This window comes from Thermobia domestica, chromosome 1, assembly GCF_964235325.1.
Source record: "Thermobia domestica chromosome 1, izTheDome1.hap1.1, whole genome shotgun sequence".
Classification (NCBI taxonomy): domain Eukaryota; kingdom Metazoa; phylum Arthropoda; class Insecta; order Zygentoma; family Lepismatidae; genus Thermobia; species Thermobia domestica.
The window spans coordinates 105226830-105353307 of record NC_137454.1 but is presented as its reverse complement, the minus strand read 5'-3'; the positions used below and the strand labels follow the sequence as shown (position 1 = coordinate 105353307).

At 36.2% G+C, this 126478-nt stretch overlaps 2 protein-coding genes across 2 annotated transcripts; both read left to right on the top strand.

Moving 5' to 3' along the window:
• Positions 1–27134: 27134 nt before the first annotated feature.
• LOC145692947 (zinc finger MYM-type protein 1-like) lies at positions 27135–27884 on the top strand. Its single transcript, XM_081768576.1, has one exon. The coding sequence runs from the start codon at positions 27135–27137 to the stop codon at positions 27882–27884; it is 750 nt and encodes a 249-aa protein (XP_081624702.1).
• A 1490-nt stretch (positions 27885–29374) lies between these two features.
• On the top strand, positions 29375–111559 carry LOC145687943 (HEAT repeat-containing protein 3). Its single transcript, XM_081761526.1, has 14 exons — positions 29375–29644; positions 36454–36623; positions 43094–43181; positions 81415–81512; positions 84679–84788; positions 89705–89842; positions 91038–91301; positions 95768–95892; positions 98779–98900; positions 102028–102164; positions 103387–103502; positions 105616–105741; positions 107102–107275; positions 109694–111559. The coding sequence occupies exons 1-14, from the start codon at positions 29480–29482 to the stop codon at positions 109820–109822; spliced, it is 1962 nt and encodes a 653-aa protein (XP_081617652.1). The 5' UTR covers positions 29375–29479; the 3' UTR covers positions 109823–111559.
• The last annotated feature ends 14919 nt before the right edge of the window (positions 111560–126478 follow it).

The following is a 126478-nucleotide window of genomic DNA, read 5'->3' as shown; positions in this document are numbered from 1 at the left end:
AATACAGAGTTATCCAACTTTTTTGATTTTGGTTCGCGATTTGTTTTGGATGAATCTTTAATTCCATCTGAATTACCCATAACTGTGACCCCTCAAGAAAATTGTAACTTGAGTGATGAAGACTTGGCATTTTTAGATGGAGTAAATCTAAATTTTGATGAAGAACAAGAAGTGAGGAGATTGGTTAAAAATGTGGACGATGCTGTGGTTAAACCCACGCAACAAGTCCAGGGACAAAATCCTGTATACAATCACCCTTGTGTACAGGATAATCATGGTTATGGGGACCAATCTGATCCTCAACCTGGACCCTCACATGCTCCTGACCCCGTGTTTGTTGGATATGGGAGCATTAATGGGAAAAGTACAAATAGTACTGAATGTAGTACTAGTGGTAGTACTAGTAGTAGTGGTAGTGGAAATAATAATGAGGGGAAAAATCAGAGTAATAATAACTTTGAAGTAGTAAGAGAGAGCAGAAAACGGTTTCGTAAGTTTCATCTTACGGGCCATGAAATTGCGGTTAGACCGGTGGATAATGAAAGACGTATTGATAATCCACAGGCCTATATTGAAAGCTTATTTAATTTTGCATTAGAACATGTGTTATCTAATGCTCGCCCCACAGATTATATTGGACTGTACATTGATAGTAGCAATAGTAGAAATAACAAGTCTGTATATGTTCCATTTAGAAGAAAACCCAATTTTTCTGCTCAAACTGTCCTTTCCTCAGTTGAACGAGTTTTAAATTCAAATGAGGATTTCCTTTTGGGGCATGAGGTATTGTTTCGCTTCCATGTAGCGGAGAGTATGCATGGAAACGGAAGAAATGCAGCAAGTGCTGTTGAAAAGTATTCCAAACATCAAGATTATTTGGAAAAGCGTTTAATACGCATAGAAAACAATAATATGTACTGCCTTCCCATGGCAATTGTGTGGTGGATTACAAAGCACACCGCAAGTATCGAAAGTTTATATAAATTAAAAACAAGAGATTATGATACATGGGTTCTTAAAGCAGAAGTTCTCTGCGAAATGGCAGGAGTTGACGTTAAAGCAAAGGGTGGATGTGATTTTAAAGACCTGGATTTGATACAGTCATATTTAAGTGGTGAGTATCAAATTGTGGTGTATGAGGAAGATGAAAATAATGACCGGGAATATATAGTACGTTACCCGGGAGAGTATGCAGAGAATAAAATCTTTATTTTCTATAGGAGAGGTGACACTGTTGGCCATTTTGAACCCATTCCATACATTAAAAAATTACTTGGTAAATTGAAGTATTGCTATTATTGTTTGCAAGCATATAATGGGTTAGCATATAAACATAAGTGTGAAACTCAGTGTTCTCTTTGTGAATGCAAACACGTACGAAATTATGATAGTGATAAAATTAAATGTAATGCGTGCAATAGAGAGTTTGCTGAGGGTACATGTTTTCAGAATCATAAGAAATGTAATAAAGGCGGGAAATCTGTGTGTGATAATGTTAAGATCTGCAATAATTGTGGTATCATCTTTGATAACAGGCGTCGAAAATCAAACCATGTGTGTGGTGAACATTTTTGCACGACTTGTCGTAAGCATGTTGATATTACTCACACATGTTTTGTACAACGACAAGAGCCTGTACATACTGATAGGTTTATGTACATTGCATATGATATAGAAACGATGTTAAAGGCACCAAATGCGCGCGGTGAAAGGGAACATGTGGTAGTACTTGTATGCTGTAAGCATATTTGCCACAACTGTATGAATAAAGGTATCGATGAGTCCTGTAAAACATGTGGTGATAATAATGGAAATCGTTCGTTTTCTTTTAAGACAATGACGGACTTTATTAACCATGTTTTGGCAGACCGACCTGACTTTAGACGTATAATTTGTATTGCACATAATGGTAGCAGATACGATGGTCTTTTCTGCCTTAGAAATCTAATAGAAGAGCAGCATCTTATTCCTAATGTGGTAATTCAGGGTCAGAAAATTTTTAATATTAATATTGGTAATCGAATTTTCTTTAAAGATTTTTATTTATTTATTGGTTGTAAATTATCTAGACTTCCCAAAACTTTAGGCCTGCGCGGAAATTTAAGAAAGGGAGATTTCCCCTATTTATTTAACACCGAGGAAAATCAAAATTATGTTGGTCCCTATCCCCCACTTGAATTCTATGACCCTGAAGGACGAAGCACTGAAGAAAAACAAGAATTAATAGCCTGGCACCAAGAACGTGCGGCAAGTGGCGAGGAGTTTAACCTCGAAAAGGAAATGCTGTCTTATTGCGAAAACGATGTTAGAATTCTAGCAGAAGCGATCATCAAATTTAGTGACATTATCGAGGAGAAAACGAATGGTTTGCAATGTTTCATGACATCATCCACCATTGCAGGTCTTGCAATGCGTACATATCGTACTTTGTACTTACCTGAAAATACTATTCCCGTAATTCCCGCGTTGGGTTTCCATCATAAGACAAAGTATAGTACTAAAGCTATGCAATGGCTTATGTATATGGAAAAACAATTAGGGATAGAAATCCAGCATGCTAGGAGAGGTGGTGAAAAGTATATTGGTAGGTACCAAGTTGATGGATGGCATGAGGGACTCAACGCTGCCTTCGAATTTTATGGATGTTACTGGCACTCGTGCCCGCGTTGTTACCCTTTCAACCGTAACGACATTTTACATGACGCTCAAGACTCATGCAATACAATGGAAAAAAGATATGAACAAACAATGCTTCGCCGGAAGTACCTAAAACGTTTAGGTATAAACCTATACGAAATCTGGGAATGTTCTTGGGATGAAAAGGTAAAGACGGATAAGGACGTACAAAGGTTTATTAAAGAACGTTGTACTAGCCTGCCTGATTTCCTTATTCCCAAGAATTGTTACAACGGCGGACGCACTGAAGTGTTCAAATCTTTTGTGAATTGTACGGGTAATGAGAAGTTATGTTACGCCGATATAACTTCGTTATATCCATATGTGATGTCACGTAAGCCTATGCCCGTTAAATCACCTAAGATACATACGGGGCCGGACTTTCCAGATGTGGAAAGTATTCATGGTGTAGTAAAATGCACTATTTTGCCCCCGAAAAACTTGTATTTTCCAATTATTCCGTATGTGGCTGGAGGCCGATTACTTTTTGGTTTATGCCGGACATGTATGGAAGAGGAAAACACTGATGATTGTACTCATAGTGACAATGAGTGTGCTATTACAGGTACGTTTTGTACTCCAGAGTTACACCTGGCTCTTCAAAAAGGGTACAAAATACTCGATATACATGAAATATGGGAATTCGAACTCATGGATCCTGAAGAGGGGAATTCAGGTGGTTTGTTCGGAACTTATGTGAATTCCTTTCTTCAGATGAAGCAGGAAGCCTCTGGTTTTCCTGCTTATTGTAAAAATGAAGGAGACAAGCAAAAATATATCGAGGACTATTATGCCCATGAAGGCATACAGTTAAATTATGATAACATTAGGACGAACCCGGGATTGAGGCAATGTGCAAAACTTTACCTCAATTCATTATATGGCAAATGGGGACAGCGCACTGATATGTCACATAGTGTAATCGTTAGTGACGAAGTTACGTTCCTTAGGTATTTAACGTCGGCAAGGTATGAAATTCAAAGTGTGGTCCCAATTAATGATGATCATTTAATTATCACATATAGAGATAATGAAACTGAAAATGTCCCACTGGAATTTTCAAACGTTATATTAGCTGCCTTTATTACTTCGTGGGCTAGACTTGAACTATATAAATTACTAACGACTGTAGGACCAGACAGAGCCATTTACTGTGACACTGACAGTATTATGTATATACAGAAAAAAGATGAGGAACCTTTGTTACCACTTGGAAACTATCTGGGTGATCTAACAGATGAAATTCCAGAAGGTTGGGAATTTACAACCTTCTACGGTCTAGGTGCGAAAAATTATTGTTATAGGCTAATTAATGCCAATGGGGATGTTCGGCACATACTCAAAATTAGGGGGATAACACTAAACGATAGGACCTCTCAAAAAATTAACTTTGAGAGTTTCTATAAATTAGTGTCTGGACAATTAGAGTCCACAGTAATAGAAAACCCAAATAGTATTGTGCGTAAACCAGGGTTCCGTATCTTTAGTCGTACAGAGACTAAGACACACCGTGAGGTAAATAAAAAACGTAAACGTGTTGACGAAGATGACGTGACTGACGATATACCAATAACAAAACGTGCGACTTTACCTTACGGATATAGGCCCACGAACGAGTAAATGTGACTTGTGTGAATGTTTTTTTTCTTTTTTAACCAGTTCGTTTTTTTATGGAAACTCTGCTTTTATATTCTTTTGTTTCTTTGGAAACTGCCTGTTAAAATTTCCAGTGGAAAGTCGTTAATTATTTGTTGGACTACTTCTTATAGAAGTGCATTGTTAATTATTTTTTTCCTTCGCTTCTTATAGAAGCTCGTTGTTAATTATTTTATTGTTCTTTCGCTTCATTAGAAGCTTATTGTTAATTATTTATTTGTTTGCTTCTTATAGAAGTTCAGGACAATCGTTGATTGTTTTCTTACAAACCTCTATCTCTTTTCTTTTTAAATGTGTGAGTGTATATAAAGCAAAAGCTCTATTGCATGCATTCATTTGAGTACAACATGTTAAAGTTTCAACATCCCTCTACCATTTTAATTGCGGGTCCATCAAGGGCAGGAAAAACATGTTTTGTAAATCGATTACTTAATGAACGTGATCAAATGTTTAGTATAAAATTTAATGATATTGTTTGGTGTTATGGTGCAGTAATACCAAACCTGGATGCACATGCAAAAATACGTTTTGTAGAAGGGATACCTGACATGAATAATTTTGAAATTAAAGAAAATTCATTATTAATACTTGATGATTTAATGTCAGAAACTAATGGCGATGTTGCTAATTTATTTACAAAGTATGCACATCATAAAAAGTTGACTGTTATATTTATTATTCAAAATTTATTTCCAAAAGGAAAACATGCACGTGATATTAGTTTAAATGCACATTATATTATAGTATTTAAAAATCCTCGTGATAAATTACAAATACAATATTTAGCAAGGCAAATTATGCCTCGATATAGTAAGGAAATTGTGAATGTATTCGAAGAAGTAACACGTGAGCCTCACACTTATTTGTTATTTGACCTAACCCAAAAAACAAACGATGCATTGCGAATACGTACAAATATTTTTCCTAATGAAATTATGCATGTATACGCCAACATAAAAGACATGCATACAGAAATTTTTATTTAGTTGCTATCAAGATGTTGAAGGTAAAACAACACTACAACACGCTCCGTGCTCTGTGCAAATGCAAAAATACAAAACGAAAACAAATTTTACAAAATGCTTCAGGGGATTTAATAAGAACAATTTCTCAAGTAGCTAAAAACACAATAAAAGGAAACATCCCTTTAAATCCTCGTCAGAAGCAACGATTACGTAGACATAAAAAGATCTTGCGCGCTTTATCTCAGCAGCGTACTGCATTAAAGAAAAAGAAGAGGTTGTTACTACAGAAAGGTGGTGCACTTTTACCATTAATTTTGGGACCACTTCTAGCAGCAGTAGGCAGTAGTATTTTTAGTCGATAATTATGTCAGAATTACGTAAAATGATTTTAGTTCCTGAAAATGCAATACATGAAATTCAGTCCAATCTTAAATCAATAGATTCACATCAATCACGTTTAGATGAAGAAATGAATAATATTTTAAAACGTCATGATATTAGTGTACAACAAAAATGGAAATTATATCAACAAGCTTTGCATCGTTACTTACAGTATACATCTTCTTCTTCTTCACATAAACCTATTACATTACCTGTTATTCAGGATGAACAAAAAGAAGAAGAAAAATCATCATCACTTGCTTTGCAACAGGATAACAATACTTCTATTTTACCATTTGTATCAGACATTTTACAATCAGTACCAAAAACACTACGTAGGAAAACAGATCTATTATTAAAGCAGTTAACAAATTCTGATAAAATTCAGTGGGATAAGTCTGGCATAGTACGTATCCAAGGAAAAACAATACCTGGTTCAAATATTATAGATTTAGTAAATGATGTTGTTCGTACAAGAAAATATTCAAGAAATCCTATAGGTATTTATGAATTTAAAAATTTATTAGAAGATCTTAATGTTCCTAAAGAATTTATTGGTACACCAGCATCAAAACTGAATACTAGTAGTAGACAACGTATTCGTAAAATAAGAAAATCATCCAGTCCTAAAGCAGTATCTAATTTATTTAAACATTGGAAAGAGTATAGTATGTAAAAAAAATGACAAAATTATCAAAAATATATTATGATTATTCAAATCCTAATTCTTTATCAAGTATACAAACATTACACCGTAAAACAAAATTATCTAAAAAGAAAATTAAAAATTGGTTAGCTTCTCAAGATGCATATACATTGCATGCACCAATTCGTAAAGTTTTTCAACGGAAAAAGTATTATGTTAGTGCACCAAATGAAACATTACAAATGGATTTGGCAGATATGCAAAACATTGCAAAGTATAATAATAATTATAAGTATATATTATGTTGTATTGATATTTTTTCACGTTATGCATATTGTGTCCCCTTAAAAACAAAGAAAGGTCCTGAAATGGTAAAAGCAATAAGAAAAATTTTAAAAAATTTCAAGTTACCCGTGTTTAATGTCCAAACCGATTTAGGTACAGAATTTTATAATCGTCATGTAAAACAATTGTTTAAAGAATATGAAATTAATCATTATAGTGTTCATTCTGAAATTAAATGTGCTTTAGCAGAACGTTTTATAAGAACGATAAAAGAAAAATTGTATCGTTATTTTACTGCAAAAAATACTTATCGTTATATTAATGTCTTAGATCAAATTGTTAATAATTATAACCATTCATATCATTCAAGTATTAAAATGGCGCCTGCAGAAGTAAATGATTCCAATGTGAATCAAGTGTGGGAAACATTATACGGAAATACAATAAATAAAAAGAATACAAGTTGTAAATTTAGTCCGGGTGATTATGTTCGTGTTAGTAAGTATAAACATGTATTGGAAAAAGGATATTTACCTAAATGGTCACAAGAAATATTTATTGTCGATAAATGTATTAAATCTAATCCTGTGACTTATAAATTAAAAGATTGGAATGGAGAAGAAATTAAAGGAATATTTTACGCCCAAGAATTACAAAAAGTAATTATAAATTCAAAAAAAACTTATCTTATTGAAAAAGTATTAAAACGTAAAAATGGGTGGATGTATGTAAAATGGTTGGGATATCCGTCAAGTATGAATTCATGGATTAGATCCGATTCTATTCAGTCTTCAAAATGAATTCAAACGTTACACATGACTTTTACGTTACTCTTCCTTCAAATGCCAGTAGTAAACTTTTTAATAATAATACAACGGCTTCATTTCGCGTTAAATTAGCACAACCTATTGATTTAAGTGATGGGGAATGGGGTGTTGCATTAACACAAATTAATATTCCGTGGAGTTTTTATAATGTTGGTGAAAATGAAGAAATAATAATTACTACTGTTATCAATGATAAAGTTGAACGCCATCATGTTCGTGTAACACCGGGATATTATTCGTCTATCGAATCTATTCTTGAGTTAATTCCTGAAAATGTTCGTATGTTACAATATTTACAAAATAAAAATCAAATTGTAATTAAACATTCTTTAAAATTAGAAGATCAGTGTATGATTGGTATTACACCAGGATTACAACATATTTTTGGATTTATTAATGAAAATACACACGATATTAAAAATGTAGTATACACAAAAATTAGAAATGTTGATTTATTATTATCACGGGGTAAATTTCCATGTAATTTAGATTATAATATTCCCAATTCAATTAATGTATGTGTTGATATTGTAAAACATCAACAAAATATTGGACCGTTAATTCGAAAACTTAGTGTATATAATGTACAACACGGTAATGTAAAATCTTTTGTGTTTCATACACCCCATTATGTTAAAATTGAAAAGAAATATTTTGATACAATAGAAGTAAACTTAAAAGATGAACACGGTTTAAAATTACCATTTCGTTTCGGGACTTCAAACTTGACACTTCACTTTAAACGAAAATGATTTCTGAAAGTATTGATGATAGTTTTTACATTACATTAGTTTCAAATGCTAGTACAAATGTATATCCTACAAATAATCCAACACATTTTATTAATCAGTTGAAAAATAATATACGATTATCAGAATCCGATTGGTACGTAGGGTTAAGTGAAGTACATATTCCATTAACATGTTATAACGTCACCGAAGGTGAAAATGTTGTATGGTACAAATTTAAAAATGCAGACCCTATGAAAAGTAAAGTTGTTGTTGGATATTATCCATCCATTCATCATTTAATAGATGAATTAAATACAATATCAAGATTTATACGGTTTAGCTTTTCAAATATTGTACGTGTTGAATGCGATGAACGTGTAGAATCTGTTACATTGTCACCTACATTAGCTTTACAATTAGGTTTTTCTGAAAAATCAGATCTTGTAAAAGAACGCCGTGGATTCAAACAGCCATACGTAGATATTGGATATCCACATCAAATTTTTATTTATACCGACATTATACAATATCAATTTTTAGGTGATACAAAAGCTCCGTTACTACGTATAGCAACAATTTCAGATATTAAATATGGAAAAGTTCAAACAATTACCTTTGAAGATATTCATTATATGCCACTTGCAAAATTTTGTTTTAATACAATTGAAATACTATTAAAAGATCATGCAGGGCGAAATTTGCCATTCCGATCTGGGACACTGACCGTAACACTTCATTTTAAACGCTCTCCTGTTAAATAATAATAATAATAATAATAAAATGAGATCTAGACGTGTTACTTTACATCGTGGACGTGGAATACCATATTTTTCAGGACCTGTATATCAAAGGGGACATGGTATCGGGAGTTTCTTTAAAGGGTTATTTCGTTTTGCATTACCATTTCTTAAACAAGGTGCAAAAACTGTAGGACGTCAAGCATTGCAAACCGGTATACAAGTTGCGGGTGATGTATTGGAAAATAAACCATTTAAAGAAGCGGTTCGTGCACGTGTAAAAGAAGCTGGTAATAATTTAAAGACAAAAGCTATTAATAAAGTTGGACAGTTGCTAACTGGTAGTGGTAAGAGACGGTCACGCAAAAGAAAGGCTCCTACAATTGTAAATTTTGGACCACCAACAAAACGTAAACATATAAACGATATCTTTTCATAATGTCGCTCCTAAATTCCGATAGTTCTGAATGCTGTACCAATGAATTTGATTTCTTTTCAATACCAATGACACAAACAGCTATTGAAGCAACTATAAATGCTGAATATCGACCTATTTCTACATTAACATCAGAAGGACCAATTGAATTTGTTATTCCTGGAGAAACAGGAGAATTTATTCATCCAGCATATTTATATCTTTATGTACGTTGTAAAATTACAAAAGATGATGGTAAAAATTTAGTTAACGATGATGTTGTAGCACCAGTAAATAATTTCCTACATTCATTATTTAGTCAAATTGATATTTCGTTAAATGATAAATTAATTAGTTCTTCATCAGGATCTTATCCTTATCGTGCATACATTGAAACTTTATTAAATTATTCTCATGATGCTTCTCAAACACATTTAGCATGTGCTATGTGGCATAAAGATACTGCAAAAAATTTTAATAAATTAGATAATACAAATGATGGTTTTCAAAAGCGTACCAATAAAATAAAAAATAGTAAATCTTTTGAAATGTACGGACGTCTTCATACTGATATTGTAAGTTTAGATCGTATGCTTCCTAATAAAGTAAGTTTACGTGTAAAATTACATCGTAGTAAAGATAACTTTTGTTTAATGTCTCCTGAAAATACAAGTTACAAAGTTGCACTTGAGGAAGTTATTCTACATGTACGTCGTATTGATGTTGCTGCAGATTTAGCTATGCAATTAAATACACGAATGGTTTCAGAAACGGCCAAGTTACCTCTCACAAGAGTAGAAACAAGATCTTATACTATTCCTGCACAAGTCAAGTCATATAACCTTGATAATCTCTTTCTGGGTAATGTTCCTAAAGGTCTGGTTATTGGTTTCATTTCCAACACAGCCTTCAATGGTAAATCACATCTTAATCCATATGAGTTCCGGAACTTTAACGTTAACAAACTGCAATTACATGTTGGATCAAAATCATTCCCTCCCAACCCCCTTACGCCTGATTTTAATAATGATTTATACCTTCTAAGTTACTATACTCTGATATCAGGTACTGGTATATATTATCAAAATTATTCACATACTGTTACTCTTGAAGAATATCCTAATGGATATACTCTGTATGCATTTATTCTATCTCCAACTGGAACTTTAGATGACAACACTTGGGATGTAGTTCGTGATTCTCCTGTAAATTTAAAAGTATCATTTTCAGAAACTTTAACTGAACCAATTACATGTATTGTCTATGCGCAATTTGATTCGTTAGCACAAATAGACAAAGATAGAAATATTTATACTGATAACACCTTTTAATTTATTCAGTTGAGTAGAATGAGGGTTGTTGTACACTTCTCCGCATTCCATAATAATGATGAGGAATTTATTGTAAAGGAACTAGCAATTGTAAATCCTGACGTTCCGTTTTTACAAAATTGGATATTTAAACCACCATATCCATTAAATAAGCTGTCTGAGCCAATCATAAATACAAACAAATATCTAAGTGAAAATGTATATGGCATTACCTGGCACGAGGGCGATGTAGAGTATTCACTTCTTAAGGAAATAATTCAATCATATTGTTCAAATACCACCAGTATTTACACGTATGGATTAACTAGAAAGTGTTTTCTTGAAGAAATTCTGCAAAGAAATGTTACAAATTTGGAAGAAATAGACTGTCCAAAGTATACTGCATTAAGTTTTCACGTTCACAAGTGTGCACATAATAAACATCGTTTTGGACAATATAGGTGCAGTATTCATGAAGCATTACTGTATAGTGAATATGTAAAAGTGTATGATTATGTTTTACATGTAAAAAACAGTGATAATTACATACCTACTATAATTAAGAAAAATAATAATCATGTATAGTGACGAATTGTTAAAAGTGTTAGTGACTGATAAAGTGACTGGTGCAAGTGTTACCGGGATTTATCCTATTGATAAACTTCCTGTAATGGTAGAACCACCTGCAGCACTTGTTATTAATCTTGATACATCCAATTCAAGTGGATCACACTGGGTCGCAGTGTACATTAATGGGAAAAAACATGGATTCTATTTTGACAGTCTTGCTATGGACATTCCCAAGGAAATAAAAAATTTTTTATCCAAAAATACTAAATTGTATTTTACAAACAGTGAACAATATCAGCACGATGATTCTGTGTTATGCGGATACTTTGTATTATATTTTTTGCATCATATTATTCGCACTCAATCATTTGAAAAGTGTTTAAAATTGTTTAACAACAAAAATTTAAAAAAGAATGATGATATTGTTTATAAACATGTAAACAATATTTTAAAAAGAAAACACAAGTAATTTTTTTATTTTTTTTTATTATTGTATATATTTTTTACAATAAAAATTTTTAAACTATATTCATGCATTTAATTTACAAATCCTCGTTACAATCTTGATAATGCATTAGTTAATGCTGTTGATCTTTCATATTTCCACCAGTAATTCAACTGTTGTGCGTTACGATATGCACATCCTGATTTCTTTACAACATTTTTGTGAAAAGAACAATATTCATTAAATGTATTTCCACACAAATCATTTAATGCTGGACATTGTTTTGTTTCTAAATCAATAACATTATCTAATGCAAATATTCTCTTAATCCAAAGAGATTTTTCTAAACCTTTACAATAAAAGGTTGAATTCATAGCACATAATTGATATACAAGGTTACGTATGAATGATACAGTATATCCTGTTTTACTATCCCAGTTCAATCCGTGTAAATTCAATGTCAGCCAATCAATTTGTTTTTGGCAACCTAATGACAATAAGTTATATTCTATTGGTGATTTTACCAAGCAATGAAAATTTACTGTATCATCACATGCGCTAACACAAAACTCACGAATAATAAATTCGTTATCAGACATTTTAAAACCTTGAATATCAATAATGTATTGATTTACGCAAGGTGAAATTTCATTTGTGCGCTGAATGAAATATGGTATAATTTGTCCAACAAATTCTGTATTTTTTAAAAGATCACAAGTTTTACGCATAAAGCATATAAATGAAATTTCACTATGTTCTTGTTCATACAATTCAAAAAGTTCACCAAGAGTTTTATCAAGAGATAAATACTTTGCTGCAAATGATCCAATATCATGAAAAGTACTTGATTTGCACTCCAGAGGATTATTCTCACGTAAGTATACATTTATTGTTTTTAATACACAATTCACATTAATATTTTTAGCACTACATAACACACATAAAACACTCACACTATTCGGATACATTTTTCCTTCTGTCTTTTCTTAATAGAACCTCTAGTAATTCCGGAAAATAGTCTATATCATTTAATAGTTCCAAATATGCTTCATAAAATTTTTCTCTTGTTAGTATTCCAATAATGTGGGTGTTGGCATACAGGTAAAACACATCATCTTCAACACTAGGGCTTGCTATAACACTCCAAGCACGAACTTCCAATGATTTTGGGGGTAATTTCATACAATCATGCGCATACACATGATACGATCCTTCTCTACAACCATCACATATTAACGTGTCGTTAAATTTCCATTTTTCAATAGCTTTCTTTATACATTCTCGGTCCACATTTTGACTATTACAAGAACAGTCTAAACTCCAAAATCTTGATGGTGATGATGCTGGGGTTTCTGAAACTGTTGATACTGATGAATCTATTTCATCAATATCAAATTCTTCATCTGAAGATGATTCATATATTTCTGTTTCAACATCAGATAATGATGCTTCAATATTGCAGTGGTCCTTCTTTTCATACGACTGCATTATGTGTCTTTATATATTTTCTCTCTTAGGACTTGTATTTAAAGTACTTTCAAATTCATCACGTGTTCATCTTATGCCTAATCAAATGTACTTACTCATCAATCACATGCTACTTAATCATACGATTGTAGCCCCAAATTACTTATCACATGATGTTTAGTCATGTATCAACGGTCAAAATTACACATCGTCACATGATGTTTCGTCGTTCAACAAGTTTATCTAATCGTACAAAGGTCAATTCATCCGGGTTTTCAAAGCGCGCTAAACCTCAGTTCATGTCTTAAGTTCTTCGGTAATGGATGTGCAAGAACAAGACTCCGTCTTTAGTACGAACACCAAATATGGCTAAATAATAAAATAAAGTTATTTCCTATTTTCCCCAGTTCAATTCCTGTCTCCACATAAATATAATTTCATATTTTTTAAAATTCATTAAACAGGGGGAGGGTGTCCCTAAAAAAACGTGGTCCCTATACAGGGGTCAATCTTGGGTCCTGGGGCCATTTCCAGGGACCATCCAGTGTGACCTTCGTAGTGGTCATTCAACCTTTCCTTTCGTCATCTATCATTGTGAAACACATCACGTGTTCCTTATCAATCAATTAACCTTTCCCCCTTTCCTAATCCTATTGCATCACCTCCTTCAATACTACCCCCTTATCCTTAATTAAACAAGCGATAAACTATCTCTTATCAAGGCGCGGCATCTCTTTTACGGTCATGATACTAAATCAATACTACTTGTGGGGCCCCCAAGAACAAAACGATAAATTGGTTGGTATTAAAAACGTTTACGTACATTTAGAAACTACTCCATCGCATTCAAGCATAGGATGTGTAGAAATTATTTCAAATCTGTAGGGCTATGCCTCGTTCGAAATAAACATTAATATAAACTTACCTTGCAGTACACAAATTTGGTTGAAATTCTGAAAGAAAGCAAACCTGGTGCGCTGCTGAAATTTAGACCTAAAATATGAAACTTGTATAACTTAGTGATACTCAGTAAAGAATGGCGACAGTGCAAGCAAGCATTGGAATGCACCGGGGGCCCCGCTCAACCCGTTTATTATTCCGCACTTTATATTGTTATTCGTTTCTTATATGTGAGAAAGAATTATTGTGAAATTTTAGATTACTAGCAATTTTGGTATCTTTTTTTTTTCTGTTTAAGGGACCTCCTTTGAATTGTCAAAATACAAGTGACCACTTTTGAATCGATTCAGCGTCTCAAGAAGGGATTTATCTCTATCCATATTACTCTACTAAAACTGAAAGTGAAAGAAAACAAGCGTTTCAATGTTGATCGTTATAGAACAAAAACGGTAACAGTGAAAAGTAGTTCTTTGGAATAGATTCCCCATTGCACACACACACACACACACACACACACACAAAGCCTAACTACGCATAACACTCATTCAAATATACTACTACTTCCAGTTTAATATTGGTTTCCGGAGAGCAAAAACGGTAAGGGATATCGAAAACTGTTTTCTGGAATCAATTTCGCCTCAATAGGTTCTGTTTCCCCCGTTAACACTCTATTGAAACCGGGAGAATCCGTTCATCAACCGATTCCGGCTTCAAAGTTGATCGTCATAGATTTAGGATTTAGATTTCTAGGCTTTCGGCATCGATGGCCATGTTAGCTCGTCACGTTTAAGGGCATCGGAGCCTTTGGCGAGCACACTATCCGGAAGGAAGAAAGGATTGGGAAAGGAAGGAAGCGGCCTGGGACCTTTATGTGAGGTACCACCCCAGCATTTGCCTGGTGCGAATGAGGAAACTCTAAGAAAACCTCATTCGGTGGGATGCTGACTGCCACGGGTCCTGACTGCCACAGCCAATACGCTGGTGAAGTAAACGTCATTTCCGCTTCCTGTTCAGCTAGTTGGTTACAAACAACCCAGCTTTGAGCGGGTTATATGAAGAAGTTTACATGGTACTCGCCTATGAAAATGATTTGTTTCGTTTTCGGATATAACCATAACAGTTTAAGAGGTACATACAATGCTTTTTTTTTTTTTTTTTTTTTTTTTCAAGAATGAAATTAGAAATATTGTACTATATAACATATTAAAGAGAATCAAAAACAAAGCCACACTGTACAACAAGCAATATAATCATTAATTACTTATTGGGCGAACAGATATATCTCAATCTTTTTGAAGAACAATTTCTCTCCTTGTCAGAAAGAAATTAAAATACACATTTTTACCAAAGCTCCCTTGCTCTTATCTTTGTTTGTTCGTTTGTTTGTGACATCTTTAGACTAATTTCGCTGTTTAATATATATTAATACTCAGAACACTGTAAAATCGTTTCTTAGTAAACTGATAATTGAATCACACATTTAAAGGCATACTATAATCTTCGAACAGTGCTTGCCCCAGCATGGAGTGTGATACTTGCCTGCCTCCGCTCTTTCCGATTCTCACCAGCGTAAGTTAGATAACAATTTTACCTTTGTGATTACACATATATGTAAAAATTTGAAACTTTTGGTACGATTGAGATTTCCAGGCAATGGATGATTTTCAAATTGGTAAATCGGCATTACACATATATGTAAGACAACCGCATTTAAGTAATCACAAGCTAACCTAACCGTACTTTACCGCATATGAATTTTGGTAAGAGTATAGTACAGGCAATATAGTAAAGTTTAAACCGGACTTGTTAATTTGTCTCATCCCGTTTGACATAAAACATAATTGCTCCATCCTATCGATCTACGCTAAGTACGCATGAAAAATACGGGATCATTATTTGAAAATTTATGTGTTAAATTTGTCTAATCTACGAAAATACTTCTGGGCAAGAAAATTATTTATGTAGAGGGAGAACACAGAAACAGCGTTAAAAATGTGCCATGGTTACTAAGAAATTGAACTACAAATCCACTTGTAGTGATTACTAGCCCTGGCTAGTGTATGCTTTTCGTACCTGTCTTTCTTTCACGCATACCCATTTTCAATGATCCGCCTGCTCCCTACAGATGCATCCTTACATGCGCTCGAGCTTCAAGCTGCCCTTAATCATCATAGATGTAGTGTTACGTGAAGTGACCACCCAGCGTAAGTTGGTACGTATTCTCCTTATGAATTTAGTACATGTATAGTCTGGAATGTTACAAATCTGTACGCCGTTTGTGGTAGACGAAAAAAAAAAAAAAAAAAAAAAAACAGATGACATTAGGGCATTATATAGGATAGTTAGAGTGTTATACCTTTTAAATTATTTAATTATTTCTGGTGACGCATTTCAACTTTAACAGTGCCAAGCAAAGAATGGACACCCGCTAACGAAAGAATGAAGAATAAATTAAGAAATTATTTCCAGGAAGATGCTATGTTTCCTAGATTGTGTATTCGTAATTGTATGCTTTAAAATGCATTGGTTATTCTAGGGCTGTACTCCTTTGTTCCGAATATCTGATCACTAATTTTATAAAAATCAAGTTTCTTGCATATTAAACATTTTCGCTGAAGCTAAACAAACAATATGATAAGTATATAGCATAACAAGTTTCAATAATTTTAATTAAACTCAATCTAAAATTATTATTAAGGGGCGCTCATGTACATGCTTGGGATTCTCACTCACTTGTTGTCCAGCAAGTTATTGGCGATTGAAGGAATTAAAGTGTAGAGTAACTTTATTTCATATTATCATAAATGTAGCCTTCCTATACGTATGAAGTAAATATATTCACTGCTATTCGTGAAAATGTAGCCTTTTTCCATAATTTTAAGTTTGTCTTTCACAAGACTTACAGCTGCCACATACAATGCCATTGAAACTGCCTTAGTAACCACCTTAGCAACAGATTGTTTGTAACCAATATGGCTGCACCCAGTAAAATTCACAGCAGACGACTTCAGCAGCGTATTATTGGTGCTGATTGCCACGACTGGCGCTGATTGCCAATATCAAGGTGCTGACTGCCACGATGGCGTGCTGACTGCCACGAACCTGAGAGAAAGTTGCTAGACGTAACATTACCGGATGCCAAGAAGCATGAAAGAAAGTATATGATCCTTAGGGTCGTGTTGTTCAGACCAACACCTAACAAAGGTAAACAGGTCTCTGTATGTACACTCATGTCCAAAATTATTGTCACATGATTATAAATATGTTGTTCTAGTAATATAATTTGATAACGAATTCGCCCGGTATTTCTTATCATGTTAGAATGTGTATAATCGGCAAAGACAAATGGGGCCGCGGTGGCTCAGTGGTAGAGCGTTCACCTCTGGTGCTTGGGGCCCCGGGTTCGATCCCAGGCCCCGCCAAGTGAACTTTGTGGTGGACAAACACCGTGTGCGTGGGTTTTCTCGGGGTTCTCCCGTTTCCTCCCACTTTCTTCATTCCACCATTTCATTCATTAATCATAATCACCTTCTCCTTTAGCCTAACCGGCATAACCGTGGGACGTAAAACTGAAAGATTTCATTTCATTTCGGCAAAGACAAATATGTGGTACATTTAATGTCAAAAGAGCAGTAAATAAGAACAATAAAACCAAAATAAAATTTTCTTGTCCATTTAGTTACATTTTATTTTATTTATTATGATTTTCGTATTTATAATTCTTTTCCTATGAAATTTATCACAAATATAAATTTCCTGATTATACACATAATATAAGTATTAAAAGTACTCTGCAAAATTATCAAATTATATTCTTACAAGAAGACAGTTATAGATATACGACAATAACTTTGGACCTGAGTGTATTTTCAGTTTTGTCAGGGAGCGGTGCGTACAAAATTGGTACGATTTATGTGTTCTCACTTGAACTCTCTATGTCAGCATGAACTGTGTACAGCTGTGCAAATTGTTTCGAGCAGCTCTTTAAAGTTCCATCAAAAAAGCACTGCTGGCTGTACCTCACAAGGGAAGTTCAGGAGAAGGCACTCGCCTGCAGAGAAACTAAGCATGCCATTTGAAGTCCCAATTCATGCTGATTATAACAAGCTAATAAAATTTCTGTACGATTGAGAACGGTTCGAGATATTCAACTTGGAAGTTTATATGAGAAAATGAGGATATACGCATTTATACGCGTTAGGTACAACATAATTAGTAACGAATATTGACATACGAATTGAAAGCTATCGGAAGTAACAGAAAAAAAAAAGTGTTTCGCAATAACTAACGGGTTTGTTAGATACAATTAGTCATTACATTGTTCACAATAATCATAGGTTAGAGATGAAAATTGATCACTGTTGTTCTTCTGTTTTATGAAGAAATGACGCAGGCAAAATACTCCCTTACATCATGAACATTTTATATGTGCAATTGTGTTGCATCCGTCAAGAGAACAGTTCGCAGAACCAAAGCAAAAAGCAAATTCGACAAGTGATTCAAAAGTTATAGGCCTATAATTTGTTCGTAACCTGCCTTGCAGAACGCAAACTGAAACAACCCAATGTATCGCGGTGATCGGAAGTGATTCGTATGGACACGAACTTTATTTGATTGTTTCGTTGGTACATTATAGCGTCCAGATGAAGAAGATTCATACTATGTATATACAAATCTCCTGCCATAATCTTTGATTGATCGGAATCAAAACACATCAAATGGTTGCACAAATCATGTGCAATTGTTTGGTATCTTCTCAACCATTAGGTCTTTGCCACCCGTCATGCAACTTGTAATGGACAATTTGTCTGTGAATGGACCCCAGTGATCAAGCAATAGCAAGTTCAAACCATCAGGCTTCCCCATGGGTGAGAATACTTAACGCATTGAAACATGCATCCACTCATTTTCTCATATAAATTTCCAAGCTGAATATCTCGAACAGTTCTCAACGTACAGGAGTTTTATTACCTGTTGTAATCAGCATAAATTGGTCCTTCAAATGACATGCTTATTTCTCTGCAGGCGAGTGCTTCTCCCAAACTTCCCTTGTCAGCTGGTTTCAGACCATCATATCCATTAAATAATGCAATAAAACAATTAATATAAACAATGAAATGTGCAAATTGTACATATAACAGAAAAGACAATCCCTTTATAAACATCCAAGTGTATGTCGTTCCACTTAGTGAGCAACTTTCTAACTTATAGGATGCCACATAGATTTGCTGTGATGATTACTAAATTAATCCCTACTAAATTAATTAATAATTATAAATTTAGTATGAGGGATTAATTCTTCTCTTTCCAAATACAGTTTATCCCAGGCTCGTGGCAGTCAGCACGCCGTCGTGGCAGTCAGCACCTTCATATTTGCAATCAGCGACAGTCGTGGCAGTCAGCACCAAATTGGCTGTGGCAGTCAGCACCTATCCCCTCATTCAGGATGGTTGGCCTGAAAAAGCTTTTTATATCTTTTCGATCCCGAGTACCCCCATCGGGAATCAAACACTTGACAGCTCGCACCGAAGGCGAGAGCGGTAGCGCCTACGCTACGTCGGGCCACTTGATTGTCATACAACAAAAATGGTATGTGTAACACATAACAACTGATTTTTTAAAATCTATTCATCGTCGGAAGAAAACACACCATAACCACTCGTAATATTCTTCCGAAACGGAAAGTAGTTCAAATTTATCAGTGATTCCGGTTTCAATATTGAGTTTCATAGAGCAAAAATGGTAAAAGATGTCGAAAAACTTTTTTTTTTTTTTTTAATCGATCCATCATTCCGAGAATTAGTGTCATCTCCTCCTTTAACTCTCAAGCTAAACTTGAAGTGGTAGAAATCAACCGTTTTCGGTTTCAATATTGATGCATATGGATCAAAAACAAAAACTAGAATAGACAGCGACAAGCAATTCTTGAAATCGATTCAACGTCTCAAGGAAAGGATACCATGACCACCCGTACCCATACCATATCCACCCGTATTACTCTACTAAAACTGAAAGTGATAGAAATTTACTACTATTTCCATAGAATCAAAACAGTAACAGATATCAACAAGCAATTTGCTGGAATTGATTTACCGTTTGTACTAATCCCATACCATTTTCAGCCATAACACTCTGCTAAGATCGAAAGTAGTAGACATTTCTTTGTACTTCCGTTTTCAATATTGATTTTCATAGAGCAAAAATAGTAAAATATAAGAGATAAGCAGTTTCTAAGGAATCGATTCAGTGTTTCAAGAAAAGGCTTCGTCTCTTGCATTAACTCTATATTCAACGTGCAAATGCTAGAATTAAACAGTTAACTGTTTCAATGTTGATCGCTGTAGAACGAAAACTATAACGGATAGCGACAAGTGGTTTTATTGGAACTGAATATCATCGTTTCAAGAAAAGATGAAATCTCCACCTGTAGTACTCTACTAAAACCAGAAGTAATAGAAATTTGCTAATATTTCCGGTTTCAGTGTTGATCTTCATTGAGCAAATAGTAATAGATATCGAGAAACGGTTTTTTGGAACAGACTCAACGTCAAAAGTATATAATGCATCTCCTCCGTAACTCTCTTTTCAAATCAGAAGTAGTAGAAATAATCGATTTCCGCTTTCAACCTTAATCACCACAGAACCAACAGATATCAAACTTTTTTTTTTTTTTTTCGCAATCGATTCAGCGTCTTAAGAAAATATTCCATCTTCCACTGTATCTCTCTACTAAGACTGAAACTGATAGAAATGTACACTTAAAGTACTTCATCTCTCATTATCCTCCTATTGCATCCGGTAATTATAGATCTGTTTCAATATTGACTTTGCTTAGTTGAAGTCTACTGTAATTTCACAACTGTGAAACGAAACTCACCCATTGGCGGATTCACGGGGAGGGTGGAATGGGTGACTGCCACCTCCAAAAGTCTTTTTTTTTTTAATTTACTTCCGGTATTCATCAATGGGAAACACCAATATAGTATTTTCCCCGACCAATTCAATCTGTATGACAAGCTTAGCAGAGTCTAATCAAAATGTGTGGTGCTTAACAGTACTTAATACAGACAAATTTGAATTGTGAATAATTCTATCCCTAGTTTCCTTGAGGCGGTCACTATAAGCTTCAAAAGAGCGAGAATATGATTCATTTGTTGGACGAAGACCTGTAGAAAAGAGGGTAAGATGCCTCATTCTTTGAACTAAAAATGTATATTTTAAAATTGTGTCCTAGAAAAAGGATATAGAAATGGAATTCGGATCCCGAAATTTCAATTACCTTTACCTTGTATAAAGAGAAATATAGAATCTTCAGCGCTTCTTACCGAGAAGCTCTCTGAATCTGAGATGAGGCTTTTCGGTTGATTGATTGATTGATATGTATTTACGTCATTTGTCAAAAGCGATGCTTTACAAAACGATAATTAGAGTTTAAAATTGGGTATGAACCACTATAGTGTGTTCAATGCTCGCTCACGGAGAATCAAACCACAGAACCTTATGTATCAAAGATCAAAGGTACGTTCGCTAGCTACTAGATCAACAAAGAGAGCCGTGACTTTTGGGGTTCAATACGGAAACATTAGAAAGGGAACAGGGATTCATTGTGACTTTTAATGACATTTCATCTTTTCTTGGAAAATAACAAGCTGTTACATAAAAGACGAAGTCCTGAGTGAATAATTGATCGCACATGCCAAACTGCTTAAGCTATAAACTTGGATTCGGACAGTAGATAAAATTTGTGACGTAAGGATTTTTTGGAAATTTCTAGAAAGGGAGGGGGAGTGGGGTGGAAATTATTTTAATAAGATAGCCATCTCTCCGAATCCGTTAGGGTTCGAGACTTGAAACTTGGTATTTGGATTTCTCATTTAAAATAATTTGACACTCGTTTCAGCGTTTTTTGATACTTTAGTAAAATGGAGAAAAAAGAAGTGGAAAGAAAAAAGGGCAGGGATTGCAATTATTATAATAACATATCAATATCTAAGGATCTTCGAAGGTTAGAAACATGGAACTTGTATATGGACTTCTCATTGAAAATAATTTAATACGTATTTCAGCGTTTTCGATATTTGACCTTGAAGGGAAGAAAAGGGGTGGGGATTATTATTATTATTATTATTATTATTATTATTATTATTATTATTATTATTATTATTATTATTATTATTATTATAAGATGCCCATATCTCGGGATCTCCTACGGTTAGAAACATGGAAGTTGGTAATTTGATTTTTCTTTTAGACTTAAAATACTTCAACATGTATTTGAGCGTTTTTTGGCACTTAAAGGAGCAGTTCGAGTTAAAAACAAGTTTGGTGCAATAGAAAGAGAAACAAAAAATAAGAGACTCGTATTTTTTTTATATCTTGATAGGCCGTCTCGTTCGGCTTCTACAGGCATTTGTTTTTGATGAATCGTAAATGGTGACGTCAGGGGTGGGATACGCGAGAAACTCAATGTGAGTCAGCAACCACTCCCTTGTACGCAGCTGATAAACCTTTAATAGTGCATTGGATTTAATAGATTGTGTTTTGGATTTATTAGCAGTCTTGTTCTGTGTTAAATTCTTGAGGGAAGTTTTTGTTAGTTGTTTTTCCTATAGCATTAGTATAAAAAAGAGTAGAGAGAGAGAACAGTAATTACATTTGTTGTGCGAAACAGTGTTTCTTCGAGACATGTTTCTAGTGTGGCACTGTCTCCCGGAGCTCTGAGAGATTCCTCCGAAGGAGACCAAAATAATACGTCTATAATGTAATAAATATAACAGTACTTACTGTGTAAAAATAATGTACCTCTCCGAATACTAAGTGTCCCCCCCCCCGATTTTTCTCTGAAAGAAACACTAGTGTGTAGTAGAAAACACGTGTTAGTACAGCGCGTGCTGCGTCTGTGAAGTGAAGTAGAAATGCTGTGTTTTCGGTTGTAATTCTTGTGCAATTGAAGCTGAGGACGTAAAGTATCTTTTCTTACGTTTCTAAGTCGTGAGAAATCACCAGATCGATATAAATTATGGCCCAAGAAAATCAATGGGAAAAAATGTACCAAATAAAATCACTCGTGTTCCAAACATCTTGAAGAGCTTACCTTCGAGAAGTCAAGTTTACTGAAAGAAAAGTTATTGACAGTGGCGGATCAAGGCTGGGGCCTGGGTCCCAGTTTTTGAGTGACAAAATTGATTTAAGCTATTATTTAGATAGTTTTGAAAGTTTTTAGTAAACATGATATACATATCATAGTCTGGGTTCTGACTTGCCCCCCCCCCCTGAGTTTTTACCGGCTAGATCCACTTCTGGCTAATGCCAGGAGAATTATTTACACGCGAACTGAGAAAGAATGCTGTTTCAAGTATATTATTGAAAGGTTTAAAATCCGTGCCATTGAACAAGCACCGATCTAGGTCCAGTTACCAACGTACAAATATCATACAAGACGCAATTGACGGTTGTAGTCAAGACGAGGCATTAGAGGGTAATAAAGACGATGTCATTCATGATTCTGAAGATACTGCTTTAGAAATAAGCTATACAATGTGAATTGGGGAGTGAAATATACCGGTTTGTAGAAGGAATCAATGACGATGACTGTTCCTCAAGACATTGATCCATAGTTTAATTTCTCTGTATCATGTGACAATGATGATGAAACGGGTGACGAGAGTTGTTCCGCGGACAGCTATGAGAATAAAAGAAATTTAAGCGGTGAAGTGTTTTTCGTATTCTGGCAAACTTTACAGATGTTATTTCATTTTTGCTCATATTTTGCGTTCCTGTACATACCTTGAAGCACAAAATTATAGGGTCAGCGTTAAAAATTGCAGCAAAACGTGAAAATGAACATACTTATGTTTGGGAATCGGAAGAATGATTAAAGAAAAGGTACTTAGGTGTTGCAACAATCTCCTCCGCCATCTATTTACATATTGGTTTCGTTTTTTTTTTTTTTTTTTTTTTTTGAAACATTGAACTCATGCTTTATAGGATACGTTTTATAATATTATAAAAACGTTTGTACAGCCCACCATCAGATATCATTTTCTACATGCAGATGATATTTGTAAGTGTTTGCAATCAATTCTGGAAAACGAAACCGCACTTAGAACGTGCCACCGCACTTCTCACAAACGAAATGCTTGGCACTGTGTAGTATGTAAGCCTGCTCTCGCTCCTTGCCCACCCATGACGTCATCACAAAATCTTTCTTCCTCTGTTACTCGCTAACGACTGAACGTATCGCGATCAAACAAACACCATTCCTTTTAGAATTTTCAACTCTACAAATGGAAATAAATTGTAAAAAATGCATTTCTAAGTCGAATTGCTCCTTTAACGTAGAACGGAAGGAAAAGAGGTGGAGGCGGTTTACAAAAATGCTTTACAAGATGTTTGAATTTCATGCCAGATTTTTAGCTCAATCCAATTCTATATGAAAGACACAGAAGGAAGAACGCGAAATAGTGTACCACAGTAGCATGTAGGAGCATTTGCTACATTGTGGGAGGCCGTATGCCGAGCAAATTGGAGATCTGGGGGCGGGGGCTAGTGTAATATAATTTTATTGTTTTTGTAAGCATAGTTATAATTATACTGTGTTTCGTGGATCCCATACAAATATAGAGATAGATGAATTTTGTATTAATCTTTGTGCATGTGTACTTTTGTTATCTACTTTTGCGTAGACCGCATGTGTACTTGTGTTATCTACTTTTGCGTCTTTTTTCCAACTGTTGTCCTGCAATTGTTACTTAAAATTTAAAGGATTAGAGCAAATTGTACACTCTTCGTTAAAATGAATGCCATCGTCAATACAGTATTTTCTTTTGTGCAAGTATCGTGCAAGACAGTGCATCTGATATATTGCAGTGACTATGTGTGAAGTGTATCATGAAACTGTTATGCCTCGGAAAGGGAAGTGTGTGTTCAATTTAAATCTACACAAAGAATATACTTTCATTAAAAAAAGAAAAACTTGCAAGTTTGGGTCCCAAAATGGAATCTGGGAATCAGGTTTACACCCCCTCCAACCCGGATTCATATGCGTCTCATTCTTGCAAATTAAAATTCTGGTCCCTTGATGCTACGCTCATCTTCCAGGAAGCGAATAGCCCTTCCCAAACGATACTTCTCAATCTGCTAGTGAACTCACCTGTTAACACTTTGAACATAAATCTGATATAGTCATTTGTTGTCAATTTCTAGGGAGCATCCATATGAAAAAAGGATCGAATACGTGATGAAAAGAGAAAGCTCTTACTTAATAAATCCATCTAGATAAAAAAAAAAATTGGAATGAAGAATATGAAAGGGAAACCTTAGTGGCACCAATATTTCCTTATATTAACTCACAACAGACATAAAAGCAATAAACAGTACCTATACCTGGTGTTTTTTTTTTGTTTTTTTTTTTTTTTGAAGAGTAACTTTCATTGGATAACTTTTCCTGTTTCTCGCGCTTGGGTTTATGGACCTCTGAAACAACATACAGAAGTAAAAAATGTTCCGAAGGGATTTATAAGAAATGAAGAGTATGTAGGTGTCCAACATACACAGGGCAACTTAACATTGCTTCAGCGCGACCAATTAAACAGGTGGATTAACTTAGCGAGTAAAAAGTAAAATGACAAATCTAAGTCTATCTAGTTAGCAGATGATATCCAGGTAGTAGATGGATACCTATTGTTCTCTTCCCGGCACTTGACACCCACCTCTAAAAACTAAATTTCGAATATTTGGAGACATGCTCCTCTCAGTGGCGGATTACCAAATAGGCCCACTAGGCACGTGCCTAGGGGCGGCAACTCTTGAGGGCGGCAAATCGTTTCTCCAGAATATAAAAAATGTCTTACGTACGCAGTAACAATTTAGACCTTTGAAACAAATGTTTCAAATCTATGGTTTGTAACACTTTCGCTTCATACGGAAGAAACCTTGGTGTATTGTATATATCATATGTGTTATCGAGATGTTCCGTCTGCTCTGCTTCCTTCAGATTCGAATTGAGGCGTCAATCACTTTGTTTTTTAATCTGTGCTGTGACTTTTTCGCTTGCAATGACAATAATGCAAGCCGCCCACCCAATCTTGTTTTGTTTTTGTCAATAAACCGTTGATTTGTGACCACCCTTGTGAATCAATGGCCAGGCGACAAAGAAGACTGATTGTTTGAAACTCGCATAGTCGCATTGCCTGTACAATGTCAGTCTTTTTTTAAAAAATATATATAAAAGACAGAGCGAAAGAAAATACAGTCGGTCATTTTTTAAATTCCTGTTAAGTGAGTTAGTGCATCTTTCGCATGGGCCTAAAAAGTGGTTGTTTTTTTAACCGTGTTATTAATCTACTCGGAGATACTTCTGTTATATGCAGACGAGTATTGGCGCTTTGCAATAAATAATTACGCAGATATCTAATTCGATGTAACTAGTTTTTGCCTTACCGTATTTTCTGGTGCATTCAGTTGGTTGTTAGTGCGTTTGCGATTTGGTGTTTTTTTTTTTTTTTTTTTTTCAGCGTGAAGGAGAAGCAACCTTAAAGAAAATGCTTTTTACACTGGATACATTTTTTAGGCGAACTGAACAAGTGATTTCCGAAAGCAGCTCAGTAACTGATATGGAAGCGGTTACATCGGGTGAACTCTGTGAAACGAAAAATGTTGACAATATTGTGGGTTTAGTGTATGAAGAAAGTACACTTAAAGTAGTGTCTCCTCAGTTCGTAGGAATTAGTGATTGTGACAGTGAGAGTGCAAATTTCGTTAGTGACGATCGTGCCGAGTGGTGCCTGAAATAGTCTACAATTGACATTCTTCTAAGACACGGAATTAATCAGAATACTGAAAACGATATTTCTAAATTGCAGAGATTCATATTAGGCCAGACAAGATTCTTAAATAAGAGTGATTTCTTTGTTTGTTTCTTTTGTTTTCGTAAACTTGTGAATTGCGAATCGATTTTGCGGAATTATGTGGTATATTCGTGTTGCACTGGCGCCGTATACTGTGCATCATGTAGGTTGTTCAAAGGCAAAACAAAGATAGAAACTCAGGGCATTTCAGACTGGAAAAACATTTCAAATATTCTAGCATCACACGAAAATTCTGGACACAAAAACTGCGAACAATGCAGAAATGCAGAAACCTGTTGGGACCTTGGAGAACCATCTTCAATCACATATTCAGAAGTCACAGTGTAAGAAGAGTTTTTCCTGTCGTAAAGAAGTTGACAAGTCGCGGGATTCCTTTACGTAGTCACGAAGAAAAATTCAATTCTCTGCACAACGGGCAATACATGATGTCTTTAGAGCTTATTTCCGAGTTTGATCCATTTCTAGCAGAAGACATTGAATGGTTTGGAAGTCCGGGGAAAGGTCATAAAAGCTACTTGCCTTCAACAATTTTTGATGAAGTTATTGAACTACTTGCTGATAGAGTGAGAAAAGAAATTATTAAAGACATAAAACAAAGTAAATATTTCTCCGTAATAATTGATTCAACTCCAGATATTTCGCATACTGATCAGTTATCTTTTGTGTTAAGATACGTGAATAAAGAGGGTAAACTTGTTAAACGGTTTCTTTCGTTTCTGTCAAATCCAAGTCACAAGTCTGAAAATCTAGCCGAAGCTGTAATAGATATTTTGACCAGACATTCTATTGACCTTACTAATTGCAGAGGTCAGTCGTACGACAATGCCAGCAATATGTCAGGGGCATATACAGGTTTACAGGCTCAAATTAAAGCAATCAATTCTAAAGCGTATTATGTGCCCTGCTCAGCTTATTCTTTGAATTTGGTCGGAAGTAGTGCAGCAAGCAGTTGTAGGGTAGCATGTGCTTTTTTCAATATGCTTCAAAATATTTACATTTTTTAGTTCAACAAAAGGCTGGAACTTACTTGCTTCTTTCATATATATCCAGGAATGAAAACACTAAAAATCTTTATCACAGACATGTTGGTCAGCACGAGAGGAGGATGAAAACTGGGATAGTGTAATTCAGACCCTTACTCATGTAAGCGATGATCCTTTTGAGAAAACTCTAGTTCGAAATTAGGCCTTATCCCTCTTGAAAGAACTAAATAGGGTGGAAACTGTTTTCAGGATCACTTTGGAATGATATACTGAAGAGATTCCAGAGTGTCACCGTGAAATTACAAAGTGTCAACATAGATTTAACAATAGTACATGTTCAATCACTTGTAAACTTTATAACTTCTCTTCGTGACATGTTCGACTCTTATGAGCAAAAATCCATGGAGAAAACTGATATGGATTACGAGCGTAGTTAGAAAAGGTTTAGAAAACGTAACATTCAAGCCTACGAAGTAAGAGACAATGAGATTGTTGTAGCAGGAAGACAAACATTTAAAGTTGAGGTGTTTCTTCCTATTCTTGATAAATTGCACGTTGAATTAATTAGAAGAAAGGAAAACTATAAAATAATGTCTGACCACTTCATGTTTCTAAGTAAGTTTCTGCAAAGTTCTTGTGTCATTTCGGAGCCCGCAGCCAACCTTCAGGCTGTATATAAAACTGATCTCGAATCAACGTTATCAAATGAATGTGTATATTTTGCGGGACTTTTGAAAACGAGAGAAATCTGTGACGCACCAGCAGAAATGCTAGCATTTATATGGAAAGAAATGTTGCAATCTGTGTTTCCAAATATGGAGATTGCATTAAGAATAATTTGCGTACTACTGTACTACTGTAACAAACTGTTCAGCTGAACGTTCGTTTTCGGCTCTAAAAAGACTGAAGACTTATCTCCGTTCAACGATGTAAGTTATCTATTCCTCATATCGAAGCACACATCTTGACTGATGGATACATCAACTTTGAAGAACTTATACACGAGTTTGTAGCAATCAAAGTGAGGCAGAAGCACCTTCATTTATTACTCGTGAATTTAATTTTTCAATACATTACATAATTTTAGGTATAGCACATACATAAAATGAATTGTTTGTACTAGGACTATTACTTTTATTATTGATTTTTATACTTCGCTTCTTATTTCACTAGTTTTATATTAGCCTTAAAATGTTTCAAATACTATTTTTCTTTTGAGAAGGGCGCACATTAAGTTTGTGCCTAGGGCGCCGACGAAGCTTAATCCGCCACTGGCTCCTCTCATTAGTGATTTTCAACACAGAAGTCAGATGGGTACAACAATGCAACGCCACGCAACGAAAAAATACAAAAGCCATTATAATTGCCTCTTATTGCAAATTTTGCTTTGCTTTCATACAAACCATTACCGAATGATTCCGATTGATACGTAATGAGACACTTCCTGAATTTTTCATAAACCAAACCTTTAGTTTTTCATACATTATAGCTGTGGAAACAGGTTCCCTAATAACGTCTTCTTCTTCTTCCCTCGCCAACATGGCTGCTTCCATGAAGCCATATGACATGTGACGTGCTTAAACGTAAAATGTAATTGTACTGTAAATAAGTTCAATATGGGGAAATCAAAAGGCAAAAGATATCAACGAAAGAAAGTGAATCCAACAGGATTAGTGAGTGTGAAAGACATAGAAGAGGAGGAAGCGGAATTTGTTTCGAATAACATAGGTGCCACTTCCGCTACAAAGAAAGAGAGTGCATTAACCAATATTGTGGAACAGGTTTGTATTTTTTGTAGTAACACGTCCACAGTTATTTGTAAAATATTCTGAAGACTGATGTTTGTTTTAGGAATGCCAAGAACTTCCATCCTATTTTACGAGCGGCAAATCTTTAGTTTAGGCAAGGCAGTGACAGGAACTGATTGCATTAAGTACAAGGGCAATATTGTAGTAAATTAAAGTCGCCTTATTACTGCCTTTTTAAGGTCGTACATAGTCTATGAATAATCCCTAGCAACAGAAAGGAACCAACGACACCTGTGAATAATACTAACAGTGACGGGATATCACTGCCTTGCCCAAACTAAAGAGTTACCCCGGAGTGTATATTGTAAAGTTTACGTAATGAGTGGAAGATTAATTTTCAACATTTCGAGTGGTGTTCTTAAACTTCACCTGCACGAAAACAATCTTGTAAACTAAGCAGCTCGTAAGGTAACTCTTTACTTTGGGCAAGGCAGTGATATTCTGTCACTGTTAATATTATTCACAGGTTGCCACTAATTCTTTGCTGTTCTTTATTCACATAGATACAGGAGCGTCATTTCAGATTTTGCTTGGGGGAGGCAAAACCCCTCGATATAAGTAAAATTTCACGTTTTTCACTCAGTTACTACTATTCTATTGATAAAATTATATAAATCGCAAACTCAGAGGGGGCAAATGCCCCTCCCTGCCCCCCTAAATGACGCCCCTGCATAGATATTTTCTCACTAATGTCGTTGCCATTCCTGATACACATAGTATTGCCGAGCGAGCGTTAGCGAGTGAAGGCGGGTTAGAACCACGCAGGACGCGTTGTTTTCTGTCTTTCGTTCTTGGGAACTGTAACTGTAACTGCGGGAACCGGTTCAGATGAATCGCTTATTGTCACTGCCTTGCCTAAAGTAAAGACGGGGTATGTTTAGTACAAGGGGTCCAGAAGCACGTAAAAAACACAAAATTTACAGGAGAAATAAGTGATGTAAGTACTTAGATGTAACATATGCATATATATCATAACCAAATCTAACCTAACCCAACGTAAACTAACCTAAGCTAACCTGAACTAACCTAAACTAACGTAATATTAGTAGAAATAAGCGAAATTCTATGATTTTTTCGAAAATTATGCGGGACTCCTACACTAATATAACATAAACTAAACTAACCTAAACTAGCCTAACTTAATTAAAGTAACCAACCCTACCCTAAACTAACCGAATGTGAATAGAAATTACCAAAATTGTGACATTTTTTAGAGAAAAGAGCTGGACCCCTTCTGCTAAACATAGGCCGTAAAGACTTGCCTACACTCCGTCTGCACATCGATAAGTAAGATCGCTTTAAAAGGGAACAGTAGAGTGGGATAGTGTGTAATAGAGTCAGGTACCGATGAGAAAACCATTATATATATATATATATATTAAAAAAAAATCAAGTCTATTTTCATTTCTGTGTAAGGATACCTGCTGGAGTGGGAATTGTAAAGTTTAACCTACTTCCGCAGATGCCGGCCCCAGATAGTGCAAACACGAACCTACTTTGAAACGCTACTTACGTGTTATTATTTTAGTATATCTTACGTACAATTACTCCTGTTTCATTTCCAGCTTGTATTTTCACTGCTAATCACGAATACTTCTTATTTTCATGCTTCCTTTGCTCCTACATCCGTATGCATCTATATAGTATTACAGCGCAGAATTAATACCCTCCAACTATTAAGTGTTGTAAACTACTGACAACTGAAACTACTAAAACAAAATATGCAATATAAATTACAAAGCAAAAAATGATGATAAAAAGAAAATAACTGTCCACTGAAAAGTACGAATGTTACCTTAACGAATTAGGTCCCGGAGGATTCCGCGCGGGTAAATTCACAAGGAGAGGGCGCGTCAGCGACAGTGGGTATGAACATAAGCAAGGATAACCAAAACTCACTGTGTTTCTCGATTTCTTACCTGTCGGAAAGCTTCGTCTTTACGGATTCTAGAGTAGGGTAGGTTAGGTCAGGTTAAGGGTTATATATTGCATTTACTATAGGGCTAATACCTTAATGTGCGGGATTTTGCAGTGATAGGAGTTCCTATGTCTACAGCTGTGTTAATATTTAAATTTATCTCTTAGAAGTATATCCGGAGTGTTCAATTTTCCCTGTATATTTTTCAAGATGTATGTGGTGTTCTTAAACTTACCCTACACCTTCATTTTTCGTCGCTCTTCGTAACATATACCTAGATGCATACAGATTGATAAGTATGCTTGCAAATTAGAATGACGCAGTAAGTATTATTGATCCAATCTTACGAGGTATCGTAAGGGTAAAAAAAGGTAGCCCTATCCCTACGGTTAAAATAAGTGACTTCACACGAAAGGGGGATTTGAAAGTTATGAATACCAATCGGCGCTAACCTCGGAAAAGTTATTTAAGAAAGGAGTGAAATTACCAATGTCTATGTATATACTATTTAAATTAATTGTTGTCTCATGCTTATTGTATAACCACAATTTGAATATTTTTTCACATTGTCAGTTTTGGATCAACTTTATAGTACTCCCTCTAACTGCGAATCGATAAGTAGGACCGCTTTAAAATTGTACTAGTATAAGAAGTAGGAATTTTTGAGTTTGTGTACAAATTTTCCTGTCTGCGTAAGGATAATAGCTGGAGTAGACATTGTAAACTTGACCTACCACTTTAGGACTGCATAAATAATTTTCTTATTTCTGCATTTCATTTACCAAATAGACTGCAACTGCCTTAAAATTTAAAATACAGCGTGCGGACAGATGCTATAAAAATACAAATCAACCTGTGATAGAAGACCACTGAAAGTAATGTATCTAAGCGATTCAGAGAAAGAGCGAGCTGGTGGCTACGCGAGAGTTGACTCCATAGTGAGCAAGCGCGTTAGGGAAGATAGGTATTTGAGTGACATATAATGAAAAAGTCACGTACCAACAAGTACTAGGTGGCCATTACGGTAAAAGTATCACGGTCATGGCGCATGAACATTTACGACATTATTAGGAATCTCAGATAGATTCTGATATATAATTAAGATTGATTTCTTCCTCTTTAGAAATCTATACACCTCTTAAACGAGACTGGATCTATTTTTAACTGTACCTTGATAACAGAGGAGTAAATTTTCAATGTCGTCGTCCTTAAAACTGAAGGTGAACTTACAAAAACAGTCTCATAGTTAACCGTTAACATATAAATAATTCTAATATAGAAGAGTGTCACAAAACCTCATATTAATAATCTTTATGACAACTGTAATATTAGAAAATAAAATTTAGTAATAATACTGGTGATAAAGAATATTAATAATTAATATTTCATGCTAATATAAATGCTAACTTTCTAGCGCTGGCAACCTTCAATTTCAGAAGCCGTAGATGAAAGAAGTTGAAGATAACTTCTCTGAGGTGGTAAAAACAACACACAATCAAGATAGTTTTCCCAGATTGCGCACCAGACGCCATGAATACAATGGTGTTGCACAATATACGCTGTCAAAACAACGAAATTCTCTCGACATTTCCAAACTTTTCGTTTAGAATGTGGCCTATTGAAGACATGTCTGATATTGCGCAAAGCGAACACGGGAGGGAAATTATAAAGGCTATGTATATTCTAATTTGAGTGTGATTGTAGTTTCAAAGAAAATATTTGTTTATACGTATTCCCTTCGTTGTTGCGCGCTTCCTCACCACGGATGCCATTCCGTACCCGCTCATCAGCTTCACTCTGCTCTGAATCTGAATAGGTTTAATTCTTACTGATAGTTATGGGGTCCCGGGTTCGATCCCAGCCCCCGCCAAGTGAACTTTGTGGTGGACAAACACCGTGTGCGTGGGTTTTCGCGGGGTTCTCCCGTTTCCTCCCACTTTCTTCATTTCACTCATTTCTCATTATCACCGTCTCCTTTAGCCTAACCGGCATATCCGTGGGACGTTAAACTTAAAAAGATTAAGATTTCTTACTGATAGTTACCACTTACCGCAGTTAGTTGCGTGTTTAGTGTATGAATTATTACTTTTGCTGCATATCAATTTTCAGTCATATGAATCTATACTTAAAAATTACTATGGATATGGACAGTCTTATTTTTAAAAAATTCTGTCTTCCTTAACCTAAAGGGCATAATCTTGGGAAGTTAAACTGAAAGTTTTTACTTAATTTTCATTTTAAAAAATAACCTAACCATTTTCCAACCACGTTACTTTGGGTAGCCATATTCTGACTACTTTGGATATTCTGACTACTTAATTGGTCAAAGGGAAATCGACTGTTGCTTTATATAATTCCAACTGCAGAGCTTTACAAACAGAGATGTGTGGTCGGATTTTTTTTAAGACTACCAAGAAAATAACAATGTAGTGTACTATACTGCAATTGATACTGCTTGTCCTTTCTTGACAGCTCGCTGCGCGCACGTGGTGCTCAATGCTGTGTTGCCAGCTTTGAGGTCGTGTAGTATTGAAATACGAAATTATTCACTGCAAGTGTATCTCAGTTTTATAAAATTAAATGCCACAGAAGAGAACTAAAAAGAATGCTCTCAGTAACCAGCAGGTCCACTATTCAAGTTGGCATTTGACTAAAACAATGTGCATTTCTTTGTATTCGAATTGGCAACGTGCGAAAAGGGTGGAATGTTTACCATTGCAGAGTGAGAGAAATGAAGCATTATAATTGGCTGAACGTCCATAGAAACAGTTCTTCTTGCCTGATTGTTGTAACCACGTGCAGGAAGGAAAAATCAGAGGAAAGCAACTGTCGAAGGGACAAGTTGTATCAAATGGACTGTAGAATGTCATTTAAAAAAAGAAAAATGATGTGATTTTTCAGTTTGACGACATTCTTATTACTGAATAATATGCACCAATCTATGTTAGGTGGATGCTACAAGCGAAGTTTATATCTCGTCCTCTTTAAAGCAAGATGAAGCTGTTAAGCATTTGCGATTGTTCGTTCATAGGGATCAATCGCAGAACAGCGGTGGGAATGTACGTGAACAGTTTTCTTGAAGGCTACAGGCACTACTCACGTTACAAATTAACTTAGTATTTAATTTTCTTGTCCCATGTCCACTTTGCGTATTACTGGAGGAATTAAAGTTCACGTGCTGTCCTTTCATTCCCACTGGAGCTCATCTGGTTCGAATCTTATTTTAAGCTGTAAGTCCACGTCTCTTAGGACGCTGAATTGCAATTCATCTGACCACTTACCCATCACACTGGTCTAGTAGCCAGTGCGCGCGTTTGGTGGATGGAGTTTCAATTCTCACTGGGAGAACCTTCAAGTGTAATCGCATTACGGTGATTCAGACTCTTCCTTAAACTTTTAAGTCCACGTCTCATATAGCCTGGGTGCTGAAAAGGAACGCTGAACTCTAGTCCAATCAACTATAAACACCCTTCCAAAAATTAATGTCATGCCTCCGTTACATGTACTACACCTGACAGGTCTTCCAGTAGACCACATTCAAAACGAACTGTTTAGTTTGTCTTGACAGAATTACGGAAAGTTTGTCTTGACAGAATTACGGAGAGTTTTGACGTATGTATTGTGCTACACTGCTATATCATGGCATTAGGTTTGCAATTTGCATACACTTTGATTGTGGTTTCATATTTGTTTGTTTGTTTAATGTAGTTTTCATCCATTTTCAGCACAGGGGTGTTCTTTCACAAGAAATCGAACTGGTTTTAAGATCATTTTACTTGTGTCTTAATGTATTTTTTGCAGTGTCTGAACAGCTATGACATACTCAAAATAATTTTCGTGACATTGTCGAGTTATCATATCCAAACACTAATCTATAATTATCAACAGTTATACGATTTTCTGTAGCACTTTAGTAACACTACTTTTGTTAAATAAAATACATCTCTCTCTATGTAGTGTAGAACACCAATGAACCTTAATTCCTTACTCAATTTTACCGTAAAATTACAATTTTTGAGGCGACAGCTCTTAAAACTGCACCAACATTTCACTAAAGTCTAAAATATCATGGACGTTCTGCCTAAACTGTCGTACAACATATTCTCCTCGTAGCTACAAGTTTTATACTGAATTGGTCTCTCAAAACCAGATTAGGTTACGGCGATGAGAAAAGTTTATAAGGAAAACTGTCGTGAAACTGAAAATTGTCTTCCTTTCTTCTGAATATAGTATTTTACTTATTTATTTTCGTATTATGAGAAAAGAATGATGGAATCTACTGTCATTTTGTCAGTATAAATGAAGAGTGAGAAAGCTCAATTTTCCAATTAAAAAGGCGTGTAAAGAAACTTCGGTTTATCTCCAAAGTACCTGTTTTATCCTTTCTTTTCCCCTTCCTATGTATCTATCAAACCCTTACGTCTGTACTTTATACTTTTACTCTTCAAAATCTTTGTACTTTTTTCACCAAAATGCTCTGAGATAATGAATACGTGCAGTTGGTTTGCTCACTATAAGCTAAAGAATGATGCATTTAGGAGCTATTGGAAGAATAACAAATGATGTATAAGTTGAAAGTCGCTATTTTTGTAGTACACTATTAAAGTTAGTTAAAATACTTCGTGAGCAAGGGTAGCTCAGTGATTCTTAAAACCAGTCGTAGTTGTACCGACGTAATCTAATTTTATTTTTTTAAATGTGATTCATGCTAATTATTTCATATGTCTTAGTCATTGTTTCCGTAATTCTTGGGGGGAATATAAGGACGTTGAGGGTACCAGTTGTTAGCATATTTAATTTTCGACTGTTGTTATTCATGATAGCATTGTTGCTCAATTTACGTTACTTTTTATTTATTTTACAGATTCAGTCCAGCAATGTTGAATCCAAGGTGTGCGGATTAAACACCTTGGCCGATTTAATTGATCAAATTACTATTGACGATTTAGTAGAGCACAATATTGTTAAAATAATTGCTCCGTTTCTTGTGGATCCAAGTTCAAGTGTCCGTCAGTGTGCTGCTGGAACATTAAGGTATGTTAATAATATTTCCTAAAATTCCTGCATACTAGTAAATATTCTATAATGACAAAAATGTTGATTTATTTTCTGGGTGCATAGATGAGAGTAGAGGATGCGTAAAAAAAAGGTTTTAAGGCAAGACTTCCGACAGTCCAGAAGTTCAGATTTAAAAGTATAATCTACTTAGTGTATCTTCATTTGTAACGATGGATCATCAAACCCCAATTATAAAAGGGAAATATGTCAGTATGTGTGTCACGGTATCCTGCAGTATTGTACAACCTTGCTTATACGTATCCAGTTGCCTTCCTATGAAGGATGCTTGCTAAAAGCGTCCTCTTCTCTCCTACCCGTTTTAAAACATTATCTTATGTTACTCTCTCTGTCCATTTTATCTTCTCCAATTTCCGTAATATAGAAGACTTTGAACAATACAATCTATATATAGCACTTGACCAACATTTCTTAGTCCAATATTTAACCTCCTAGTTGAGAATAATCTTTTCTTGCTGAATACTTCTTTGCGTATAGCAATTCTTGGCTTGATCTCTCTGGTGCAGTAAGCGTCTGTCAAAATACTTCACAGATACTTGAAATTATCGATCTCTTGAAGTTTTCTTTGTTCTACCCTGACTCATAAGGGCGCGTTCCCTCGGGGTATTCCCATGACTTGCAATTTTTCGATGTTGATTTCCATCCCATGTAACTTCTCAGTATCAACTATTTTGGGATCCTCAGTATCAACTATTTTGTCAATCATCTCCTATAATCCTCCTTCAGTTATAGCTATAATAACCGTGTTATCTACATATCTGATATTGTTAATGATCTGCCCTCCAGTCTTGAAATCTCCAATTCCCATTAAATGCTTCCTTCATTAAACATTCACTGAATATTTGAGGCGATGTACTACATCCTTGGCTGATTCCTCTTCCAGTCTCCAAACTATTGGTTTCTCCTTGATTTAAGTGCAACTTCACTCGTCCCATCTATAGGTTGCGAGTGAGTCGTCGGTGTCTGTAGTTAACCCTGATTTCTTTTAAGTATTTTCAGAAACTTGATTCAATTTACCCGCTGAAAGCTTTTTGACAGTTGATGAAGCATAAGCACAAAAGATTCCTGTACTTCCAGAACTAATTCTGATATAATTCTCATCAACCCAGTAGCATCTCTGGTGCCTTTTCCTTTCCGAAATTCAAATTGACTTGCCTCCAATCTCTGTTCTATCTTACTTTTCATCTGCCTGTTCAGTATGTGCGCAATAATCTTTCCAGTGTGGGAAATAAAGCAAATATGTCTGTGATCACTACACTTTTTTGTTTGCTTTTTCTTGAGTAATGCAATCATTGTAACATCAAGAGAATCTTTTAGCCAGTTAAGTGAAGTCAGTACTTACAATGCATTGTTGTCTTGTTCCTTGAGCAAATCTGGTATATCGTCATCTCTAGCGGCTTTCCTGTTCCTTTGATGGCTTGTATTACTTCACTTTTCAATATACTGTGCCTTTCTCTTCATCATTAATTTCTTCCTCTACTTCACTGCAATATCTTTGGGCGGTTCTTCTATCATAGAAAGGATTCTTTGATGGTCAGTGATTACATGACCATGACCTACAGACTATCACTTATAAATCACTGTCTGAATGGGCATGTGCACAATTTAGTAACACTTCCTATCAACATTAATAGCACTTTTTATAATTATACCCCAGTTTTGATTCAAATTACTCTTGAACGTATTTAAAGCTGGATTTTTATTATGAATAAACTACAATTCAATCGTATTCCTCTCTATTTGTGAAGAAGGAAGATAGTGATAGAAGGCTTTATTGTCAGACAATGGATACTACGTAGACTTTTCACAATAATAGCTGTCATTAGAAGTGGTTACTTACAGTTTTACAACTTTAGTCATTCAGTATTTATTATATGGCAACACTGATAAATGAATAAAGAAATTAAATTTAGAGTGACGTAAAGTATTGAAGTTGCAAGAATTTATTTTTAATAACGTTACGTAAGTATAACTTTTAAGTTAAAGATAATATATAATGAAAGTGAACGGTAATGCAGAAATGAGTTGAATTAAAAGTGAGAGAAACTGGGGGAACACTGAGAAAACCATTGACACGATGTTGTCCACAATAGATTTAAACTGTCGCACAAAATAAGTGTTTTTTGTAAGTACTATTAATTCATTTACATTTACTGTCTGTGATATTTCAGATTTTCCTAACCATTTTTTTAAGTGCTCTGAGAATTAAGAGGGGAAAAAGCACCCGAAATTATGAACTCAATAATAATAATAATAATAATAATAAAGAAAATACAATTTACTGAATTTATACGGTTTCCACGACGTAAGTGCATTTTCTTCTGTAGAGGAAAGTGATTCCGTGCCGGTCTGTTGTTTCTGAACTAGCTGACAAAACGACATGTGTACAGGGGCGAGTCAGTAAGTCTTGCAATATTCTGGTACCCAACATACCTATATTTATTACAGTACAGTGGAAGCAGGTTAACTTTCAAGGTATAGACCATCGTGTTGGACTGTCTGCAGCCACCTTCTTACCAGTTCTTTGAACCATGTCTTGTCCTGAGAGGCATAGAAGTCAATTACTGCTATTCCCACCTCCTGCTGGTTGGTGAAGCATCGTGATTTCAGGAAGTGCGCCATGGACCTAAACAGGTAGTAATCCGAAGGGGCAAGGTCGGGACTATATGCCAGGTGTGCCATCAGTTCGATGCCATCCAGTCTGTGAATCTTTTGTTGCGTTTTTCCAGCTAGGTGTAGTTTTATGTTGTTCTGCTGTAACAGAGCACATATTCGGTTCACCAGTGCAGGATATTTTTGACATAGTGCAGCTTCCACCTGCTCCAGTTGTACGGAATAAAGAACCGCTTTGATGGTACGACTTTTAGGAAGAACTTGAAGTGAATTATCCTCTTATAATTCCACCACATACAGAGTATCCTCGATTTCATTTGATATGATTGTGAGTGTAACGTCCCTTTCAGCAGCTATATGAGACGGGACCTACTGAATAAGTGGAATCTAAACCACATGAGCTCCGCCGGGAATCGAACCCGAGTCCCCCACGCCAAAAGCGCGTACGCTAACCGTTTAGCCACGAAGGAGCTCAGAGTATGCTCGAAATGGTCCTGTTTGCCGACCAGTTCTGGAAGTTGGCCCGTGCTCAACCACTATATTTGCACATTTGACTTTCGGAAAAACATCCTTATTTCGTCGCATGTGACGATCCGTTTCAGGAAGCACACATCATACTGATTTTGTAACAGTTATCGGCACACATCCACTTTCCTCTAGGCTTGAGCTGAGATCAACTCATGTGACACGATATGACAGCTCCTGTTGGCTTTCCCAAGTTCGTGAAGGTGATGGACTACAGTGGATTGAAACATGCCTAGATCGTTTGACAATCGTCATGTGCTGGTGGATGGATTTTCCTCAGTGGCGCGTCGTGTGACCTCAGAATCTGTTGCCCTGTGGCGGCCGGATCGTGGCTGATCATCTACATTTTTACAACCTGCACGAAATTTCTGGAATCAGTGAGGTTCTGTGTTATGGTTCAGAGCACCTTCCGTTTTCGCATGACAAGCATTTTGGGTTGCTGCCGCAGCATTATGGCTGAATTCACACTCATACAGTCACAATTGACGTATCCGACGTTGTTGATCACTAAACTTCACTGCTACTAAAAATTGACCGAAGATACTGACAGAGTGGCAGCCTCCGTGTTAAATAGTCCGCTTACTGCACTACCTCTTGGGCCAGTGACTTTGTATGTATGGTCGATCACAGATGCCTACTGGTTGTGTTGTGGAAATATTGCAAGATTTATAATCACCTTAGTAAAATAAGTATGCTCTTTCGCCAGTGGTTGTAGTAAAGATCAATGGAATAACCGTTGGACCATTTAAGACTTCACTAAGCACATTTCTATTTAAAAAATATTAGTGAATAACTTTAAAACAATGAGGAATAAAGAAATAATAACCCTGAACTCCACTTAAGCAACCGTATTATTAATTTTTCATAGATGTTTCGATGAGTGCTTGTCATATTCCTTAATTATCATGTACTGATGATATGATCATAAGCAGCCATCGAAACGTCTACGAATAAATAATGCGGGTGCTTAAGCTTAGTTCAAGGGTTAGTATTCTTTTAAAAGATACGCATCTTATGAGTTCATTTAGTAATTACAGTTGAGAATATTAAAAGTGTAGAAATTATGTCAGATAGCATCTACAAAATGCTATTAAATATACTAATAACCGTTCCTTTTAATATGTACTGGAAATTTGGATGCGCAGTATGTGGCGTCATAATTGTTGGTTGTCCAATTTATACACAATAAAAAAGTCTTGAGAACAACATCTAGTGTCCTTGTGCCTTCATGAAACGGTAAAAGCATAGGTACAGTATTATTCTTTTGTTAAATATAGGTGAAATTTAAATCAATGCTCACTTTACTTTGTAACTAATTTATTCTCACCAATCTCATAACCATAATTGAGCAAAGTTAGCCAACTCGTATATAAATTAAAATACTCATGAAAATAAGCAGTCACACATTTGGATAACCTGAACACCTCCGAGTATCCACGAGACATCCAAAGTAGAGACCTGCACGGGCCAAATTTTTTGGCCCGAGTCCAATCCAGCCCGAACGTACCTAGGCCCGGCTCGGCCCGGGCCCGAAAAGTTTTGGCGATTTTCAGCCCGGCCCGGCCCGATAAGTTTCTAAAATTCTTGGCCCAAGCCCGGACCGGGCCCGACAAATTTTTTAAAAAATTAGCTTGAGCCCCAGTCTTTTTCAAAATTTAGTACTAAATTTGACCTAATCCTCAGAAACATTTTCTAAACTCTGGTTCACAACCTGACGCTTGCCTCCCGAATTGTACTATTGCCTCCTACAACCTTGCCTGTCATCGAGAGAACAAAAACTTCATTCCCTATAACAAAAATCTAACTTAATTGATTTTTAGCATAAAGTGAAGATGGCAGTATTGTTTAGCGACAGGCAAAACATTCCCACCCCTTCTTGTTATATTTAGAGTTCAGTGAAGGTCAAGGTCAGAGCTTAATTTACCGCATAATGCCTGCAATCCTCTATAGTGAAATTGGAGCCGCTAAGCAACACAAACTGTAAATAGCTATTGCATTCTTTGTAACATTTTTCACGGACACACTTCTTCAACGTTTGGCTTTATTCCAATTATCGTTTAACGAAAGTCAATAATTATTAAAGAATTGCAATTGATCGGCCCCAGCCCGGCCCGACCTGAAGAGAAATCAGTGTCGTCCAGCCCAAGCCCGGCCCGGCCCAAAGAAATAGCAGAGTCGGCCCGGCCTGTGTAGGTCTCTAATCCAAAGTAGTCAACTGGTGTTAAACATTAACTTAAAATTGAAAGGAATATATTTTTATCTATTTTGCTGTGGTAAAGTTTTTTTTCTTCATAATGTAAAAGTCGAAAGATCTCAGCTTAAAATTTTTATTAACCAGATATAACAATAAATAAATAAAAATGAATAAGTTAAAAAGACATATGTAGATAGATGGATAGTAATCAGTTGCACTAACGAAGTTTACGTGTTTCCCATTTAGACAAAATATTTATTAGAATATTTCAGAAGTCTTTTCCTTATAAGTATTAAAGTATGGCACATGAACGATTAAGCAGTTGCTGAGAACATATTGAACCAATGTTTTATTGTTGCTTAAGGACATGCCATAGTGCTGCATAAACCAAAACCAAATAGCAATGTGAAAAAAGTAATAGTCCTTATAACGTGTTCTTAAATTTAACAATATATATGTATTTAATAATAATAATTACCTATACACAACTACTAATGAAATAAAAAGTAAACTTTTTGACTACAGAAAAAAAGGAAGTACAGTTTACCAGGCAATAGGATCAAGTGAATCATTCGCGAAATTTGCACGACAGGCCATCAATTTCCCATCATGCCTGAATTGATGACAAACGATAAAAAAATAATCGTAACCTTAAGGTATACGAATAAAAGTAATAGCAAAACAAGGTAACAGAATAAGTAACAATAGTAATAAAAGTGGATTTCTGAATATATTACTTTAAGAAAAAAGTAATGAAACTTGATTTCACAACTGTGTTGTGATAAATGATTTCTGGCTTAAAGTATAGTGAGCTTTTTCTTAATTTAATTTAATCCATAATGAACCAAAAATACTACCTACTGTTTCACATGCTTTTATGAAGACACTAGCTGTTATATATCTCCCGCGAAGTGACAAACATCATGTGCTTGGATTTTCTCAGGATTCTCCCGTTCCCTCCCACTTTCGTCATTCCACCATTATCATCGTCTCACTTAGATTCGGTGCAATCGTGGTTACGTTAATTTTTTTTTTTTTAAAAAAAAGGTTTTATAAATTACAGTCTTATATAAGATATTGTTTTATTTTTCAACAGAAATTTATGTGTCACTGGTGGGCCTGAAGTTTGTGATTATCTGGTGGAACAAGATGTCATGACATCATTAACCGCTGGAATTCAGCAGGTAAATTTCATTTGAAAATCTTAGAGTGATGATTTTATGTTTTTGTAGATGCTAATATAGATAGAATTTTATTCTTTAGTGATATGAAAATTTGCTAATTGTGTAAATTAAAAGAATGACGCTTCGCTTTATATATACACAGTATATATATATATATATATATATATATATATATATATATATAATTACTTTTCGCGGATTTCTTGTGTTTTCAATCCACAGATACTTTATACTTATTTTTAGGGTTCATTGTTCACAGCATGAATTGCAATTGTAAGTTTAAATTAGTTAAAGTTAACAGGTTTGTTCGCACTACTCGAACGATATCGTACAAAGTGAAATAGAAAAATTGTTTCAGAAGATTTTGCGCTCTTATTGTGTCTCTTCTTAGTTCCGAATCAACAGCACACGGTGTCTGTGCCTGTCTCTTCCTCCTCCTTTCTTTGTTTGCTTACTTGAAGAAGCGAATTAACGTATTCTTTAGTTATCATGCAGGACCTTCGTGATAAGAGTATTCACACCCAGTATGAAAGGTCTTTGGTTCGACCTTGACCCATGTGTTAGACAGTATTCGTGGAATTTCCAAGGGTTCTCAGGTTCTTGCGTAGTTTCTTATTCCTCATATGTATCACTCGTCTCTTTTACAGGACATATTCTTAAACGTTGAACTAAAGATGTAATTTATTTGTTGAATATACCGTCCCGTACTTCTGCTCTTATGTTTCGTGAATGTTAGGCCGCCGCCGTTGGCGTGAATTGTGCTACAGTCACAAGCCTAAGACAAGCATATGCTTATTTAGCTTAATTATTATTATTAAGAAGGAGTACGAATTGAATACGGTGTAATGGATAACTATGGAAAGAGACGTACTGTCAATTGAAATGAAAGATAAGAAAAAAAATATTCTCAGATCAAACAGCATTTCATTATACATGGCTAGTCTTATAGATAATTTTTGTATGAACTTTAAATCTAATAAGTAAAAGGCTAAAGAAATTGCACAACAATTTAAATTTTTCGGGATGATTATTTTGGTATCCTATTTGCAGGCCGTACTCAGAAAATTGTTTGGAATCCAAAAGTTCCATTCAATTTTTGTTAAGCTACTATCCTTCATGTATAATGTATGACCCTGAATTTATTAGTCTCTTAATTTTAAGGTCACTAATGGTAAGAGACTGTTTGAAATCAGGGTTGTGTGTTACCTTTCCACGACAAAATGGCTGTACATACCAGTTGGATTGAAATATGTTGTCATTTTACTTTGATGATCAAACGATCCATAAATTGAGATAATTGATCTACATCCATAAATTGAGATAATTGATCTACCAAGTGTCCATAGAATTGTAGTGGAAGTAATTTTGCATTGTTGCGGTTGGTCGCTGCGCATGAGCATTGATTTTCATTCCTGTTCACCAACATTGTAAAAGACAACATTATGCAACACACTTTGCTCAAATTTTTTATTGTTGCGCTTTCGCCTTATTATTTGTAGCTTTTTTCAATAATTTTAATATATATATATATATATAAATAATTTTAATTAGAATTTTGTTTCCTTCAACTGATCCTAGCAAAGCAGGAAGCTGGTAACTGTATACGAAGAAATATAATCAAAACCTACACACTCCCTCGCTAGTTAAATGTCGGCATGTGTTTATAAATTTCCTTTTCAAAATATAGTGTTGTCAGATCAGTTTTGAAGAAAAAAAAAAAAACAAAAAAAAAAACCTTTCTCGTGTCAGTAGCAATTCCGTGGTAACTTGCGGTAAAACAGGATTCAGAGGAAATATTTCAGAGTTTATGGATAGAATTTGGCGTAGGAGACCCGAGTTCGATTCCTGGCAGGAGCTCGTGTGGTTCGGATCCCAGGGTAAGCTGTACCAGGTCCACGTCTTATACGGCCTCGCTGCTGAAAGAGACGCTAAAATAAAATCAGAAAGAATTGTTAATATGTTGATAGAATAACTAGGTTGATTCCCAACCTTTATTTTAGTTTAATGTGACTATACATTTGGTATAATTCAAGTGCATTATGTCTGCACTAAAGAAGTTGTGTGTAGAAATTTTACGTCTTTAGTAGAATGTTGAAAATCACAGAAACCTTGGATGGTACTGATACCACTGAGTTTCTATCTTCAGCATCGGTAATTTGTTCTTTTATTCTGGTTTCCATATTCCGTTTTGTCATTGATCTATCTTAAAACAATCACATATCGTGAAGAACTGGATTTACCGTTTCATCTTCAGAATAATTTTTGTAACCCTTCAGTGACTTTTATGAGTTTTTAAGAGGCTTAATTGCCACCTTGAATCCATATTTAAGCACGATCTCTAAAGTCTGAAAAATAAATCAGGCCATAATGAGAACGACTTTTTACTTTTACTTTACGTGGATATTGAACTCCCTCATAGTTATAATATGGCTTCCGTACGTCCTTTTTGGCAAGTGGAATCCGGATTGGGTTCCATGTGGGAGCTCATGTGGCTCGGATTCCAGTTTAAGCTGTAGGTCCACGTCTCATATAGTCCCGATGATGAAAGGGTCGCTTAACTTCAATCCAACCAACTAACTTTTATGAATAATAAGACCTGTTTTTGGCTTTTTAATTTTTTTCGTAGTTTTACCGTACCTGTAACTATTTTTCAAGCTTAAATCATGAATTTGCTTCCATTTGTGTATACCAGTTTATGTAATCTTAAGACAAAAATATTTAAACGTATGATTTTATAATTAGTGCGCTAACGTTTTGTGTTTGTAGTATTGCATGTATTTTGTTTTCTGTATATTGTAATGTCCCACGTGCTACTGTATACAAACAATACTTTACGCTCTTGTTTGTAAACATCATCACATGGATTTACGACGGACCTCCAGCGCCTCCTACAAACCACATGACGCATAGGAGCAGCAGCACCACCGCCGCCAGGACGGCTATATAATGGAACGCAGCCAGCAGATCTTCGCCAGTTATCTGGTCTCCTCTCCATAGACTTGCAGTGGAGTCTAAAAGGCACCTACCCCACCCCATAGCCTTAGCTTGCAGTGGAGCTAACGGTTCCGTGACTTTTACCTCTCTCTAGTGCTTGCAGTAGAGCAGCGGGAGAATCCTAACCACAATTCGACCAAGGCTTGCAGCGGAGCCTTGACGGGAACCTTAACCCCCTCTGCTTGCAGTGGAGCAGAGTGTGTCCTACAACTCCTCACGCAACTTGTTACTGAGAATTCCTTCCTGAGGCCGTCAGGTCGAGGGATACCTGTATTTATCCAGAACTTTATATGAGAGAATTTTATATTAATATTTGTGAATACTATTGTATCCTATTTTGAGGATTTGTAAATAAATCGATAGTGGGAGTCGATTCCGGACGCTCAATTATTCAACCTAGCTCTACCTATAAACCGTAAGGGACAGAATTTTATATTAGTATTTTGGAAATTAATGTGTTGTGCCTACTAATCGTCATATGTGAGAATTTTATGCTGTTGTGTTAGATAATAAGATCGAAATAATCGTCCTGAAGAAAATAGAGTACTACGAAAGTAGGTAGGCAATTTCCGCGGTCTTTAATTGATTAAAGAACGTGTACTGCATAAACTTTAACTTATTTTGAATCTAATAATATATATTGTTTAACAATACTGATTCTCGTAGTGAATGGATGTTTTTTTTTTCTTTCTTTCTTTCTTAAGAAGCGAGAACATTGCTCATATATAAAGTTCGTCGTCCTTCTCAGAAAAGTTGTATATGTTAATGTTAACCTTGCTAACAGTTGTAATTGACCAAACATAAGTCAATAGGGGACTGGATTTGTATTATTCTTAGTTGTACCATGTACCGTATAAATGATCTAAAACAATAATAATAAATAACCTACTTAGGGCTGCGGACCAGATGGCGTGCACTTTGAGATGATCGCGTATAAACACGTGAGTTCTTTGTTTTCTGGCTTTGTTGTCCCGAAAACCGCAGCTTCTTTATTGAAGTAGCTTCCCACTTGTCAGGAAGCAGACTATGCAGTATAGTCTTATACCTTTGCCAGGAATGAATGATAAAATTTTGCTGACTTTTTTTTTTTTTTTATTATTATTTATTTAATAAAGCTAAAGTGTGTTGGAATTTCGTTACAAACCATTGAACACAGTGCAAGTAACACACATATCTAAAAATAGCTTTTATATGGGTCAGTGGTGCTCACATCTGGTGCGTGAACCCCCTGGATCCCTACTCTTACGGTGTTTGGTTTGTGGTGGACAAACACCGTATGCTTGGGCTTTCGTAAGGTTCCTTTTTTTGTTTGTTTGTTTGTTTGTTTGTTCTACCTTATCACTTATTATTATCGTCATTACCGTCTGCCTTTGTCTCGGAGTATATTCCTGAGACGTTAAAACTAAAGAGAAAAACAGCTTTGATAATTGCACAAAAGTGCGGGGTAGATCAGAATCGTGAATTGGGCATACATATAGTATGCGCAAAACATAATTCCTGCATGCATGCATAATGGCTTGAACATTTTTAATAATAAATTTTACGTAAGAGATATTTTAAAAGAAAATGTTCATCACTGTGCAAAAGAGAAATATTATCTTTTCCAAATGTATTGAATACTTCAGTCTTTTTTTTTCTGTCAGATAGGTTGATAGAAATAACTTGATAATAACACGATTACTTTTAGTAGTAGATCTCCCATAATTCGATCTCAGGTGACAAAAAACTATTTATATGTAATAACCTGTCGATGTTACTAAAATTATTACAAATGCACTCCTGAAGTAAGGAAGAAGAATAGATGATTTGTAAATGGTCAAATATTGTTTTCTGTTACAATCTTGTTTTGTTTTTATATAACATTGTGACCTATTAAGATTATGTATGTCGAGATTTTATTTTTAAGTATATGAGAAATTTGGTTTTGAAGCGCTCTTATTGTGCGAAGGTGTTCCAGTTAAGAGAGACAAACTCTGGTGTGTAAAAGGGAGGCGCGGTGGCTCAGTAGTAGAGCGTTCACCTCCAGTGCTTTTGGTCCCTGGTTCGATCCCAGCTCACCGTGTGGGCTTTGTGGTGGACAAACGCCGTGCTCGTGGGTTTTCTCGGGGTTCTCCCGTTTCCTCACACTTTCTTCATTCCACTATTTCATTCATTTCTTATCTTCACCGTCTCCCTTACCCTCACTGGCATAACCGTGGGACGTAAAACTCAAAGATTTCATTTCATTTATGGTGTGTAAAAAGATAAATAGCAAGGGTAGTTCTCGATATATTAACGTTATTCAACTAACAAGATATCTGACTGGCAAGAGCTTTACATGTGTTGTAATGACGTGATGTTTTAATTGAAACAGAAATTCAAATGGTTTTTATTTTCGGTTCTTCACACAGTGTCATGCCTTGTACCTAAATGTGACCGTCAACGTGTATTTAAATTGCTTCTGTGCAGAACGATTAGCATGCGATGGTATACATTTCGGGTTTTGATCCACCATGATGAAGCAAACTAGCGAACTTCGGTTCAGAAAGCGTGAAATTTCTCTGATAAGAGCGTAATATTTGTGTGTTATGTTGAAAGGTTTATTGAGACACTCGTAATAAAATACATTTATTCTAAGGCTTCAATAGTCCATCCTTTTGACCCCTTCACTCGGTAAGTGATCGTGCTTTATGTAGCAATTAAGAGTGTCTCGGAGAAACAGTCTTATTGACCGTAACATGAAAATCGGCAGATCCTCACCGTGCATCTGTCTGTTTAAATTAGTGAATATATGGAATACAAAATCAACAAATTGTATGTGGCGTTTTTGTATGAGAACTTTAATCTTTGAACACCCGTTTCTGCGGCTAGAAACGTGTATTTTACGGTTGCTTATATATCGATTATACTTTTTGCCACTATAATATAAAAGCGAAATATTATATCTTCAAATTCTAGAATCATATTCCTGTGTTTCTCCACTAACAAACAGAGCAAAAGTGTTTAGCAACCTTAGCAACGGTGGACAGTGTGGTTTCTCTGGAAGGAAGGAGTGAATACTTCAGACATCCACAAGAGATTATTAGCCGTATGTGGGGACACAGCACCAAGTCGCAGATTCGTGTTTCGTTGGGTATCCGAATTCAAAGAAGGCAAAGACAGTGCTGCAAAAAAACAAAAGCACTGGGCGTCCTGCAACTGCACGCAGACCAAGCAATGCCGCGTGAGTGAATGGTTTGATAATAGAGCACAGGAGAATCACATTTGATGAACTAGAGAAAGAAACAGGTCTAGCACGGGGTACCCTCTACACTATCATTCATGAGGATTTGAAGCTGCACAAGGGGTGTGCACAATGGGTGCCTCATGACCTCACCGTTGCACAGAAACAAAAGCGTGTGGAGATTTGCCAGCAGTTGATGCAACAGTACACTGAAAATCCGACCGAGTTCTTTGAGTGTCTGGTCACCGTCGACGAAACTTGGTTCCTCTACGAGACTCCAGAAAAGAAACGCCAGTCCACGGAATGGAGGCATACTGGAAGCCCTCGTCCCAAGAAGGCACGGATGGAACTATTCGTGCGAAAACAAATGGCGACCGTTTTCTGGGATCAGGAAGGGATACAGCTGGTGGAATGGCTCCCTCCCAATACGTCCATCGACAGTGAGAGCTACTGCAGTTCACTGCATAGACTCCGCCGAAGCATCCAACAACGCCGACAAGGAAAATGGCGCCCTGGCGTTCTTCTCTAACACAAGAATGCACGGCCACATGTCAGTCGCCAGACAATTACCACAGTGCATGAACTAGGGTTTAGTGTACTGCTGCATCCTCCATATTGGTCGGATCTGGCTCCTAGCGACCATGCTTTATTCGACACAATGAAAGAGGGCATGAGAGGTAAAAAGTTCAACACAAATGATGAACTCTACGCGTTTGTCCGCCAGTGGCAGAGAGATACCCCCTAAGAATGGTTTGCTACACAGATAAGGAAGTTTCCAGAACGGTGGCAAAGGTGCATAGACATTGCCGGGGAATACCTCTAAAATAAACTGTAATCGTTTGTTCAATAAATGGTTAATGTGAAAACAAATTAATTGTAATGCCAATCATTTCTGAACGCCCCAAGTATAATATGCTTCCCTAGTCAAGACTGCACTTAAGGGGAGCAAGCGAGGCATGTGCCCCGGGCCTGTGTTTGAAGGGGCGCCTAAAAGTGCAATATATGAAATGAAATGAAATCTTTAAGTTTAACGTCCCACGATTATGCCGGTTAGGCTAAAGGAGACGGTGATAATGAGAGATGAGTGAAATGGTGGAATGAAGAAAGTGGGAGGAAACGGGAGAACCCCGAGAAAACCCACGAGCACGGTGTTTGTCCACCACAAAGTTCACTTGGCGGGGGCTGGGATCGAACCCGGGACCCCAAGCACCAGAGGTGAACGCTCTACCACTGAGCCACCGCGCCCCCCAAGTGCAATATATGTATATATTCCCGGTACTTAATATTTTTTTAAATCTAGAATTCCACTATTTCAAGCCGATAATAATGAATGTAATGTCACATTAATATTGCATTCTTTTTTTTTTTTTTTTTTTTTTTTCTTGTCTGACGGCAGACATAATGCATCTTGATAGAAAGTTAAAAACAAAGACATCCTCGCAAGCTCACCCTTCCCTGCCAGAACATTATTCCATACCTTGCCCAACAAGATTCAGCGTTTTGCTAAACGTACTAAAAAATGTGAAATAGACTAGAGCCAAGGAAATGTTTATTTGTATTTCGCTTTCGATATTTATCCAAAAATATGTACAGTACAGTTATCTAATAAGAAAGGAATATTGAAAGCTAACGCTCTGAGGTCAGAAAAAAAATCGTCTTTGTTTATATTGAATGTTTATTGACTATGCAAATTTTGGACACTCGACCTCAGTTTGTTTGGCAGAAAAGTGAATTTAATATTTTCACATTCTGATTGGAGTATAGGTAGGGAACTATACCTTGTTTTTATTTAAATTAAATTAGCTTTCTTGTAGTATATGCTACGCGTGGATACAACATACGAAAGGAAAGTAATAGATGTTTTAGAATTTCTTGATAAATCTTGTTCCTAATTGATTCGTTTATTACTTAGTAGCCCTTTCACTGGAATACTTGAAAAAAAAAAAAAGAGAAAACTTGTCACGAAGGTATCCCATAGGTTTCGTTGGTTCGAGTTTAGTGTCGCTTATCAATACCGAGGCTATATGGGACGTGATACGTGAGTCCAGATATGATGGATATGAGAAATTGGCGTTCAGTTTAAGTTGGAATTCGAACTACCATAATGCGTTCAAATTTAAAGGCGTTCCCGAAAATCGAACCCAGGACCTTATACCACAGGCGCGCGCGCTAATCACCAGACCAGCCGGGATGGCTTGCAGGTTTTTTGTTGACAGCTCCACTGGCGCAAATCCAGGAGGGATGAGGGGGCATGTCCCCTCCAATAATCAGATTTAAAATGTGTTTTTCGGTGAGAAATGTGATGATTTGTGACCGATTGCCACAAACGGCAGTGAGATGAAATTGATGTCCCCCAGAAAAAGCCTTAAATCTACCCGCCTTCCAATGTTGAAAACAACTCTGCTCCCATGATCCTCCACAGCACTTTTTCAACTTCATAAATATTTTGCTCCGCTGGATAGCTCTAATAGTATCTAAAAAGATGAAGTCATTATTTTCGTGCAAAACACCCAGGTAGAATAGGGGAAAGGCGAGTGTCTGGAAGTGGAGTTTTTATCACCAAATCGAAATACGTAGTATTTGTCATAAGTAGAAGCTTTGCTTTGTATATACCTAAACATAAACAAACTATTTGCTAAGCAAAACAATATATTCACATAAAAAACTACATACATGTTACAATTTCTCCAACTAACACTTTGGTTAGCGAAACTGTAACACGTATATAGTTTTTTTTATGTGAATATATTGTTTTGCTCAGCAAATAGTTTGTTTGTGTTCAATACGTATGCTATAACATTTAAACTATTGTTCATACAGCTATTAGTCTTCACCTGATATATCAAACTACAGTGTGTCCGTAAAGTGGCGCAACCCAAAGTTTGATTGTGTATATCTTTTGTACCAAAAACGATAAAGACCTGAGACTTGAAACAAATGCAAACGTGTTCCATGTAGATATTTTCGAGATCATGACCAGTGTTGGAATTTGTAACATTTCTGTGTAGCAACGAAAGAAAGTACCGATAGAGTAAAATAAAAATGTACAAAATGAAGAAAATCAGCATTCAATTGCAGAAAAGTGTTTTGCTTTGGGTGAATCCTTGTGTATATGTGCAGTATGCATCAACATTTATCCATTGGCGTAAAAATGTGACAAAGTTGATGCAGTGTTGTCATATAAAAAGATTATTTAAGTCCGTAAAATGGGTGTTCCTGCCAACACTGTTGTTGTAAAATTATTGCAACAGATGTGTTTTAGGTTAATTAATGATAAGCAAAGAGAATTTGCACATAATTTTACATGGTAACTTAAGTTTTTATGCAAAAAAAAAAAAAAAAAAAAAAAAATCTGGGATAAGAAATGACTCACCTGGCAGCTGGCATAAAAACTTGGGTTATCAATTATGTGCAAATTCTCATTGCTTATCATTAATTAATCTAAAACATATCTGTTGCAGTAATTTTACAACAGTGTTGGCAGGGACCGCGTTTCTGTCACAAAAAAAAAAAAAGCGCTCATTTCACGGACTTGAATTAAATAGCCTTTTTACACGGCAACACTACATCAACTTTGTCACATTTTTGCACCAGTGGATAAATGTTAATGCATACTGCACATATACACACGGATTCACCCGCAGCAAATCAGTTTACTGCAACTGAATATTGATTTTTTTCATTTTGTACATATTTTTATTTTACACTTTCGGTACTTTCTTTCGTTACCACTCAAAAACTTTACAAATCCAACATTGGCCATGATCTCAAAAATATCTACATAGAACACGCTTACATTTGTTTCAGGCCTCAGGTCTTTATCGTTCTTGGTTCAAAAGATATACTCAATCAAACTTTGGGCCCGGTGGCTCAGTGGTAGAGCGTTCACCTCTGGTGCTTGGGGTCCCGGGTTCGATCCCAACCCCCGCCAAGTGAACTTTGTGGTGAACAAACACCGTGTGCGTGGGTTTTCTCGGGGTTCTCCCGTTTCCTCCCACTTTCTTCATTCCACCATTTCATTTATTACTCATCATCACCGTCTCCTTTAGCCTAACCGGCATAACCGTGGGACGTAAAACTCAAAGATTTCATTTCATTTCATTTTCAAACTTTGGGTTGCGCAACTTCACGGACACACTGTATCTTCATAAATTGGAGGTCTATAGAGGAAATACATTATGAAAGGTCTTGTCTTATTTTTAAGAAGTATGTAATATCTCACAGTGTGTATAACAATATTAAAATAACAATGACAAAACAATATGATTTTCGATATAATAAAATATAAAATTGTATAAAGTCTTCTAACCAGATTACAATCTGTGAGAAACTTGTAGCCAACTTGAAAATGAAAGAGAGACCACTGTCAAACTATGGAGTCTAAAGCTAGGTTGCCACTTTATAAGATTCGTGTAGCTGTCAAAAAAATCTTTCTATTTACTGTTTACACATTAGAACTTCCTGAAAGCAAGAAAGATATCTCCACCCATGCAGCACTGCACTCTAGTGGACAAATAGTGAACCTCCTTATTAAAAACGTCTCTCCCCATCCAAAAGAATCTGTTGTTTCGGAAGCGGAAAAACTGTTTTTTTTTTTTTTCTTTCTTTGCCAGCAGAGGGCGATAGCAGGTAGCAAGCAAGATGACCCAGAAAGTTGCACATGGTTTAACTCCTTGCAAGATGGAAAAAATTGTATGTTCGTTTCATGTCCATGTTTACACGGAGAAATATTGTAGGGTTGCAAGATTTTTTTATGACCTACAAAGTGGCAACCTGGCGTAAGAAGTAGAAAGAAATCTGAGCTCGCAGCGTCCTAGTTACAGGCTTGCCCCATAGGTTAAAATGACTAGGTTTTCACTGCGAACAAGTACAGCGGAAGTGTCTGAACATATTCCGGACGAGCGGCATTCTACCTCTCTTCGAACTAACGCCCAGAAGGCGAACAAGGGGTATGCCGTTTCCTTTGCTGTATACTTTTATATATTGTGTAGTTTTCAGACTGTCTTTAAAATAAAATCAACTTAAGCAACTCTTTTCTGCAAATTTTGGGGAAACACCAAAAAACCTCCGTCTGCTGGGAAAATAGTTCATCCGCAAAGTTTTTAAATAGTTGAATACTTAGGACCTTCAATACATGGGTAATCTACAGAAATAGACCAACTGGTTTGAAAACCACGAGGTTAGACCCGAGCCGACCTCAGTTTTGATCATTGAGCGCAAGTTACATTATCGGAGAGAACGGTGTCGAGTCAAGTACATTCAGAATGGACACATCCAGATGGAAATACAGAACATGGTATCGTGATTGACTATAGTTATGCATTGAGGAAAGGGCAATGAGGAAATTTATCAAGAGGTTTATTTTTGTTATTTACATCGTCAAATGTTGGGATGGCACTTTGATATAAATGACCCGGACCGATTTCCTGTACCTCTTTCCTGTCTGTCCTAAATCTTCAATGAGCTTAGAATTACCAGCCTACATTTAAATTAAACATTGTAATTTAAGACACTGCAAATCAAAAATATTTTGCCTTGGGTATGTAAGCGTGTTGGTTCTTAGCAGTAAAATGTTCCATTTATAAACAAAGCTTCGCGAATTATAATCTATCTGAATATTATTTTCGTTCACCTTTTCTTCCGGCGTTTTCCATGAAAATGCTGCGTTAGTACAAAGTTTTAATTCAGCTCTTTCTGTTTATAACATATGTATGGCTGCACTCGGAAAGAATTTATGCAATTCAAGGCCTGTTGTAATACGTATATTTAACTACAAGTTCTGACGCGCCTTTTATGATTCAGTGAGGTCTAAATATTGGTAAGCTATTATGTAAATGTAAAATCCACGAATTAATAGTATTGTATATTATTTCAAATGGTATTGGCTGATTTCTAGGGATTTATGATTAAATCAAACAAAGCGTTGGTCTGTTTTTTTTTTTTTTCGGTCGCAAGTTAAAATTTAATTTTAAACTTAATATTACGGTATAGCAATGGCAATTTTTGGAGCTGAGAATAGAAGCTATATTCAGTATTTTCTTTCCCTTACATATTCGATAGTTTTGATGAAGTGCTTTGAAAACTGGATGTGTCAGTGGGCGGGTTGGCGTTCGCTGAAGACTTTCGGCAGCTGTGATCAATCGCCTTGCCCTTAATTATTGGAGGAGAGCTCAGCTTTCAACAGGTTTTGCGCCAAGAGAGAAAGAGAGGGAGGGAGAGAATGAATATATGCGAAGAGAACATAACGCGAGGGAATGACCTTGCGATACTCAGGAAATGCATAATAGATAACCTCGAATGCACTCTTCAGGTAACCAATCGTGGTAGTATTAGATTAGGATGCTCTCAGGTGGGCCACGGTATGCAAAATAAAATATGAAGTCATTACGGTTCCGGGCCGAGCTCTTCTGGGACAACATGGAATTGATGTCTCAAAACAGCGCGAAATCTCAAAGCTCATTTCCCCTCCAGTTTCAAAATCTTGAGATTTATGCAAAGCAAGTAAACGCATTTCGGGAAGAGAGAGAGAGAGAGAGAAACGAAGAGAAGAAGGAAGGAGGTGGTTAGGAACGAGAGAACTACTTGCCGTTCTCGGTAAAGGAGTCACCCCCTTCTCCGTGCATATGTAAACCCCAATCCCTTCAGTCATTAATGGCCTCCCAGGGGCCCCCTTGAGATCTGCTCTGCTTAACTTTAATGTGCTGGGAGTTGCTCGAGTCCCCAGTCTCGGGGATTAAGCTCTCTGCTGCACTTCATCCGGGGCGCCCCCTGAGGGGGTTCTCCTCGCGACTCGAGAAACATTTCACGACGAAGATTTAGGTTCCTGTGCCTTCTAGAAAGGGATAAAATATTGTGATTCCGTCATATTTATATGTTGCTTTCGACCTAGGCTTGGGAATAAAACCGTCACCAGAGGAAAACGCGACGATGCCTTCTTCTACGAAGAAAGAAAAAAGAGGGGGTGGTAGCTTGTGAGTGTAAGCAGTATGAAGTAAGACGAAAAAGGAGTTTTAAGATGTTCTCTCGGTTTCCCCAAAGGAACGACTTCATTTCCAGCTGATGAATGGGAGGTTGGTGGCGCTGCCGCCAGATGTCAGCTTTGAGACTCTCTCCCTTCCCTCACCCTCTCTCTGGAGAGAACTTTGATGGATGGGGCAAGGTAATCCGGCATCCAAATGATTTGCTGTCCCAAATTCAGATGGGAATGTGCTTCTGAAGGTTGCATTATCTTGGGAATTTCTGTGAGAGATTAAGTTTTGGAAGTAAAAAGTCATGACATTACTATCGTCTCTTGCACCAAATACTACACATCTTTTGATGTTTTGGATTCTGTAAAGAATTTTCATATTATACCGTGTTATTGTGAACCACCGTACATGAAGATGAGTTCTGTTTACGCAGTAATTTCAGTTGGATTAATTGCGAGCAATACAAATATCGAAGATGAACCTTTTTACTTTTATACTTATCCTGTCAGTTAAAGAAAATTGCTTACGTGAGACTCGAAAGATTAGTCAATGAATATCAGTGGATCAGAGGTAATTTATTTGTACTTAAAATCACGTCATATTCTATGCAGACCTCGAATGGACCACGAGATTGTTACGTTCAGTGAGGAGGGGGCATAGTGGCTCAGTGGTAGTGCGCTTAACTCTTGTGTTTGGGGTTCCTAGTTCGATCTCCAGCCTAGTAAGTTTGTGGTGGACAACATCTTGTTCGTGGGTTTTCTCGGGATTCTCCCGTTTCCTCCCACATTCTTATTCCACCTATTCTTCCATCATCCGTCTCCCTTAGCGTATAGGACATAATCGTGTGACTTAGTTTTCTTTTCAGTAAGGAATAAAGATTTTAGTTATCGTGAATTTCATATAAACCCATGCACTTATTTTAAAATAACATTACCTGAAAATACTGATGATCTTCACACTTTCTCAATTAACTGATTAAGAAAATAGAGGTGGGAAATGCCCTGGCTTTTGAAGAATTTCTATTCCGGTATTTGCAGAGTTGAACTGAGTAAATTAAAAGAAACCATGGTGGCACCGAGAGAATCGTTCCGTGACCTATTTTATGGAGAAGTTTCCTTCACTTCTCTACATAATCGCCACCTTCATTAAAAAATTTACCGTATCTATTCACGATCTTCAGAATTCTCATGTTTTACTTTTCTGCCTTCCACATTCTCGAGCTCTTCAGCACTTCCAAATTGTTTACCGCCCAGAAACACTTTCAGCTTAGGGAAAAGGTGGAAATCGTTAAGAGCAAGGTCCGAACTATAGGGTGGATGATCAAAAATTTCCAATCCGAATTGATCCAGCAATTTTTGAGTTACAGCAGAAGCAGCAATATGAGGGCGGGCATTGTCATGAAAAAGCACAATTCCTCCAGAAAGTATAGCTCGCCGTAATTTTCTCAGTCTCTCACAATAACGATTTGCATTGATCGTAGTGCCTTTTGGCATAAAATCCAACAAAAGAACACATTTACGATCCCAAAAGACTTCGTGTTGAGAGAGTCTTTGACTTTTCTCGGTTTTTCGAGTGATAAAGGATGATGACACTCAAGTGATTCCCGCTTCCTCTCTGAGGTGATGTGAGATTCCCAGGTCCCATCATCAGTTACAATCCAATCAAGAAAGGCGTCGCCATCTGTGTGATATGTCAAGAATGTCAATGAACTCATTCTCTGAGTTTTGTGTTGGTCACCCAGTTGCCGTGGAACCCATCGTGCACAGATTTTGTTGTAGCCGAGATGTTGCGACACAATTTCTTCAAAGAACGAGAAATGTCTGGAAAAACAATGTCCAATTCGTCCAGAGTTACGCGCCTTTCGTGCAAGATTTTGTTGTTCACTGCACTCTTCAGGTCTTCTGTGATGAGTGGTGTGCGTTCAGTATGCACAGTTTCATTGTGCACATTTATTTCGTTCATTACATTACCACCATCGAATAATTTTAGTTGCCGGTAAATTTCTGCCAGTTCCCTTTTGAGCGTTCAGAAATCGAATATTACTTCTTAGTTCATAGTCGGCAGGATTTTCAAATCATGCAGTTCATTTTAACCACCCCACCTGCACTTCTTGCAACCTCCACTCACATCGTTATGAGCACAGCTATTACGGAAGCCATTTGAGCCTGAAAAGAGACAGAGACGTGAGCTGCGCGGTGGAAATGCGCGAGCGGTCTTTTGGTTGGATGCAATGACCACGTGACTTAATGAACTGGCGGCAGAAGAGTGTAACATGGGCAGTGTTGCCACACTTCGTACAATTGTACCAAATTCAGCCCTTTTTGTCATTCATCGGCCCGCTGGTACCACGCTGACATTTTTAGCTCCTTAGGTGAAAAAATTGGTACAATTCTACCCAATTCAGCACCATTTAACAAATACTTGTCACATTTTCTAAAGTGTCGGTAAGATTTCTCCTGCATCTCACATTACTTATACTGTGTGTTGGACTCCTAAAAAATGCTGTTGAACTTGTATCCTGGGGCGTTGCACCGCTTAACACTTAGGAACTTTGTGTAGAAAATTCGTAATTCGAACTATACTGGGATACAAATGACGCTAGGTGGACGTATGCGCGCCACGCATGAAAGAGACGAGAAGGAAGCAGTGTGTTGGAAATATTATCTTCAAACCTTAAAAAGAAATAGAACCAGACAAACACGTTGAATCAAGTGTTGAATATTCTAAAGAAGAACAGCGTGTGCTCAAGTAAGTCTATAATTTATGTCATTGCAAAGATTCTACACCAAAAGATAATAGCACGAAAAATACATTGACATAATTGCTGGCTTAGAGAGCTAAGTTGTTTATTAGTGACGCCATATTGACGAATATAAAGATATCCGAACATTTCTGCATTTTATAGATCTATATCGACACGTTGATTTGTGCTCTTGGAAGAGAGGGGTTGTTTTAGAACGTTGCCTCTTTTAGTTTCGCGTTATAGAGCCGTGTATTACACTGGTATAAAATTCAGCCCTTTTTGTTTCAATTTTGTACTATTTTTCACCCCACTTCAGAGCTAGGACTGGCAACACTGAACATGGGAATTCTGAAGCTCTTGAACAGATACGACAAATGTTTAAATGAATTGTGATTATATAGAGAAGCGAGGGAAGCTTCAGGTATGTGTAGTTCGTTTCTTCAGTATATAGAGAAGCCAGCTTCTACGTGTGATGGCTCGTGCCATAAACAAGTCATTGTTCGATGGATCTTGCTGAAAACACCCCCGCTAACTAAATGGCCAACTAGAACCCTCATTTCGACCAATTGACAGTCGCTTGTCAACTCCACGTGCAGACTTAGTTGCCACTGTTCCTATTGTTTTCCTTTAGCGTATGGCTATGTGAGAATGCGTTTTTGATCGTTACACCCCGCAGCGAACGCGACGTAAGTGGCTACTCGGTAATTTTACTTTCGCCAGAATTATAAATCATACTATGAGCCAGTCAGGGTTTCCAGGTCTTTTCGCTAGGTCCAGGGCTATAATAGCACAATTCCAATACTCTGCACAAAGCATCTTCCAAACAGCTGTTTCTTGCTAAAATTCCCTTGTCTGGCAACATGTTTTTCCTTTTCTTCCTTCCTTTAGACATCTTTTAAAACAGCAGGCGGTCTATTGTTCCGAAACGCACGAAATACGCTCGAGCTGACGTTTTCTCTGCGTTTTTATTGCTTTCGCGTTTGCAGCACATTGTGATTAGCCATACACATTTAAATACATGGTCAGCGTATTCCAAGCGTACGCATGAGCAATAAAAACGCTTTGCTATAAATAGTCACGGTGTTAAGTTTGCGCTCGATTCTCTGTTCTCAAGAACAGCTTCCTTGTTCTCACATTGTCTGACAGCTGTTTCATATGAGTCATAGTATTGGGAAGAGAATACTGACACTGTATTAGTTAAGACGTTGCAGCCCCGTAAATGCGGTCAAAAGAGGGATTGAGGGAGAAAGGAATGCTTGTAATTATCGGCACAGAAACTTGAAGGAAATTTCACCAAACTGCACTTCTGTTGAATAAGCGCACTATAACAGGACTGTTTTTCAATAAATGTTTTTTCAGTTTGTATAACTAAACGGCGTTTATTTTCTGGATGACCCTCGTATAAATGAATATGAGCTCTGCCATTGTCAAAACATAACTGCCATTTTCCGTAGAATGCGGAAAACTATGTTCGCCAAAATAGCGCGGCAGTTTGCTGATGCAGATTGTTCCTGCCAGTGACTTTTACTGTGTGAATTTTCAAATTTCAAATAGCTCCATATTCCATCCTATCCTTCGGTAGCCACCGAATGTTTGGTAAGCCTATTCCAATGCTGCTTTCGCACCGTTTGCTGCAACGCGTCTGAACATAATTAACATTTCTTTTAGAACTCAAGCGCTACACTTCGTGTGCTTTCGATTAAATGTCACTGCTCTCTCTGTATATTGTATGTATGTTCTTTCTTTATTAATGATTTCACCTGGCTTTTCTTCAAGTCCAGTTAAATGTCCTTTGCTTTGTCAAATTGAGTTTTCATTATATATGAATCTAATACTTAAATTTGGAGTGTTCTTAAAATAATATCCGAGTTCTAGTGGGAAAGCAATAACATTGAACTAACTATAAGTAGAAAAGTATGTGCATTGGCCGGTAGATTAGAAATAACTATCACTAATATTCATTACACTACGTTTACCGAAGTTCACACTTACATCGGACGTTTTATGGACTGATAGCTAAAAGGAAATGAGGTTTACGAGGGAAATTGTCATTTTAAGTTGCTATCTGTATAGGGAAAAGGGAAACTTTATTTGAATAGGCATTTATGGCATTTTTAACCTAAGTCCGTCTCAAAACTGAGGGACGACGTTCCAAAACTTGCGCCTCCGAGCAAAGGGTTTGAGAAGAGAGAGTCTAGGGCTTTCTTCAATGTATTCCTTGTGGTCAACAAGGGTTCATTCCTAAAAGGGCAGGGGGCGTGATGGCTCAGTGGTAGAGCGTTCACCTCCGTTGCTTGGGGTCCCTGGTTCGATCCCAGCTCGCACCGTGTGGACTTTGTGGTGGACAAACATCGTGCTCGTGGGTTTTTTCGGGGTTCTCCCGTTTCCTCCCGCTTCTTTCATTCCACCATTTCATTCATTTCTCATCTTCACCGTCTCCTCAGCCTAACCGGCATAACCGTAGGACGTAAAACTTAAAGATTTCATTTCATTTTTTCCTAAAAGGGCAGTCCACACTCCAGACCAACTCGGTATTCAAAGCCCTTAAACATCATTCTCCGAGTGGGCCCATGCAAGGGTGCCCATATTGTGGTTTCAAAGTAGGGGAGCAAGTGTACGCGACATTTCAAATGTAGGTTCAAATTTTGCTGTAACTAATGTAAAAATTCAATTGGGTTTTCGATATTCCCCGCCCCCTTGTCCCCCCTGACGGGCGCCCTTGGGCCCATGTACTTCCAGTCCGCCTCTGAAACTGAGTCATCCTTACTTTTAAGACATATTTTATTTCTGTATTGTATACGAAAGAAAACGTAATTAAATCCCCAATAATCATTTAGAAACACTGTATGAAGATTTTATGTGATAATTTAATTTTCATGAAATATTAAATAGATTTGAAGAAGGAATCAGTAAAATCAAACCATTACAATTCCAGTTTATTTAATAAGAAACAGAAAAATAATTTTCCATATAAAATCAATTGACTCGAAAACAAAGATTGCGCTGGTATTCAACATCCTTAACACACACACAGAAAGAAAGCTTTCGCTTTTGAAAATCATTTCATTTTATTTCATTACAAATTCGTAGTTAATATGTTGTGTAAATGTTTATATAATAAAGTAAAACTTCGATGCACATTCATACCTCCATTGGGAAGCAAAATCTTGCTTTCCATTCCATTCAGTTTAGTCGTGTAAAATGGGACCGAAGAATCCACCCGTGTTTCCCATTAGTGGGTACTTTTCTTCTTCCTTTCCAGGTGTTGTGAGGGAAGTTAATTAGAGAGCGCCACGGTCTTAATGCCTCCAAGACGCTTCCTCCAGAGACATTTGGCGAAGTGGCTTTTGCCTACTTTTGCTGATCGCATACTTTAAGCTGTATTTTAGTGCGAGTTTTCCTGTGGTCTCGGTGACAGGTTAATTTGTTCACGTAAAATCCGCAGAGAATGCACCAAGAAATGAATGTAGCACGAGGAAAGTTTTTGGCGTTTTCGTGTCACTTTCAAAATATGTCTTTTACATACTTTTTGCTGATAATTCTCATGTTGAAGTTGAAACTAGTTATACACTGGCTTATGTATATATCGCTTTTTTCAGGAGGTGTCGCATTTGCAATGTAGAGATAGTTTTAAAATGCTAGCAAGCCCTGTACAGAAAAAGTTATAGCATTCTCGCTTCGTAATTGAGATGTCCCAATATACTTTCCTCCAATTGAGAGGAAAATAGTGGGATTGTATTCTTAGGCCCTATTCGACTTCCTTTTAAAATTCGTTGCCATATATCGTTATTAATTGTTTCAATATGAAATAACTTTGTAGTTACATGTATAAGTTTCTAACGAAGCGTTCCTTTTCTACTTAAGTTTGCTGTGGAATCCGAACTACCCAAATTCTTATCAGAAATCCAATCCAGATCTCTTGCACAATATTTATAATTATGCTGTGTAGATAGTAACGTACTGCTTGTTTGCTTTCTAGTCGGAAAGAACCAGGTTTGGTCAGCTGACTATAATTTCGAGAAATTTGGTCTTCAGTTCCCATTTTTTAGAAGAATTCTCGGGATTGAATTCACTTCTGTCATAGTCTTTTCTGATTCATTATCAAGCAGTTCGAAGTGTTTCATAGTATTTATATGATTATATGTATAACATTTCAGATTATATGAATCTGCATTATGATCAGAATTTGTTTAGGGTGAGTGGGTGAGATGTTATGGAGGAGTATTACTTGATATCATATATATATCTATAGGGTGCCAAAATAACACTGACAACGTTTGTAGGGATGGTACCGAGACCGAGACGGACTTTTATATACTGAGACAGACCTACCGAGGCAAGACTTACGTCAGTCTCGAAAGTGTCGGTCTCATCTCGAATATTGATATTGATAGCTATTAAAATTGCATTTACTTAAAATTTGTTTCGTTGCTTTGTTAGATACAGTAAAATGGGAACGGTTGACTGATGTACAGTGGTGTATTTCGGGGCTGGTTATCGGGCTCAAGCCCCTCCCGAAATAAATTTGTGATCATTTTTCCGCATTGCACGTACAGCACAAAGCGTCAAGGGGGCTATAGCTCCTATAGCCCTCCCCTTGGATCCGCGATATATATATATATAGTATGGCGCTAAATTCCTTGTACAAAAGCAGATGAATGATTCCTGAGAGTAAAACAAACAAAAAAAAAGTTCCAATAAACATAGTGCGAAAACACAATCGTTTACGTGTTATAGGCTGCCGAAAACATTAAAAAATGAATTCTAAAGGTCCATAACTCCAAAACTATGGGGCCTATTGTAGTCGGGTCAAGACTTCACTTAGGAAATAGTATGTGCTTTATCCAAAATTATATGTTTTAAAATCCTAAGGTACTCACCTAACAATTTTTATGGAGGTAGTTGGAGAGTACTTTATATCATAGACCCGTAGTCAAACTCCCTCTATAAAAATTGTTGTGGAAGCACCTCAGGATTCTCAAACGCATTTTTGGATAGGGCACATACTAGTTCCTAAGTGAAGTCTTGACCCGACCAAGGTAGGTCCTATAGTTTTGGAGCTATGAACCTTTAAAATTCATTTTTTCATGATTTCGGCAGCCTATAACACGTAAACGATGGGGTTTTCGCCCTATGTTTATTGGGACTTTTTTTGTTTGTTTTACTCCCAGGAATCACTCCTCTGCTTTTGTACAACGAATTTATATAACTGCTGAAATTTTCTACTAGATACTCTGCAATATCACTAGATAAACAAGCAGTGTTGCTAACGCAACATAAAATTGTGTTTTCTCAAATTGCACTTCGTAAGGTATTACATATTTCTAATTTAGATACTAAATAAAACCACAATACCACACACATTATTCAGTGTATCATGGGATAATACATTATCACTAACATCAACATTTTGGAGATCTCTAATAACTCAAATGGCATGGACGGTACAATGCGCATCAATTGTATCTTAGTGTCATATACTATGGTCATGATATAATATATTTCGAATAAATAAAGGAACAAAGTTACACGAAATGGAAAATCTAAATTTTTCTAAAAACTTAACTTCGAAAATGTGCTAACATATCATCTACATGATGAGACGTGACATATCACGTCTCATCATGTAGATGCTTTCAAAAGACTTAAATTTAAATGATCATAATGCCATTTTTCACTTTCACTTTCTCCCTTACGGGAGATTTATAGTCCCAGCCTTAGAGCGATGTAGATCGCTTCACTAAATTTGTTTTGTTTGAATAAAAACTATTTGAATTAAATATACAGATGGCGATCAGAAAAATGGAAACACCTGAACGAAATTGCAACTTACCAGATTAATATGGTGTCGGGCCACCTTTCGCCTTCAGAACAGCCTTGATGCGACGTGGGATGGAGGCATAGAGGTCGTGAAAGATAGCAAGTGGAATTTTACACCATTCCTCGTGCAGGGCATCGGCCAGTTCTGTGAGAGAGAATGGAGGTGGAAATCGTCGCCGGAGTCGTGTTTCCAAGACGGGCCGCAGATGTTCAATTATGTTGAGATCTGGGGATTGGGCGGGCCAGGGGAGGTGTTGAACTTCATCCCAATGTTCCTCAAACCACGCTGCAACAACGCCAGCTGTGTGAATGGGTGCATTATCATCCTGGAAGATGGCGTCATTGTCCGGGAACAACATCCGGACCGTAGGATGCAAGTGGTCTCCTAAAATTGCGACATAATCGTTGGCAGTGATTCGTCCGCTAAGTGTGACCACAGGACCCAATGAAAACCATGATATTGCGGCCCACAGCATCACCGAGCCGCCGCCATGTTTCACAGTTGGGCGGAGACACTGCAGATCATAAGCTTCTTTGGGCGTTCTTTACACATAAACACGGCCCGTGGTTGGGAATAGGGTGAAGGATGACTCATCCGACCATATCACACGTTTCTAGTCCTCAACGGTCCAAGTTGCATGGTCGCGGCACCATTTGCGGCGTGCGAAAGCGTTATGGTCCCTGATGAGCGGTTTGGCCCGTGCAACGACCCCGTAAGTTCATGTCCTGTAATTCGCGGCGGTCTGTGATTGTCGAAACAGGATGGGGGAGGTGCTGATTGAGTTCCTCCGTCACTTGCTCCTCAGTGGCACGACGGTTCTGCGTGAAAATGCGCTTTAATACCCGGCGTGACCTGTCACTCATGATTTTCTTCCACCCACTGTTCCGCTTCCCCGATGTTGTTTTCCCGTGTGTTGTGTAGGTCGTCATCATCTTCGACACTGTCCCACGCGACACACCTAACACAGTAGCCACTGCCGTCACACTCACTCCACGTAACCGCGCACCAACAATTTGCCCTCTTTGAAAATCTGAGAGGTCTCCTATTTTACACTACCTCCGCCTGCTGCAGCCACTGGACACTGTTGTTCCACTGCGCCTGACGTAGTATGGAGACGGACCTAACACACCACCACCAGCGGTCCGGCGCTGCGGGCGCCACGTCACCACTGCCAACCCATACATCTAACGTGTTGCCAACTACAGGTGTTTCTATTTTTCTGATCACCATCTGTATGTACTAAAGTAGTAAAGTGGCATGTGCCAAAATGGCCGAATTTGCCTGTTTTAAATATACTTGATTATCACACTGTTATGTAATAGGGAAGGATAAGCGGCGCATGACTGTATTAAAATTGAAAGACATTGTATTAAGATTGAATTAAACAGTAAAATTGTCAAATATAATAATTTGTAAATAGTAAAAATTGATTAAAAATTGAGAGCACATGCTCCCCAACACTTAGGTTTACAGCGCCATCCATCTCTTTAATGCCATTTACAACAATTGTTATTTCAAACCGTTTTAGAGATACCAAACATATGGGTAGTGATTATTATACTGCTTAAAGTGACGTATTTGTATTATTATTTTTTAAATAATGATTGTTGCTTTCCTTTGCTTCTATAACATTACAACAATAGTTTTTTGGTGATTTTAATTACAAGAAGTCGCAGTTACATTATTGTAAGCAGTGTTACCAGCTTAAATAAATTGCTAAATATTATTCTGAATATAACTCAAATAACGTAGCTAAATTACAAAATATTTTAAAATTACTCTTAATTTGTTTTATGGTGCAAGAATGTTTTGAAAAGATTACGTTTTTCATAGCCTTTGGGCTACTTACAAGATGATTAGGGCGTGAAGACGAACGAAAAATAATTGGAAGTTCGAGTTACACGATTAGAAAATGAGATATCACTAAAATTTGTGACGAAGTGAATTCTGTAGTTATCTCCATTCAGTGAAGAGGATGTTGTTACGACAGAACGCGATAACACTAAACGAAAATTTTACTAATTTTTGAAAGAATTAGCTCAAAAATGTAATACTCTTGAAGAAGAGATGAAGAAATCAGAAACAACGTCCCCAACTGAAAGTGACGGAATAACGATATTGGACGCCCTGACATCTACAATTCTGACTGCCAGGAGCTCCGTTATAATATGCAGTGTTAACGGTCACGAACATAACTAGCAGTTGCACGACTACGCAAAGGAAGTCAACCAGAAGTAATATCCGTACATCAGACGTCGCATGCCGAATGTTGTCCCAACCATGTGTTACGTTGACGCCGTCAATTAAGACTGAATATGTACGAGGATGATTAAGAAAATAATGCCACCAAGGTGATACCTTTATTTGTTTTTGACAGATAGCACCAATACAGGTATCAGTGTAAAGCTTGCAGTGTCAGCTACAAGTGGTGGCATCATTTTTCAGAATGGTCCTCATTACGGGCAACACACTTGCGCCAACGCAAAACAAAACTTTTCACGCCGTTGGCGAAGAATTGTTTTGTCTGCTGGCGACACAATTGGTTGCACCTCCACGTCACAGCTGTAGCGTTGGCCCTTAAGGTGATCCTTAAGTTTGGGGAAGAGCCAAAAGTTGCAGGGCGCAAGATCCGTACTATCGGCAGGATGAGGCAGAATATCAACAACACTTTGCCAGCAGATGGGACAACTTCGAATATTTTTGGCAGAGGAGAGGACGTGTGGCAGTATTCCGTCGACTGACGCATCGTTTTTGGGTTATAATTGTGTATCCATGACTCATCGCCGGCGATGAATGTTCCTGGACGTACAACCTTTCGCAGTCAGAAATTCAATGACGTCTAGATGCCATGAATTGCTCCATTACTCTGGAACGAGAAGAGGTAGGAGGGTAAAACAAATAACAGCGTATGGCTTAAACAGTTCAGAATGTTTGCAGTGCTATTGGCCAAGTAGTGGGCTTGGAAACATTACTTTCTGAATCACCCTCGTATATAATGGGATCACCGGTACATACGTTAAATAATCCGATATGCTTTTTGAGAGAGTAATGAAATGACGGAATTCAAATTGCGCGGCGTAAGTGCAAATTCCATCGGCAGTCAGTATGATACAACTAAGTGACCTTAGAGAGTTCCCAAAATTTAGTGAACAAATTAATGCTTCAGCCAAAACTTTTCTAGAATAATTGATCCATAGAATGAAACTTTGCAAACTCACTGAAAAAACATAAAGTTGCTTATTATTATGCAGATATATATTATCCAAGGAGCAGACGCATAATATCAAAGCTTGCAGTCTGATACGCGTACATTTAATGAATTTATCTTTTTCCAGCGACAAGGTTAGAGAGAGTACAGAAGCTACATCTACAATCACTAAAATATAATAAAACCAAACATTCCTTATTGTTTAATTTTGTTTGTATCTTGGTGGAAAAATGCCAGGGAAATTTTGTCAACGATAGACGAGGGAGAGATCATACCGTAGATCTCGTTCTTAACAATAATCCACCTCATGATAGCGTATTATACGTAGGTCAGCAGCGTATTTTACGCACAAGGTTCGACGTAGTGCAGAAACTCTCACGAAAAATGAAGAAAAAATGTATCGAAGGAAACAGTGGCGGATGAACCGATAAATTCTGGACTTTTGAATGAGATGGTGGAAATTACTAACGAAATAAAGGAACAGGTTAACAGTAGAGCATATTCTTGTGATAGCAGTCAGAATACTGACAAATAACTACGTTACTACAATACCAAGAGAATAATGAAACGGAAGAAGCTGGACATGGTATGGTCACCTTAAAGATTGTTATACAACAATTGTCGTTGTTAAGTCAATAGTCGGTTGATACATTGAACCATTACGGAGTTTAAAAAAACCAACAGCTGAAATATAAAAGAATTTTGTGTGATGTCAAAAGCAATCAAATGCGAACTGAATTGAAAATTAAATGGGAAAGTGTAGGTCTAGTTTTGGGACGACAACTGGAAGGACATGAACTTGATAAGAAACCCGACTGACTTCACTTGTTCATGAATCTAGACACGGTAAAGGAGAGTTATTCCAAGAAGAGTAACTGGTGAAAGCGGAATTGTGAAGGACGAGATTGGCTATCTGAAGAAATGATTAAAAGGATGGAACGAGTATAAGATTTCCAAGGATCATCGAACAAGAGAATAAAGTAGAATTTCCGAATTGTAAGCAGATTATTGAAGTATGGTTTGTGAAAAAGAGAAATCACGTGACAAAGGGAAAAGAATATTTAGAAAGTACACTAAGAAAAAAGAGAGTGTATGAATCACGCTAAGAAGAATAAGAAGACAATTAGACTACTAGTTCATCGAAAGATTTTTCTTTGAATTGGAAGAACAAAAGATAAGGTCGTGTACCTTAAGAAGCCTGGACTGGTGAAGTGATAAGGATGATGATGATGACCCCGAAGAAGAAATAAGAGGGCTTAGCGATGAGAGCGCACAAGAAGAACGATAAAAGGAAGAATGAAGTGTGTAGAATGGAGACACGGAGGAAAGTCGAATCAGTGAATCGATATATATAGTACAAAAGGAAGAGGAAAAGAACATGGGAACTCGTATGGATGAGAAATTTTATGGACGTAATCAGGGCCGGATTTAGGTGCACGTGCACCCCTTCCCCCCCTTCGTTGTAAGTATACACTATTTAAAATGAGAAGCTAGCAGTGAAAATAGCAACACTTTCCGAAACTTTCTGCCATCATATTTCCGTTTGGGGCTTAAAAGAAAGCAGAACTTTGCAAAAGCAAAAGTTTAAGTCGATTTTCTAAAGGTATAAGGAAAAGGATTCACCAAGCAAAACAATATAACATTGTCAAGTAGGGAAGAAAACACAACCCAGGAGGAGAGAACATTTTTTTCCTGCATAATACTTGCAACCCTCCGTTCTGCAAAATACTTTCCTCCGTTCTATGCATCAGTGTTGTCAGGGGTAAAGAATATTGTCACATGTCACTTTGAAGAGTTTCAGTGTGATTGGTTATTTTGGTAGTTATTGTGCACCCCCTCCCCCCTCAGACAATCCTGGATCCGGCCCTGGACGTAATAAACTGAATAAACTAGAAATTTCAAAGAAGAAAAGGAATACAATAGATATGTTGTCTTTTCCTATGTTGTTTCTGTTATTCATTTGTTTTACTTTTGTGTGTGTGTGTGTGTGTGTGTGTGTGTGTGTGTGTGTGTGTGTGTGTGTGTGTGTGTGTGTGTGTGTGTGTGTGTGTGGTGTTGTTGTTGTTGTTGTTGTTGTTGTTGTTGTTGTTGTTGTTGTTGTTTCAATTAATAATTGTTTAAAAGGTTCCATACCAGCTAACGTGTAAGACTTGTAAACAGATGTTGAGGCCTATTGGTTATCGAAAGAGTGGGCAACCTGTAACTGATCGGTTTGAATCCATTACAGTTCTTTGTTTCCCCTGTGCCTCGTTGAGGTGGTTGATGATATTACAGTGTCGGAACCTTGTATGTCTGAATCAAATTTCAATTACTGTCACCACAGATAATTTATCGCCGTTTTCCTTTTCTTCTGTTACTTTTTTTTACTTGAACTTGTTTGAACTATAATATTGAAACTAGTGTTATCAAGTTATATATATTCATTTTAATTGAGAGTAAGTGGTTGACACGAATATAAATATTTCGTAATATTACATTAAGGTATTTTAACTGTGCAAGAATAGATTAATAATTAATAGATTGATATAATAATAATAATATACCTATATATAGATTCTGTTGCGTCTTTTCGTGTGAGATCCATAAACATATGCTAGTATATCAGGAATCTGTTCAATTTAATCTATTGTAGTTGGCCGTATCAACCAATTAAATGTGTTCTACTGAAAAAAAAATTATAGCATTGCAGTAGGGCTATTCCGATAATCGAGTAGTCGATAACAATTCGATAAAATTTCAAAACCGTTTTGTCGATAAAGAATTTTTAATTTTATCGAATTAACGAACTTTCGAGGTGTTCGAGACACTCGAAGTGATCGAAACTCTCGAAATGTCCGAGACACTCGAAGTGTTCGGGACTCTTGAAGTATTCGAGACATTCGAAATGTTAGAAACATTCGACGAGTTTGAGACACTGTTCTTGAGTCTCGGATTGTTTGAAAGCAGCAAATACTGAAAGATGATCGCAATTTATGGAGTCGTTTGAATATTTTGAAAAGTTCAGTATTATCGGAATGTTTAGAAGAAACAATGCAAACGAGGCTATTATATCTAGGTGTACAAGTACTACATATATGTAGGGTGTTCATTTAAAACTTGCCTCTCTTGAGATGAAGTGAAAGAAAAGTTTCTTGCCACAAACTCGATACTTCGATAATACTCGAACTTTCGATAATACCCGAAACTTCGATAATACTCGAAATTTCGATAATACCCAAAACTTCGATAGTATTTGAAATTTCGATAATACCCGAAACTTCGATAATTTCAAATACTCGAACGCTTTCGAGTAACCGATGACAATTCGATAAACTTTCACTCCCGAAGTTCGATAGGTCCTCAGCCTTATCGAACACTCCTACATTACAGTTACATCATCTTCGTTTTTGCTCTGAAGTGTACATCCTTATAACTCCTGTTCATATGATAGTCAAGTTATTGATGCACGACGGAATATACGAGGGCTGTCTAAAAAGTATCCGACCTTTGGCCAGAAAAATAGTTGCGAATACCTGACAGATTTGGGACCCTAATCCCCTTCAAAGTAGGCCCCTTGTGCTTCCACACAGTTAGCCCACCGATCCTTCCACTGCTGGAAACACCGCTGGAAGTCTTCTTTTGGAATGTTGTTCAGCTCCGTCGTCGTGTTCCGCATTATGTCTTCTCTACTCTCAAAACGGGATCCCTTCAGAGGCGTCTTCAATTTTGGAAACAACCAGAAGTCACAAGGAGCCAGGTCTGGAGAGTAGGGAGGTTGGCGAACGGTTGTAATTCCATGTTTGGCTAAGAACGTGTGGATCAATTGGGATGAATGTGCTGGGGCGTTGTCATGATGGACGTGCCAGTTCTTCGCTGTCCACATGTCTGGTCTTTTGCGCCGGACTGCGTCACGGAGTCGCCTGAGAACATCTTTCCTTTGTCACTGTTTGTCCTTCCGGTGCGTACTCGTGATGCACAATTCCACGGGCATCGAAGAAAACAGTCAGCAACACCTTGGTTTTGCTTCGCACCTGCCGCGCTTTCTTCGGCCTTGGAGAATCGGGATGCTTCCATTGAGACGATTATTGTTTTGTTTCTGGGTCGTACCCGTACACCCATGACTCATCTCCAGTTATCACGGAATTCAGATACCCAGGATCAGTGTTGGTGGTGTCCAGAAGGTCCTGTGCAACGTCAAAACGGGTGTTTTTTTGTTCCTGAGACAACAACTTGGGTACAAATTTAGCAGCCACTCGTTTCATGTTCAAATCGTCACGCAAAATTGCATGTGCAGAATCTTTACTCACTCCAACATCTTCTGCAATCTCCCGCACTGTCAAACGACGATCTGCCATCACCAAATTTCGCACCCGCTCAACAACAGCTGCATTCCGAGCAGTTTGTGGCCTGCCGCTACGCTGCTCACTCTCGACTGATGTGCGGCCATCTTTGAATCGGTTGAACCATTGTTTAATTTGTGTTACACCCATCGTATCTTCTCCAAACACCTGCTGAATCTTACGAATTGTTTGGCTTTGAGAATCACCCAGCCTTTGACAGAATTTGATGCAGTATCTTTGCTCAATTCGTTCAGTCATCTTGCGAGAAACACTAAATCCGACGAACACTACCAACAGCACCTCACTTCGCGACCACCAGCTCACGACTGGCACACGCGAACGCGGTGAAAAAATTCAAGCATGCGCAATAAGGTTCCTCCTTCCACCGTGCACGGTGGCGCTGCCTGAGAATCACTACTTTGCGTGGAAAAAATTAAGGTCGGATACTTTTTAGACAGGCCTCGTAGAATCAATATTAATAAGCAATTAGTAAAATAGTAAAGATAAATATAAATAATTAAATGTGAATTAAGATAAGATGAAATATGACGGTTGAATACTAATGAGGAAATAATTTAAAGATACTACTGGACTAGTCAGTCGCTGCATCAGGATTTATATTATTTTGTATTTATGCACAGATATGCACGTTTGGAACATATGATAATGATTAACACGTTCATCCAGGACGTGCGCCACAGGTAGTGCACGTTCTATTAAATAAGACAATTAAAGCAATGAAGTTGGCAAAGCGTTACGTTTACAAAAAATGACATTCAGATTTCAGGGAATTTTCGAGATTTTATGAAGCAGTCCGTTCTGAGGGGCCTCTTTGGACATAAAATAATATTTCTCTGAAATTTTAACATATTTGGATTCGTGCACCACCGGAGGCTCATGCCGGCCCGTGTTTATTATACCATAAGCACGGGCCGACGTGTGTCACCGGTGATGCATAATAATTTTGTCTAATCTTTCCAATTTGAAAGTTAGTTCGATGAATACCTGCATGATGGCATTAATTGTCAGAGTTGGAGTAGCAATTTCAAAATGCTCACAAGGAGCAGCTTTATTACAGAAAATGAGTATTAGTTCGTTTGTGTTTGTGTTCGGAGATTGTTTGCAGCAGTAGTGTTGCAGAAGCTGATCTAGTTTAATAACCGGTGTTACTGTGGTGCTCTATCAGAATTAGGTAAATACTTGTAAAAAGTGGTAGTAAATACTTGAAACGTAAAATCCTGTTACGAAGCCATAAAGCAGAAAAAGGGAACTCCGCCAGCTCAAAAATTGGCAAAGCGTATTTCCACATACTGTAATAGGTATAACAGAGTGTCTACTGATACTGGAAATACTGGAATTTAATTTTGATACTGGAAATAGTGGAATTTTGATCCACATACTGGAAAAAGCATAAAACTGATAATTTGTCAACAATACTTTTTTGCAATTGTTTTAATAGTCTTAAAAACAATTTTATATCCATTGAGATCGTAAATTTTTCCAAAGCAAGAGTTTTATTCATTTTGTAATTAGATATTTAAAGCAATGGGTGGATTAAGGGCTGTGAGGGGACTTGGGGGGCTTTAAAAATGTTAGAAAGTCATTGTATTTCCAAAAAAATCAAGGTTAAATAAAGTTATTAAAAATAAAATATTCTTTTGATGGTAAAACAATTACAAACCTGAAATCATCAAGAGTGGTATTATTCCTAAAGAACTTTTTTTTTTTTAAATCATTGTATTAGGTACAGGAATTTTGCTGATAGTTATACTGAATATACTGGAAATATACTGAAATTTTGAAAATGAAACTCAGTAGACACCCTGTATAAAGTTACCGCACTATGTGTCTTGCGTGTTTCAATGAGAAACATTGAGAAAATTCTAAAACCAAAAACCAAGTAGCCAACTCAGTAGACAGGTGTTCATTATTTTCATTTCAGAACAAGAAATGATTTTTTTAAAATGTATTTTCTAGTGAATAATACTGCTTTTATTGGTTTTGAAAAAGTATTTGTCTACAATTTTTTCCCAATAAGTTTTATTTACAATTATCTGTACATTTCCATACGTATTTTATATTATAAAAAATGTCATACTTTATGTCCAATAATTATCAGATTTATTTCCTTTAAAAGATTTACAGGTCTGCTCCATAGATTGCCTACGATGCATATAATAACAGAAAGTCCGTAACATTCTACTTTTCTAACTGAAAATCAGGGTTGGCTGGTTTAAACCAGCTGTTTTTTTCCAAAAAAAAAAAAAAAAAAAAAAGGTTTAAAACGAAAAATGTTCGTAAAAGTGTAACTATTCGTAAACTCTTGATGAACACACATTTGTGGGTTATCACGTTTCACTCCTGTCTGTTATTCGTATTATACTCAGATCTAAATTCCCCATTCGTTACTCAAAAAGAAATTATACTACAAAAGCAACTTTTGTTTTTTATAAGTTTATGAAAGTTTCTTTTGTGATTTTTTTTTTTTTTTTTGTAGTTTGTTATTATTGCTATGTAACTCGAATCAAAAAAATAAAAATCTAAATATTGTTTCGTTTTCATAATGTTTACTGTTGATAAAATACATCGAAATGCCGTATTTTTTTTGGGGGGGGGAGTCATACAAATCCCACAAGAGGCATTTATTGAAATCAGAAGTATCTTGGTATCTTTTTATGTATAAATGGTCAGAGTCAAAGTGGACTCAAATAATTCGTATCTTCATTCACTTTTCTTACTGATATGCAAATTAAGTCGTCGTATTTCTTTAACTTGGACTAATAAAAGTCGTAGTGAACTAACTTGGCCTAAACTAGTTCTTCGTACTCTGCAGTATTTTGAAATTGTCCATATGTCATTCTGTATAATGGATTCACTTGTGCAACTGTTTATCTTTTTGCCCTTCTGAAATGACTTTACAATTATACAGCGTGATTCAAAATGATGTGAACGATTACAACTCCTTATATATTTTTGTAAATTAATCATCCAAGTAGTTTCAAATCTTACAGTTAAATGCTAAAAGTTTTCAAGTTTTTGTGCTAAAAAAAAAATGAAAATAGTACATCACAAATGTTCTATGTGGGCCCCCTTTGTTACCCTGCATACATGTATTCGGTATTGCAATTCCGCTTAGACCAGTTTCAACATGTTTACATCAATAGCTTGCACTGCAGCAGTGATGCGCTCTTTCAGTTCATTCACATCTTTGGGTAGAGAAGGTTTGTAGACAGTGTCTTTTAGATGCCCCCACAGAAAAAAATCGCAGGGGGCTAAGTCCGGTGATCTTGGTGGCCAACGTAGAAGCTGATGATCATTTTTACCTGACCGCCCAATCCAGTGGTGTGGCAGTCTGTTGTTGAGGAAATTTCTGACATTGTGATGAAAGTGACATGGAGCTCCGTCCAATTGATAGATGAAGTTTGCACTGTCATGTTCGAGCTGTGGAATAAGCCACGTAGTAAGCATTTGTAGAATGCTTGTCTAGTCACAGTTCCTTCGTCAAAGAAGTACGGACCATAAACTTTTGAAGATGAAATTGCACAAAACACATTCGTCTTCGGTGAATCACGCACAAGTTCACAGATTTGGTGAGGCTTCTCAGTTCCTCAAATGCGAACATTTTGTTTATTCAATCTTCCTGTCACATGGAACGGTGCCTCATCACTGAAACAAAGTTTGTCCAAAAAATCATCATCAACCTGCACAACTCTTGAAATGACGCACAAAAAGTCTTGCGACATGTGTGATCATTAGATGTTAAGTGTTGTAACAACTGCACTCGATACGGATACATTTTTAAATGTTTACGCACTACACGCCAAACAGTTGTTTGAGGCATTTGAAGCTCTTTGCTAACTCTCCTTGTTGACTTTTGTGGGCTGCGTTGAAAACTGGTTCGAACTCTTTCGACATCTGCCTCAGAAGTGGACGACCTACTGGGTGATTTTTCTTTACAAATGCATCCCGTTTTGTTGAATTTATCATACTACTTACGTATGGAGTTCTTTGATGATGGATCTTTATGAAATTTTATGCGGAACTCGCGTTGAACACTAACAACAGACCGACAAACGTGAAACTGTAAAACGCAAAATGCTCTCTGCACAATAGGCAGCCATATTGGAACTAATCACTGTGCCACCTAGCGAATAAATTTTAAAATACTACGCTCGTTCCAAACAAAACTTGAAGATAATATTGAAAGTATTTCCATAGAGATTTCATTGTTGATAGAGTATTATCACTTATAGAACGTTTCCTTATCGTCCACATCATTTTGAATCACGCTGTATTAAAAGTATGTAAAGATCAATACAATGTATTTTTATCAGGAGTCCTTAAGTGAGTCGGCAAACGTATCGCATTTATGGCCAATTAGTCCCGGTTTCGAGTTCAAATGGAGGACGATTTCTCTTTGATATAAGCCGTGAAGCGATTTGGATTCCGCTTTAAGCTTATGTGACCCCTTCCAGCATAACCCGGTTGTTGCATAATACAACCAAGGCGAAACAAACATATTTTTGTCCATATGTGATATAAATACATAGAGCAAATTATTTAAACCAAAAAATCCTGGTTTAAACAAAAAAGTTTTTTTCAATAAAAACCATGGCTTTTGTCAACCCTACTAAAACCCCAAAGGCAATTTAATAGGCACGAATATCAGATCGTGTATCCCCAGTGCGCACGTCGGGAATTAAGGAAGAATGGCATATGCCACCGGTGGCTCACGTCAGGATTTTCAAAAAGTATAGCTTCATTATTGTCAGATGTTCAGCTGAACGTGTTAAATATGAGGAACATTCAAATGAAACCTGGTCAGTGCGTCTAACTTTGCCTTACATGTAAGGTGGCACCACGTAACGGCGGGTATGGTGGCGCCATCGATTGGTAGAGAGACTGACGCGTGCGCACCGTTTGACGTTGCATAGAGCCAGTGTGGTTTCACGCCGAAGAGAAGGTGGTCACACAAGTTATCGTCCACTACCAAACATGCAGGCGAGTAAGCAGGAACAACTAGGAGTGATTCGATTTTTGGCGGCGAAGGGAGTTGGAGGCCGTGAAATGTATCGACGGATGAAGGCTGCGTACGGTGAGTACAGTCTGAGTCGTGCAAGTGTTGTTGAATGGCGCAAAAGATGGCAGTGGGCACGAGTCACTGGAAGACGATGCTCGTCCTGGACAGGCTCATCGTGTCATCACACCGGCAATGATTGCAAAAGTGAATTCTTTAGTCTTGAACAATCGCAGAATCACCGTGGACGAGATCCATTGGTTACTGGGTATAGCGTGGGCACTGCCCACACCACAATGCATCAACACTTGAACTTTCGAAAAATTTGTGCGCAGTGGGTTCCCCACCAACTGACCGTTCGAATGGCGCTGTCTTTGAATCATCTGAAACGATATCATGAGGAGGAATACGGCTTTCTATCGCGTATTGTCACAGGGGATGAAACATCGTGTCACCATTTTGAACTGGAAAGCAAGCGTCAGAGCAAGCAGTGTAAACATGTGACTTCACCACCTTCAAAGAAATCAAAGGCCGTGCATACCAGTTCTGTTAAGGTCATGATGTCCTTCTTTTTTGACCACAAGGGTCCACTGCTTATCGAGTTCCTGGAACAGGGTACCACCATCAATGCCCAGCGTTAGCAAGCCACTTTACAGAACCTTAGACGAGCCATCAAGTCGAAGCGCCCAGACATGTCTAATAACGTTATCCTCCTGCATGATAACGCCCGCCCACACACGGCCAATGTGGTGAAGACGACATTGCAGCAGTTTGGATGGGAAACGCTGGAACATCCACCCTACAGTCCCGACCTTCCACCATGTGATTTTCATGTGTTTGGACCTCTAAAACAAGCTATTCGCGGACATCGATTCGCAACGGACGACGAAGTGTGTGACTGGGTCCAGGCCTGGATCTAACAGCAGCATAGTAGCTTCTTCAAGGATAGAATCGACCGGCTAGTGCCGCAATGGGATAAATGTGCCAACAGTTTTGGCGACTATTTTTGAGTATGTGTACTGTGTATCACTACATGTGTGAGTAAGTGTACTGTGTATAACTGCATTTTTGAGTTAATACAATCGTTACCGTTACTTTACACTAGTGATTGGGTTTCATTTGAATGCCCCTTATATTTTGTTTTGCAGTGTCGAATGTAAGGTCGCGTTAGAGTATTCATTAATTCCTGAGATACTGATTCGTTCCTCTATGAGTTTGCGCTGGTTGATTACTGTATCTGTAATTGGAAATGTAATGTCCATTTGCTGACGCAATGACAGGGTGATTGAGAATTAAATAAACAAACTCCATTGCAGTTTATAGATTTACAAGTCAGGTATTTACAAGTATAATTTGATGTGTATCAATACGAAGGTAAGCTGGAAAATGAAATCACCAAGAAAAAGAATTACCTGGAAGAACCATTTTAATACATTATTCAACATATTCCCCCCGAAGCTCAATACACTTTTCACAACGATATTGCAGCATTTCTAACCCTTGGAAATAGAACCTCTTTTTCTGCTGTGCAAACCAGCCTCCATCTCCGCAATGAGTGCCTCATCGGATGGAAAATGTTTGCCTTTGAGATATTTTTTGAGATGTGGAAAGATGTGATATTCGGAGGGTGCCATATTAGGTGAGTGGGGTGGGTAAGGTACACAGGTGAAGCCCAGATCCACCAGCAATTGCATGGTTTGATGAGCCTTGTGGGAGGATACATTCTTTTGAAGAAATTGAACACCACTGCTCTCTTTCCGCCGACTTTTTTTTTCTTCAGAGCCTCCTTCAGCCCAATCAAATAATTGGAATAAACCCCATCATTGATGGTTTCACCCTTTTTAAGATATTTGATAAGGCTGACACCATCTTAACCCAAAACACCGATCAAGCACCTTCTCAGCTGATCTTTGGCTTCGGAACTTCTTCTGTCGAGGAAATTCATTGTGGCGTCACTCCATGGATTGCTGTTTAGTCTCTGGTTCATAGCAGTGCAGCCATGTTTTATCTTCTGTCACCAGACTGCGCAAAAACTAACCTGGTTTTTGAAACTTTTGGAAAATTTCCTGTGATATCTGTATCCGTGTTCACTTCTGGCCAGCATTCAGACATTTTGGGATCCATTTGGCACTGACCTTCCGCATGTCAAAATATTCTGCTATTATGACACCAACACGCTCACGCGATATCCCCACACACGCAGCAATGTTTTTGATCGATATGTGCTTATCCTCCATGATCATGCCATGCACTTTGTCGATGTTTTCCTTGGTCACTGCACTTGAAGACCTGCTTGAGCGAGGTTCATCTTCAGTCACGATGAGCAGTCTTAAAACGCCTCACCCACTTCGCTACTATTGTATATCCAGGAGCGTGTTCCCCCAAAGTATCCTGCAAAGTTTTATGAATTTCCATAGAGGATTTGTCTTGCAGCACAAAAAACTTGATGACACTGCGAAGCTCATTCTTCTCGAATTTCCTTAGATCCTCCGCCAGATCTTCTTACAGGAACTTATAACAAAGGAAATAATGATAAAATGATCATATACGGGATGAGAGGTTCACAATATACAGGGTTTTCGTAAAGTATGGACGGATTTAATTCGCTTATAATTTACATAAAAATGCTCGTATTGAAATCAAATAAAGTGCAAACGGTAGCGGAAGGATTAAATTTTTACCTGTAATCTGCACCAGCTCAGTTCATTCACCGCCACACCTCCAACTGGGCGCCATTTACGTCCACACATTCGCGTAGGCGGCGCTGGAATCCACTTATAGCGTTCCGTCGTGTTTGATCCGAAATGCCAGCCACAGACGCGATTTTGTCCTTTAAGTTCTCCAAACCACTTGGCTTCTTTGCATAAACTTCCGTTTTCACATGACCCCAAAGCCAGAAGTCGCAGGGGGTAAGGTCGGGTGATCTTGGCGGCCAAGCGGTCGGGCCACCGCAGCCAATCCATCGGTTAGGGAATTTCTCGTCAAGGAATTGTCTCACCTTGATTGCATAGTGAGGGGAATGTGTCTTGTTGGAACAGGATGTCGTTCTGGATTCCACGTGCCTCCAGTACCGGAATGAGGTATTTCTGCAACATATCTAGATACGAATCTCGATTCACAGTCTCCTCTTCAAAAAAGAAACTGACCCTTGCCCTCCCTCTCCCTCTCTCAACGTGTTCAGAGTTGCTGCTTATCTAATAGTGTTGCCAACTAAAAATTTAATCCTTCCGCTACCGTTTGCACTTTATTTGATTTCATTATGAGCATTTTTATGAAAATTATAAGCAAATTAAATCCGTCCAGACTTTATGAAAACCCTGTATTATCTTTCTAATGACTACAATGATATGTTTCAGTTTTTATTTCTTCTTGGTGATTTCATGAATTTCCAGCCCCTCCCCCTCGTATTAAATGAGAATGATGGAAAATATATATTTCGATATATGCGCATATAAAAGGAACTAGTAGTACCGGTACCTTACTTTATTGTCGCTTTAACAGATTATAATCAAAATTCTTATCTAAGATTTTAAACTCTGTAGTTTAAATGAGAGCATTTTATCCATAATGAAGAATCTGTATTTTCTCAAAGTTTCTGATGGTGCTCAAGTTCCATTGATAAACATATCATTAATAGTATACTCTTGTTCATTTATACAGTAAAGTATAAGGATTGTTTCTTTCTTTTTGAAGATTTTTCTTTTCTTTTCTTGAAGTATCCACAGAGGTGTTTCATTTAGGGATTGCTTTGAATCCAGTCTTAACTAAACGTAGTTGATCGAGAGAGTGCTTACGATAAAGCATGCCTTTTCTTTTAATTACGATACGATAAAGCGTGCCGAAGAATGCCTTATTTGTTGCTTTTTTGTGTTTGTACGTGGTAAGGAAAATAATAGTGTTGAGAACTTGAATGTTGATATTGTTATTTTTTTTTTTTTTTTTTTTTTTGTATATTTTTCAGTATTCCAACACATGGCATCTAGTCAAACCAGCTGATGGAAAAATAGACCTTCTAACAGACACGTTCATACAATTTATACATCTCCTGTGGAATTTATGGTAAGTTAACGTTCCTTTTCTGTACTATGGATATATGAAATGTAAAATTGTAGTTTAACCATTTATGAGCTCCTATCCGGATTTGAACCTGAGTCTTCCATACTAAATTGGAGCAAAAATTATTAAACCATGAGAAAACCTAACCACGTAAATGTAGCGAAGGTTCTTCAGTTGAAACAAAGTCTATTAATCATGTAACTTCTACTTTGATAAGTTCAAAATTTGTAGAACTTGAAAGAATTGAGCTAGTAGTAGTTCAGGTGGATATATACAGGATGGATCAACTTGTAATTTTTAAACTAATAGATAAAAGTTGATTACATTTTGTAACATGCAAGTATCAACAGGAGGACGTCGTTTGATATACTCCATAACATCATCTACTTAACAATGTCAATCTTAGTAAAATTGTAGCTTTTTAAATTGCACTACGTCAGGTTATTATTATTATTATTATTATTATTATTATTATTATTATTATTATTATATAAAGAGTAACCAAGAAAGCTCTGTCGCTTTTTCATCTACCACCTTCTAACATCGATATGTCACCTAAGACATAGATGGAAGGTAGTCATAGTCCCCATCAGCATCGACGACCTTCTGCCAACGTTCTGAAAGGCCATGGATTCCATCACGGTAGAACTTAGTGGATCGTGAAGCGAAGAAGGTATCAAGTGCATTTTGCACCTCTACTAGGGATTTGAACTGGCGTCCTCTAAGGCAATTGTCCAAGGAATGGAATAGGTGATAATCGGGCGGTGTAATGTCCGGGGAGTGTGGCGGATGCAATAATGTTTCCCATCCAAGGCGTAAACTGGTGTCCCGGATCATCCTAGCCATGTGATGCTTAGCGTTGTCCTGTAATAGGAGGACCCCTTGCGATTCAGAATTGCTGGCTCCAGAGTTTTAAGTTTTTCTTCCGCCCTGCCGCAGCGGTGTTTGACCCCAGTTTGAACTCGTACAGCATACACCCCCTTATGACGCCCTGTGGAGGTCCCATGTTCACTCTGTCCTTACGCAAGTTCACAGTGTAATTGAACTGCCACAACTAGGTAGTATGTTGGATATACCCACACCAACAACTGACCTTCGCCTTATCCCCATTTGCTTTCAGCTCATGGTGTGAGGGCTAATTAAACACATACCTCCACAAAATTGACAGAACTTTCTTGGTTACCTATAGATATATAATTGTATACCTTTCAGGTCCTAGTCGGAAGACGCTAATTGCATTCTGTAGCAGCGTCGCAGATAAAAGACCATAGAGTAGATCTACCAATCTGTCAAATAGTTGCATCAATTCTTTCCAGCTGGCAGTTGAAGTCGATAGACGTTGGCATTAGCACACTTACTAACGTAACAATCTATCTAACTGTTTGATGAATTCGTAGAGCAATGCTAATGGTTCCAAGTTAATCAACAACGATATTGCCACACTATGAAATTTTGATTCCTAATAGCGGCTGAAGGAGGCTACGGAGGGTATACCATTATATAGCATTTTCTCTTTATTTTGACCTATGGTATTTTTTTCCTTTTCTTTTGCAAAAACAGACAAAAGCTTAGAAAGAAAGCCTCAAAGCAGCAAGAAAGAAAGGAAATATACCACACAGGAAGCTCAATATTAATAGTACGTTTGCTCTACCTTCCTCAATGGTAATTGAAGAGGGCGACAAAAGTACAAGTTAATAACAGTTTTGGGTGCAGATAGCGAACGGGAAAGCACCACCATCCGTTTTCAGTTTATCTGTGTTATTGTTCAGTCCAATGAAAGTATTATTATTTTAATTTAGTCTTTATGCATAATTGATTTATTGCTCCATCAAACGAATATGTTGGTATTTTTCAGCACATGGAATATGACACAAGCTTCGTGACCTTTCAACTATCTTGACATTAATTACTTTATTCTTAAGCTTAGAGTAATCTTTCGGTAGATCCTTCATCTGTAGTGAGTTACATTTTATTCGGTTGAATTGATTTTTTTTTTTAAGCTAAATTGTTGAAATGAGTTGAAACAAAGATCACGGGTGCCCTGCTGAAGGTCAGAAGTTACAGTTGAATACATTTCTCATTACCACATTGCTTCCATCGGAAGTTACGCAAATATACCAATTTATGTGGTTACAAATTGGTGTTTTGAAAAGTTGCCTATAGTATTTAAGATCGAGATCCCGTACTTTTTGCGCTAACTGTGTATTGTTTGGTGTAATTATCTTTAGCCAATAAGCAGAAAAGAACGAAACACAGAAGAGTCTCCATTCAATGCCATATGGCAACTCATTCAACCACCTTACTGTGAAGACAAAAGGCACTCCAACCACCTACACCTTATTTCCTTATGATATTTTCACAAGTGGAAGTAGCAATGACACAAAAATATAGGAGGTTTCATTAAAATGTATAGGAGCTTATAGGAAGAGACCAAGTATATAGGAAAAATAGGAGCATCGGAAAGCCTGATATTGGTATAACAATGTTTCGCTCACCGTTACCAAAAAAAAAAAAACGTGATTCACGATTCATGATAGTTTTTCTCCATCAGAGTAAGAAGATACTTCTCTGAAGCCTCCAACCTTTCTCGCTTTTCTCTGTTGACAGATCTTTTTGGCACCCATTTCACTTAGAGTTTGCACAAATCTAGATTATTATGAATTCACCAACGTATTCTTGAGAAATTTTCAGTCACACATATTTGGTGATATTGGATGGTCCACAAGAACAAGGTAATGAATTCGATCATTTCAGAACATAACAGAGATTTTTAATCTTCTGCATGTGGAACATCATTTGTTGGGAAATCAGGTATCGACTTTTTCACAGTTATATGTGAAGAAGAATAATTCTGTTGTTGATTTTTTTTATGAGTGTCCTTTGGGGACTAGCGCTAAAGAAACAAAAACTACATAATAACACTGATCTCTCTGTTCGTAAATACTACTGTTGGACAGACAAGTTCATTTCATAGACCATGAAAACACAGGAAGTCTTTGATTAACATTAAGTGAATTTTGATACATGTACGTACAAAAACATACACATTTCTTTTTATGACAAAACAGTTCGAGGAACATTGTCAGGCCACGAGCTTTTCAGTGCCCCTCATATGTTAGGTATTAAGTAGATAATAAATGTATGTCATTTTATTTCATTTTATCTTTAGTGAGAGCAGCAGTGTAGCAGTAAATTATTTCAATACTCGAAATTTGCTACCTGTTTTGACAAAGTGCCTTGATGCAGATGCTTATGATCTTCGTGTGACATTAGCAGTCGGTAAGTAGTTTTGTTTCCTATTTCAGTAGAAAATATTTAGACAAAACTTCTCAATTCTCGTATTAGTTATTTTCTCACATTTAAAGTGATGTGTAGAACGATTTATATTCTTCTCTCTATGGAAGTTGATAGTTATAATGAACAAAGTAATTGTTAATATTTAGGTGATTTAAACACAACATTAAATCTGAAAAACAATTTCTTAAAACATCCATTATTCAGTTAAAAACAAGAAAATTATTAATAATCGTTTGTGAGGTGCTGATTTGATATCTTTAATTCTATGAATGGTTAATTAGTATTTTTGTACAAGTTGCAAGTCCTTATGGGAGTGGTAAAGTAGTAAATATTATGTATGAGACATTTCTTATTAAAGACGGTATAAAGCTTGAAAAATAAAATATAATTACTACAATATATTATCCTAATAGGCTATTTCTCCCAGAAAATAACACATCCAAAACTTTCTTCTGTGATTGCAGTTCCTATGTTTTCCAGAGCCGTTACGTTCACCATTGCCGAAATCTGATTTGCAGTTTTTGTTTATTTGATTTTAGTTATTTTTTATTAAAGAAAGAAAATTGTGACAGTTTTATATCAAATCTCTCTTAGAATAGTGTTTCTCAAACTGTGGTCCTTTTACATTGACCCATAGGACTGATATGAAATTTCTATGAAGTATTCTTGACAGCCTTCAATTGTTAAAAGAAACTACAGTAGACTCCCAAGTATCCGGCTCGCGACTATCCGGCCTAGCTTTCTTTTATTGTAATAAAATGAGGAAGGCAAGGCGTTGCATTGGCAACACTGCCAAGGCATTGAAGGCGGCTGTCTGCTACGATCCTCCTACGTGTCGTGTGCAAAATACAAGTTGTAACAGGAAAAGAGCAGCGTTCTGCTCCTTGTCCATTGTTTCGTCAGTGTGTAATGGACCTGAATACATTATGCATGCCGGTTCCTGGTTATAACTGTACAGTACTGTATTCATAAATTGTTCTTGGAGTTTTTTTTAAGTGTACTGCAGTGAAGACTTGAAAATGGGTGATAAACGAAAAGAAGTTGTAGTGACTATGGAAAAGAAATGAGTTCATAGAACTCCGGTTTATCCGGCTTTTTTGTTATCCGGCCTGCCCTTGTGCCACATTAGGCCGGATACTCTGGAGTATACTGTAATATGTATTTTCTTTATATATATATATATATATATATATATATATATATATATATATATATATATATATATATATATAATACAGTAAGTAAATTAAAATTAACTTAAGAACATTAGTATAGTGATATTAACATATCTTCAAAACAACATTTAAAAAAATAAATAAAATTTGCTTTTGAATGGAACAAGAGTAGGATATTCTGACTAATAAAAGTGGTCCTCATTTAAAAAAAAAAAAAGTGTTTGTGAGAAACTCGATTGTTAATTAGCTATGTATTTGATGTAATTCTGTCCTCCAAATTCAAACGATTAGCAAAAGGGCGATTCTCAGTGTTTGTACACAAAAACTGCTGTTTTAAACAAAAATATATTTTCAAATAAAATAAAATAGTATGTCAAAATTAGGGGGAAATTATTAGTACATAGGTAAATAAAATGAAACACTCAAAACAATTGCAAATTAAGTTATAAGACAAAATTAAGCGTTACGCATGGGACTCAGACAAAATGCTCTTTTGACAATTGTTTCAATGGATATTCTCTGTTATTTATGGCAGCATTTTAATTTTATATCTCATCACTTATGTTCTACATTCATTCTCCTTACTGTGCATTATGTTTTTAAATTGGAAAATAGAATTTGATGAGCGTCACATTATGTTTTCTGTTTTGATTCATTGTTATGCACGGGTCAGAAATGTAACCATGCAATTGTTTGGTTGTTCTAAGACTAATATTATGTAATATCCTTCTAAAGAGATTGATATTTTAATATTAACATTTGGACATTAAAAATCATTTAAAAAATCGCATCCATAATTTAATTTAAATGAATTAAATTACGTTCCAAAGTATCAAAATACACTTGCTTTGCAGGCAACTCGCTTAGTGTTATTACCATGTCTTTGGGCTACTTGTCTGAGCACTGATTGGTGTCATTCAAACCACACAATATTGTATAACTGTTTGTAGAACTGCTCGATCCTCTGTGCTATCTACCAAACATTGAGTCGTTTGAACGCTGCCATTGTCAGGTAAAATGCAGGAAAGTGAATTGGAGAGAAATAGTTTTTGGTTATTTGGTATGATTATTTGTTACTTCACAGCGAAGTTTTGCTTTAGTGTTGAGTTTTTTAATAAGTGACATGGATTCACAGGCAAGTAACTTTGTTTCCAAGTAATATTGCCAGTGAGGAACTGAAGCGATCAACAAAAGCAATGAGTGGCTCTGAAAGGGCTAGAAAATTTAGACTTAAACATAAGAACAAGGTGAGACTGAAAAATAAAGTGAGAATGCAACGTTATAGGCAAGTTACAAGACTAACTCTTTTCCTCTGACGTTCCTTTTGCGAAACTCATTCCGCATTATTTCGTTGTTGGCCATTTAGAAGAGGAAAACACTCTAAAATGTGAAGAAGAACCGGGTAATTCAAGTCAGATTGGTTCAAGAAAAACGAAAAGAGTGCCAGTGTACAGAATGTGATATATTCATCACATTAATTCAGAGTACAACTTTGAAGACGATTTCCATAATGATATTCCAACCCTCCAACCACCTAGCTCAGAGTGAACAATATTAGAGCAGTTGTATTTCTCCTAGTGAAATTTGATTGTGGTTCTTACAGAAATAGAATTAAACATTGGTATGTATGTGTGTCTGAAAGTGATGTAAAAGAAGATGATGACATTAGAGTAACAATTCTGAAATTCACGGACAATAATTCTACAAAGTTTTGTTTTGATGAAAAGAAGAGAGCTTATGTCTCCTTTGATCAAGTTTTATATATACTTTCAGCACCTAGTTTGCTGATAAAGGGTGAAAGAATGTACTATAAATTTCCAGAACCAATAGACGTTTCAAAAAGAACTAAAGTTTTGAAGCGAGCCCCCTACAAGGCTGTCAAACCAACTTAGATACCTACATGAACCTAACAAATAGATTTTACATGACATTCGCCGCGCCATGGACCTGGCTATTTCATCCTTTCTGTCTTCATTCTGTGTCGCTAAGCCATTGGTCGAGACCATTCTCCAACAAGATCTTAGCCTTGTAACGGATTCGGATGTCAACGACAGCATTTCTAAGTGGTCATTTATCGTGGGATCAAATCCCCCTGATCTTGATAAGAGAGGATTACGATCCTCTAGGGACGATCCCCTTATAAATCACCACTTTCCTTCTCTACTTCAGTCATCCGATAACCCAGAAGACAAGGCCAGACTCCTAGCTACATCATCTCCTGAAGCAGGTGCTTGACTCCATGCTATCCCATCACCTTTAGGATTGCATCTTCCCAATGACATTTTTCGAATTGCCAGTGCACTGTGTTTGGGAGCAGATGTTTGCGAGCAACACAGATGTCTTGCCTGTAGAAGTGTCGTAAACAAGAAGGGCCTTCATAGACTCTCCTGTGCCAATAGTGCGGGCAGACATTCACGCCACTCTAGCGTCAACATTATTATGAGGGCACTAATTTCAACAGGCGTTCCTTCTATACGTGAACCGTTGGGATGCAGTCTTGCAGACGGTAAGAGGCCAAATGGTATGACACTAATACCGTGGAAGAAAGGAAAAGCACTTATATGGGATTTTACTTGTTCCGATACCTTCGACCCATCAGATCTACATTCTTCTTCAGCACAAGCTGGCAACGTGGCTGCTCGCCTGAAATAGAAAAATGCAAGAAGTACAGCAATTTACTTGACAAATATCATTTTGTCACTATAGCTATCGAATCAGGTGGTTCCTAGGGTCCCGAAGGTCTTAACTTTATAAAAGAAGTCGGACACTGCATTTATTTATCGTCAGGAGATGCTAGAGCAACCTCTTTTCTACTGCAACGCATCAGTATGGCAGTACAAAGAGGGAACGTTGCATCAGTTGTGGGAACGCTACCTTGTGGTAAGGAACTGGAGAAGATCTTTTTTCTGTAATCGTCTCGGCGAAAGTTTGAGAGTGCTGTTGCAAAACTTATCACAATAATGTATATTATTTGATAATTATACTCTCCATGAACAATACGTTACAGTCAGTGTAGTTCAGACCGGTTCAGACTGTTCAGTTGGATTATACATACACTGATGTAGACATGAAGTGATCTGCTGGATGAGTGAAACAACTGTTTGTGTCAAAATGGTGGATAAGTTGCTTTATAATACAGTTTTATGTCAAGCGTTTTCTCCATGTGGGAACAGCAATTATGTTTTTAAAAAGTTTTGTATATTTGTAATTGAAATTTAGTATGTAATCTCATGCGTTAAATATGAAACAATACAAAATATTTAAAAAATAGAAAATATCACAATTGTCAATATACATTTTACAGAAATATTTTAAATATCTCAATATATAGTTACACTATTTCTTAATAGAGAAACATAAACATCATAGTTTCAAATTAATTTTGAAAATTTACTTGCCAAAAAATCGCCCAAAACTGAGTTGGTTCGGTTTCAAGTATGGCATAAAATTTTCGATGTTAACCCAGCATCGTGCGACAATTGGGGGTTGTTTTAATTAAAGTCGAACTCTGACTCAGAAAACTAGAAATAAGTGGCAATGAGAACCATTGTGTTGACTACACATCATCCAACTAACAATCCGTTTGGCCTGCCAAATCTCTTCATTGTCCGTAGTAAACGGACTCTGTTTTATAACACATTACGATAACTTGGAGAGTAGTGTTACTGATAAGAAAATTCCTGTACAACGTAAAGAACTAATTAAATGTTATATTTCTTCTAGCTCAATGTTTACACACGATAACGGAGGATAACCCTACGGCTATTAATCAGTTAGTGAGCTCGGAAAATGCGCTTCAGAAATTATTGTCGTGGGAAGATGGGTCTCCTTCTGCCCTCCTACTTAGAACTTTAGTTTCAGGTACGATATATTTTATTTATGTAAAACATGTTGATCTTAGCTTCATACTTTGTAGCTCATACTAATTTTGTTGATGATAGTGAAGATAGAAATAAAAAATATACACACTCCATTCTTCTACGCAGAAAGGGTGAGTCAAACTTTGGTCTTGATGTGAATGGTTTGCTTTGATGTAATTTTGTTATTGCGTTTACGAAATATGATTTATTTCTGTCCATACATAGCCGATAATTTCTTAACTTAGTTACACTGTGCTGTAACACAATTTGGGCTACTGTGTTGAACATTCAGCTTAAATTCGTATCTTCATGCGAGCGAAAGGACATAACTGAGGGTAATTATGTGATTTTCTTTCATTTGAGGCCTTCTCTGATAAGCACATATTCAACTAAAAACAAAAGAAGGAAATTCTTAGTAGTATAAAACAAAACTGCCGAGAAATTTGCCAGGATTTTAGCCATTAACCCTTATAATTAAGAAAGAATTTTCTTTGTAGTTCAGTTCTACATCGGGTAGTAAGCATAAACACACACGAAAAGTACATTTTGTGAACATAATAATATGGAGTGAATTTTTAAGGAATTTGGTTTACCAAAAGCTTTTACACACACACACACACACACATATATATATATATATAATATACTCTTGTTCGTGTGTCCGTCTGGAAAACTGACAAATCACCATTTGGCCAAGGATGTAGAGAACTAAAAGTTAGTTAGAAATAGAGTTCATGGGAGTGATCCATCCAGTTAACCCCAAGATATTGACAACCAAAAACAGGTTCACCATGCATTCCTATAGAAGTAATTAAGGATATTCTTACTTGGTAGAGTACCCGCAGTGCTTTTGACATTAGCGGATTAGTATAAAGCTCAGGATGCAAACTACTTACCTGGATGTTCACACTGATGTACACTATGACACTGGTACTTGTTAGCTTTTGAAGACCAATAAGTAAGTAGTATGGAAAGAAAGAAAAAAAAATTATGTTTATTGAAATTCCTGTATATAAAAACTTCCATTTGCGTTGAAAAGTTCTGTAACCACTGAACCTCAATGAAATAAATTACAAATACATATTATTTCTGTTTACTTGACAGGCTTCTAAATACAGCCTATGAAACAAATTTATACTTGAATAATTAACAAACAAAACATTTTTTAAGAATGCTAAGAGATTTCTATTTCTCAGGTATAACTATCAATCTGAACTTCGGTAAAGTTGGCAGCCTGACTCCGACAGCTATTGGACAAATTATGAATAGTCTTTCGAGAGCGTTGAGTGTCGACCATCAGCAAGCTATTGCAGAATTTTCATCGAAAATAGTAGAATTGGAGAAAGATAGCGGTAACCTTGATCCAAGTCATTTGGAAGAGTCGTTTGTGGATGTTCATAATCTTCTCACAGCTCAGCAAACTGCGATAGAAATACTGACTAATATTTGTTCTTACGATGGTAAGTATAAACATATCTTCATTAATACCGTGCATCACTAAACATACGTTTGGTATGAAACTGTGTAAAATGCTCGTGTATTAAGTAAAAGAAACTGCAGTATAGTTTACAGTAAACGTTTCTTCCAATTTAGCATGCAATCTTTTTTAATTTTTTTTTTTTTTTTTTTTTTTTTTTTTTTTTTTTTTTTTTAGAATGAGAGGTTTAATGTATTTTAATCAGGATCTTAATTATTTCTTTGTAGATGATAATTCATATTCTTCATGTATCTACTCTTAATGAAGTCAACTGGGGGTATGTACGTATCAATATGTTTTGCCGTCAGTAGCTGAAAAACTACTGAACCGATTTTAGCGAAAGCTTCACAATTGTTCGTTTAGTTTAAGAGTGTTAAGAAATAGCATGAGAAATGCAGCAAAGTGTGTGAAAATCAAGAAATGAAAGCGTATTTGAGATACATTGGCAACATTGACATTACATTGGTAATTTCGTCGCAACATTATTTCATTCTTTACATCGCATCCTATTATTAATAGACACGAAACTTAATATGTGAGGTCATCTTGATAAAATAAGGACATCTTTATTTCCATAAATTTTGGATTTTCAGCACAAAGATTTGGAAGAAGTATTCAATATAAAATACTAATGGAAGAGTGGGAAACGTTTACTGGATTTACTGGGAAACCACTGGGTTTACAGTAATGCAATCTGTATGTCGAGAGACATGAAATTGAACTCTTTAATACGTGTTTCTTTTGAATTGTTAGACATAATCACAAAATTTGGTAAATGATTATTTTCGCTGGGTTTTTTCGGGTTGGACCCACCTAAAAAGTACCACCTGGGTTTTTGACCTTTTTGTTAGTATATTATTGGTACAACTAAGCGGATCACATTGAAAGTTATTTTTATCAGATTTTAAACTTTCTTTGGGCGAATTATATGCTTTCACGTTAAGGTATACAACAACATTCAACGTAAGACCTTTATAAAGTTCTGAATACACTGCGTGAATGAATAAAAAAAAAACTCACCTTAGCTTGCGATAATTATAGAACAAATTAATGTATGTATGGATTATGCCTATAGCCTATTTGAAGTAAAATAAGCAATTTTATATTTTAGAAAATACTTCCCGTGAATAGTGTGCTTCCTGACTTGGCGCCGCCGAGGGACGTTATCTCTCATACATTGACGTGTTTAAGGTCATAGGTACCGGTACTAACAGTAAATATGTAAATACATTAGTAAACTATTAGTATTATTTCTTAACTTTGATGGTAATAAAAGTATTCAGTAAAATTTGGTTTTCCAACAACAACAGTTTAGTTCAGTCATTTTTGCTACTCTTCAAATAAGCATTCTGTAGAATCAATACCAGTAATAGCGTAAAAATTCTTGTCAAAATTAAGAAGCTTAATGCTCGGAGCTCCGAAGACTACGTAACGCTTACTATTTTAAGTGCTGAACTCAAACTTCATTATTAATGGAAGTTTCGATGTACAGGAAAGCAAGCTGCATTTTCAGGAAAAACCTGTCGTAAAAGAAGTGTTCGGGAAATTCCCGCAATTGAACCCACAAAGCATCGGAAGTGAATACTTCAACAATAAAACTATATATTTTACGTTGTAAGATATTTAATTTCATTTATGACATGTTGAAACATTTACTTTATAAAATATGAATTATAGGCCTATCTTTGTGAATTGTTTTAAATTAATTTTCGGAAAAACCGTCTTGCAACAAGTGCTCGGGAAGTTCACGTATTTGAACGCACAAAGCATCGAAAGCGAACTTCAACAATAAAACTATTTATTTTACATTGAAAAATATTTATTTCATATAAGACATTTTGATGATTATTTTTTCAATTCTTATATCATATTATTACAAATTTTAAGGCTTCATAATTTACATAATAAACAACATACAACTTTCTATGATTCGTAAACATGCGATATACACAACATATTTTAATCCTCCTAATATAGAAGTCAAAAAACACACTCACTCACTCAGCGTCATAGAAACCAACATTCACAAATATTCTTTCTTTCCGACGCACAGCTATAATTACATATTTATTTAGTGTCATGCTTTCAAAGTTTCACTAACATTTGCCTTCTCATCTTCCACGTCCCCAGGTTTCGGAGGACGATCTAATATTTTGTCTATGATACCAAATTCCTTAACATCACATGCGTCCATAAATTTATCTCGCTCCATGCTTGATTCTTTGTTCCCATACTGTTTGGCACGTAATACTAAATCTTCTGCTTTCAATGGCTCCAACAGGTCATGTTAGGTCACTGTCTTGACGTACGGTACAGCATTCAGCCATAATTTTTCATATAAACTTATGAACTCTGAGCTGTCTCTCACTACTCCTTGCTTTGTTGTTACATAAATTGTTGCACCAATGATTTGTTTTTACTCAAAACCTCCCTGCTCTGCAATCACAGAAGAAAGACCTCTTCTAGCTCTTTACCGGTGGGTAACGTTCCCATAATAGTCGACACGTTCCCACGTTGAATGGCTATGCTATAATGCGTTGAATCAGGAAAGATTTTGCTCGAGTATCTCCTGAGACGGTGGCCGATTTCATTTATAAATTTGAGGCCGCCGCCTTCCCAAGAACCGCTAGACTCAATTGCTATTGCAACAAAGCAATAGTTATCGAGTAGATTACTATATTTATTTCTGTTTTCTTTTGCTCTTCGAGCAGCTAAGAGTCCAGCTTGTACTGAGGAATATTGATGGTTGGTGGGGACAAGTATCTGAACATGTGAAATCCCAAATCAATGCCTTTCCTTTCTTCCATGGTACTAATGTCATGCCATCAGGTCTTTCCGTCTGAACGGCTACATCCATTCGGTTCCCTCACTGCTGGGAGCCCCGCAGATATTAAAGCTCTTAATATTATATCATTCACACTTGAGTGATATGGATGTCTGCCGGTGCTGCTTTTGCACGACAAACCGTGTAATCCTTTTTTATCTACTAAGGTGTTGCAATTGGGGCAGTGGTATGGTTCACATATATGTGCTCCCAACCGTAGAGCGACGGATACTCTGAAGCTCTCATTGGATAGATGTAGGCCCAGAGAAGGTGATGGTAGAGCTTGAAGCCATACACCGTTTTCAGGGGACATGACCGCAAGAAGCCTGGCCTTATCTTCAATGTTATTTGTAGTCTGCAATAAAGAAGCTACATGGTAATTAACGATGGGCTCGTCCCAGGCCGACTGATAAGACATTTTGATGAATTATGTCTTTGTTTTAAATTAATATAGCTATTTGGTATTCATATTTGGCGAACGTCACTTAGGCTCCTGGGATGACTCGATCTACATTTGTTCGTTTGTATGCCTGTATCAGACAGTGTTCAACTTTCGGTCTTTTAAATTTTCAGGATACAAGCCGGAAACACTCTAAATTTCCTGTACAGATTTTGGCGGTATACCAACGTAAAATTACAACATGGCGCCTTTTTTTCAGAATAGCGGATATCCACGCTACAAAGCGCAATTTTCGGTCTTTCGAGTTGAAATTTTCAGAGTAGAAGCGCGAGAGACTAAATTAGCTGTATATATTTTGGCAGCATAAAATTTCAAAATGGCGACCATTTTTCAAAATAGCGGGTAACCATGCTACAGGGTGCAATTTTCGGACTTTTTAAGTTGAAATTTTGAGGGTAGAAGCACAAGACATTCTAAATTTACTGTATAGATTTTTTCAGCGATCTAATATAAAATTTCAAAATGGCGGCCATTTTTTCAAAACAGCAGTGAATAGAAAATTGTTGCAAGCTATGACAATGACAATCTTGAAATGTAAATCATATTTTAACATTTTTACCCCAAAGACATTGAAATATTAAAAAAAACAATTAAACCCCAAAAAACAATTAAACCCGAAAATACCCGATAAACCCACATGGGCGCAAGTGGGTTGGGTTTTTTAAAAATACCTGGATTTTTTCAACCCTGATATCGGTCGTTTTCGATTATTTTATGTCTTTCCTCCTCCCCCTAGTTACCCCAACTGAGAGCTGACCTTGGCCTTGGAGGGACCCAAAAACTAAGAATTCGACACTAATATCAGGCATTTTTAATTATTTTTACATATCATCATACCTCCATCAGAAGTATTAATTAGGATTTAAATGGCATTGGAAGTGTCAGTGTTGGTCTCAGCGATCCCGAAAACTACGGATTCGACACTAATATTGACCTTTTCAATTACTTTACATCTTTCCTCCTCCTCCGCAGGTGTGCTAGGATGGTATTACCCAGACATTACTTTTTTCCAGACTGTAAGTAATACGTGTACCAAGTTTGGTTAAAATCGCTCCAGGCATTCTAGAATTATGCTGAAACATACATACATTTTTCTATATAAAGATTAACAATTTTTGTGTTTTCAGATTATCACTTAAAAACTAAATGAAAATTCCTTTCACAGACAATGAAGATGATTGGGTCGATCAGGACTCATCAGATACAAGTGATGATATGTTAAGTGAGGAATGTCTTATGGAAGATGCCCCAACGTGTTCTCAGAAGTTTTCGTTAGGAATTCCTGTTGAAGTACGTATAGTTTATCTATTAATCTTTGGGAAGAAACTTGAACTTATTAAGTGAGGTAAACAGCTACTGGCCAGAGAAATTTCATGAGTTTGTATATTAAGGGAAAACTTAGGGAAATTGACTATGGGACAGGGAATCTGATCATTCTCAGCAAAAGCAACGTGATATCCAGTATTGAGAAGCAGATAGTATTAAAAGCATAATAGATACACAGCAAAAAAATGAGGTGTTGAAGCAACAGAAAATGACTACCACTTTAGCGTGTTACTTCTGTATTAATTCAGCACCAAGCACATCACCTTCCGAGCATATCAGAAATACCTCGTTACTGGCTGTGAGTGTTTGCATTGTTTTTTATTGTTTGATATAAGCAAAGCTTTGCGAAATATATTTGGCACTTATGCCAAGTAATGAATAATGTTCTATGTTTTCTGTAATCGGTCACAATAATATTGTTATAAAGCTATAAATCGTCTGACAACAGTTACACAGGCAACAATTTTGCCATCTGTTGTTCATACGTGCTAACACACAAGAATAACAGATGGAAGCACTGCTGTCTGTTTAACTGTGGTCAGATGATTCACAGGTTTACAACAATATGATTGTGACCAAAAACATAGAACGTTATTCGTTACTTGGCATAAGTGCCAAATATATTTCGCAAAGCTTTGCTTATAACAAACAATTAAAAAAAATGCAAAGCCTCACAGCCAGTAGCGAGGTATTTCTGATATGCTCTGAAGGCGATGTGCTCGGTGCTGAATTGACACACAGGTAACACGCTAAAGTGGTAGTCATTTTGTGTTGTTTCAACACTTAATTTTTTTGCTGTGTAAGCTCGACGTCAAGCGGATAATTAGTTGTTTAAAGTGTGAAATGTTTTGTTATTCCTTTTATTATTTTAATTCTTACCTTGACAAATAATTTGGAAATTATTTTAGTAAGTTTTCATCCTGTAGTAGATAATGAGCTGTGTAAGTTGCTAATAGGGTAATTCTAGGATAGTGAGATTAATCATTATTTCTTTTTAAAAGGAAGAAATATGAAAGGAGTGGGTGTGAAATGTGAAGGCTACAAATAAATACGGGATTAATGAGTGCAACTGTTAAGAATTGATTCGATACGTACATTTGTAGTGTAGTGTAAACAGTGGTCAAGACTGACGGCACTCTTCAGTAATTAAAATAATTTATGTTGTGCTAACATTATTCAACAAACTCTGAAAAGGAGCAAGTTAAGGAAAATAATAATTTAATCAGAGAAAGTTATGTGATATAACTTCAGTAGACTTCCATCTATACATATATATATATATACAGGGGATAGACAAAAAATCTAAAAACACTTCATATAGGACACGTAAGTTTGGCCCTCCACTGTACAATACGTGTTACGGTTGCCGATCGTTTTTGTTATCAATGTGTCATGTGGACCTTCCTCTTCCATCAGCAGTAACCAGTTCACCTGTGAGTGTCGTGTGGTGTGAAGCTGGTGCGGTAAAATGGGCGACCTGACAGACTTCCAAAGAGGCATGATCGTTGGTGCCCGTCTGGTTGGAGCTACAGTGGCGAACATGGTGGGGGTATCGAAAGGCACTGTGTCCAGTGTCACAAGGGCATACACAATTCATGGGCAAACGACGTCTGCAAAGCACAACAGTGGTCGAAAGACAATCCTGTCAGATAGGGACCGGAGGGCATTAAAACGGATTGTAGCAGCAAAAAAGAAGACCACTGTAATGAAAATTACGTCTGAACTCAATCCCGGCCTACAGAATCCGGCTTCATCGAAAACAGTGCGACAGGAACTTCATAAAATGAAAATTCATGGCAGGACCGTTATCGCCAAACCCCTGGTCACAGTAGTAAATGCGAAAAGGCGTATCCAGTGGTGCAAGGACCACAAGGCGTGGACTCATGAGCAGTGGAAACACGTAATGTGGTCCGATAAATCGACCTTCACCTTGTTTCCAAAAACCGGTCGTGTTTACGTATGGAGAACACCGTCAAATGCCTATGATACAGACTGTCTACTCCCAACTGTAAATGTAAAGCATGGGGGTGGTTCTGTTACAGTATGGGCAGTGGTATCGTGGTTTTCTGCAGGTCCTATCATAACCCTGCATGAAATTATGAATGGTAAGGAGTATGAGCCATTTTGGGGGACCCATGGCCCAAATATTCTTCCCTGATAAGTGATGGCATCTACCAAGATGATTTGGCACCCTACAAAAACGGTGAAATCATGGTTTGAGGAGCATGACCAGGAGCTGTCACACCTCCCCTGGTTCCCACAATTACCAGATCTGAACACCATTGAGCCATTGTGGTCTGAGTTAGAAAAGCGTGTTCGGTCTCATTACCCTCCATCAGTATCCCTTAATGGACTGGAGCATGTTTTGGAGGAACAATGGTACAAAATTTCACACACCACGATTCAGGAGCTGTATACGTCCATTCCACGTCGGATCCAAGCTGTTTTGGACGCAGAAGGAGGCCCCACACCATACTAAGTATGATTTTTACACTTTTGCAAACGTTTTAGATTTTTTTGTCAACCTCTGTATGTATATATATATATATATATATATATATATATATATATATATATATATATATATATATTGGCTCCAGGTTAAAAGTTAAACCTTATACTGTATAATTTTAGCAGCTAACTGTGGTTGCCATCTTTCAGAGATCAAATATCAAGTTCATATGCAGGAAAAAGACATTTTTGATATACACTCGCTACAAATATTTGATAATATTGTACCGTTCTGTTGTGATCAATGGACGGTACATAGAATCCAGCGCTTCCTGCCTTGTTTATTATTTTTGTGTGACAAGTATAAAATTGTGCATTTAAATGTTTTATTTGTTGTAGGTGCATGAAGCTATTATCAGCCATCAGCTTATTGGGAAAACTCTGGATAAAGAATCCTTTCCACCTTCAGATGTCTGCGAAGTGTTAAACAGGCATCAAAAAGGAAAAGATCTTCTGCAGAAGTGAGTATACATACATTAAAACTATGATTTAATATTAATTGTACATTAGAACATGCTAAGAGATACACAATATTAGTACACAATAATACAAGGTAAAAAGGAAAAAAGAATGAAGCATTGCCTTTGTGATGGAAATAAAAAGGAAACACGGGCTTCCAATTACAGTATAAGAAATGTAGGAAGCTAGAGTAGCAACAAACCTGGGAAACCGTAAAATATCAGCAAATTCGAGAAAACAGCAAAAAGCCAGGTAATTCTGCTAAGAAGCAGCGAATTTCGATTTGCTAAGAATAAGATTTTAGAAACATTTAAAAATGAATATTTTAAGACTATTTTAGATGAGTACTTATGTTTTATTTGACAACTTCATACTTAGGAATGTACATGCCTTTCCCATTAACATGTAACAAACATACGTTCTGTAGCTATGCGTATTATTTTTTGCTTTTCGTTTGTGCAGTGGAATATCACATTGGTAAATCATCTACAAAATTCAGTTGAATCAACAATGCAATAATAAATTCATTTTCGACGTATGCATAACTCCAGTCTTTTTCTTTTTTTCGTTTTCACTAGTTTCGAATTTATTGGAGTTTTCTGCCATATATTACATGAATGTAGTTCATAATACAAATGAAATAATCTTGAAATACGGTTGTGTTTTCATTGTAATGTATTTTACGTCACATCAATCGATTCAGCGCAGAATCTCAAAAGAATATATCATCACCACCCTCAGTACTCCATAAATACAGGTAACGGTAATCGATTTTATTTTTATTATTATTATTATTATTATTATTATTATTATTATTATTATTATTATTATTATTATTATTATTATTATTATCGATTGAGCGCCCTAAGGATAGGTTTCACCTTTTCTAAGAGGTTTAACGGAGATCAACCTTTTCCGATTTTCACATTGATCGCCGTCGAACAAAAACGGCAATAGATAGAACATACTTTTTTTTAGTGGATTCAACGCCTCAAAAGAACGTACCATTACTACCCTCAATACTCTACCAAAACCGGAAGTAGTTGAAATTTACTAGTGTTTCCGGTTTCAGTACTTCCACAGAGAAAGAACGATAAGAGAGATCAAAAAGCAATTTTTTTAAACAAATTTAGCGTCCCGAGAATAAGTTGTGTCTCGACTTTCATCTTTTCAAACCGGAGGTGGTTAAGATCTACAATTTTTGGTTACAACATTGATCTCATAGTAGATAAAATGGAAATAGATATTGTCAAATAGTTCTTATATGAAATAGCCTGGAGTGTTCATGAAGACATAGTGAGTGCAATCATCCAGCACATCCCGAATTTGTGGTTTGTGGCGATAAATTTCTTTAGCCCATCTCAGCAGAAAAAGTTACAAGGAATAATTTCGAGTGAGCATTTCCTGAATCGATCTGAGGTTTTCCTCTGACATGGTTGTGGAGGTATGACTGGGGGTTTCTAGGAGAAACTGCGTTGTCAGCAGTTCGGAACGTCAATTCCTGATAGTTTCTGGGTGTACTTTAACACAAGATGCATTCACTCTTTACTATCATCCTTGATCTGTACCACAGAACACCTCAGTCAGCTCAGCTTGCTTAGGCAGAATTAAACGTATCGCTGTTTAGTTATCTTCTATCATTGGAAAGACCATGTGATTAATTTCTGCCACTTTAAGAACAAAGTACATTTGTTAAATGAAAATGCATTATCATGAAAAAGCTGCAAACATTTTCAATAGAAACGTACTTCGCTCTTACTCTATATCATCGTAAAACTGTGTTTTAAGTAAGTATGTTTTGATTTCCATCATGTAACTTACTTAATCTTTTTGTTTTGTGTTGACATGCAATATCACGGAACTTACGTAGTTATTGTTTTAGTAATTTTTTTTCTCTCTTAGCACGAGGGCGAATCAATTAGTAACACACATCAATTTTTTCATGCTATATTATACTGGATGAGGCATGAAAGTACTCTGAAGTTCGACAGAAGCGTGAACTTATCTCGTCTAGTTCTAAAGAGCAGAAAGGTTTTTTTTTTTCTTTCTTTCTTTTTTTCGTTCTTCCTTCGTTCTTCAGAGGGCTAAAACTCGGGTGAAATTCACAGGAAAATGGGAAAGTCTGTATGGACTGTAAGATCATTTCTAAGTGGTGCAAATTTTTTTGAAGAGAATCTGTGAGGTTTGCGGATTTGCTACGCTATGTTTCCAGTAACAACAGCAAGCAAACAGAATGTCACGGCCATTGAAGAAGTAATTCGTAATGACACGCGAATCCATGATCGAACATTACGAAATTATTTCTACATTTTGTACAATACAGTATGGTATGATGTGGTGCGTAACAAATTAAAATTTTATTAACTGAGTGCTTGGTGGGTGTCAAAGAACGTCATAGTCATGCATAAGGGCCAGCCAATGATAGTACTGTACATCTGGATCACCTAGCAAGATACACTGAGGGAGAACATGCTTTTCTGGAAGCTATCGTTTCAGGTGACGAGTTCTGGTCGTACCATTCGTACTCTGAAGGAAAAAAAAAAAAAAAGCGGGCGCCTATGAAATGGAAATATACTGATTCTCTACAAAAGAAGAAAATTAAGGTTACTCAATCTGCGCAAAATGTCTAGTGACTATGTTCTGGAATATTCAAGGAATTCTACTGGTGAATTTTCCAACGCCCAGAGACACAATGCTGCATCGTATGAAAGAACATCGACAAAGATGCGTCGCGGGCTTCCCCTATGTTGCTGTTTATGTCCGTAAGATATTTGGGTTGAGAGGTGCTGGAGCATGCACTGTACAGTTTTTTCCACGATGAAAAAATTCTAGTCAGGCCAACTTTTCAATTCCGATGATGAAGTCAAATCGGGTATGCATAGATGGCTATATTCCCAAAAGACGGACTTATATGAACAAGATATTTTGAAATTTGTGCCACATTGAGAGAAATTTATTAAGCGATTTGGCGGCTATGTTAAAAAATAAGCTTTAATATAAGCCTATATTTTGTGTTTATATATTCTTGATGTGCTACCTATTATATTTAGTTTTACATAAGTTGTTTTTCGTACTTATTAATCTACCCTCATATTATATGTATGTTGTTATATATTTTCTTGTTCACAGGATCTCACTGTTAAGATGTCGAAGTTACTTGTGTCTTCATAACCTAGTAACAAGCATGGATATTGAAGACTTAGGTGGCTTAAATAAGCTTTATGATTTGTGGATTAATATTGGAACCCTGATATTTAAGCAAACCGGTACGTATAATTGTTAGATAAGTCAGCTTTCTGTGACATAAAAGGAGCATATCGATCCATTTCTATTTTTCATCACTATTGCCAGTAGTGTCAGCTCGAGAGAATAAGTAGTTTTCTGACATTTTAAAACTAATAAAGCTTAAGATCCTTTCATTTATATTTCAGTAGTAAAATCACTTATTTTTGAGAGTATGACAAGTTATTCTTCTTTCAACGTTTTCTTTGCCAGATATTTGTTGATACTTCCATATAAGGCCAATAGTGTCGAGTATCTATTTATAGATACCTTGGTATAAGTGCGTAGATATATTATTATTATTTTGCTATGACTTGCTGTGTTCTATGTTTAATTTATACAGCTTTAATCTACCGCTGTAAGGTTCTCAGCATATGTTTATGTCGAGATAAAAAAAAGGGGAATTCCAGCTTCCATTGTTTGAAAAAGAATTTTTCTCCGGATTATGTACACTAAAGCGTTTTCTTTTCTTATTGTAGAAGGTAGTTCTTGTCAGGGAACCATACTGTCTACGTCAATATGGTGAACTTAAGATTCCTGAATACACATTGTCATTATAGGATGCGGGAAAGGGATTGAGCGGAGATGGGAGAGTGGAATAAAGAAAAAAAATAAATAAACAGAAGAAAAATTACCACTTAATAGCATAGAATGAATTCCTAATGTATTTCCAGATGTATTCTATTAACACTGGAGAGGAGTTTTAGCATATGTTCAGCTCTACCCCTTTGTTCAAAACACGATAGAGCGCACTTTCTTTTGTACAACTATAGAACTTTTTCCTTCTCTAATAATAGGCCAAGTACCGACGCGTATTATTTAGGTATCACAGTCACACTGTGTTTATCATGACAATAGTGCAATTAGAACCTTATTCCAACATCTCTGGAATATATTCATGGACATTTCTCAGTGTCGTGTACGTAGTTTATAGGTGCAAGGGGACAGATCCATTGTTTAGTAAAAATTTGTGAATTTTCCATTTTTCTTGCCTTCTGTGGGAAGTCGGTTTGCTAAGTTTTTTAAAAAATATATATAATCTTCGTTCCATTCTACATGTTCTACTATTCGTATTTCTGCACCAGTTTAGAGTTGAACTACTAGCCTTTGAAAATAACTATGAAATCGGCATTTAAAAAAAAAAAAAAAAAGGAAAAAAAGCAGAAGAGGCTTGGTAATCAAAAAGTTCAATTTTTTATCTTTCAGCCGCATCTGAAATTCCACTTCTAGAGGCGGCCACATCAGCAATGCGAGCTATTCTGCAGCGTTTGGCAGATCAGAAACTACCTCAATTTAGAAACCTCACTGTTTCTGATTTACAGGTAAATATATCTATGTAATACATGTGGAATAGATAGGAGAAACAAATAGTCAGAATATGAACAAGTAAATACATTTACTATCCTGTAATGAGGATTTTTGGTGGTATTTCGACATTCATATCGTAACATCTCTAGGCACGGAATATGCAAGTAACAAAATGACATTTGCAAAGAATACTGTTATGTAACAAGCGTACAAACTGAAACAAAAGCGCATCTGCTATGTGCTTTTTAGAGTTGTTCCGGCGATGCGTTATAGGTAATACTGAGTAATCCATAGTAGTAAATGAAAAATGACTGCATTTCCTGTTCCGTAAGTTGAGTTGCAATGTTGGAAAGTAAAGAGCTAAGAGTCAAAGAGAGAAAAGAAAGGAATACTACGAAAGATGTAAAGTTAATGAGAAGAGCTAAAGAGTGGAATAAGGAAAAATGAAAAGTTTCGTAAAAACCACTATTTTCTTTTTGAACATCGAATGTAATTTCTACCAATGCAGCGTCCGAATATCGCAATAACTTTTTATATATTTTTTCCTTAGTATCTGTAATTTGTTCAAAATGATATTTCAGTTAAAAAGTTGTATATTTATCACTTCATTCCAGATAATGTATTGGATTGGGAAACATAATAAAACATTAGCTAATTTAATTTGTAATTAAATTTTTGAAAATGTGTTACGTGACTGCTGAACCTGCTACCAGTACACTCAGCAGTATGTCACCCAAACTAGCCACACATCTTCACTCTTGAGTTTGATGTCCTTACCTTCAGTCTGTTTCTTTACATACAAATTAGCTTATTACTTTCTAAAGGTTCATTATATAAATTTAACGATGTTATTACTATATATATGTATTGTTCATCGTATCATTATGAACGATGCTAACGATGTCAAACGACTTATGAACTTTGACACAAACAATATGAAACTTGCATTCGATTAATTAAAACTTCACCTTAGTATTTCATCGACGCACAAATGAATGAATTTGTATTGACGACTTTGTACTTCAAGAGTTAAGCGATTTCCTTCCTCACGTCTAGAAGTGTGGGTAAGATCACATTCTCACTTTTTTCCGTTCGTCATTAGGGGGAGGGGGGACTGTATACTACTTACAAAAATATAAAAAAGTATGTAAATAATGGCTCTTTTACAGAATTTAGTGTTTATTCGTATGTGTATGAAGTGAATTGCCAATATGAAGAAAAGTATGAGAGTTGTGACAACGCAGTATTCACATCAGAGTGAAAGAGCTCATCATGGATTCGAAGAAATGTACTATTCAGTCAAGTGTGTTCACGAACATAAGAGAGATCAAATATACAGCAAATAAGGTGAAGGCAACAAATAAAACTAAGAATGATTCATACTTTATTTAAAGTAAATAAGAAAATAAATTTCCAAATTAAATTTGGACATAGGCTCTTGATATCACAGATCATTGACCGACATATTCGAAAGATACATTTAGAGAGAGAGAGAGAGAGAGCGAGAAAGAGAGAGAGAGAGAAAGAAAAGAAACGAATGGCTCATTTTTAATACCACACCCTCTCTGCTTCCTGTTCTGACTTTTGTGTGTTTTGTATTATCCCTCACCGATTTTTTTCATAATATTGTAAACCAAAATTTGAAATTTAGGATTCGAAGGCGTACGTGATAAATCCTTTTCAAGTGTCTCAAGCTGTTCATGGTAACGACTGGAGACATAGTAATAGAATTCTTTGTCAAGATCCTACGAAAGAACTCATATTTATCACGTTATATGAGAATAACTGTATTTAAATAGTTTTAACGGATAAAATATATTCGCATTTTATAATATCACTTTTTGCTGGCAATTTCACTTTATTTGGTGTTTTTATAGCGATATTATAAGTGATGTGTATAATTTCTGCTTAGACTAAATATTATACACGTATTTCATCAGAAAATCAAACTCGGCGTAACAAAGTAGTGTTGGTGTAGGTACTTCGAACATAGATGTTCGTTAACTGATCACGAAAGCGTGTTTGTGTAAGAAAGTAACATATGTTAATCTCTTTACTATACCTCCCTAGCACATAACACTATGGCATATCTGGTAGTGTCTAATTGAATTAAATGTATAATTTCAGTTACTTTTCAATGGAGAAAGTACTTGTCCAGATGCCAATATTCGAGCAAATGTCATTAGAATTGTGGGGACTTTAGGAGTCATTCTGGGCAATGTCAACGGTGAAAATTCTTCGCTTTTGATGAAGGTAAGAAAGCAAAAGGGGGAAAAAATTAGGTACTTACGCTTTTTGTTACTATTATTATTATTATGAGTTCCATTTCTAAAACTAAGTTAACATATCATTCCCTTTGCCCTTACTCCTAATGTTCTTGCTATGGTTGTTTAGTGAAATATACAGATAGCTATCAAATTATAGAGATGTCTTATCAAAATGAAATTTACCTGATTAACACAGTTATAAAAAATCCCCATTAGCCTGTAATATATCTTATATTCGTTGCGGAATTTAGACATATAACGTATAAGTCGTTTCCAGACGCTTTGCTGCATTTATTTGCAACAGCGATGGTAGAGGAGGAAATCCATTGCAGTACATGGGTGTTTGCACTATTTTGAGAACTATTTGAGTGTTTATATCGAGGAAAAATTATCCAGGACTTACTAGAATAAAATGATTTCCTGCAGAGGAAAGATAGTAATCCTTTTTATAGAATTCAATATTGAGCTTCAATTTCAATATATCAGTTTGCAATTCCAGTGCAACTAGCTCTTTTGTCTTTATTTCTTGATTTTCCTTCTACATCTACTAAATTTATTTTTTAAGAGAGACTTGTTTCCACCTTCATTGATAAGAACTTGTTTTCATATCAAAACTGTGGTAACTAACTAAATGGAACAGTGTTCGCTACTGTTTGGGAATTGAGTTCTTGTATTTTACAACAATCAAGCAATTCATGCTGGGATTTGTTTCGACCATTTGCTTTAGCACTGTCCGTATGACCTTAAACTAATGCGACCTAAACTTGATTTATGAATGTAGTATTCAAATAGAAGGTCAGCTTAGTAAATTTAACTACCATCATCATGAAGTCTGTTTCCAACAAGAATTATTTATTTTAAATAATATAGTTATGAAAGATTTTGCCGCCCCTCAAAATTTGCCTCCCCGTGCAGATGTTACATGTTGTATGTGTTGCGTGTTACCCGTATGCTAGAGCCGGCCCTGTTCATGATTCAGCTTTACTTGAGATTCTTGTTTATAGATAAGACGATTAATAGAAGCCTAATTATTAAAACATATATGAAGTGAACATGTTAAAGAAAGAAAGAAAAGATAAAACCTGGATCTACGAAGTTTAGAGCACTGAATTAGTTATTCTAATGAATGTGTCAATCATCCTTATAGTCATGGCTTCTTGTATCTTTGAAAACTTGTATAGATCTTTCATTTTTTTAAACATTTTACCATTAATGTAATTATTTCCAAGTAATTGTTTTTAGGGTGTTTCACCCTTAAATTCCTTTGTATATGTAGTTGTTTACCTTTCTTACTTATTTGAATACGAAATTGTAACTGTTTATTACTTTCCTGTTAAATTTAATAGCATATCGGAAAATTTCTCCTGGACGTCAGTACAAAAGAGCCTGAGTTATGGGTAGTGGCTGAATCACTTGATGTCCTCATGGATGTTTTCGGGGAAGACTACACTGATGATATAGCTATAGAGATTAATCTGGTTGAAAAGCTACAACATTTGTTACCTACTTTAAAGCACAAGGTAAGTTAGTGGTATTTTTTGAATAGAACCAAATTGATTATATTTTCGAAGTTCACTACTGAGGCACCGCGCCTTCTCGAACCCGTAACATACATGTGGTTTCATCTTGAGCCCAAAATGTTAATTGCATCTTGATTAATAAGCGTGAATTAAGACTATTTCACGGCAACTTTAGTTGATGTGAGTTTATTCTGATGCACCGGATACAAAAAGGCGTTCTTAACTGTGGCTAGTACTCAGTATCAAGAAAACTGTGATTCTTACGGTTACTCAAACTTTTGCTTCCTTTGGAATAATTCAACGCTAGTAGCAAGTCTGATCAATTCAGGGCATCATTTCAGTGAGTAATTACTGTGTGTGTTATTATATCCTTTACCCCTCAAACCACATTTGGAGTTCCGGTCTCCATGATAGTGTCTACCTCTGAGTGCAGGATCGGTAGTTCATTCTTATCCCAAAGTGATTTTGTGGTGCACAGCATCGTTATGAGTCTTCATGACGTTTATTCCCAATTCATCCAACTCTTTATTTCACAAAATCTTACATCGTTATTCACTTACATTTATGACGTCTCCTTTAGCCTATACCGTAGAGTGGGGTGGTAGTACTATTAAGAATTCAGTTTGTTTCATTTTCAACCATCATTAATTAATAGAGCAAAATAGATCCAATTATTGTGCTTCACCTAATCTACGGTTTGCTATACTGCGTGTTTGGAAATGATTGATTTAGTCTATAAAATCGTTATCAGTAAGAAACAAACAAATAAATAAATAAATAAATAAATAATACCAATACAATTCTCAGTCTCTGTTATATGATTTCTGTCCTATTTTAAAAATGGTTGTTGGAACAAGTGAATCTTTTTAACTAAAGATTCTAGTAGTTCACTGTTCTTTCTGTGCTACAGTAGAAAGGGCTTCCTAGTAGCTTTGCATGCTTTGTTAGAGATGTTAAACTTCAAGCATAGACACCAATATATTAGTTATAATCACATCGTTTAATATCACTCTCACAGGATTTTCTGTTAAAATTATTAGGGCTTGATAGTATGCACGTAGGAACAGTAACTATAGTATAGAAGTTTCTTAAGTTTTCTAACTGTTTGTTCATGCTTTCGTCACAGAATTCCGCAATCATTCTTTGTTTTTGTTTTACCCCTGACAGAATTGAAACGAATTTTCAAACGAAAACAGGAATTAATAATTACAGGATCCTTATACTACGTAACTTTATTAGCTCTTTTTTAACATGTTATTTTATTCGACAACATTTCATCAAGTTTATTAAGCCATACCTCTTTCCAGATGATAAGTTAGATGGCCTTGAGCGAGCTGTTTGCTTTCCCTAATCGCAGTTATTCTGTAATGTCAATTTGTGGCAGACGATAGTATGCACTGACTTTTCGCACCACTGCTGAGCAAACACACAGGCATCTAAGTGGGATCATAAATTGACTGCTTCGAGACGCTGGGATCTGATACAATTAGGCAGAAACAAGGCTCTCGTTTACCTTTACTCGTTTCTCGAATTCTTTCTCGCGTTGTGTTTTCAGTTTTTTAAGTGGTTCCAGGGATTATTTTTAGAGTTTAATTTAAAAAGTAAGAAAGAAATTCGCATCAGAGGAAGGAAAACATAATTTCCAAATTTATGAAAACAGAGGATTTAGAGTTAATTTCGTTTGTGTGATTCATCTGTGCTGAAGTCGTCAGGGAGGAAGGCCTTTCTAAGCTACGAGGGAACTAACCCACACAACAGAAATACTGGGGATGATCCTTACACAACATATACAGAAATCACAAGAAAAAATCCATGAAATAATGATTAACAAAATTTGTAACCTGTTATAATAAATTTAGGATTCAAGCTAACACAACGACAAAATACAAACTACAATGAGGCACTTTCAGCAGTTGTAATGGAATAAATTGAAAGATAATTAATTTAGTTCATATTTACATTTCCAGCATGAACAGTGAATATTCTAAATTTTATTTGAATAACAGTTTTATCATAATAAATAACGCTATCGATTCATTGGCTATAACCCGGCATCACTGCGCGAAGTATCGCGTACCATTGGCTACTCCTCCTCATCTGGAAAGAGCTATAGCTAATTAATACTTTACACAAAAATGAAATGCAAGTGCCCCTGAAGTTGCTCAGTAAATTTGGTAGAATAAATTACTAAATTAAGTTAAATTGTAGTTACTTAATAGTTCACTTCAGAGATAAGTGTATTTTTTTCTTTCTTGAAATGTAAGGAAGCTAAGAGTTCAGATTGTGGTTTCAAATCGAAATTAAATATCTTTGTATTGTTACCTTCACATTGTAGATCGAATTCGTTACAAGAGTGAAATTAAGAACAAACTTTTTTTTTTAATTTTCAAATACTAACTGGAAATTATTTATTTTCAGATTCGAATGCAGAAGAAAGAATTGGGTGATCATTATCCGATAGTCATGACAGCAAATACGAACCTTGTGCGATTTATCAAGTATAAAAATCAACACATCGCGAAGAGTAAAAATGGACATACGTCATAGGTGAAACGTGTTTTTCTTGTTTTTGATGTAATTTTTTTTGACTTCTCAGTGTTGTTTTAAACACTGGTTTTCTTCTTTGTTAAAATGAAGACCTCAAAAACATATTTATACATATATATGACTTCAAAATGTATTTTTATTACGCTAAGTAGCTTGCGATATGTAATGTCTTGCCAAACGACACCGTCGTTTGATTTAATGTTATCATTATTGTGTTACAAGTTAAAACTACCAAGGTACCAAATGTACCTTTAAAATCTTACAAAAATAGAAAAAAAAATGTTATACTATAATTCTTTATAGCTGAAGTTTAAATCAGGATTTTGTAAGTCGATTTTGTTGCATTTTATATTTAGGTCCTATACAAAATTGTGTGCTGTACTTTCTGTTTTAATTTTATTTATATTTTCATTGTGGTTTTCAAGAGAGTAGTGTGACTGCATCATCTATGTAGTAGTTAAGACATCTGTAAATGATTTCTAATGGATTTTTTGGTATCTGCCAACCAGTAGAAGATTTAAATACGTAAATGATAGGTAGAATTTTATTTTAGTGCCAAAGATTTTTCTGTTTCTTATGTTAGAAGTCTTCGAAGCTTAAGATCTAGATAATTTTGCCGAAACTGTTTTGTATTTGAGTAAAAATATATATTGATATGAGTGCAGTTTATTGTCCAGTAGATGAAGTACTGGAGAACGTAATCATATAATAGAAATATAGTTCAGAATTCTGTTTCCTATATTTTATTGTGATACTAATGAACTTGGAAAGGGAAGAAGGATATGCTGTAAGTGAACTTGTTAACTTTTAAAAATCCTTCATTGTTTTTATATAATTACATTTCAGTTTTTCACGTAACGTTATGGCCGCCTGTCTTCCTTCTTTTTCTTGATTAACTTATAAACGTTTTTCAGAATCACTAAAGTGGATTATGTTTCATATTGCACAATGAGGTATCGGAAAAAAATATGTGAAGTGACGGATGTGCTCCTTAGATCCTAAATGAGTCCCATTTTAAAGTTTTGTCAATTACATTGGGTATAACTTTTTTTTAAGCCACTATCCACCAAATAATTCCTAGAGTATACAAGATAGTAAAATCTTTGAGATTAAGCTCTCTTCTAAATTTGTACATCTTTTTCTGGAACAGAATATTCATTACTATGTAAACCCAAACCTCTTCTCTTGGCATCTCTGTAAATTTAAATATTTTTGACGACCTAGTTTCAAGAAATTTTACTCTTCAGAAAAAGTGCTTGCTCTAGTTACCGTTAATTTGTCAAAAATGCCTCCAACTTAAACTAGTAAAGCGAATTTACTCTATTTTAGTAAGGTATTTCATTGTATTTTAGTTCATTAATGTATGTAACTAGGCGCATTTTCATAGCAATATACTATTTTTCTCTGATGCTGATATGGATGCATAAAATTGACTGACTACATATGTTATATTTTCAGACTAACATTATCCTTTTCCAGTGCGTAATAGTGTAATCACAAGTTACTTAGCACCAAGTTAAATTGAATTTTATTTTTTAAAAATAAACACATATTTATGTTATAGAATACTGAATGAGCTTTTTTTTGTATTCGTTGGCATGGAACAATCTCCATTGCGTTCATAGTTGTAATGAATGATTTCGTAAGACTTTGATACATGAAATTAAAATGTGTATAAGAGAGTTATATACTGTATTTGTATATAATTTAATAGCAATATATTGTTGCGGTTTCCGATTTTGTTGTTTTCTTTATCTCGAGGTGGTTATTTGAATAGGCTGTTTCAAGGTGTAAATTGCTTATCTCACACTACTGCCGTAGAGGCATGCCAGCCCTATTTAGGACAGTGATTGCTGAACGTTGCCGTATCTCTAATTGCGTTTAATGGAATTGAAGAAATTAAGTGGAAAATAAAGGCATGAGTGTGACTTCTACAGAAAGTAGAGAATATTTGGCAATCTTCTTTTCTGATATTGTATAATAGTGTTGAAAGGAGATGGAACAGAATAATGTTCCAAACTGAGTTTTATATATATATATATATATATATAAAGGAATCTCATTATATGTTACATACACAAGCGGGTGATGGTAGGTGGTAGTAGTGCCAACATGACATCTGTGGGACATCATAAACGTGTTGTACAATGTATTCAAAGCATGTACAATACTCATTAGAAAGTACTACTATCTGCCAAGAAAATTAATGTACACCTATTTGTGAGTCTGACTCCCTACATCGATGGTATGGAGGTACATGAGAATTAAATGAGTCAAATCTGTAGTTAGTTTGGGGGAGGCAATGAAAGGAAGAAGTTGTACAGATAAGTGTGATAAGTAGAAATAAGTGACAATATAAAAGAAATACGAAACCATCTATGAAACAGTAAAAAAAAAAAAAAAAAAAAAAAAAAAGTATACATTAAAAGTAGTTGATCAAATTGAAATTGCCGTAAAGACGTCAATGACATTGCCTTGATGGTGAAGTGGTCGTAGTCTAATTATAAAGGCAAGAGACTACCAGTCCAAAGGAGTTCAACTCCATAAAAAGAATATTTTTTTAAAAATATTTTTGGAGTTCTTGATTGCCGACACTAAACATTTTAATATTTTACGCTAAAATAAGATAAATATGATGCTATTGTAAGGATCAAAATCGAGTTTGTTTGATAACAAATACGGTAATATTTAATTTAATCTCTTTGTCATGTGAACTCTCAAAACATTTCCGATCGATGGCTCCAAACTTTGGCGTAATTCCTTTTTTTACGTACTTTTTCCGCACTGAAGCTATATAACAGGGTGTCTATCGGTCACGAATGTCACGAAATCAGAAAACGGTCATGAAAGTCACGAAAAAGTCACGAAATTTAGCTTTTGGGTCACGATTTTTTTTTAACTGTACAAATTTAAGTACAAATTGGAAAATTTCGTTCTATAAAACGTCAAAATTCACCACCAAAAATGTCTATGGTCGGCTTTAGACGCTACCAAATCGCAAGCAAAGTACGTTTCTATCGCATGGATGAAAATTCGACCTAATTCGCACCCGAATTTGCTCTTGAAAATTTTAGGAAATTTTATGATTTGGTGAAGAAAAGGTCACGAAGAAGTCACGAAATTTCATTTTGGAATTTTAGTAGACACCCTGCATAACAGGACCTACAGTTTTAACGTGGGTTCCGAACCACTCGGCTCTACCTGAAATCGCTGAAATTGAACCAGGACCAGGCGCACTAATTGTGGCATGAAAATGAGTTACAATATCGGATTTTCCCCCAAATTTAAGGAGTCGCGTTCCCCTGGTGGAGTGAAAAGTGTTCTACACAACTTGAAAATCCACAGGGAGTTGTGATAAATCCCCAACTTCATTTCAAAATTTTCATAAACATCGGATGGGCATCATATTTCACAGAGGATCATGCAGTTACTTGGAAGTGAAATTCAAATTACTTGCAGACACGAAACAAATATACAGTAGATTATTATACAGTGCTCGCGGTTTCGCTCCTCTAGAGATTTCCAGTTTTCCTGTATATTTTTAACCGATATTCGCAATACAATACCTATTATGATTATTTTAGTAAAAATGAGAAAAGTTTTAGGCCCGAGTGTCACACATCCAAAACATTACCTCTTTTGTAGTGCGTTCAGCTGATACAAAGTAATCTGTTTGGTAAGATTATACTTCTGGGTTCCTGGGTTCTTTCTCATATAACTGGTTGCGTGGTGCACATGTGAATACTTCACAAGTTACACGAGCTTCACATAACGAATCATTCTCAATTAAAATTCCAGACCGGTTCCTGTCCTTTTAAGAATTATTTTCTTAAAATAGAGAATGAAAAACAAACCTATTACAACTTCAAAACAAACAAAAAGAAATCTATTTCGTCTCAGCGCCCTTTTATCTGACACTGTGGATGTGGCAACAACACCAAGATCAAACCTTAACTGAACAGACAACTATTGCCTGAAGTTGTCTGGAGATATTCTTGATCACATCTATCACTAGAAGTAGGAAACAGAAGCAAACTGAGTTCACAACAAATAATCTCGTACCCAATGGAGTTCAGCCTAAGTATATATTTATTTTTAATGAATGTGTTCACCATATTTAAAAAAAAAATCAACGTTCATCTTATTCTTCCAGGTTGTGCGAGACGGTCTTTACTTAAAAAAAATAAAATAAAATAAAATAAAATAAAAAAAATAAAATAAACACTTCTCAAATTTGTGATATATCTTTAAACAAAAACAATGCCATTGTGTGATACGTAGCTATCGTCATATTTATCATGTAATCAATGGTAAGATTGTAAAATTTCTTAATACCTCGAGTGCATGTATATTTTGTAGAATTTCGTGAATGTTTACCAGTGGCGCAGGCGTGTGACATATCAAAGAGCTGCCTTTGTTTTTGCTTATTGTTGACATATTGTTTTTTAGACTTCGACTTTTTTTATTAAAAAAATGTATTTATCCTTTGCTCTCAACGTAGGGGCAAAGGCGTTATATTTTGTATTTTTCATATTGTGACAAAATTTTTATATGCTGTTTCGCTATACAGAATCGCAAAGTTTTTAAAGTTCAGTGAAAGAAAAGTAAATAATAAACTGGCAGCTTGCTGATAAGAAAAAATCATTCTCGAATGCAATGAAGTAGTTGCAATCTGCAAGTAAGTCTTACTCAGTGCAACTGTTTGCAGTGGAATAATACTCCTTCTCTATAAACATTAGAACAGAATAAACACCGTGTGCGTGGCTCGGGGTTCTCTTATTTCCTCCCACTTTCTATATTCCACCATTTCATTCATTTCTCATAATCACCGTCTCCTTTAGCCTAACCGGCATAACCGTGGGACGTAAAACTCAAAGATTTCATTTCATTTTTTAGAACAGAATAGTGTTTCGTCAATTAACAATGATGGAGACATAAGGTAAACTACAGGAGTAGCCGACAGAAAAAGAAATTTTCGGTCTTGGGTGTTAAAAAGAAGTGATGAGTGTATACTGTGAATGAACAATATTGTTATATCTAAACACCGCATCTTGTCGTTTTTAGAAAAAGATTGATAAATGCAGTCCAGATTTTCAAAATAAACGTGTTTGTTCAGTGCGTTTGAAATTCATCTTATTGAGAGAGTGTGGTGATGAAAAGTTGCCGAATTCCGATTGTTTCTCAACAGCATTTGTGACAGCAGTCATCCATGGAACAACACAGATTGGTGAAACCTCTTCCCAGATTAATGGAAATTTTGATGATTCTCATGCGATCCTCTACATGGTTTCAAGTCGGCCAATATTATAGTTGGATCCTAAAAACCAAACTGTGATTTTAAATCAAAATTAGTGTTAGGAAGGCATAGAAGTTTCAGGGGATCATGGTATTTAAGTTCCAGTGGATAGTGTCATTAATGAGGCTGTATTTTGTTTTTTCTGTGGTCTGTTCTGTCAGCATAGATTCAGTCGTGGTGAAGAGACTCACGATACAAGGCGTTTCAACTTGAAAAAAAAAATGCTCTGGAAAAGTTTAGGACCATGAAAGAGTTACATGCATTTAAAATCAACACAGTTTTTGAGTGAAATACAGTATCATGTTAAAATGGTGGTGATCAGCTCTCAATCGCTCATTCAAAAGTGCCTATTAACCTGAGGGAGACGGATGATTAAGGCAAGCGAATGATGATGGAAAAATTGGTGGAATGAGAATGTTGTGGGAAATGCAAGTACCCCGAGAAAACCCACAAACACGATGTTGTCCACCAAAAACTTACTTAGCCGTTTATCGAACCAGGGGCCCCCACACATCAAAGATAAGCGCTCTATTATCACAGATCCACCGTGCCTTCAAAACAAGTAGAACTAAATAGAAATTGTGTATTATCTGTTATTAAAAAGGTGATATTATGAAACTGCTACACCAGCAATGAGAGAGAGTTTTTTTTAAAAACTACCTTAACGTCGAATTAAAAACAAGGCGAACGAAATAGGCGACATGAACTCTCAAATCCACTCATACAAAAGTGAGCAAATTCAAAATGAAATTATTGACTCAGTGAAGCATATGATAATATAGAAAACATTGTTCAAGAAGTAAATGCATGTTCTGCTTTCCCTCTTACTTGCGATGATATAATAGACATATCCAGTAAAGAGCATGCATGTATTTCGGCCTATGTCAGGTATACATTAAATACATCAAACTACTTAATTAAAAGAAAGATTTCTGGGTTTGTGGATATTGAAACAACACGGATTAATCTATAAAGCATAAAGTGTTATTTGGAAAAGTTAGGACTGAATGTAAATCGAATAAGAAGTCAAGCCTACGCTGGAGCTGCTAATATGAGCGGAAAATTTTATGGCCTAGCAACAAAATTTAAAGATGATGAACCAATAACATTTACTCCGAGGGAAATTAAAAAGTCAATCCTTAACAAGAATTAGTTACTACTACTAGCAACACTACCCAAGTTATAAATATTTTTACTCCTGTCTTTTCTTCATAGTAGTCTAACAGTAAAATGGATTGTTTTGAGGGAAAACAAACAACACACAGAACCATAGACTAACAATGTACAAATAGAAATACTTCTCGTCTTTGGTGCGAGACGTTACGGCTTTGACACTCTGATCTGGTGATGAAGATTTATATATTTATTGATTAACCAACTTCAGATACGAAGACAGATAAGGGCTTGGGAAATTATCAACCAGGGCCTGTATACAAGGGATCATCCCAGCATTTGCCTATTACGAGTAGGAAACCTCTTATCAGGATGGTTGGCGGCAGTGGCGGCGGTTAGAAGTTAAAAGTGGGGGGGCAAGACATGATCTGAACAATTGTATATAAGTGTTAGATTTCCTGGTTGTTTCTAAAACTGATGAAAGGTTGTATAAGTAAAAGGATACTATCATTTTTTCACTTAAAATACTGTATATCGTATTTCTGTTTTATTAAGTAAATTCATAAGAGCAATACAGGTAGGTACTAGCCCTTTATACTCTTAATCAACGAAAGTGTAAGAAGAGATTTGAGTTCTTGCTCATGAACATCTTAAAATTCTGTCTGGAAAATTGTGTGACAGAATATTTAATAAATTTACAAAACAAATAAATAGAAGGGATAATATTAATCATAGTAATGAATAATGACGCTTATTTTGAAGAAGTTATATTGAAACTGGGAATTAATGAAGAACTTATACTTTTAATTCCACACATGCCATTAAATGAATGTTTTTACTTTTAGAAAATGAAATATAGTATGTACTGCAAGCATATGCTATGACATTTAAAGAAATATGCAATTGCAATATTAATTGTTTTGAATTGCAATTAAAACACAATTCTGTAGCTTTCTTAACTCCACAGGAAGACAAATAACCAATACGTACTCACGCAACGGCAAATATCATATGGCACCATTGCTTTCTATGAAACAATAATACATTCAAAACCATTACCAGGGTGTCCACATTCTGGAAAATAAGTCAAAGTCAGGTAAGTAAAAATGTATCAGGTGAAGTCAGGGAAATGGCAGATTGGTCAAGGAAAGTCAGTGAAAAAACGATTTAGGTCCATTGTTCTATTACTGAATTTATGAAATAGGGTTGATTTCTTTACTGTTATTATGTAAAATGGGGTGTTCTTAATGATGATATTGAAGGAGTCAGTGTTCTCTGATATAGTTGTTGAAACTAATTTTCTGCGAGAAACACATCTAACTGCATCCTGGCATATTTGCTCAAAAGGGTAAACGCTGTTCTAGAAGAATTGCATGGTACCAAGAGGATATCTGGACAAGTGGCTGAGAACGGGAAAAAATAGTATCTCCAGCTCACAGTGAAAGCGCAGACTGAGGAATTTAAGGAACACTCGATTGAATTCATAGCCAATGACAGAGATGGTATTGGACTTGATGAGTTTTTTCTTAATCTCAGGAAATGGGAAGAACTTCGTTGACTTATGGTCAGTTATGAAATGTGTTTTATCTTATTTCACGGAAACGCATTTTTTGAAAGTGGTTTCACAACAAATAAAATTCTCATTGTTGACAACTTACAAGAAAAATCTCTGGTGGCTCAACGGATCATATATGATTCTGTTAGAATAGGTGGATCATCAATGAATTCAGTGGTAAGTTCAATGAGACAATATGTAAGGTGGGAAAGAAAATTGTATTTGTGGTAAGTGTATTTGGAAAAGAAAGATTCAGCAACAACTAAAGGAGCTAGAGGAAGAAGAGAAGATAATTAAACTGCGGAGGCAACAAGAAGGATATTCATATCAATGAGAAGAAAACTATGCGAGAAAGGATGAAAACAAATTTCTAAATGGGTTACATTTAACAACTGCACCAGCAAAAATATGTGTTACATAATATGTTTTTTTTTTTAATAATCAGTAAAATCATGTATGAACTGTTTATTACTATAAGCAATATTATAATGCTGTGTAATTGGTATTATAATGTGTAAGCATATAATGTGTATTTTTTTCATATCGTAAGTACTATGTATACTGTACAATTCCGTTTGTAACTTTACATTTTGTGTAATAGGTAGGGCTAATCAATATCGGCACAATGCAGATGTTTGTAAATTCACATTTCTTTGGAAAGAAAATTGAAAAAAGAAAGAAGCAGAAGAGAATATGGCCAACTATGGGGAGTATGGAAGCTGGGGTTTCTTTTTTCTATATTTTTAAGTTATCCAGGGGGGTAAGGGAAATCTGGAACTTTCGTCATGGAAAGTCAGGGAAAAGTCAGAGATTTTTTCTCCAAATTGTGTGGACACCCTGTTTACATTTCCAAATGAAACTATATAAATTAGGGCGTCACGTCAAAAAAGTGGGGGGGGCAACTGCCCCCTCTTGCCCCCCTCCCTAAGCGCCGCCCATGGTTGGCGGTCGGAATCGAATTATCAACCTCTCGAATGAGAAGCCATCACTCTATCAACTGAAAAAAAAGCCTTGATATGATTTATTGCTGTAACGTCTGACAAAGCATCATTTACAATTAGTTTAAGTCGATGATTCATGCAATGCCATGTAAAAATACGCGGGTAAATTTCAATCAGTTGCTTGGCAACTCCACTGTTCTTTCCCAGCATTATTCTAGCTCCGTCGCTGACGGAAGAGACCCAATTATTCTGTAAATACTCTTCTGTAAAGCCTGAAGATTGTAGACATGACTGAAGCACATCAGAAATTGATTTCACTGTATGTCCCTCTAACTTTAGTAATTTGAGAAACATAAATGTAGGCGGTTCATTGTTTATTAAAGCACGAATATAGGGTGAATGTGCCAATAGTCGTCACTTTTTGATTGCAACTTTGCCTTTTACTTCATAACTTTTAACAGATACAGGTGAATGCTTAAATTGTACATTGGTTCTAATATTTGTAGCTTATTGTGTGATACAGGATCATTACCTTTGATATAAAACACATAGAACAAAGTTTACAATTAAAACAATCCAAACATGCGAAAAATGCCTATAGTCGTCACAAAAATTCTCAAAGTCGTCACCTTAAACTTCCAGTGTTCGTCACTCTTACAAATTCTTATAGTTCAAGCTTATGCAAGTATTAACGCTTAAGATGAGTGGCTAGCATGTAAAAGACAGTCAATATCGTCATCACTATCACGCACATCGAAACAATTTTCGCACATGAATTCCACATCTGAATCAAAATCATCCACACCTGGGAAAAATTCTGTGTGTGATTTGCTAATACAATTAGCGTGAAAGATTTTGTTGCATTTGATACATGTAGGGTTATCAGTAAGTATTACTAACTCATTACACTTGGCACATAACTGAGATTCATTGCGTGGCTTTGTAATTGTTGTTTTCTTTCTTGTTTCAGCTTCGAGTCTTTTTCGTTTTCTTGCTTCTTGAGAGAGAGATTTTTCTCTTTTCTTAGCTTCCTTTTTTTTTTCATAGAATTGCTTCCATTCACCAGACGAAAAAGCTGATGGGAACTTCTGAGTTGATCTTCTGGTTTTCTTGCGTTGCACCTCTCTTGGCCACCAGAGATGTTTCTTAAACGGAGAAGGAACAGCGACTTGTGATTTGACAAGACAATCTCCATTAGAACTGCCTTCCTTCACGGGAGTTTGCGACGGTTTAGTTAATTTTGGCTCACTTTCCACACTCGCAGACACAGAATCTTTGAGCAGTTGATCGCTTATTTCTGCTTTCTTGTTAACTGATTCCCAGATATTGTAGAGCTTATGGTCTTCAGGGTCGATAGTAGATTTTCCTCCCAAGACGTCGTTAAATTTAACAACTGTATCATGACCGATTTCATTCTGTAAAACATTAAGAGCCGTGTGATATTCTTCGATACTATACTTCTTTGAGATGGTGCTTTGATGTTCGATAGTTTCTCCCCGTGTGTGGTGATCGAAACATTTCGAATAATCAACTGCATCTACATTTAAAGGGGCAAGTCCACACATCCGAAAGCTAATCTTTATCGTCACCGGTGTGGCTTTGGTTTTTACAACGTCCACTAGAATTGGTGCAAAATCTGCTTTGGTCACTGTTCGATTTGGATTAAGCTTCTGCCAGTCATAAACAGCTTTCCTCCAATGTTGTTTTATTGGTTTACAAACTCCTACATCTGCCGGCTGGATTATATGTGTGGCATTTGGATGAAGAGCATAAAGAACAATTCCATTCTTGCTACACAAATCAGAACACTATTTGGCAATGTGAGATTTATGTCCATCATTGAAATATAGAAAGAGAAGTCTGCTAGTTTCTTTTAAGTAGGGATACAAAATATTTGCAATGTATTAAAAAACACATCTGACTTCATCCATCCAGATTCAGAGAGTCATATTCCCCACGATGCCGGAACGGATTCACAAACTTCTTTAGGTGGCTTAATGTAAGGGTAGACAATCATTCCCGGTAAAACTTCTCCATCCGCAGAAAATGAGCACATAACTGTAATGGTTTTCTTTTCGTTTCCGTGTTTTATTTCATTAAAGTTTTTCCACCCTTTTACTCCAATAACAGTTCCACTTTTGGGGCATAGTTGGAAATTTGTTTCATCCCCATTTCCAACTTTCCTTGGAAATCCTTTCTTTGCAAGATCTACCAACCATTTAACAACAATGTCCTCTTCTTGTGGTGAGAGTACAGTTTTTGGTCCCATTTGTCTTTGTTCTGGCACTTTTCCACTAACTTTATCTGATAACGTCATTCGAGGAACACCAAAAATTGCAGCAGTCTTCTTGATACTCATAGACTTTAACCGTACTTCAGAAATGGCTTTGTGCAGAGGCATCTTCAGAATATTGTAAAATCTTCCGTCTTTTGGTATTTTCGTTCATAGTTACAGCACCTGAAAATATAGAACAAAGAATATTAATATCGTAGGTCAGGTTCTAAGACGTTTCACCACCTGCCAATAGCTCATACATAAGCGAGGTAAGATCTTGAAATAAAACGGGAGTTAAATTCAAAATTCTGGTACTAATGAAAACATGACAAAATGAAACAGTTAATTTGCTTTTCTTAAAATATTATCTCGTTATAAGACAATTTTAAATTTATACATTTGAAAATCAGTTACAGATATGAAACTTCTATAGTTTAGTCACCCCGGAGAGGAAAGAAGGCAAAATTATCCAAAAGAAATAAATTATTCCTAATTACTCTGTAGTCATCACCCACTCAACCAGTGTTCGTCACCCCTATGACGCCCTTTGGAAGGATACAAGATATTGGCGCCAAAATTTTGAAGCTGATACCTTTCACCCCAACAAAAAATTTAAAATGATTTTGAAGCTTCTATTAATATGTTCGTTAAAAAACCCAGTCTTCGGCATATCTGACGAAGTAAGGAAGATCACAAATTTTCTTAAACCTATAGACGTCACCCCACTGTTTTTTGTTCAAATATGAATTCCAAAGACAAATGCATGGTAAACATTTAAAAGAGACTTAGGTTGATAAAACTAAATAATTATCTTACCTTTTAGAGCTTCAACTGCGCCGTCCTCTGCTGTTTTTCAACCAGCAGCAACAAGTTTTTTAATTTTCCAAAAACTGCAATTAGCACGCAAAACAACAGCCTTTGCACTTCAACTGAAAACAGAAAACAAAAGACGCCCGACTCGGCGTTAACGCAAGGCGGGCTAACAACTAAAGCCATAGACGTTAGAGATTAGCCAGTTTGTATTCGTATAACCATGACTTACGCCATCTTATGAACGAATTAATTTGGCCATGACGACCATTGGGGGTATGACGAGAATAGGCCCATTCACCCTAGATAATAAGCACTGTTTTTTTCACTAATGGTTGTTGATTCACCAATTAACACTGAGAGTTTTGCTGAAGAACTCACTATGTTGGACACAATGCGTTTCTCCATTTCTCGGGAATATGTTCGTTTCTGGAGTGTAATATAATTCCGTTATTCACGCCATTAAAACTTTGAAGTTCCACAAGAGATTTATGATCAGCAAATGTGCGATTCTTTCTAGCCAAATAATATGCAGAGCAGATGTTTTCAGTTGCGTCTACTGACTTTTTGTTAATTTCTTCAAACTGCTTTGAAAGTTCTTTCTTTTTCTTATCGCATATTTTTTGAGCTATTTCGTGAGCTTATGAATCCTCGTACTTTTTAAGTTTGTTTCGAAGAATTGTAAGCTGACTGGTTCTGTTATTTCCACACGAAGTCTGAATTTGAAAATTAAACTATTCACTTGACAAGGACACACTTTTTTCTTTCAATGGTACTAAGGAATGAGCTTCATTACAAATTAAACACCCTAAGTTGTTTTCTCTGCATGAAAGTCATGGATGCGTTCTTGTTTTCTCCTACTGCTTTAAGGTCCATACCTGAGGACATTGTGGAGTACAGTTATATTCACTGAAGACCTAAAATGAAAAGGAAGAAGAAAAACAGAAAAGAAGTAATGTAGATATACAAAATAAATTGTTTTCTACAAATTAATCATATTGAAATATGAATGAACATTTACCATTAGATAATGTCAGGATTACAATGATATATTTCAGAAGCCACATGCCAAAGCAACATTGTTTTGAGGAGCTGAGATGATGTAATTTTCATGTTTAGAATTTATTACTGTATTATTATTATTATTATTATTATTATTATTATTATTATTATTATTATTATTATTATTATTATATGTGCTGTTAGTGATACTGGCGTTTTTGTTACTAATCAGTAGGGTATCCAAACACAATTATACCTTATTCTGGTGTAAATTATGTTTTTTGTTTTATTATTTATTTAGGTTACTTTATATTGTGCATCACTATTGTACCATTTACAATGAGCGTGAAAGTTAAGAAGCACACATCTAGTTCTCTGTATTAAAATTTGAGTGCATTCAATTTAGAACCAATCATTACATGGCCCACCTTACATAGTTCTTGCTTCGGGTTCGCCAAATAAAAGGTCATATAAAAAGTCTCCGCGGTTTTTTGGTCATTTTTGAACAAAAAAAAAAATCTTTATTGAAAATCAATTTTAATCAAATGCATATTGACCATTATTATCTATGATCTTTTTGCCATTTTTCAGGTAGCTTCATAATTCCATCGGTGTAGAACTTCTGTGGTTTTTGGCGGCGCTTCGGTCGGTCATTTTTTTTAACCATCAAGAAAGTTTTGCAGAGACTGAAACAAATGATAATCAGGCGGTGCAAGGCCCGGGCTATACGGTGGATGCATCAAAACTTCCCAACCAAGTTCCGTCAATTTGTTCCGAGTCATCAAAGATGTGTGTGGCTGCGCATTGGCATGATGGAACACAACTCCCTTTCTGTTGGCCAATTCTGGTCGCTTTTCCTGGATTGCTTCGTTCAAACGGTCGAGTTGTGCACAGTTCAGGACCGAATAGACGGTTTCGTCAGGTTGCAGCAGCTCATAATGGACCAATCCCTCCAAACACTCAACATAACCTTGTTTGCCGACATTGAGTTGAATTCCATCATGACAATGCGCGGCCACACACATCTTTGATGGCTCGGAACAAATTGACGGAACTTGGTTGGGAAGTTTTGATGCATCCACCGTGTAACCCAGACCTTGCGCCGTCTGACTACCTTTTGTTGTCTTAGCAAAACTCTCTTGACGGTTAAAAAAGATGGCCGACCGAAGTGCCACTAAAAATCACTTGGACAAGTTTTTCGACGATAAAAACCACGGAAGTTCGACACAGATGAAATTATGAAGCTACCCGAAAAATGGCTAAAGGTCATTGATAATAATGATCAATATGTACTTGATTAAAATTGATTTTCAGTAATTGTTCAAAAATGTACTATAAAACGGCGGAGTATTTATAATGTGGGAAATATTTAGGGTCCATATAATTAAGAAAATACTAAAATGAGGTTATGACAACTTTTGGAGAATACTGTCAAAAGGACTCCTCTCATAATGGCATCTTGTTCACCTGTTGCTTCCAGAAGGAAAATATAGACACAGAAAAATTACGCGACTCTCCATAGTTGCGTACGAAAGTAGCTGGCAGGTGATTTAGCCATTTTATATGAACTTTCTTTTATAGAAAGTAACTGAGTACACAGTTCTCAAATGAAGGAATCAAACATTGTACTTTTTGCTTTATTTTGGAACATTATGCTTTATTATGCTCCTAAAAATATCAAATTTGCACACATAAATAACTGTCATAATCAGAGATAAGGTACCAATCATGGGTGAAATATTCTGCTTTGCTTTTTAATCTTTATGGTTGTCCTGCTAATCAGTGTTTCTTTATTTAATACTGATGAAAAAGCGATCCTTATAGCCAGTGCTGCTATTCAGCCGGTTCGCTAGAACCGCTTGTTAAAATATTTCGAGTTCGCAGTATATGTATACATATATACAGTGTTCGAAGTGGAAAAAAGTAGAGGCGGTAAGTTTTATTACGATTTTGACTCGACATACCGTTTATCTAAGTATTGAAATACAGTGAGGGTATGTTGCCTAAAATGTTGCATTTCTATTTACATAATGACTGAAAACCATTGGAGAACTTCTCTGTAGTTATGAGGGAAGAATTTAATTCCACGCCATTGGAGAAACTTTGATCTTCCGCCGCCAGCAACTGAAAAATATTTTTTAAAAATATCTCATGTTGTATTATAGAGAATTATACAGGAAAATGCTCAAAAACTGAATTTTTATATTAATAATTTCGTGCGGAAAATTCCATGACATTTACTCGACTGAAGAGTAATCCAAATCCCCGGAAGATCCGACCCCCACAGCAGACAACTCCTAATTACACCCATGCTCAAAACACATTTATCTATATGCATTAAGGAAGACGACACACACACACATAAGAAAATTCAATATAGTGATAATGATGAAAATTCAACTATAGTGCTGGTTAGGCTTAACTTGTACAATGGACAATTACTAAATTATATATCTCTAATTATACTTCAATATTTGATCATATCACACGTTTATTATTACCAACAACGCTTATACAAGCACTAAACTCTCTCTTAAATTGAGGAGCACTTATTCCGTCATCTTATCATAAATTACTCAGCTCCTAACACCTTAACTTAATAGCCTTGTCTTGTCTTGTCTTCTTCACCATCATCGGTGTTCCTTATACAGCATCAACTATTATAAGCTAGTATGCTATAAATGTATGTTGTGTGTTTATTTAGTAAATCCGTGATTTCTTTATCATGGTTGAATGATAATTTTTTGAAGCTATATTGCTTATGCTGGTGGAAGAGGTTTTTATTTTATTTATTTATTTTCCAAATTGCCCTTGTCCAAATTTAACTTGGTTTCTAATTCCTGCTGTATTGATTACATTTTTCTTGATCATAATATAGCTTCGTTAACTTTAAGTTTCTATAAATATGTATTCTTCTTTTTTTTTTTAACTAATCCTTTATTGTAATTCTTCCTCTTGAATTGTTATGTTAATTTTAATTAATTCTTGTTGATTCCTATATGTTTATGCCTGTAGAGTTGATAGTATGAAGTGATTTTTTTTTCTTTATATATATATTGATACCAGTTTCTATCAAGAATTTTATAATCATTTTTATTGAATTCCAATTATGAGATGCCAATATAAATTTATATGAAATTGGAGTATTTTCATGAGCTTTGATCAAAATTTCATATAGGTTTTTTCTTAGATTTTGGTACAATTCACATTCAAATAATATATGATTCAGAGTTCCAATACCTTTGTCGCACCAACAGTGATAGGTTTCCTTTTTTTGATTTGATATAATTTGTATGGAGTCAAAGCAGTACCAAATAGTAATCTATAGTATATAATAACTTCTCTTCTAGACCAGGTTTGTAGAGTTTGATAGAAATTTTTATTTCTGTTATAATGTATACTCCAATATAGCTTTCCTGGAGGATTTGTATGTTGAGTTTTGTAACTTTGAATTTCATTTTCTACTATGTTTTTTAATTCTGAATTTAGGTTTTGAGGACTGATTTTTAGTGATATTCTGTTTCCTTCTGTACATGATTTCTTAGCGGCTAGGTCTATTATATCGCTATTTTTTATGTTTACATGTGACCTTATAAATAAAAAACGTATTGAGTAGTTTTCTTTAATCAAGGATGAATAAAGATATTTTATATTGAGAATAATC

Coding starts and splice junctions, on each gene's coding strand:
- LOC145692947 (XM_081768576.1), top strand. CDS start 27,135: ATGCAGAAATGCAGAAACCTGTTGGGACCTTGGAGAACCATCTTCAAT.
- LOC145687943 (XM_081761526.1), top strand. CDS start 29,480: ATGGGGAAATCAAAAGGCAAAAGATATCAACGAAAGAAAGTGAATCCA. Junction 43,182..81,414: donor TAACCGCTGGAATTCAGCAG/GTAAATTTCATT, acceptor TATATTTTTCAG/TATTCCAACACATGGCATCT. Junction 89,843..91,037: donor ACTTAGAACTTTAGTTTCAG/GTACGATATATT, acceptor TCTATTTCTCAG/GTATAACTATCAATCTGAAC.